The sequence below is a fragment of the Lytechinus variegatus genome, chromosome 17 (assembly GCF_018143015.1).
Source record: "Lytechinus variegatus isolate NC3 chromosome 17, Lvar_3.0, whole genome shotgun sequence".
Taxonomy (NCBI): domain Eukaryota; kingdom Metazoa; phylum Echinodermata; class Echinoidea; order Temnopleuroida; family Toxopneustidae; genus Lytechinus; species Lytechinus variegatus.
In genome coordinates, this window is record NC_054756.1 from 19,925,984 (window position 1) to 20,070,162 (window position 144,179).

Genomic DNA, 144,179 nt, shown 5'->3' on the forward strand with positions numbered 1-144,179 from the left:
AAAAGAGATTTGTGAAAAGCGCCAAAAGCGGCTTTCACAGGGATGAATTGTTTGAATGATTAGTATTCTTGTGAAAAAATGATATCATTCCCCTTCTTTCTCTCTCATTTGTTCATCATATGGGTCGCCCGCTCCAATAGGCCATGGCTACAGGCAGGATTTTCATTGATAAAGGGAAGCAAAAGGATTCTTTTGATCTTCTTTCCAACTTTTCTCAGGTGTTCAAATACTGCTCTTCAGCAAAACATACATCACTGATGTCGGTTCATGCACAAAGGAGCCGTGATTCCCTCGTACTTTTCTTCATTTCTTTTTTTCCAGTTTGTGGAAAATTATTTTCTTATCAAAGTCAAGGGAAGTGCTAGTTTGTAATATCTACCATGTTTATGCGGCAGTACTCTTTTGAAATATTAACAGAATTGTATCATTAATTAGGCCTATATAGGCAAATACTCTGATCATAACCAGCAGAGGCTTGCAGTAAAATGTGACAAATTACCCATTTTAAACTACAGAGGCATTAAGAGATGTGATTTCAACTGAAGGCTGTTTCTACTCTCTGTCTTATCTTCATCAATTTCTTTTTTTTAATTATGCCTTTATTTTTAAAGGAATCAATGTGTTAATGACCCTCATAAGTCAAGAGGCAAGTCAGAACTATGTGAAATTTCTCTCACCATGCACTGCCCAGGATTGGAAACATTTTCATGCTTTCCACTTTCTTGTAATTACGTCTCTTCTCCCTCTTCGATAACTGTCATCTTTCATTTTCATTGATTGGCATTTCAGTAAGACCCTGTTAGATCTCACCATGGACAGAACAACCTCCTTTTTAAGGTGTGAACCATGTGCTGATAATATAGTATCCTGCTGCTAATAGACTGGTCAAATCAGCATGGACCTCTACAAATTATCCTTCTAGGGGGAAGTGGTTAAAGTTTACATTGGTCACATCAGTTTTTTCCCCTTTATTCTTCTTATTTTGGAGGAAATCTGAAATGAATAAAAGTGCATGGGTACAAAGAACAGTGAAGTACTTCCAAGTTCCATGAATGAACATTAACTGGTTTTCTACACTACAGTTAAATACTTTCTGCCCCCCCCCCCCAAAAAAAAAGTTGGTCTAAGCTGAGAGATGAGGGTGTTGCTGAAAAACCTGCTAAATCAATTCTGTCAGTTAACTACGGATCAAAATCAAAATCAAATTTACTAATTTACTCATGAATTACAATCATTTATTGGTAGTCATGGCAGTAGCAGACTTCCCTTATTATTTATTAACAACTTTGGCAGTTACATGTACATGATTGGAAACATCAACTCAACTGGTCAAGCATTACATTTTCCTTGTGTTGTAACCAACACCCCCCCCCCCACCTCTTCCTCTGTTCTCTCTCAAAAGTGAAAAATGAAAAAAAATACATTAAAAAGGGATCCATCTAAATATTCCACAAATGTGCATGATACCACAAGTGAATGATCTAACTTATCTAAAGATCAAGCACTGGTCCGAGTATTTCACAAAATAATAACAAAAAACCCACTTTACAAAAGAGGAGAGACTGATAAAAAAGGGCAGAGAGATTTAAGACCATTTCCATTACAATATGCCTGGACTAAGTAAATTATGTTAATCATAAGCACTATTGTGGTGATAATTGTTCTGTGGTCAAGAAGGGGAAGGAATCTTTGTTCCGTTCCACTTCACGTTCTTCCTTGAGTAAAGTTAGAGACCCTGTCTGTTTACCAATGCCTAATTTACACACTATCTAAATTTGGAGTACTGGGGGTAAATACAGAGAGTGGGGTGGGGTGGGGTGGGATGGAAGGAGTTTGGTGAAAATTCTTTGGTAGGATGGGGGATTGAGCAGTGGAAGGAAATGGACTTGTAGAACAATGACATATTGGACAGAGAGAATTAGGAAGAGGGGGACATGAAAATGTATGAACAGGAAAGGTACACTAAAGATATGTGAGGGTTCAGGACACGAGCTATGCCAGTAAGAGTGTAGGATTGGTTGAAATTTTAACCAGCACAAGATTAATTATGTGTCCAACCAATTTTGGGCAGTACATGTATTTTACCCCATGCGAGAAAGCATATTGTCCAATAAAGTTAAACATAAGCAGCAATTACTTTAGAATGGGCAAAATTTTCATCACAATGGAAAAATAAAAATGCCCAATGTAGGTTGGACACATAATTGCCCTCATTGGACATTTTACCCAATATTTTTTTAGATTGTACATAGGCCTATAATCCAATGTATGGTATATGATGTCCTCTAATACTAACAAGATAAAAAGTCACAAAACTATGGCTCAGCATAAACACGGACCCAAACTGTAAAGGTATCGTAACTAGAAAAATCATGTCTTCATTATTTTCCATATAGGCCCTATTCTAATTAAAACAAGATAAAATCTGTATATTGTTTAGTAATTGTAATGGACCCATTGCATAAAAATTACTAAATTTGTCATCTAATGGATGCTCAACAGCCAATCAAAATCAAGGAATCAAATAAAGTAACCAATCAATGGGTGGTAAAGTTACCACAATAGTATGTGTAACAAGGCCCGGGAGAATACAGTCTGATAATAGAATCATATCAAAAGAAGAAGTTGCTCTTTCATCCTATTAAAGCAATCATGAGACAAAATGCCTATCATGGAACATACAGGAATTCTGTTGCAGGGCTCCTTTGAATTCAAAGCAAAGTTTGCACTTCTCTTTACTCCCTCCGTCCTGATGAATGGAGAAAATGGTACCTGCTTGTCATGTAGATCAATGAAACCCCTTTCTCTAAAGCTGATTCAACATTGATCAGGCTAGCCCACAGTCTTTTAATCTCTTCAAACATTTTCTCAAATTAAGTTGAGATAGTTCAACTTGCTTTTTGTCCAGTATTTTGGGGGTTTGCAAGTCATGCTTCTTGTTAAAATATGGTGCAGTCCTCAAATGATATTGGGAGGTTTATCAGGATAAAGAAATACAAAATTCTTTGAATATTCATTAAAAATGTTAAAATGTTAGTATAAACTGAGACTAGACCTCAATGAAAGACACAGTAACAGAAGAAAACTTAATATAGCATAAAAAAAGACGAGGGGTTCATTGCAGAAGAGTAACCATGGTGGTAACTTTGACATGCAATGGTCACTTGCAAGGAATCCTCGATTCTGATTGGCTGTTGTTCAGCGTTACCATGGTAGTTACAAATGGATGGCAAAGTTACCATAATAGTTACTTATATGCAACAGGCCCTATACGTCCATTACCTTGTATTTTGAACTCTCACATTATGTTTGGATTAAAACAAAAGCCTACATGTAACAGACAAAACTCGGTGAAAACAAAACAGGTATTAGATTAGTGCAACTGAAATAATATTCAAGAAAACAAACAGGTTACACTTACAACATTTCTCACGTTTTTGAACATCAAGTCCAAGAGGTCTATTGTGCATTTCTGAGCTTGTTTTCTTCTTCTTCAAACACTACATCATTTCGATAAATACATTTTTATTTTTATTTTCTTTTCAAACAATATGTAGGCCTACAGCTAAAACTTACACCCCCACCCCCGATATATCAATCACATAAAAAAATGACCATATATCTGAGAAAAACGATATAGATGTACTGTTAGGCTAATCAACTTCTTGTAAGTGTCATGGATAAACTTCAAGTCTTGTCCTCCTCATGAACCAAAAACAGCCAACAAAAAATGATTAAGAAACGTGATGGGACAGAGACATTAGTTGTTAGTTTGTGTGCATATCCAACCACCGTGAAGCAATTTAATTTCAACAACATAATACCAGAGGATTCCCTTATTTTGAGCAGAAAACGACAATTTCCGCTCTAACCATACAAAGTTCAAACCACAAAGAATTGTTCAAATGAGAATAGAATTTTAAAAGTATGAAATGGACCATGAACGATACGAAGCACGTTTTTCAGAAGACTGTGTTTTGCCTCGGGCTCTGAGCTTAGCTCACTACCGAGATTTCCTACTTCCATGACCTCAAAAAAAATATGTATATATTCTCGGTGCAGTTTTTGGCTCAGCACACGTGCATAATAAAAATAAGGGCCGGATGCCATTGCACTCCTAAAACTTTTCTACTCAAGCTGATTTCAAGACAAGATAATCGCAAACATTAATCATGTATTAATTGAAGTATACATCACAAAAATAAGGTTGATGAAGTAAGGATTACTTCTTATGTGCTTTGTAAACGGTTAGGCGAGATAAATTTGGTATAAAATTAAAAAAGGATAGCGAGATGGAATAATTTCAGCTTACCGCGAGGGTTGAATGCGTTCGCATCATCACCTTGCTGGGCCTCCACCGGGGGCGACAGACCGCTGCACAGGGTGACAGCCGCACAGAGGAGCAGAACAAACTCCAACTTCAATCCCATCTTCCCAAATCGAAGATGCATCTCCAACTCACGACCTCTTTTCTCCTCCTCGAAGAACTCAAATTTCCGTAGTAAGATCAATGCAATCCAAGTGGAGAAAACACACAAATTAAAGTAATTCCGTGTCTGGTTAAAACTCCAAGAAGTTATCCAAACGTTCGGGGTATCCTAATGGAATTCCCAGGGAAGGTTATCCATAACCGCAGTGAATCTTGCTCACCTGTACAATGTACGTCCCCACCAAAGCGCGGGCATGGAGCCAAGTTACACAATATACCAATCGACCCCCAATTTCTGGTGGATGATGGTGTTTTCTCGGGCGGACTTTGGGACAGGTATTTTGAAGTGTCCGCGAAGTTTGTGTGATCAATGTGGTGACTGTTCCATTATGATGGTGGGGGTGAAATAATGATGAGTGGGGCAGGGAAGTGCCTTGGACAGGTTCAGCGTTTGGAATATGATCTTCTTTTTTTCTTGCCTCGTGTGTTTCTCCCTATAAATTATGAAAGTTTGTATTCTATCTTTAGGTCAATATCACCAGTGATATTATTTTTATTTTGAGTAAGTACATTTAACTCAAAACATATTTTATGGTAGAAAAAGTAAAGAGAGAAAACGGATTGTTGTCTTGATATGAACTCCGGAGTAAACGCAGAATAAACAGCAAAAGGAGCACAAAACAGGCAAAAGATTGGGGGTAGGAAGGGGATGTGGGGGAGGGGGCCGGGAGATGGGTAGAATTTATGTGAGAAATAAAAAGAAGGAGAAGATGATGATGATGCTGATGATGATGGTGGTGGTGGAGGTGGTGGTAGTGGTGGTGGTGGTGGTAGTGGTGGTGCTGGTGTAGTGCTGCAGCCGAACCGCCGAACCGAACGGAAGTTCGCCGAACTTGGCACTTCCGAACCGGACCGAACCGAACCGAACTCAAAGGCCTGGTTCGGAAGTTCGGTAAAAAAAAAGTATGTTTGTATGCAATGCGTGAATGCGATGACTACATAGATTTAATTATAAAATAAACAAAATATATATTGGTTAGTGATTGTGCACAAAGAGAATTCCACTCAATATATTTTTAAAATCCACTGATAGCTTCCATCTCGTCTTTGATTGAACTGTTATCAACTTAAGAATATTTTATTAACATAAATATATTTTTTCTTGATAAAATGAGGGGGCATTTTGAAGCTAAACTCGGTATAAAAGTGTGGTGTATTTACGTATTGCCGTAATCGATCGTGATCGTAATCGGACCTAATCATTTTGTATTTAATAAAGAAAAAGAACCAGACATAAATTCATTCCTCGTAAATGACAAAGTATGATAGTTTCGGTCTCGTGTTTGATTAAATTTTTTATCATTTTCATTTTTTTTTATAAACATGAATAGGCCTGGGAGTAAACATCGATTGATCGAATGGTTCGATTGGCATGCCGCCAATCACCAATCTATTAGCAAAATATACACTAATCGAATGTTCGGCAGATCCCGATTATGACGTTGGCATAACTCTAATACCCAAATAATAATAATAAAATGACAAGAAAACAAAGATGACAACTGTTTTTTACAGGTTTAAAAATTATGTTACCGAGGTAATGTTTCAAAAATTATCAATGATTGTATCACATTCACAGTTACATACCAACATGATAGCGCTCCGAAAATGTTAATCCCACCCGACCTTGCCCTCATACACAAAATAAGTCATTGTGTGCGTGCACAATAATAAGTAAACACATAACCAGCTCATTGAGCTGATTGGACCTTCGGATAGCCAATGAAACTTTGGGAAACAATGAAGCGGAAGGCATGTGGTTCCCTTTATTATCAGGAAAGGTCATGACTTCAGAAATAAATTGACCCCTCCCCCATCTGTGTGTGTGTGTGTGCGTGTGAGGGAAAGAGAGAGGGAAGGATAGGGGGTGGGAGCCGGAGAATTTCTTTCATGTTTCAGAACAATGCAACCTTTTTTATATCCCCCTCACACAATGAAAACAACATTCCAACACGCGCCCGCCTTCACCAGTACTTTCTCGACTAGTCTCCAAAAATAGACCCAGTTATACATGTGGGTTCAAATGATAAAAAATCGTAATTTTGAAAGGTATTTCAAATGAAATATTTTTTTAAATACAAAGTCATGTGTAGCATCGTGGGCAGTGCCACAAGTGGAGGCGGGGACATGGTGTGGGCAAGGGATGAAATTTTTCAAGTGAAATGCTCCACCTGGGCTCAGTCTCAAAGAATATACTTCATGAATGAGTTGTTTACGTCTTTGGACTCGGCGGGGCTGATTCATTTATATGCAGGGGTGTGGCACTTGGAGGGATGCATGCATAATACCAGGGTAACAGTATTGATTTAGGAAAGATTTTCATTGGAACAATAAACTGAAAGATTTAATCTCATTTCATGAAGTTTCTTTTGATATAAAAAATCATGGAGAAGGGGGAAAAGGGCCTCATTTATGCTAAACATGTGACTTTGATGGAGATTTCTTCATGGGGAGGTCACCATAAAGTAGGTCAACTATTGTGACTTAAAAGACGTGATTCCCGACGAACAATCGAATCATTCAATTATTTTTCCAGGAAATAATCGAATGGTAATAATAACAATCGTCCCAGGCCTAAACATGAATATATTTTTTCCTTATAAAATGTGGGGACATTTTAAGCTTAACTCAGTTAAAAAGTGTAGTTGAATTACGTATTGCTGTAATCGGATGTACATTTAATTGAAAAGACATAAATTAATTCCTTGTGACTGACAAAGTAATGGTAAAGTATATATATTCCACCTTCTGAAATTTCCATATTAACATAAAAGATAAATAAATAAGAGATGAAGGAATGAGGGTGAAAAAAACAAAAAAGATAAAAATTTAAACAAAATCAACGCAATGAACGCATGTTCCCTGATCGATGTTCCAGAAATGGTTGGTAAGGAAAGTTGAAACAGGAAGTCCAAACAACCTGCTCTCGGTTGCTATTATACAGGTAAAATTTGTATTCCAAACTTGAAACGTTTTTCCATTGTCAGTATTTTCTTAAAAGTGGTTTAATCTGGCCAATTACTGAAAATGAAATGATAAATTATCAGTTCCGTCTTAGTTCTGACGATCAACACCGAGTGATTTCACAACACTAAAATACCCAGTACAGTCCCATGTACTCATTTTCGTGTTAGAAATATGTTTGAAGTCACGTAGCGTCGATCTTTCTGGACCAAGAATGGACTGATATTTTATCTTTTTAAAGTAATTCATTGACCAGATTTTACCACTTTTCAGGAAATAGGGACTTTCTAAAACACTCATATTCTTTGGAATGTGAATTTTACCGGTATAATAACAGTTGAGTGGAGGTTGTTTGTCTACTATTTCGACATTCCCGATCAACACTTTCCAATTTGAGAAGCTGCGTTGGCAATGACATCGTAATCGATCATGATTATAGCTACATGAAATAATCGTGAAAAAAATATTCTGATCTTTGTAATTCTATTTCTGTCCTGATTCTCTCGTTATCACTATTTTTTTCTTTTGATTTTTTTTATTTTCATTTGAAAAATGAAAGTAGAAATGACTTATTTTTTGTTTATTAAAACAAAAGAAAGTTCAACAATTATCTTAACTATTCTTTTTAGAAACAAAATTTATTATTAATACATGACAGTTCATCCCCGAGTATACTTGTTTGTAGGTCGGCGATCTTTACTATCTATGTTAAATTTAATTTGGCATTTATTGCCGAACCCCGAACCGAACCAAAGTTCGGAAAAAAATTGCCGAACCCTGCCGAACCGAACCGAACCCGAACATGCCGCCTGACTTGCAGCACTATGGTGGTGGTGGTAGTGGTGGTGGTGGTAGTGGTGGTGGTGGTGGTGGTGGTGGTGGTGGTGGTGGTGGTGGTGGTGGTGGTGGTGGTGGTGGTGGTAGTGGTGCATGGTGGGGGTCGTGGTGGTGATGATGATGATGTATGAGGAGGAGGGAAAAAAGAAGAATGAGAAGAAGGAGGAAAAGGAAGAGGGGAAGTGTTTGTGCTTGCCCCAGCATCAGCCCCCCCCCCCCCTATCAGCCCGACTTACCATCATGACTTGTAACTTACCCCCATCCCATGCATCCAACGTTGATTTGGGGATAGTAATCATTTCTGGCCAGGGGTGGTGTCTGGTCAAGATATACCCTTTTTACACAGGCTAAAATTTCCTTAACCCCGTACTATAGGTGGGGCTAAATTGCCATTTAGCCCCACCTATAGTACGGGGTTAAGCTTAGCCCACTTTCTTTTTACACAGCATTTTTGCAAAGTGGGCTAACCCCACCTTTAGTACGGGATTATTTGGCCCTGCAAAAAAGCAGGGCTATCCCAGCAATTGCAGTGCTAAGAGCGATAGTACGGGGTTAACATCGCATGTGTAAAACGAGGGGCTAAATACGGGGTTAAGGAAATTTTAGCGTGTGTAAAAAGTGTACGAGTGAAGTACTTGTACTACGAATGATCGACAAAAACCACTAGTCCGGGTTTAGCGAGTTTCGTGTGTGAAAAGCAAGCATTCCTTATCCGGGTTAGCAATAACAATTTGCATGTGTGAAAAGGAAAAAAAATAGTAAGGGGTTAGGATAGTACGGGGTTAGCGATAGTCTGGGGTTAAGAAAATCCTGTGTAAAAAGGGTAATAATGTATTGCTGATATAAAGGAGACACCCCCCCCCCCCCTTTACCGGCCACTTCCGTGGATATACGCGATACGGGGATAATAAAACTAGCTCTGTCATTTTTACACCGAGCCGCGAGTCTATAATATCATCCCTCTAAAGGCATTTAGCAAAACACCCCTTTGGCATAATATACTCGTCCCATTGAGTACCATTTCCGCTCAGTAAGTTATCATAAATTTATGATGCACCTGCGTCAAAAAGTCACTGACTTTCATTCACGTGGGAACCCAGCATTTGTGGTCCTTTCGTGGGGACAATACAGCTTCGTGGCACATGGCTAAAATCCTTTATTTCGCTCCAAATTCATTACCCCCGTTGTGGTGAAAGGAAAAAAATTCATGAATGAAATATCCGAACACTGTATTTTCCATGCATAATATTTTTATGATTTCATTTTTCTTTACGGACAATGAACATGATTAATCATTCAATGAATTAGCATCCATACTGTTGCGTTCGTTTAGTCTTTAAAAGGGAATATCACTAACATACCCTGTTTATACCATGGAGGTATGCATTTTTATTTCACTGTGCGTACCATTCATGTGCCATTCTTTTATGTTATATAATACTAATACCAAATCATTATATTTATCGAATCCCCACGGTCATGACAGTGGCTGAAATGAGCCAAACACTTTCAATGGGCCAGATATCACGTTACCAGACAAAATCAAATAAAAAATCTGCGAGCGAAAAAAAAATGTGCTTTTCAATAACAAAATCAAATTTTGTGATAGATTTAGGCATTAAAAAATTGTACATTTTATTTCACCCATTTTCCTTTCCTATCTTTCGTGTTCGCCCTTTTTTCTTTCTTTTTCGTAAAAACGTTTTTGGGGACCATGGCCCCGAAAGCCCCCAATCTGTATGCCAGTGATTCTTCACATTGGTATAAGATAGGGCCTCTATAGATTTTCCTATAGGGTCTCGATATGATATAGATATATATCGCAATTAACAAATATATTACTTCTCATGATATACATTTTACATTGTATGGCAATTTAACATGAATTTAAATGTAACCCCCCCCCCTCGCCACGATTAATAAAACAATTTTTTTTTATGTTTGTTTTTGTTATTTTTTGGGGGGGGGCTTGTTCAAATACAATCACGACTAATTGAAACAATGTAGGTCAAGTGATAACTTGAACTGAAAACTTAAACTGAACCGTTATACAGTGATGTCTAATAGCACACAAACACATGAAAAACACTTAACTTGCATGTAAGGCTTAGGCATGAACACTTGTAGGAATATTGATTTTTGTGGAATCTGATTATCTGAAAATAATCCTTTGTAAGCTGTGTCTTTTCTTTTGAGGGACATTGCTTCAATAAACGATACGTGAGAAAATGAATAAGCCTATTATGCAGTACATTGTACAAAGAATTTTTGCATACTTGCCAACACTGACGAAAGGTACAAAAAATGAAACGGCTAGATTCGACAAGAAAACGGATCTACCGAGTCGGTGGTTCTGGGTGGGGAATGTTTTTTCGACCTATATCAGAAGTTTATTTTTTATTTTATTTCTATTTTTTTGTTACCTTCGAAGACGTTTTCACTGTTACATTTATATGAGTATATAACCTGACGTTAAATTTAAACAATACAAGGAACAAAATAGACATGATCATTCTGCCATCTTGTTGACCTAAGCATGCATGGACCTACTACATCATCTGAGCAAAAAAAGACCTAAAATGAAAAAACGCAACCTATAAAAAAATGCATGTAAAATGAGGAAATTATTCAAACACGTATATAGGACCTACATCAGATGTGATTCATAAAAAAAAATGATGAAGAGTAGTATTCCCGTTTTCATTTTGTTTTTGTCCGAAACTTAGCCACGGCACTAATAGGGGCTCCCGTTGACCATCATCAGAAACTCCCTCTTTTAACTAAAAATCTGTTTGTATTGCGTGACGTGTCTAACTGATGAGTTGATGTGCATAATAATAATTATAGCCACATCGTGTCCTTTAGCAGTTTAGGGTTTTAGGTTGGTTATTTTGGCGACCATTTGGAATTCTCATGAGTCTTCGCTTTATCCTTTCCCCATTATCATGATTAGACACAGTTAACACTCGACTTGTGTCTTTCCGCTCTATTGTTATCTGAATAAAAAGAAAATCGACCTTTCAAAATGTGAAGAGGTAAAACATCGATAAAATTGCTTGTACCCCCTTTCAACTTGTCTTGTTCTTTCTTTCAGTGTTCGCACCTCACTGCTCCAGCGTTTTCACTTCAGCTAGCTACAACGAGCATGCCGAGCCATGCGCGCCTGTAATATGCTGACATCTTAAAGAAAGTTCACCCTCAAGAAAAGTTTGTGTAAAAATAACAGAAAAATAATAAATAATAATGATAATGAAACATTGCAGATGTTTTTTTGAAGTTTTGAGAAAAATCCACCGAAGATTAGGCAAGCTATTACAATGCTTTTATTATGTTGTCATACACGAGAATCTGCCCCATAGGACCTATTATAAAATGCATAAATTTCCTCTTTTTTAAGCTCAATAGTATTTTTTTTAATCTACAAGGAGAAGGTGTGAAATAATGATTTTTGTTGATATATTATGTAGGTGTAGAAAAAATCATCTTTTTGAGAAAATGACATTTCATTAATCTTATTACGGGAAAGCTGCTCCTAATGTCAAAAATAAAAATACAAATCTAATAATTAACTTTTTCCAATCTTTGATGGGTTTCCTTTAAACCTTCAACATTTATATGTAGATGATGATGATGCTGATGACGAGATGATGATGATGATGATGATGATGATGACAATAATGGTGATGATGATGGTGATGATGATGATGATGATGGTGATGATGATGATGGTGATGATGATGATTTAGCTTCTGACCCGAGACCGTTATTCCTCTCGGAAATTTGGTACTTTTGATTTTATTATTTTTTTTCTTAAAACGTTCTGTTCATTAATGCGATTTTATTTTGATGATATCATGTCGAAGTGTGTCCATGTATATGAACTTTCTTTTAGGAAAAAAGGAAGAATTGATAGATTAAGAGACTAAAAGATTAAGATTAAGACCTTGTAATCGCTATGAGATTATCCAATATCCATCTCATACCTGTACCTATTATTGTTAAACCATGTAGACTAATCAATGTGAGACACTGGAAATCGTTACCAAAAACGCACAAAAGAGTGACATAGCTGTATTGTCAAGTTTAACGCTCAATTCACTTATATACCGTGATCACATTTGCTCTTCGGCGAGTCGAAAACAGCTGTTTTAACATTTTTTGTCCAACTACATATAGGTGGTTTGAATTAAAATAACTAAAACGACTGTTTTCGACTCGCCGTACGGCCGCCGTAGTGCAAATGTGACCAAGATATTAACCTCTCATGATTTTTCCCCTAATAATCATAGAAACTCTAAAAAAAGGAGGAATGTCGTATGAGGAAGGAAGAAAGGAACACTGTAAAAACTGTGGTGTTAAAACTGACACCAATTGGTGTTAATAGAGGACCACACCCTGAGGTGTTAAAATTACAGCCTAGAGATTGAACATAACACCAAAGAGTATAAATGTAACAACCAAAGGTGTTTTGATAACACCTATAGGTGTAAGACTAACACCACCAATTTAACACCGGTGTAAAATAACTGGTTTGGTCCTCTGTGTACACCGGTTAACACCGCAGTTTTTGCTGTGAACTGATAATTGGAAAGAAAGGACTATTTCACTGAGCAAAGATATAGATAACACAATATAATCCTGTCCCTTTCAAAATAACCTGACATGGGCACCGCCCCTGTTTTTAAACTGATCCACGCCTTGACTCATCTATAACAATAATTTACTTTTGAAAGTTGTCACTTGCAGATTCTGTACCATAATTGATTCACAGCCCTGATTTACATCTCAAGTTGTTAAAGTTGACATTACAGTGTATGCATTTCCATTATTTTGGAAAATCATCATAATTCTTTTTCCTATAGTGGGTCGGAGCGGGGGGGGGGGGCTATTTTGTTCTTTTCGGGGGCTACAACTATATACTCACGACTTACTGCCTAATTCTGTAACATTATATAAGCTTTAAACCGTTGCAAACATAATTCTGTGGTTATCATTGATATCACCCTGCCTGTTTTATTTAGTATGCCTATGCAATAGGTTAACACTGCAGATATAAACATGATAAATAAGGATATTCGGGGATCATTATTATTATATTATTATTATTTCAAGTTTTCAGGGTCTGAACATTTTTAGGGCTAAATCGCTTCCAGCCCCTTGTAACTTTTTCCTGCATGGCCATGCTGGCGGGGGCTGTACCGAGAGGAAAGGGGGGTGTTTCAGAGAGAGTCGCATTTATTTTTTTTTTCTTTAAATCTATCAACAAACAATTAAGTGCAAGTCCCGAATACGCTTTTTTATTGGCTCATATAAAAAAAAGTTTTTGCATTACACGTCATGATCAATCTCTCCCCTGAAACTGCATTTTCACAGTTTTCAAGGCCCTATCCAGTTTTGGTCTAGCGCCATCTACGATCAAAACATTATAAGTGAAATGTTGATCGATTTTCACGATATTATGCAATCGATCATGCAATCAGCTGTTACTGTCTTGTTTCTATTTTACTGACTCAGTCTCAGAAGAGGAGGATTACTATAAATTACGCTGATACTAGTGCAGAAAATAAGAATGCAGAAAATAAGAATACGGTAAGGAGTTATACGTGTGATGTGATTGTAGGTTATTAAGCAGAATCAATGTTGAATTGAATGAGTGCTTGCCACTGCCACTGGCAGTGGCACTGCACCCCCAGCATCTCGGCTCGGCTTGCCCTGGACCTGTCGGCCTTGCCCAGGTCCAGGATGAGTGCAAGTCTGGGTATGCGGCTGGGCTGGGCAGCCTCGTATTCGGGTAGACCAAGCTTTAGAACATCAGACCTCTCGGTTGTATCGCTGAATGATCTAAATAAGAGATTGGTAGACCATGCCATGGGTAGAAAAATGTCAGAGTTGATAAAGTATGGTCAGTTCCCCCTGTCTGCGCGGTCTCCCAAGTCTGCGCACCCGCGTATCTGCGCGATTAGTAAAAGAAGATACGCAACGGGCACGAACTTTACACATGCAATACATAGGCAGGTATTCATTAAAAAATTCGACTCAAAATGGTGGAAAAATAATGAATTCATGGCATTTCATGTGACAGCCTCAAAATGCAGCTTTTGTCATCAAAATCCCCGAATCGTGTGCAAAGTGAATGAGTGCGCAGACATTGGGTACCATTTTTTTTTCAATCTGAAAATGACTGCCCGAGTTTTTTTCAAGAAAATCTTATATTTTCTTTCTTTTTTTAATGAGAAATTTGGTACACTTACTCTTAATAATGTAAGGAACACTTAACCAAAATATTTTGTGAAATAAGAAGAAATTCATGTTAAATCTTAACTCAAATTGTTAGGTGCGCAGACTTGGGGCCCACCATCATAAATAAAATCACCATAATAAAAAGACGATAGGGCCTAATTCCTTTGTTTGCCAGCCCAAACCATGTTTGACTGAAGAAAGTGAAACATCAGACCCGGTCACTCACACGTACTGCGAGGTTAAGTATACTAATTCGGTCAGAGATGGCATCTTCAGTTCCTCTCTGCAATTTTGGAACTGTTTGATGTCAACAGTTTTGTTCTAGCCATCAGGGGAGCGTTTCATCAACATTTTCGTCCGACAAGCTGTCAGATCTGACAACTTTCCTTGATAATGATTGGCTGAGAATCACTGTTACCATAGTAACTGTCTGATAAAACAGTACTTTTCGGATAAAACGTCCGACAAGTCCTTTCATTAAACACTCCCCAGGGCCAGGGGTATAGGCCCTAATTTGCAAAGTAGATCTACATACCCTGTCATTTGTATACTATCAATATTTAATTTATTTTATATAAAATGTTCTGCTGCAGGTTTTGTGGAAAATGTTTATTTTTTCTTAATACAAACGGATGGGAATTGGTGTGTGCTTTCTAATTCTAAGTCGACCCCATCTAGGTTAGATGTAGATCTAGTTCTATGAAATTTAGACTTTGAAGATCTACCTGTTAGGCCTAACTTTATAGATCTCTATATGTTTGATCTAAATGTAGGTATTGTTGGATCTATTGTACATAACAATTAAGTAAGATCTAGAGGTTGAAAAAGAAGGTTAAAAAGAAGTTATCTCGGCCTAACTGTTTTTTTTTTCACTTTCACAGAAATTGAAAACTTGGATGACTCACCCTAACCCGGTCCCGACTCTAACATTTTTTCATGGGCTTTGCAAATGATTCAAATTCAACTAGATTTTGTGGATTTGGCATCACAAGGCATTTAACTCAAGTTTGACTTTGATCTCCACTTGGCATCTATATCTACCTGCATTTTACTTTTTAGCTCAAAAAGTTTAAAAAGCGATTTGTTGATAGACACAGGACTGGTTGGTACTCCAAACAGGATTAGCATTAGCGGAGTATGATTGATGAAGTTGAATTCTGGACACAAATAGATAATTTGACTGAAGATTTGAAGAAAGAAGACAGAGCTCGCAAGCTGAGAGAACAGTTTTGCCAAACAAGAGACCTAGAAGCTGTGAAATGTGTGAGAACAAAATGCATTGGGAGGTAAATATAAATTACATTAATTAGAGGGTTTTTTTCTATTTTTTTATAACGGTGGAATTTTTCTGCATGTTTTCTATTTTTCCATTCAAACAGTTTGCAGATTAATTATGAAGTTACACTTCGGCTAACTGAAAGGATTTACAAGAATAATTATTTATTTAACATTTTTTACTTTCTGATGGAAAATATACAAATACACATTAATTTCAGAAAGTCTTTTGATTTGGTTGTCTCTCAGTCAGCAATTGAAAAACAAAAGATTGAGAATAGTGTCTGCAGTTGTATGTCTGTATTAAAGTAGTAACATTTTTTTTTTTTGGGGGGGGGGGGGGGAGGGGGACTGATGAAATCCAATGTTGATTAAAAATCATAAGAATCCTCTTGAACTTGATAATCATGTTTCTTTCTGTGACTTTTATTATGATTGTGACTGATTGACTTTTGGTTTTATTGACTATTATTGAACTTGAACTACACATTTTCCCTTTGACAGTCAAGATGTATTGCACAGGATAGAAGCTGTTGTAGAAAACATAGTGACTTGCATTGCCAGAGGAGAAGCACCACATCTTAGCTACTGCAGGAGAAACAGTTGGGATAGTGTTAGGTTGGTATTTACAAAATCATTAGGGATCTCTCTGGTTCAGTGACTCAACACGTAGTACTGCAATCAAGTCCATATTGCCTTAACGATTCACATAATTTTTCTCCACTTTCTGCAGTCTATTTGTTTAGGAAGCAATTTGAACTCATTTAAGGTCTCTTTTGGTGTCTGAGTAGTTTGATCATTTGTCATGTAGCTCTATTGACAAAAATTGTATTCTCTGTATAGAATGCAAATGTGACAATTTTTGTAGATATATGAATGAAACCACTTTTATATCAAATCCTTTAAGTATTAAAAAAGTCCTCGTACAGTGTATTCATATCTATATAAGAAAGCTATAAAGTAAAGGACCAATTCAAAACAGTTCCTACTTTTTTAAAAAATCCATTGCTATTGGGTTGCTAATCATGTGAAGGTATGTGCAAAATGATACGACCCTTGTCATGAATTATCTCTCTCTCTCTTTCAATCTACATTGATCTTATATGCATGTCTTTCACTTTCTTTCCTTTCCCTGTATTAATCCCTTCATTTCCTTGCTGCCCATGAAACCCCCATTTCCTACCATCTTGTTGCTTAATTTTGGTTTAATAACTCCTGCCTTTTTATCTCAATTTCTATCTCTTTTCCTCTCTTTCTTCCATGATTACACCCTCTTTCTTTCATTCTACCATTCGCATTTGACCTCTTCCGAATTCCACTACCCCCTCTCTTCCCCCATTGACCCTTCTTTCTTGCCTCTGCCCTGTCCTCCATTTTCTCTCATCCTCTCTCCTTTTCTCTCACACTCCCCCTTCTCTCTCTTGCTCTCTAACTCTCCTCTTCCTTCTTTCTCATCTCTTACAGTTTCAGAGAAGATGTCGGACTGGAGATGAAGGATGATGGAAAGATGACTGAAGTGAGATTTGATGTACCTACTTCCACAAATAAGTTTGGTAAGTTTCAATCAAAGCAATAATAATATTGATAATAACAGCATTTAAAGGAATAAACTGTCAAATTCACATTCATCTAACTATGATTGAGTGTGACAGACATTGATTGAATGCCCAAAAAATTCAGTGGTGCAGCAAGATTTGAAACACAAAGTCGTAAATTTGTCCTTAAACATGTGTACAGCAGTGAACAAAACCAATGCAATTTGTTTATATAAGCACTTGTTATTTATGTATTTTTTATTTTGAAATTGATGTTTTCAAACTGCTTTTCATTTGTTTTGAAGCAGATTAAAAAGAAATTGATTAATGCTGGGATATAGAAGTACCTGTGAAAACAGGAAATGAGAATTTGTCTCCCTCATGCTCATTTAACAAGATATGTCTGATATCTCTGAGCATTTAAAATCTTGCTCCTTTGTGATAGGATATAAATGTGGAAGAATGAGAAGTTTTGGAACAAAATTAATTGATTGATTAACATTCTTGTAACAGTGATTGCCAGTAAGAATTTATTTTCTAATATTTATTTTCTAATTTTAGCTCTTATGTTGAAAGTTCTTGCCTTATGCTACAGGCTTGTACAGACCGATACATATTCAACAAAGAGGTAAGTTTTTAGTTGGTGCATTTCATAAAACATCCCACACTATTTGTAATTAAAGAGGTAAATAAAGTAATTTCAAGGACAGTTGTTTAATATAACAGTATGACAAAATTTATTTTTGGTGTATTAGACATGTAGATAGTTTTTAATTGAAAATGAAATTTGTGCCTTCCTGTACCTTTTCGTCGCTCCCATCATCAAAATTTATTCGCAACAAGGCAGGCAAAAGTTGCAGCATACTCAATATTTGTTTCCTGTCCACCAGTATTCAAACAGCACCTATTATTAATAGGAAGAACAGAAATGTTGTATCAGCATTGCTTCATTGGGCTAGCTTCCTTTTTGATTTCTATTATGTATTACAACTCATTTTATGTACATGTATGTTCTTTATTGTATTCCTTTTTGTCTGTTCAAAAACACAAACAAGCATCCTAGCAAATATTTGATACGGAATTTTTTTTTTAAACATACACTATCTCTTATTCATTTAAACTGTGTTTTCTTTGTGTGTAGAGACCTGTACTACAGCGATGTTCAGTCATTTGGCAGTCAGTCAATTGTTGATGACATCGTTGATAACCTATGTTGTCTGTTGCAAGTTCCAAGACGATGCCTTCATATTGTAAGCTTATCTCTATTTACGTTTTCATCTAAACAAAGTTTGTATTATTAGTCTTTCCTACCAAACTTGATCTTGTTCATAGCTTTATCACCGTGTCAAGCAGTTTTAGAATATCTAATTAAAACATGCATTTTCAGTGAAAATTTTGTTAATGCTATAGGGTTAGGGTAAGGATTAGGGTTAGTCACACCATGATAGTAATAATCCGTTTTTATATAGCACTTAATACATTGGAAGAATGTGTCTAAGCACTGGTCATCAGATTCAATCAGTCATTCACGCACACAATGTGTGCACATCCTCCACTTCCTTCGGAGTATTCCATTCAGTCGCAGGTATTAAGGCACACACATTTTTTTTGCTATACTGATGATAAGATTTAAAAATCCTGTTTTTGTGTAGTTTGTGTTATTGTTTTGTATATTTTTCTTTTTTTTTAATTTATTTATTTTTCTTTTTTTTAATTTTTTATCTTTTTGGTGGGAGGGGGTTAAAATTAAAAGATAAAGAGTATATCCTCCCAGAACATTAATGCCTATTCTACTCTTATGTTTTGTGGACAGCTGGCTACGTCAAAAGGATTGGTCTATGGGGACCTACGCTTTACTGATGTTTCTGGATCCTACATTGATTGCAGCAGGAATAGAACAGTGAGTATGGCTAACAAGTAATAGTATTGGTCTCCTGATGAATTCTATCCTAAATGACGTAGGTGGAATAATCTTGGTATGGTAGTCCTGATTCGTGTCTGTCATTGAGAGGTAATAATCCAAAGAGGAGTAACCATGTTACTTGGGCAGAACAATACACAAAGTCCATTGGAAATGCTTAAGGTCAAGTCCACCCCAGAAAAATGTTGATTTGAATAAATAGAGAAAATCAACCTAGCATAACGCTGAAAATGCCATCAAAATCGGATGTAAAATAAGAAAGTTATGACATTTTAAAGATTCTCTTATTTTTCACTAAACAGTGATATGCACATCTCTGTGACATGCAAATTAAATGGTTGATGATGTCTCTCACTCACTATTTCTTTTGTTTTCTATTGGTTGAAGTATACAATATTTCATTCTTTACAGATTTGACAATAAGGACCAACTTGACTGAACCATATACATTAAGCACTGCTAATTCCACATGTTCATGGAGGAATTAATTCTTGTTTCACTTGACAAAGAGGAGAAAATAAGATTATTTCATATTTCATATTATAAAATACAAAAGAAGTAGTGAGTTGATGTTGTCATCAGTCTCCTCATTTGCATACCGACAAGGATGTGCATATAACTGTTTTTTTAAATTAAGTGAAACTTTGAAATGTCAAAACTTATTTTACATTCAATTTTGATGAAAATTTCAGTGTTATGCTTGTTGGATTTTCTCTTTTCATTCAAATGGATTTTTTGTTGGGGTGGACTTGTCCTTTAGAAGCATTAGCACAATATGTCTGCAATAGAGTGACACATCTTTACAAAGTAGGAGGGGGCACATGACCTGGCTACCATTTTCAGGAGGCACAAATTGATGAAATAATAATTAAAGAGAGAGATGAGGAAAAAAACATGAAAGGTAGGAAAATAAAAGGAAAGAGAAAGAAAGCAAGAAACTTGTACCAACAACATCCAAAACCAAATGGCATGTAAGTTGATAAAGGCCACAACTAAAATGATTTCCAGTCGCTGTTTTCATAGATATGCCTTTGATGCAATATGATTTATACTAGAAAAGATAAAAAATGTGTGTTGCAAATATTGTCATTTCGCAAATGCTCTGTGCAATTGTATTTCTTCTTTATTACAGGGAACACAAGTGCCAAATCATGTTGAAGGAGTGACAAGTATCCTTTGAGATGGAGTAATTGATATTTCTATGTACATGTACAGGTACATGTAAATAATGAAAGCACTGATTTGTTAAGAGAAATATAACAATATTGATTTGGGATTTTATTACAGCTTCAACAATCATGCAATGGATATAATATGAAATTATGTTGTGTTAAGAAGCTATTGACTGTAGCATTCCTTTGATGTTAGTTGAATTTATTTCAAGTATATCCATTTCTCACTCGGAGTGCGCACACTGGCTTTTGGAGAAGCTTTATTTATCTTTGAATGTCAAATTATCTACATCCTTCTTTGAATGGAAATGCATGTCCATGAAGAAAATGAAGAATATATTGATGGAAATAAAATGTTTCTACATCTAATGAAGATGACGATCAAAATTTATTATGGATGCTTTAACAAATAGCTTTGTGATTGATCTTGGAGTTGATTTCTAAGATTGATTGCATTCATTGTGTATGATCAATAGTAAAAATCAGCCCCACTATCTGTATCAATCACAAAGTTTATGTTACAGTTTGCCCTGAACTTATATTCCATGGAAAATTTGCCATATTGCTCAAGTATTGAATATATTACAGCATAACCATTGACCACATCAGTTATGCACCATACAAAAATTCAGAGTTGTATCCTTTCTGCAGGCATCCTACAAGTGTCTTTCACTGGCAATCTCCACATAACATCATAGACAAGGCAATGAAGCTGCAAGAAAGTCACAAAATGCCTCTGTGCAGGGATTCCTACAACATGTCTCTGCATCATATTTCCTGCAGCCCTATTGTTTTATCTGTGTTGAAATATGAAGATGAGAGATAGAAACTCACTTTTATTGTAGTAATCCCGTGAGGAAGATTGGTCTCCGACTTTTGGCAATGCCCAAAACTGATTGCAGGCTTTGTGTTAATGTATTCATATCTTATGAAGATAGTGGACAACTTCTGCTGGTAGTGTCTTTGAGATGATTCATTCATTCATTCACTTATTTATTTATTTATTTAGTCATTCATTCATTTATTTATTCAATCATGTATCTATTTATTTATTCATGCATGTTCACAATGTCACAATAAGAAAATAGTTTGAGACAACACAGATAATATTTGTAAGTATGAGGAAATTGTCATTTTCTTTTTGGATGACATAAGTTACCTTCTCGGTGACTCAGGTCAGATCATCAAATTCTTTCCAGCTTGTGTATGCTTTGGATTCTTATAGATATGTATCAGATATGATTATTTATTTACGAGATGACGTTTTAAGTCAACATCCGATAGCTAGGAAAGGGTAAAATGGAAGGTATCACTAAGGGGCATAAGTGACTTTGCTGGGGATTTATTACTTGGACTTCCATGTGCTTAGTCAGGGGACTTTGTAGAACACTTGTCCAAGGCATCTCTTAGAAACTACATTCTTCAAGGCATGATCAGTTGTGACCTTGTTTTTTATGTTTTGATCGTGTAAATAAGCAATATCTGATTTTTTTTACAGTAGAACTTTATTTATGTTTAATTGTTTGATCTCAAACTGAAAGCTTCCTTTAATGTTACAAGAGAAAATGATTTCATATCTCATGTAGATAACTCAACAAACTTAATTTAAAGAGATTATTTCTTTTTCATAATCTACAAAACACACACACAGGAAATCATTAAAGTGGTTGAGCAGTCATAGCAGCATAATAGGTATTTCAAGTATTGGTTTGATATTATTCCTTGACCAAGATCCTGTTACAGACATCCAAAGTCACGCTAGATTTGTGTTGATTATTGAGAAAGATGCTACCTTTCAGAAGATAATTGATGATGGTCTGTTGGACAGGATACCTAACTGCATCATCATTACTGTAAGTAGAATGAATGCTTGTCTCCTTAATGAGATAGTTTTGCATTTTCTTTTCTCCTCAATGCCCGCAATTAGATATGAGGTGTGATTAGCAAAAGAAAAATATCCTGAAAATTGTAGTTCTTCAGTAATGTACGTTGTTTTGTTGCTAAAAAAGTTTGAAAAAAGTTGAATGAATAGTAGTTAACATGTATATTGAATGAGACCAGTGTCTCCTAAATGAGATACCTTTGCAGTTTTGCTTTTTCCTGAATACTAAGAGTTGGAATACGGTGAGAAGAAGAATTTTTTTTGTGCAGTACATCAGTTCTGTTGCTGAACAAAAAATTTTAAGTACACCCCTGAAGTGCACTAATCATTCAGGGAATGTAATGAAAATAATGATATTGCTGTTAACTTTTTGAGTAAATCTTTCTGAAAATTATTTTTTACAAACAATGTTAGAGAATGGATGATAATAATTGCTACCACTGTGAGAATGAAATATGATTCATCATAACTAAGACCATTAAAAAAATAAAAAAAATCAGTGGCCATGACATTTTCCTAATATGTATTAAAGAAGATACTTAAGTATAACTTGCATTATTGACCTTATTAATGCTGACAATGTAGATGGGCATTGGCAGAAGTGTTCTGAGGTGTGTCAATGATTTGGGTGGCCAAAAAATTATTTTTTCATTGAGGCATAGAATTACATCTAGAAACATATCTGATCAATTGAATTACCGGTATCAAAATTTGCAACTGTCTCCAAGAGTTAATGTTGTCAATAGTACTTTATTTTGTTTGTTTTTGGAGAGAGGGTATATAAGATATCCTTACATTCCTATTGTTGTTCTTGTGCAGGGTAAAGGATTCCCTGATATCAACACGAGAATGCTGGTCCGTACGCTGTGGGACACCATGCATATACCTGTATTTGCTCTTGTAGATGCTGATCCCCATGGTAAGATATGCTTCAATGCTAGATGGGGATGACATAAGAATGATACAAATATATGACAGTTTATTTCGAGTAAGACAGGAAAAACAAAATTATTTTTGTGCATGTCCAATGAGGATTTTGACTAGGTTCTCATCCATTTCATGTATTTCTGGGTGGAATTCCAGGATATGAATTACCCCACATGATGGAATACAAAAACTAATACTGCAATTAAAAAGGAATTTTGTGGAAATCTCATAGAACACTATACATTGATATATGTGTTATGATAAATTTGACTGTTAGATAGATAACTATCTAGATATTTTATTGATTATATTGTTCGAATTCATATAAAAAGGATACTTTAATTTCTGTTCCTTTGTAAAATTATCTACATCCCCCTCCCTCCTCTCTCTCTTCAGGGCTAGCAATTCTCTTTGTATACAAGTTTGGATCAAGGGTAAGTCTTCATTCAGGACATAAATATCAATTCATTATTTGTACAAAATATTCCAAGTCCTGCCAATGACAAATTATGTTTATCTGTAATCCTCGAAGGTTTAGTCCTCATTTGGTACCAAATCCCCACAGTCTGTTGAGGCTTATGAAGCCACACTCAAATGTACTTGAAGGTTCTGATTTTTCTTGTAAGCTCCATGCATTATCATCAGATGTCATTCTGTATAGTCTCTAAACAATGAATACGATGGCTTGGTGTATGGCCATCAGATTAACAATGTCCAATTATTTCTTCTTGACAGTCTTTAAGCTACGAATCTCACAGCCTAACAGTTCCATCCATACGATGGCTCGGTGTATTATCATCAGATTCACGATGTCCAATTATTTCTTCTTGACAGTCTTTAAGCTACGAATCTCACAGCCTAACAGTCCCATCCATACAATGGCTCGGTGTATTATCATCGAATTCACAATGTCCAATTATTTCTTCTTGACAGTCTTTAAGCTACGAATCTCACAGCTTAACAGTCCCATCCATACGATGGCTTGGTGTATTGCCATCGGATGTGAAAGGATTGAGGATCCCAGAGGAAGCACTCATACCACTCTCTCCATCAGATCTGAAGAAAGCTTCTCATCTCATGAGAAGACCATTCTATAAAGAGCTCCCTCAGTGGATGTCAGAGGTTAGTGTTCAGGGCCCCGTCTTACAAAGAGTCACGATTGATCAAATCACCTCAAATGTATGGAAATCCATCAGTGTCATATTTTTTGCAATAGGAAATTCGTAAACAAAGAGAAGCACCCTCACTTTTCAAGAAAGCAATGACTGTATGAATAAACAGCATATCTAGAAAATATTTTAAACAAACATGCATTTCAGATTTTGACGTAGCTGGCTTTCCATACTAAGTAGTTGTGATTTTGGATCAATCACAACTCTTTGTAAGATTGGGGCCCAGATGAATCTTTGTACATTGCAAAGCTCAGGAAGGTGTTTCACAAAGATTTATAGTGTGACTTAGAGTGGCACTTAATTTCAGTTGTGTATGTTATAATGTATAATACTTCATCGCATTGGTTGGATCATGCACATGGGATACGCACAATCATGTATCCTTTTATAAGATTGTGTGTTAAATAAGGTGATACACAATAACCAATGCAATCAATTATAGAAATCAGCACTGGCGTTTATCTACATTTGCCACTCTCCACCCAGGTGTAGTAAATGGGTACCCGGTAGGAATGAATTCCTTGAATGCTCGAGCGTCTAATCAGGATAGCCTTGCTAAAGCTGGGTTAATAGTATGCAGTGCTTAGAGACATTTGTATGAGGCACTTTACAAATGTCGCATATTATTATCAGTAAATAGCGTGCGCACGTTGGCGTGTAAGCATGGCTCTAAGTCAACTTAACACCTCCCATTCCTTGTAATGGTTTAGATCTTGGGGTTGATTTTACGATTGTTCATACACAATTGCAATCAATCATAGAAACCAGCCACATTGTCAATCGCTAAGCTATATGTCAGGGGCCGCAGAACGGTTTTTTGAAAGTGGGGGGCTGACCATGCTAAAAATCACAATTATATGGTCATTTTTATGTTTTTTTTACACGGTTTTGGAAAAGAGTGGGGGGGGGCTGAAGCCCCTCCCCAGCCCCCCCCCCCCCCCCCGGTTCCGCGGACCCTGTATGTTACAGAGCCCTAAGCTCCGTTCTTTGTAAATGATAGCGATTCTTTTGCCTGATTGCTAAGAAAGCACGAATGCTTGTAAGCAAGCAACCAGAGGACTAACAGCTTAAGGTCCTCTCCGAGGGACCTAGTAATGAGGAATCATAAGGCACCATAAAACAAGTCTAAGCTGCATCATTCAGCCAGAATCATGCTCAGCATCTTATCTTTATATTAGAATGATACTGATCCTAATCAAATGATTGACTGAAATCTTTCACATGACCAGTCATTTATTGTACATTGTAGCTTACCAACAAATATGCTAATGAGTGGGTTTAATGACTAAATTCGGTGAATTCACAATAAAAGAACACTATCTATTGATTGGCAGCGGACGACCAATTTCAATCTGTTAAGTCGACATCACACGCTGGCATGGCGCAGCTAGCACATGCCAGTGCATAGTTCTGGGCCCCTACTTACAAAGAGTTACGATCGATCGATCCAATCAATCCATCAGTGTCATAATTTTTCATACAGGAAATTTGTAAAATGTCGTTTGTAAACTAAGGAGAACACACCAAATTGTCCAGAAATCAATGAATTTATGGATATACATTCATATCTAGAAATTCTTTTTAACAAACAAGCATTTCATATGTTGATGTTGCTGGCCGTCCATAGTTGTGATCGATCGGATCAATCGCAACTCTTTGTAAGACGGGGCCCTGGTGTAAAGATGCTTCAAAAATGAAAACCGTAGGATAAGCGGAGGAAGAATGTACTGAAAACGGTCTAAATTTCCCAAAGAAATCTGCAGCAAATTTCTCTCCCATCACCAAGGCCCTGGTAAACAGCACACTTAAATGCAAACCGGCTGAGCCGCGTTGGTGAGTGAATAATCGGATGCATACACACTAGCGCGCTCAGCAGATGTGTTGACTTTTTCCCATGAGACATTGCAAATTTCGTCTTGTCCGCTGCAACCGATAGCTGCATCATATTGTGAATCCAATTAATTGACAGGACATGGTTTTTAGATCAGGATGCTTTATCACAGGGAATAATTTTGCTTTACAAATTTGAATTTTTGGTCATAAGAGAAAAGCTCTCAACCAAGGAATGTACAGTCCTATGTGAAAGTATGCTATACAAAAGACTTTATGCCTAGCAGTCTTTCAAAAATGTGGAGCAAATTGCGATGCGATGCCAGGAAAATTATTCCTTGTATCAATTATACAAGGATCCACATCATAGTTTTATAAAACGTAATACTGATCATTGTGCTTTGGAATTGATAATCACATGCAATTGAAACAATTGAATTGAATCAAATCCATTCATATCTTTATAGCTTCAAGAAATGATGAGATCAGGATACAAGGCTGAGATCCAGAGCTTGACGTCGATCTCAGAAACTTTCCTCACTGATGTATACCTACCAACCAAATTAAGATGTGGAGGATGGATTTGAAAAGAACTGAGGAACTGAGAAAATATGGTTTATTATATCAAATTGAATTGAAAAGTAATGTTCTATAACCAATGTACATGTACCGATATTGTAGTCTTGATTGGTTTATAAACTATGAATTCATTATTTCTTGCTATGTCTGTGGGTGCTCTTTATGTTTGACTTTTAGTTGGCAGTGGTTGTATGACTACCAGTATGCAAAAAATGTGGAAAATTAAAGTAGAAGTGAAAATTTGAAGAATATTTTAAAGAGGAAAAAAAGTTTGAATATAAGAAGGATAATTGGCTATTTGATTATATGAATATGTAAGGAACATACATGTAGCCTCCTGGATCCTAAAAATGATTAGTTGTAATAGTGATTTGTGTAACCTTGTAAGTTGTTTTGGTCCAGAAGCTATTGAGTGCCGAAGTGATGATGTCACCAAAACTTTTCTCGCATTTCAGAATTTTATACCATATTTTGGTAGAGCATGATGATATGCCCCCACTACCAAATTTTGGTGCAAATCGATCCATGGGGGCCTGAAATATGACCTCATGAATATAAAGTCAATGTTTTATTGGCCGGGTTCCAACGTTTAGAACTAGGCCAATAATAAATTGACTTCAATGGGGCTAATTATGTATTCATGAGGTTATACATGTATCTCAGGCCCCTACGGACCGATTCCCACCAAATTTTGGTAGTGGGGGTGTTTTGTCATGCTCTACCAAAATATGGTATAAAAAATGCTGAAATGCAAAATTGGAAAATTGATGATGACACACTCCAGTAATCTATTGTATCCAAGTGTATGTTGATTGTTATTTCTGCGGGTGCTTCAAGTGCAGATTAAAAAAAATATACATGCTATCGAAAATATGTTTGTAAGCTGGACTATCAGCCATCATTACAGGGGCAATGTTTATGATAATACCTATATATATTTAATTTATATATGAACAAATTATTGATGTGTGATAAAAAAAGTAGGTTGTGTTTCCATAAAAAGTAAATTTACCATAAAGTAACTGTTCTTTCTGAAAATTTCGGCTTTAAAGCAATTATATCTACTTTCAGGCATAGAAATTTTCAAGCGATCATATCTACTTTCAGGCATAGAAATTATTATAAGTAACTCCTCTCTTTTCTGAAAACGATTGTGTAAAGCCAGATGCAGACTACACAATCTGTTTATGAGCCGATAATGGAAACGAATGTAATAGAATTTACATTACAAGCTGTACATTCAAGCAGTTAATATCGTTCATATTGCAATCAATAGTTGTATATTATCATTAAAATTTGCAGGCTATTGCCTCACATCAGTGAGTGCTTCTAAGAGTATGGAGAAAACAAAGTTTGAAATTTTTAGTTCACTTGAGAATGCACATGAATACTGTGCAAGCTGGGTTAGACTTCAAGCAGTCCAAAGAAAAATGGTGTCAAATAAACCCTGGCATCTTTTTTTTTAATTTTTTTATTTAGTTTCACCTATCAACTTTTATTTATATTTTTTAGAGCAAATTTTACTATTTTGGCTTATTACAAAAACCCTTGCCAGGCAACTAGTTGGTTTGAGTTGAAGGGTCACAATTAATACTACATAATATGTAAATCCAAGATTTGTGCATACCTCTTTATCATTATGTAAATATGGCAAAGATATGTTGTATATTGTAACTCCTTTGTAAATATATTTATTGGAGAAAAATAGTTATTTATATTGTGACCAATATATTTTGATACCAATATACTTATCTAAAGAAGCTAAAGAACTTATTTTTCTCATGAGATTTTATTCAATGATACAATGCTATCAATGCATTATAATTATTATGCCGAAGCTTAATTCAATTACTTCACTTTAATGCAAATGTGAAAACATTTCCTTTTATTGATAGAAATACTCATTTATTTCTTTAAAGATGAATCTATAATAATTTAAATTTCCAGGCTTAAAAGGTCTATGTTTTTCATAAGTTTGTTTTCATAATGGTATGATTGAATATCTTCATATTAATGAATTTAATAGACTTCAAAAATTTATTGAGTCATTCATTTACTTTATAGATTATAAAGAGATATATTGATATATATTGTCCGCCATTGTTTGATTGTTGAGTAGTAAATGACTTGAATATTCCAATAAAGATATGATTTGAAATTGATTTGCATCAATTCATTGTACTGATTTTCTAAAGTGTAAAAAGGTACATGTAGCATTCTTTATTCTAAATGATAAAGATAGTTTTGGCCCTTTTAGCATAAAGCAAAGAGAGATGAAAGGTAAAGTAAAAAATTGTAAAAATCACAAAGGGAAATGAGGGAAGTATTGGAAAGTTTGTCCACTGTAACATTATGATGGTGATGACAATGTTATGTCGATGTGTATTCTATTCTGAGGTTCACAGCTAACATGCAGTGAAGCCCTTTAATATACATTACGTACATTACCATAGTTAAAGATCCAGTCTACCCCAGGAAAATGTTGATTTAGATAAACAGAGAAAAATCAAACTAGCATAATGCTGACAATTTCATCAAAATCGAATGTAAAATACATGATGTAAGAAAGTTATGGCATTTTAAGTTATGCTTATTTTTCACAAAACAGTGATATGCACAACTCAGTGACGTCGGGAGTGACATGCAGATGAGTCATTCTATGATGTCCACACTCACTATTTCCTTTGTTTTTTATTGTTTGAATTATACAATATTTTAATTTTTACAGATTTGACAATAAGGACCAACTTGACTGAACCATATTATTAGGCAATGCTAATACCACATGTTCAGGGAGAAATTAATCGTTGTTTCACTTGACAATGAGAAAACTAGAATATTTCATATTTCATATAATAAAATATATAAGAAATAGTGAGTGGATGATGTCATCAGTCCCCTCATTTGCATACCAGCCAGGGTGTGCGTATAACTGTTTTGTGAAATTAAGCGAAACTAAAAATGTCATAACTTTCTTATTTTACATCCGATTTTGATGAAATTTTCAGTGTTATTCTTGTATTTTTCTCTACCGGTATTGATTCAAATCACCTTTTTGTTGGGATGGACTTGCCCTTTAACTAACATCACTTTACAAAAAGAGACAATGGATCCATACTTTGTACAATAACTAATTGTACATGATTGTATGCTGCGTGTATGGTATAATGCATTATGGTCTGATATTACATGTGTATTTGATAGTGTGTATAAATATGCACTAAAACAATGGATCCAACCATGTGACCTGATTGAGTGCGCAACAGGTGGTACAGACTGCAAGGTAGATTTCAGACAAGTGGTACACATGTCATTACAAAAGCTCTCTGTTGAAATACAACCTCTCGTGGCATTCTCAAACAGCAGAGGTGGTGGTGAATTGTCTGACATTTCGTCTGGTATTTTGATAACACTTGACTATCGGTGCAATGCAAATAGAGAATTGCGAGATTACCATTCAGCAGTTTAGGCAGGGTAATGACTGTCATTCTACCAGACAGGATTTGATTAGAAAGGATAATTAATTCCATAACTTCATCAATTAGGCTGCAAAATTTCTTCTGAAAAGCTGGCAAGGATCGGTTACTACACTGGTAAAATTCGTAAGTAAATGTTTACCATTAATTACTTTAAATTATTTTTTTTTTCATTGCAAATTTGACAGAAATATGCAGTCAAAAGTGGCTCTTTGCTGTAGTAAAGAATATTATGTTACCGGTAGTGAGAATCTAAATTATCATTTTTGTACAATTGGTGTATATTATTCCTCATCTAAAATATTCTGGATTATGAGCAGTTGAAAATAGAGGCACTGCTCATTAACAAAAAAAAATAAAATCACTTTTCAACTGATTTGTTTGTATGGTCTTTCATTATGAATAAAAATTAACAAAAACAAACAAAAAACCTTTTCTGCTGGTACATGAATGTGGTGGACGCACTGTATGGTTACTTATTGTAATTTATACGATAAAGGATAGGGAGGTTGGTATGAAATAAATGGGGTGCGAAATTTGTATCACATGAATAGACATGCATTTTGTATAATTCTAGTATACACCCTGTCAAAATACATTTCACACTTTAGGAAGTCATTCAATTTGAATTGCATGAAGCAATAGATACAAGATTTATATAATTATACAATTATCTGATTTCAGATTACTACAGGGGACCAGGAGTGTGAAATATAGGGATGCTTAATAATCTGCAATTATCTACAACTTTTTTCACATGGTTCACCATGTACATATATGTATATATATATATACGTGAATATAGCCAGTTCTATAGTCAAGATAATACCACTTCCACCTACATGTATAACATCATGTGAATGCCTGCATATGGTGCCTTTGTAAACTATTATTGACACAAACTGCTTAGATACATAATCCCCTTAGGCCCTGGTATAAAAACATGCTGCTCAGGTTGCCAAATGCTAATTGTTGAATGCGTACTTGCATTAGGCACATCTTAGAATATAAATGTCACCCCCTAAAAAAGTCATTTTTCTTATTTTGAATCAATAGAGAAATATATACCAAGTATAATGCTAGAAGTTCATAAAATCATGCTGCTCAGGTTGCAAAATGCTAATTGCTGAATTCGTACTTACGTGAGGCACATCTTACAATGTAAATGTCACCCCCTATAAAAGTTATTTTCATATTTTGAATCAATAGAGAAATATATACCAAGTATAATGCTAGAAGTTCATTAAAATTAAAAGATGTGTAATTAGAATTTCATATTTCAAAGTTTGCTTCATCTTTTGTCTCTTCCTATTCTCTTTTAGGTGATTCACTTCACCATCACCACATTGCAGAGCTAGTGAGACAACTGGAACCATTTGAGCGTTGAATGACAGAACAATCTCAAATCTGCAATAAAACTCCAGTCTGATCTGATTCTAAGTTAACCAATCTTGGATCTCTCTTTCTGTTCAGTACATCATCAGTTTTATGTTCTCAAAAATACAAAACTTACATATATGTGGCTCCACCGGAAGTGCTATGATCTCTTTGTGTATTCCAGATCAACTTAACCATTTCTGACAAGTCGATGGCATTCTTGATTTCCTAGGCTGATGCTTAACTGGATTTCCTTGGAATTGGACACCTAGCGGCTAGCTGGACAGGAGTAGTCTGATTGATTGACTAACAACGTAAAATCATATTGGTCAACAGAATGTGCCGTTAAGAGAAATACTGACAGTGTGAGCACCCTTACCATGTAATATTCAAGGAGATACATGTTAAAAGTTAGTATCAAAACAGCTATTCCATATACATGTATCGTACACAAAAGCTTGTCTTTTCAATCCTGCATTTTGAATCACTGCTCCAAGGAAAAAAATAGTCCCTTTCTGCCGTAATATTACATGACCATGGCAAGCATTAACCGTGATGTGCTACAGAGACGGCTCTCTACTGATTCATCGTGCTCCGACGACTACGAGCCGTGCCGTACACCCCAAGCAAACACGACCTTCATTCGCATCTCTGTTGTTATCCTACTGATTGCCATAACAGCCCTAGTCATCAGCTGTTTTGTGCCGCGCAATGTTGAATTGGACGAACACAAACTCACGGCACGGGAGTACGAAGCCGCGCAGTTGCACTTCGCCCGACGCGCGCACATGATGGATGTTCTAATGGTCGTCGGCTTGGGTGTGTTGTGTGTAGCCTGTTTTCTGTTATCGGCAGCGCACGTGTCCGCGTACTTCAGAGAAATGTACCGGGATCCTGGACGAACAGAGGCTCAGGGTCTTAGGTCAACGATGAACATCAATGGTCATCATGGTTATGGTGGATTGTGGGACAATTGATTAGGTGGAGAGCCATGAAATTTTCCATATGCCTTTTAGGAATGCAAACGCCTTGTAACTCCTTGCTTTAACACATCCTCGAATCAGCAAATTATCAGAATGAAATGCATTCATTGCAGTCTGTAAGGGTTTCTTTACAATATGATTTGAAAAAAACTGTATTTCGTCTGGATTGATTGTTGGGATTATCACTAAAATTAAATGTATGATATATAGTTTCTTCAGAAAATATCAATAAATTTAATGTATGATCAATAGTTTCTTCAGACTCCTTGTGATTTAAATGTTTTTTAATACATTACCATCTTGTGCACACTAAAAGCTAATAAACACGAAAAAGACAACATAATTAAAAGATTAAATGAACTATTTCATTTTTTTTATTGTGAAAACTCTACTTCTGATGTACTTCACTACATATCTCCTTTAATAATTAGAATAATTTCTACATGTACATTTTGTCTCCAACATGAGACCCCATCACGACAAAACTAAATAGAAAATCGTCTGCTTTTTCACTTGACCAAAATAAGGCAAGAAAGTCTTGATCACATGGAAAAGCTTAGGGGTCAAAGGTCATAATTACCTCATATCAGCAGAATACTTGAAAAATTGTACAATTCAATTAGTATTCTCACTCTAATGCAGTAACTTTCTTTTACGATCACATCAAAATTCAGGAATCCCACTTAGAGTGGAAATTGTTCATAATTATGAAAATGATAATGAAATCCATAATGCACATGATGTTACAAGTTTCTTGTATGATATATTTACACACTGATTTCTGATAAATTATTGTTCTTGCAAAACACATGAATAATACTTTACATGTTAAATGATAGATGTACATAAAGCAATATGGTTTACACTTTATATCGTAACAATCCATCATGGATATAATAATATTGTATAAATATGTATAAAAGTGAAAGCAAACTTTAACAAACATAAATGTCTATAGCTGGTACAATGTACAACACGATATCTCATATAATGATACAAGATTTAATAATACAATAAATAGTTTTGTACTGAAGGAAGTAGGGTTTTTGGTAAAGAAATTCACAGAGTACAACACCCATGTAATATACGCCCTGAAAACAGATTGAAATAATAAACCGGAAAGTATCATATAGACCAAAGCATGCACTGGATATCAGCTCTGTAAATGATAAAATCTCTCATGAAGTTGTTCCAACTAAAAAACCATCCTATCTCCTGGATCGTAAGTTTTCTTGAGATCACATTTCTTCATGCAGATCTTAACACAGATTTGAGACAGACAAAATGAAAAAAATGAAGCAAAAGAAAATAATAGAACTCAAGTCAATCTAACTTTGATTTGCATCATAAATCAATGAACTTAATTGAGAAAATAAACAGGAAGTTAAATAATGAATTGATATCCGGTCAAGTATAAATCAACATGAATTCCTAACACGAGTGTGGAAAAACATAAATGTACACATGAATCGACATCTGTGCACATCACACATGCACTAGGCACAGTAGAAAAAGAAAACATAATTTCCATACCATATATACATAATAAAACAGTAATTCCCTGTGTTTACATAGCATTATTAGAATTTGAAAATATGGAAGCACTTTTATTCTGGTGGAGTTGACATTTATTGTAATATTTTGGTATACTGGTCATCTCTCTTCCCTTTTCCATTTCAATTGCTTTTTGAGACATCCCATACACAAACAAGCCTTTGAGCTCTTCAAAGAGTAAATAAATGAATAAAAATGAAGAATATATTAGAATCAGATATAAACATCTATAATGGGCAGTGCAAAGCAAAGAGATTTGGGGTTCAATTCTTAATAACTTCATAATCAGAAAGGGTTTTTCATACTCAAAGATAAGCCTACATCTGTGTTTGTGTCTGTGATTGAGCTTTTACAGACGTGTATCAATTGTACAATGTATATGATTATTTATGTCTGGGGCCGACCTTTAACATTACCATTCGAAAGGTGTGAACAGGGCTCAAACCCAGAACATCCCAGGGCCCCGTTGCATAAAAAATACCATTATGGTAACTTTGCCATCCAATGGTAACTTGCATGTAATTTTTTATTCTGATCGGTTGTTGATCAGTGTTAAAATGGCAATTATTGTACAACACCTACTTAGCTTGTTGTACGCGATCAATTGGGAGGTTGAATGTCACACATTCGTACCGTTGCACGCAAAATGTACCATCCAAAATGTACCATTGCAGGGCTTTAGGAGGTGACGTCACAATGCCATTTCATTGAATAAGGTGACAATGCGCGTACAGCCCGCTGGCTAAATGTGCAATGCTGTCCAAGATCATGTGCGCTTGTGGGCCTGGCTTGTGGAATTTTGCTTTTCGCTTTCAATATTTTTGCTCCCTTTTCATAAATTACTGGAGGGAAAAACTCTTGTTTTTTTCATATTTTCGCTACATTCCGAGGCGTTGTACAACACAAATAGCGAATATTCTTGTTCGTGCAATGGTGCGAGATTTTGCATTCGGTGAAAGAAACGCTCTATTCAACGAGGCGTTAGCCGAGTTGAATAGAGCATCTCTCTTTCACCTCATGCGAAATCTCGCACCATCTCACTCATGCCTATTCGCTATTTGTATACCATTGGATGACAGTTACCATAATAGTAACTTTTATGTAACAGGGCCCTGGGCTCCATACACAGAGTTAAGCTATTGATCGTAAAACAGATTTTCACGTTTGATTGCACTGACCACAATGTACAGGTGCTTCATTCATGAGAAGCATCTTTCTGATTAATTGCAAATCTTTGTGATACGAGGCCCAGGATGCTACAGTAGCATGAAGTGTCAGCATTGTCAATGTTACCTTTCTCCAACGGTTAACATGTACCATAGCCTAAGACAGAGACCACTGCTTCTGATCAATCAAATCGAAGAGTTTCATTGAAATGGTCTGAGCGACAATTTAGTCAGTGCGGACAACTTCGATGAAACATCCCAAGTGCTTCTCGAACCAAACGAAAGGAAGGATTTCACTGGACTTTTAGAGCCGACGCTGTTAATAGGCAGTGCTGACAACTTTAAATCATATGGGAATAAGGTACATGTATCCAGCACTCGTCTTATTAGAGTTATACATGATACATCTTAGCACAAACTCTTTCAAATAACTGTAATTATCAATCCTTCATTAACATAAACCTTTAGAAACCTTGGTTTAGTGGATAATATAGTCTACAATTTGTTTCATTTCAGATGCCATGATTTTTTTCTAAAGCTGATTTTTAAAAGAGCAGATCTACAAAAACATGCAGGGAATATACTTCACAAAACCACCTTGCATGCAAAATAAACATTCAAATATGGTTAACTGAAAATGGGACAAAGAAATGGTTAACAAAAACCAAATGATTGAGAGTGGATTATGAGATGAATTAGGAATTGATTGTGTGATCAAAGCAATCCCTCCAAACAAATTAAATCCTGTAAAGATTGTACTAACTATATGGGCAGTTCTGTAAAATAAAAAAAACTTTTTTGTACATCCGACCCCCATTTTTCCTCGGGTTTTACTTCACTTTGTTAACTGACTAAATCATGGTCATTTGACAGCATTACAGACTGTCATAAGAACCAGAAATCAGAGACAGAAGATTTCATAAAGGTCTCGCATACATGGGGTCGGACGTACATATTTCATGGAATTGTCCATATGTTATGAATCCCCATAAAAAGTTTAGTAATTGGTTGTAACTTGTAAGTTGAATGTCAGAATTGATTGCAATACAATCATATCAATCAATCATACAAATCTGCTATACCATCAATCACCAAGCCTGTGTAAATGGGTCCAAATTTCTTTTCCATGGAAGTTCCTAATTTGGCATTTATTTAAGAAATAGAGTATGTATGTACACTCATGAAAGACATGATACACAAAAATGATTTCACCAACAGCATTTCTTTTTTACAAACACAGGAAGATACGGAAATTAAGCAATCAAAAGATAGCATGATTTTAAAGTGATTTCAAATGAAAAGAAAAAAAATATGAAGTCCCACCATCAAAAGACGTTTCCTGATGACTGTCTTTGCTTGGGATGAAATCAGCATAATCATCCACTCACAGAGTGGGTATATAATTCTGTCTTTGAGCTTGTTATATACATGTAGACATAGTAAATATTTCCTGAATTTACACATGATTATTCCTCTGCTTTCATAGCGAGAGAAATATCAAAGGAAGTTTCAGGTCTCCAACATTATTTGCTCCACAGATTTAATTCATTCTCAAGACTTCCAACTCCCAAGGTTTTGCATACAACATGAAGTCCATCTCATTCATACTGTATAACAATATTTTATCGGAGAATTCCTTTGTTTTAATCAGGAAAGACAGGAATAAGATTTTTAAAATCACGATCTATAAAGAACAAACATTCTTTCTTTACTTTCAACTAACCAATCAAACTACTACTCCACATGTATTTCAGGATAGAATGCCTACATGAATCCACCAAATCATATCTGTAAGATTTTATGGAGATGTTACACAATCAAAGGACGAATCATCTAACACAGCTTGATTGATAATAACTAACATGACAATACATACACAGGACTGGCCTACAATAAAAGTCTATAGTACATGTACATCAAAAAATCAATATTTAAGAGAGAAGTATCAGTACTGGTTTATATCAAGACACAAAATTTGATAAATTTTTCTCATGAATAAATGCTAGACTACAAAAAGTCCATTTCCAACGATGAAATTTATTTGGTTAATCAAAGAGATGGATAAACAAATAGGAGTAGAACCAATTTAAAGACAGAACTTGACCAAGGCAGTATAAAGGCAACCATGAATTGATTCAATTCTGTTTATAGATGGCTAGTGAAATAGGTACATGTACATGCACATCTGAGATGTAACTTACAGATATGACAACAATCATGCCAGACAGGTACTCTCGAAAAAGGAGGAATGTTTAGTTTTGTGCTTAAACTAATTTTCTCTCGTAAAAATTCATTTTGAGCATCTTCGGTGAATCGGAGTACTACTGCTCACATGCAGTTAGAATATACAGATTATTTTTCCTTCTGTAAACATGCAGAAATGGAATCGAACAATCTTTTGGCTACAGATCGAGGATCTAATCTTTATGATAAAAATGTTTCCTATACGTTTAACCTTTAAACCAACATGAATTATTAGGTTCAAAAGATTTAGGTACATTAACATGATAATCCAAGAATTAAACATTATCCTTTAATTCCCATTGATTTTATCCATCCCTTTCATTAACCAATAATCACTAGGCCTACACCTTTACATTAACCAGAGGCCAATTACACAAAGCGCTCAATTGATCATATGATTGATTTTCATGATTGATTAAGCATCTTGTTCAATGCATTCAATTTAATGATCAGTGGTATGACCAATCACTAGGCTTTGTGAAACTAGCTCCCTGATTTTTACAGAGTTGCATTGAATTCAAATCAATCAATCAGAACTTTGTATAAATTGATCTTAATTTAGAAGTGAGAGAAGGGGGTGACGCTTGTGATCAATCTTAAAGTTGCCACTGATTTGAACCAAGGCAGGAGGCCTGAGCCTTATAAACCTACTTCATAAAACGACTTTTTACTCAAATCAATGATATAATTATAAAATGAAATAAATCTCATTTCATTTGAGATGAATGAAAATCAACTAAATTTCTGTCCAATTCATGCAATAATGATAATTCATTTCCACACACTTTGTGCAATATCCCATGCAATTGAATTTACACTCGGTAATAACGGTGCAGGGCATTATGCTAGAATTTTAATAAGAGAAGACTGCTTAACATAAATATTCTAAAATGAATGTTATGATCACAATTTTTCTGTGTAATCACAAAATAGACCCAAATTAGTTTTTTTTTGGTGAACGGGATAAAATGTGTATGTCATTTGGACATAAATCAAAGAAATATCATATTTCTAGAATAGTTGATGATTATTCATGAATACAATTTGGCCAGGCCAGGAAGAGGAATATCCTTACATAAGGAATATCAATGAATATCATGGTACCATACATCAATCATTTCCTTATATCAAAGTAGAGAGTAAATCCCTTTCCAAATGATAAAATGTAAATAATCAATTGGTTGTGTAATGTTGTATTGTTTCTCGGGGAGCAAAATTTTGAACCCTGAAAAAAAATTATGATCTGGCAAGTGAATAAAGAACAAAGAAACATGGCGGCTACAAAACTGCATTCAATGAAGCAGTTTACCCTGTATCATCATGATGTCGGGGCTTTTTTTCCTTAAAAATAACGAGTTTATATATAACTTATAGAGGTACAATCCTTTCCTAAGATTTAAATTTATTTGTTCTCTCTCTTCAAATTGACAAAAACAATTAAGTTATAATTTCAGGAAATCAAATCAGAGACTGCCTCTACATTTATGATTAAAGAAATCCCTTGAAAATTGAGATAAAAGATCTTGTCACTGAGGCAAACAAAAAAAAGAGAAAAGAAAGAAAAAAGTGGTCTTTTAATTCAAACTCCAATTGAGATGAATGTCGGGATATCTCTCTGTTAAAGGGTTCTAGCATGAACACATCTGTGCAGGGAAGATGCACATGATACATCAGATGATCGGGGGATTTAAATAGGATATTAATAATGGACACAAAAGATCCATGTATCATTACAAAGATATAAAACTGGTTGGATCTACATTCAACATAGACCAAAGACATACAAAGAAACCTACCTAGTAACTCACAGTTACCACCTTGCCTACTGGAACAGAAATGTCCTAATTAAAGCCTGTAGGTATTACAGACTCTAGTAGTCAATGGGTTGACCAATTTGAACAGTAGTCACTCAACAAGTGCCATAGACCCTATTTAATTTAGACTTCTGCCATTAATGACCATTTTCTAATATCCCATAAATGACTTCATCAACAGTGTTGACTGTATAATTCAAGGCACTAATGTTCAGAAGATAGTTCATCTATTTTTTTTCCAGAAAATGCATGCAACATTGTCTATAGTGACAAGCAAATGTGAGTGAAAGAGGGAGCATTTTTAACCAACATGCTCTGTACTGATATACATTTGCAAGCTTTTACATGTAGATCTAACAGAGGACAGTTTAGTTTCTCAAAGATTGCAAGCTTAACACACACACAGAAACTAGTGCATCTTGTTACCGTTGTGTGCAGCAACAGAGAATGCTTTGGCAATGGTAACTTGACTTGACAGATGCCCTCGCTCAGCCAGTCGAAGGTGCGCTGAAAGAATAATGAAGAATCCATTATGTCAATAACATGACAAGTCCACGATGGGCATTCTCAAGACACTAAAGAACAATCATTGATAGAACTTAGACCTGGGATGCAGATCTCAGAGCAGAAATCTGCGAACAGGAAGATTCTTCCACAGTCTGGTCCAACGAATACTGTCCTTTGAGCGATATCTTCAGTGGCAGATGCTGTACGGTGATAACCTTGACCACTCTGATGTAACCAGAATCAACAACATGAAAGGAAAGGTATCCCTTGGTGATAAAGAACTGCTTCTCCCAACAAGTCATCACTTGAAACCCTGTCTCACTGGCATGCAAATCACCAGGTCATAGTTCATTTCCTGTTGCTCGCTCACAAAAAAATGCTCTGTCACATGGTGTAGTCATGTGACATGAGATGGGCGTGGCTACCTCCCTCTGTTCATGCTTGAAGAAGAAGTGACGCGAGCAGGTTGACTGACACGACGGTTCTGTACCACAACATTCCTAATCAAAGTAATGCAAGCAAAGAAAAAGAAGAACAAGTAAAATTGAAGTGACGATACTGGATAACGTGCATGCATAAACAAATTCTGGCAGGCAAAAAAAAATATATATGATAAAAACAGAGCATTTCAAAGTGAAAAAAAAGTTCAAGCTCATTCAAATATGATGCCACAAGGCTCAGAAACATTTACCAGTGTTCAAACATTGCCAGACACCATTAAAAAAAAGTACATTGTAAGCTTAATGTCCCCCCCTAAAAAAGGATAGAATTGCATGGACATGCATACAGTAGCTGTCAAAACTACAAGTCCAAAAAACGTGGAATAAAGGATAACAAAAACAAGAAAATTAAGGACACTAACTTTTCCATACAACCCAATGGTACAAACTTTCAAAGGCAAAATTCAGATAGTGTCTTGCCCACCCATGACTACATAACATGAAGGCTTACCCAGGTACATCCCCAACCAAGTTTGATTTCACAAGAATTTCTGGCAGGTAAACTTGAATGTCTGATTTCAAATGACCTTGACCCGACAACGTTACCTCTAATGACGGCATTACACACAGGTCCCCAAAGTTCATCTACAACCCAAGGTTAGTTGATGAGTGAGTAGTGATGGGTGCAAAGTTATCTGTCATGTAAGAGCCTTGCAGGTAAACTATGACATGTGACCTGGGGAGCATTTCATGAAAGGACTTGTCGGACGTTTTATCCGACAAGTCCCATTTTATCCGACAGTTACTATAGGAACAGTGCCTCTCAGCCAATCAGAATCAAGGAAAGATGTCAGATCTGACAACTTGTCAGACAAAAATGTTCATGAATCGCCCCCCCCCCCCCGGGAGCTTTTCATGAAAGGACATGTCCGACAATTATCATAGTAACAGTGCTTCTTAGCCAATCAAAATCGAGGAAAGTTGTCAGATCTCACAACTTGTACAAAAGTGATGATGAAACGCTCCCCTGAAAATGATCTTTGACTTCACCATCTGACTTCCAAGTCAAAGTACATAAACATAGATACGCAGATTTGCCAAATCATAGACACCATAGAGCTTACCTTGGAGAGGAGCCAATAGATGAAGTTCTTGGCAATGACACTCGTTTATCTTGAATCTGTTTCGCAAGTTTACTGATCCACCTTTGTTGTTCCTCTTTGGAGTTGGCCATGAGTAACATATGCTTGGCTGTCTCTGCATCGATGTTAACTGCAATGAAAGAAAAAGAAATCAGATTAGAAACTAAGCATGCCTTTCATAAATGCAAAGAGGGGCCCTTTATAGAGAGAAACAACTATTGTAACTTTGACATTATGTCAATTACCATGGCAACAGGGAACAGCAGTCAATCACAATGAAGGCAAATTTAAAAAAGGTCAATAGTACTTTCCAATAGTAATAAGACATTTTAGTCAATGGCAATTTTTTTTAATGAAATACCCCCAAGTGTTGTTCATTCACTGTTAATAGCGAATTGACGCTTTCATTAAATGGTATCATTAAATTATCTTTTTCCCGCCTCTCACTACATAAAAAAAAAATGTACATTCTGTATTTAAAAAAAAACACACACACAAAAAAAAATGCTCATATGATGTTTCAATGTTTTTTTTTGACAAAACAACCCATAACAATGTTAATTCCTGGGCACTGCTGCAGTATACAACCACAAAATCAAGTCTTAAACTAGCAGAATGGTTGTTGAAAAATTCCAATGCATGCTTGATAATCTAGGCTACGGACCAAACATCATCAACTGACAAATATCATTTATTATACATGTAAGTTATGAAGTTGGTAAAATTCTATAAGTTGTTATTCTTTGCACCTCTCCCCCTCTTGTATTATCTCCTTTCCCTAAGGCCTCCAGACGACATTAAAATGAGATGCCTCTTACCTTTACATGGAGGGCAAAATTCTTCTTGCTTGTCATAATGTTCCTTGTGTACTTTTAAGCGACATACTGCACCAAAATGAGAAAACAAATAAATGAAGATTACAGAGGAATAAATGACAGTATGCCAACATCGAAGGTAATGATGTTAGTTAACTCTTTCTGCCTCTGTTCACTCTTTGTTCTCTGAATTGGTATGTATTCCTTATATTGTTTTAATTTTCAAATAAATACTACTAATAATAGCCAATTTTTATAAAGCGCTTTTCCCAGAATGGCCCAAAGCACGTTACAGCATATTATTACCCCGGTCATTGGATTCATTTCAATCAAGCACGAAAAGTGCACAATTTCCACTCCCTGGGGAGCATTCCTTGCATTCATCGCAGCCACATTATGGCGCTGGCAAAATCAAACATACAATATCTTTCGCATCCTACCGGGTACCCATTTAGCACCTGGGTCGAGAGTGGCAAAGTGTGGATTAACGCCTTGCCAAAGGACTACTACATTCTTTGTATTATCATCTGAACTACTGCTGCTACTACGAGTGCTTCAACTACCATACTACTCGATTCATTTCAATTAAGTTGGTTAATATCTATTATGTACATGTACATGTATTGTTATTCTTTGTTCTCTGAGTTGCTATACATTTCTTGCATTCATCTTCATTCCCCAAATATATACTTCATCCTTTATATTATCTTCATTTGCAAAATATCTGTACAACTACTAAATTCATTAAGTATAATAGCATTGGTTTGTAAGTACTTACATTTACATTCCAAAGAAGGTGGAGGCCTGACGAGATGACTGAGGGTTTTACCACAGCACTCACACGTGGTAGGCATGTGGTAATGGACAATAGTAAACTTATGATTCTTGTGTACAATAGTGCCATCCTCGTCTCCCTGTTGACAAAGTAAAAGAATAAATAATTTCAGTTTAACCCCTTCACTGCTCACCACATTATACTACATCCTTGGCATGTGTACATTCTCTTCATATTCTCCTTATCGATAGCTGATCCTTGGCGACATTACGTCAATATCAAAAGGGTCATTTTACTGGGACATGCATTTCCGGCAAGTCAACAAAGCGACTCTACCAAGTGCAACCATATATACATGCAAGTTTTCGAGCTCAGCTGATTGTGCAAATTTGAGAGTACAAAGTGAAAGTGCAAATTTCATCATTTCTCCAGTTCTACCAAATTTTAAACTTGTTTGCTCAGTCATATGGATAAATTGCAGGTGCTATCGTAATGAAATGACCATTCTAGTCGAAGATGGAGGCTTACAAGAGAAAAGTTGGTGAAAAAAGGAAAGCAGTAAGGTTGTCTAATGAAGAGGATTTACACAAAACAGAAAGAAGTGGAAGCAGGGAGTGTCATCAGAGTAAAAGATTCAACAACCATCCAAATGAGAGAAAATGCTGACTGAAATGACTACAAATAAAATGCTCTCCTGGCACAGAGCCAAACCTGTCTTAGCGGAAACCAGTCTATAGTGAAAAGCAGTCATTAGCACCCGACAAAATTTTCTTCCATTTGAAATAAATATGTGTTACAGAACCTGTTTATAAAGGCTACCTGTCTACAGTGGCTGCTATTTCTGTTTCCCTCGGGTACCCTTTGGTCTAATGCCCACTCGCCCACTCTCCACATGGTCTGACTTCATACAGTCTTATGCCATTCCATCCATCAACATTTCGTCTTATAACCATTTGGTCCAATCATCACTTCGTCTAATCACCAGTTTGTCTTTGACCATTTTCATCTCACAACCAGTTGGTGTAATATCCATTTTATTTTCATTCATTTCGTCCAATTAACACCTAGTCCAATTAGATCAAATGGTATATGGACTACATGGCTACTGGACCAACTGGTTATTAGACAAAATGGTGAGTGGACAAAATGGCAATTAGACTATGTGGATAGTGGACGATCCGACAATAGACCAAACGATAGTAGACGAGTTGGTAATTAGACAAATTGACATTTAAAGACAAATTGGAAACAAACCTTATAGATAGGTGGTTTGACTGTACATGGACATTAACACATACCTCTGGATTTTCATTTGCTTCGTCAGGGACGACCCTCCTGTTCTCTCCCTCCCCTGCATAGAGTAGTTGGAAGATTCTTGGGATGTCTCTCGCTTCGGCTCTGATGACATCACCCTGAGTCACAGCTCGCACATGGAAGAGTTTACTTCATAGTAGAGATAACATTGAAAGGCAGAACGTTTTCAACACTTGTATAATAGAGTATAATAACACGTGTTATATGTAGGACCCATTGAAACAGCAGTTGTCTAACTGAAGTGGTTACCCTGAGACAATAAAATGTTATTATTTGTTACGCAACACTGTACATGTATATGAATGGTATTTTACTTGTGCACAAAAGTCAACAGGAATTTGATGATTAAAAAGATTTTACAAATCGCGTCAGAGTTTTAACTGCTCTCCTTTTCCGATTGAATATATTAATAACGTATAATCCAACATTCAAATTGGAATTTACTCTTTTGCTAGTATCAGATAAGGTTCCTGTTTGTTAATATATTGCTTAAAATTCATATGGAACTAACATTCTAGCTAGCACCAGACATTAATTCTTTTCCTATTATAATATCCTCTGAAGTTCAAATGGAAACTTGGTCTATTGCAAGCATCAGATAAGGTTTCTTTTACTATAACATCTTTTAAAGTTCAAATAGAAAGTTACTACATGTATATCGCTAGTATCAGATAAGGTTTCTCTTACTAAAATATCTTCTGAAATTCAAATGGAAACTTACTCTATTGCTAGCACCAGATACGGCTTCTTTTTCTCCTTCTGTTCCTCCGATTCGTAGAAAAGGATCTTCTTCGAGCTCACTTCAACAAAATGTTTCTTCCAACCATGGCGGCGAAGGTTCTTACCGGGCAAAGATAACCAACCCTCTAGTCTACCACCTTAAAATACAAAGATAATAAAAACATATCTCCAAAATCATTCATATAATAGAATATTTATATTGTACATTAAAGTCTGTATAAAGCCTAAGTCACAGTTCAATAATGTGAAATATATTGGAGTGTTAGCAAACATTTCAATCTGCTAAACTGAAGTGACCATTAATTTTTTTCATTTTATTATTATTATCATCTTTTTTTGCATGGGGGGGGGGTAAGGGGAGATATATTCTGTGAAAATTTACATTTATTTTGGAAAATATTTATTGATTGCTCGTAGTAATATTCAATTATCCTTTTAAAAAAGGCCAAAGTTAAAAAGTTTATACCCTGAAATTCCCAGCTCATTAAGAAACAAGGGGAATGCCTCTGGCCGTCTCACCTGCATCACGCGGTTCAATATAGCAGCAGTACTGACTTTGAACACTACTCTAACTCGCACAAGATGTTCAGTGATACATGGTTACTCTTATGTCCACTTTTTATGAACTAGACCAATAAACTTACAGAGATATGATGGTTATTCAACAAAAAAACCCAACATGGCCAAAGTTCATTGACCTTACATGACCTTTGACCTTGATAATGTGACCTGAAACTCGAACAGGATGTTCAGTGATACTTGATTACTCTTATGTACAAGTTTCATGAATCAGATCCATAAACTTTCAAAGTTATGATGGTAATTCAACAGATATACCCTATTCGGCCAAAGTTCATTGACCTTTGACCTTGGTCATGTGACCTGAAACGCGCACAGGATGTTCAGTGATACTTGATTACTCTAATGTCCAAGTTTAATGAACTAGACCAATAAACTTTCAAAGTTATGATGGTAATTCAACAGAAACCCCCGATTCGGCCAAAGTTCATTGACCCTAAATGACCTTTGACCTTAATCATGAGACCTGAAACTTGCACAAAATTTTCAGTGATGCATGATTACTATTATGTCCAAGTTTCATGAATCAGATCCATAAACTTTCAAAGTTATAATGGGAATTCAACAGATATCCCAATTCGGCCAAAGTTCATTGACCCTAAATGACCTTTGACCTTGGTCATGTGACGTGAAACTCATGCAGGATGTTTAGTGATACTTGATTAAGCTTATGTCCAAGTTTCATGAACTAGGTCCATATATTTTGTAAGTTATGATGACATTTCAAAAACTTAACCTCAGGTTAAGATTTCGATGTTGATTCCTCCAACATGGTCTAAGTTCATTGACCCTAAATGACCTTTGACCTTGGTCATGTGACATGAAACTCAAGCAGGATGTTCAGTAATACTTGATTAACCTTATGGCCAAGTTTTATTAACTAGGTCCATATACTTTCTAAGTTATGACGTCATTTCAAAAACTTAACCTCAGGTTAAGATTTGATGTTGACGCCGCCGCCGCCGCCGCCGCCGTCGGAAAAGCGGCGCCTATAGTCTCACTTTGCTTCGCAGGTGAGACAAAAAAATGATTTCACACCAGAAAAAAATAAATACAGTTTTCATTTTGGTTGGGCTACCAAACAAAATAATTTTTAATGTGAAATTGCAATTACATCCCTATACTTCACATCATCACACCATAATAATTTCAGAACCAAATAAGAAGTAAATTATAATCAAATCTATGCAAGAATGTTGTATTCATTAGAGCCGCATTGTTCAACATACCCTGGCCATTCTCGGCCTCGCCAGCACTGTTGATACTCCCAATATCAGAAGCCTGTAAAGCTGTAAGGTTCTTAATCTGCTGCTGGAGTTGTTCAAGCTCACTGTCTCGGCTGTCCAAATCAAGCTGGAGCTCATAATGCTTGACATACTCATCTTGATATTGCTGTAAGAAGAGGAAATATAAACTAATTAATTTGTATATACATATACATACAGTTGAGGCCAAAAGCTTACAAACATCCATGGAATTCAGTGAAATTTGTTCGCTTATCAAACGTCATAAAATTGACTATATCTTCAAAATTTTAATTACTATCATGACAAATTTTGTATCAAATGAAAGAGCGTACATATTTAAGCTCTCATACATGCACATGATTGGGATGCTGTTGGGATTATTTGTACTTAATAATTTTAAGCAAAACATAAAACAATACATCTGCTTGCCACCTTTCAGTATATTCTCTATATCTTGTTTTTTTTGTCATGTCTTGTAATTTGTTTTTACACTGCTCTCATGCCCCTGGGCAAGACATTTTATTGACATTGCTTTTCAAACATCTTTTGGAGGGTGACATTACATGTCGATCCCAGACATTTAATAATCATATCTGATTGATAAATGTACACTAAGGGATATACCCGAGGTCGGTACTTGTAAGTCGCCAGGCAGCTCGAGAAAACATTCTCCCATAGATTTTGTTCACAAGACTAGGCACAATGCCAAGGCTGGCAAAATGTGGCCTCAAGGCTGGCTTCAACTACATACCTATTGCACATGAAAACATTGTAGAAGAGATCAGAACCTGAATACCAAAACTTACCACAGTGAGTTCTTCCTTCTCCTTGGTAAACTTGGTGACCATCTGACTGTATTTATCCCTCTCCTGGTTGAGCTCCTGCTGGAGCTTCCGGCACTCTTTCTCTTTCTGGCTCAGTTGGGCTTGACTGACCTTCTTACCCTTCCTTGACTTGGTGAACTCGTGTCGGCTCATGATCTCGGCCAGCTTGCTGACGGCCTGCTCCTTCTTGAGCTTCTCTTCGGCAAAGAGCTTCTTGTTGTGCTCCATCTGTTTCTCCAGGTCAGCGTTCTTGGTCTCCAGTGCATCTTGTGCTGTAAGGATGGGTAAGAAGACAAACGGGTCGTATGAGGTGAAGATATCTTGACATACATGTATCACGAAGATTGCTTTGAGAGAATTCTACAAGAGGGATGGATTGTATGAGATTAGTGCCAAGCTTAAACCCCCCCCCCCCCGGGAAATCAAATTTCCTTATTTTGTACCATCATGTTTTTCCAGTGCCCCTTGTACTCTGATGACAACAAAATAAGGAATGATTTGATATTTTTTTTCTTTCTAAGAGGAGCGCGACATAACTTTTGAATAATGCTGCCTCTGAAACCCTACACTGAAATACTAATACTATGCAGCATTTATATATATGTAGCACTTTAAACAAAGGTTTTCAAGCTCTACATTTTCCAAGAAGAAGGTACTCCAGCTCAAAGAGATTTTTCATCACCTGGGCTCCATCTTACAAAGAGTAATGATTGATCCAATCAACCATAACTCTGGAAATCCATCAGTGTCATAATTTTTTTATACAGAAAATTTGTAAAATGTCCTCTGTAAACAAAGGAGAAAACACCAAATTGTCAAGAAATCAATGAATTTATGGATTCATATCTAGAACAAATTTCGAACAAACATGCATTTATATCTTGACTTTGCTGGCTTTCCATAGTTGCGATTGATCGGAACAGCCCAGGAGGTACGATAGCTCAGTCGGGAGAGCGGTGGCATAGCAATCCAATGACACACATTCCAATACCTTAATGGTGCACTACTGCCCTTCAATAACACATTTATTCTCATAACCATGTCCCTCAGAGAGGACATTAAGCCATTTGTCCGGTGTTGGCTTGTTTATAAGCACCCATGCATTCCTAGCAATCTGGTAAGAAGTCACAATCACACCCAGCATTGGCTACTTGACCTACCTTCAACCGCATCCTTTAGTTTCTTGTTCAGTTCATCCTTCTCGGTGTTGAGGGTCATTATCCTGTTATTCAGTTGATTCTTCTCTTCCTCAAGCTGTAAAAAAAATAAACAATAGTAATAGATTGTGACATACTGCTAGCGTGCCTTACCACCAGTGTTGCATCATTGCAATGAAAAACAATCTCTCTGAAGTCTGGTCTTATCTCTCACGACCGAAATACCCCGGTATTCCAAATTCAAATTTGGTACCATCTAAAAGTTGGAAGGCTGATCATTCATACCACGCATGGTCCAACACAGACTTTGTATCTCATACTTTTATGTTATATGCATTCGAATGGTGCACGACTTTGCTCACACTGCGTTTGTACCCAAATCCCATGAGTATCAAAAATGTTTTCTTTGACAGAAGTGATGCTTTGTTTTCTTTCCATGACAGAAATTTTGAAATATATGTAAAATCATGGAGTAGTAGAGTTGAATATACATGTACACAAGGAAGATATTTCATGTGATCAATCAATATGAGCCAAAATTGCTGTTCTGATGCTCTATTCACCATTGGCATTGAAATGTAACTCGCTGAACCTACCTTTAAGGCTGGGGACCAAGGCTAATATGGTCATGGTAAGGTTAAAAAAGCCACAGGAAAACTTTCATACACCCCTATTATGATTTTTTATTCTTGCATGGACAAATATATATAACTGGGTGGATACATAATTTTAGGAAGAATTTCAAGTCTACCATGTCTATTAAATACTGTCTGGGTACATGTATATTGTGAATGCAGTAATACCGGTGTTTTTGTAAGTGCAATAAAGAATGAAGCAATAAACTACTTTAAAGAATTTTTCAGTGTAAAATTATTCACAATAATGCTGGGGGGGGGGGTGTTTCACAGAGATTTAAGTATGACTTAAGTTGAACTTAAATTCTGATGCGTACTTGATATGCAACGCATGATCCTATTGATAGATACGCAGTAGTGCGTATCCCCATGACACGTTCTGACCAATGCAGTCAATCCTTTCATATCGTACGCAACTCGGTATTCAAGTGCGACTCTAAGTCATACTTAAATCTTTGTGAAACACCCCCCCTGGTGGGTGTTTTTTTAGAGTATGGGGTGTGTTTCAAAAAGAGCCACGAATGACAAAAGGGCCAATGCACACATACGGTAATCTATATATATCTATAATAAATCATACATGTACTACCAGTGATCCATACTCAGTAGATCTGTATCCCATATGTGACCAATACGCTATTCTGTTACATATCGCATGTAACTGAGTTGTGCAATCTTTAGTCAAACTTAAATCTTTGTGAGGCACCCGCTACAAGTGTGATGTCATAACCATATATCCCCTTGACAAATGGTCCTAAAAAGCTTGAAATTGTAGCCCAAGCAGATGTATGTAACATGGTGCTAACAGGTTTCCAGATAAGACGTCATGTATGCACGCCTTGGGCAAGGATCCATTGCTATAATGTAATGAAATATTGTGACAAAGAGTGCAATGTCTTGTGCATATGAATGTTTGAGATGTATGCAAATAATAAGTGCATCTTGCTATGTCAATTTTTCAAATATAATCTATATACATGTACCTTTAATATATACTCCCTTAAAATAAAAATGCATTGTCTTTACATAATTTGTTCATTTGTTTTCTTGAATGATAAGTAGTAAGCTTTTGTAAACCACCATCTTGACTGTTCTACCTGCATGTACAGTTGGCCTTAATCTGATACAAACATTTTCAAAACCCTCAACTACAGGTATAATTTTTGTTTTGCAAATAACAATAACATCGCAGCTCGATTTTACGTCAATAATGTATGATTTTAAGATTTCAAAGTTAAAGAGGAATGCCAGTAGTTGCAGTAAGCACTGATTTCATGAGAAAGTCTGTAAATCCAGGTTTAATTGTCAGTATATCATCGAGGATCTAGATCTGGTACAGTTACATAAACTGAACTTTGTGAAATCTTGAAATCTACATTGTATGCTGAAAAATGTTCACACTGAAAATCACCAAGACAGATAGGAACACGTGGGACAGTGTATTATTATTGCTGAAATAAAGACCCGACGGAAGTGACCGAATCTGCGCTTATTTTGCTGATTTCTCAGCAATTACACAATGGCACATATTTTTTATTCACACAAACAGACACTTGGGTGGTCATTATATTAGATTCTGTAAGAAGTCATTTTGAGATCGTTACCAAAACTGGAATTTATCTTTAATCTCATACAAACATTTTCAAAACCCAGAACTACATGCATAATTTTTGTTTTGCAAATAACATCGCAGCTCGATTTTAAGTCAATAATGTATGATTTTAAGATTTCAAATTTAAACTAAATATGTGTACATGTAGCTCAACATCAGACCGGATGTGATATTCAAAGTACCGTGCATAATTCATCATGATGTGCATGTCATCAATATCTCTGGCTAAAAAGATTTCCCTTCAAATGGATGGCTTGTATGATAAGATAAAATGTGCATGGAAGTGATTCAGAACTCCAATTATCTCATCAGCAAAATTTAAAATATGCAGATGTAAACTAAAGTCAATACTCCTAGCAAGCGTTTTTTTTTAATACATTGAAATTACATTCTCAAAGGTTTGTCGTTTCATATTAATGTTGTTTGTAAAAGCATGCATAAATTTACAACCAAATTTGGAATATACCCCAGCTTGGTAAAAGTTGAATTTTGTATCTGTCATTGAATATCTAATAACAATTCAGTGTTCTCACATGTAAACCCAGAGGCCCGTATTCTGAAGTCAGGTTTAACTTAGACTCAGGTTTAAAGTTGTGGTTTAAGTATGGGAAGCCAAAAGTATCAAATTTTAAAAATTAAGTTGTACGTTTCTTATGTTTACTGTGCTCTTTCCTGATTCATTGATGGTGAAGACAATAATCTATATATACTTCCTAGACAATTATGAATGATTTGAGAGCCAAATGAGCTGAAACATGATATCTCTACCATTAGTGATATATGTATTAATTGGCTCTCCATACTTAAACCACAACTTTAAACTTGAGTTTAAGTTAAACCCGACTTCAGAATACGGGCCAAAATTCTTATATTGTCCAGTGTCCACAGAGGGTAAAATTGGTTGACTCTCATGAATGTAAAAACAGTTATGAAAGAAAACTATGACATCCTAATCGAGTTTGACTTCATGAATCTATGTGCGTATTCTCTATTATCTCATTTTTACTTACATGATTACATTCACTCTCAAACTGTACCAAACAAAATAACAAAGTATGGTTTAGGAACAAGATGAAGACATGAAATGGCTGGCAGTTGAATTACCAAACATTTTACATAAAAGCATGATAACATGTTCAACACTTTCAAATTATCAAATAAAAATAAAAATATTTTTTTTGTCTAGCCTTCAGATTTTCTGCATCACTCTCAAATGTTTTGTGTATACAGTGTACACAACTTTAAATTGCTATCAAATCAATTTTTTTTAAATCCCTAAAAGGTGTTTTTAATTTATTTTTTTTTGTAAATCATACTTGCTTGCATTGTTTTTTTTTCCATGCACAAAATTTCAGCACTCAAGGTTAGAGAAATGAAAATAAAATCATTTTCTTTTCAGCACAACATCATCTCAGTCAGGTCGGGAAAATTACTTGAATCGCAAGGTGTTACCAAAAAAAAAATCTTCATGCAAGAACCCATGTACCTCATAATGATCACCAATTTCAAAAGAATGTTAAATTTAGAAGCTGCTATAACGAGGGGTACCATAATCTATTACTTTTCCTGAAAAGAATAACTTTGTTCTTTGCTGTTTAAAAAAAAAACTGAAATGAAATGAATGAATACTAGAAATCACTGCTTCAAATCAAATTTGAGAAAATCAAAACCCCAACCTTATCACAAAAATACTCCTTAGAAAAACAATTTTCGAAGGATATCCCAGTTTTTACTGAATGAGAATGAGCTCTAGATATAGATCCAATGTACATCTATGTATGACATACATGTAAGACTATGACTATGGAAAAAAATCATATATTTCCATTGAGGCAGGAGGGACTGGATATATTCATTAACACAGATCCATAGGTGGTGGAGATTTAGGATAGAAGATATGGAAAAAAAGGGCAAAAGAAATCATCTATGGTGTCCGGGAGGGGGCATTGTCTCCCAAGGAATATATTTTGGAAGAGGGGAGGGGGGAGACGAGTAGTAAAGAGTATTAAATGAAGAACTGAACAAAAGATCAAAATAAAAAAAATAATTACAAAGTAGGGGGAAAATTGGAAAGCATGAAAGAAATGTGATGAAAACAAACAAAATTTCTATCATTAAAATGTTTGCTTCTGGTAAAAAAAAATGAAACAAACCCAAATCCTCCTCAATCCATAAACTACCATGCTCATTTGTTCATTAATCATGCAGAAACGTCCGACACTCAACATCATACTCACTTCCTGGTCATTTGATTTTCAAAGACCCAAAAGAAATGGTGGGAAAAATAAGAAATTTACAGTAAATTATTACTATTTCAATTTCTAATGTCTCCTTTTAGAAAGGAGCATGCTTCATAGTTGTCATTCCATAAATTGCTTTCAACATACATGCATCTTTACAAAATAAATTCATACTGTACAGTGTATGAACGATGATTGGTCATTAGTGCCCAAGACTACTTCATGTTAATGAGTAGAGCAATTCCATACAATATGTACATCCAATCCCCTATACGTGGGAACTTTACGACATTTTCTGTCTTTGATGTCTTGTTCTTTTGAGAGTCTGTAATTTTCTCAAAGGACCATGACTTCAGTTTATGAAGTGAAGTAAGACTTGAAAAAATTGGGAATGGATGTACAAAAAGGTTGAATATTTCATGGAATTGCCCAGTAGAAATGAAGCATAGGAATGTTCAGACATCTACCCTTGGTAAGACGACTTTTTTCTATATTCAAATTATTTGAATACACTGTAGCTCAGCGAAAATAAAAAATGGAAAATCACTTTTTCTCCACACCCCACGAAAATTAATATTTTGATAGCTAAATATGATATAAGTTATCAAAAAAAGATGTTTAGAGTACCAAATATTAAGTAACAGACAATATTTTTGTAAAACACATACATTTTCACCTTTCGTTACAGGGTCCTTTTTTGCATATCAGGGCATTGCATTTTAGAGATATGACAGACACAACAAGTCCTCTTCCAATTAGGGGTCAAAAATTTGAATGCACTTTGAAGCCCATGTATCTGCCCCTAATTAAATTAATAGCAACATGATACTAAATACAGTACCATAAACCCATTGAGTAGAATAGAATGAGAAGAGGGATATAATCAGGACTATCGACTTCTTCAAGATGAACAGGACACAAAACAGAGGGATATAACTATGACGAGTGACTACTTCACAATGAGTAGAACACAAAGCATAGGGATATAATTACTACTAACCTTGTTAATATGACTATTCTTGTCATTAAGTGAAGACTTTTGTCTCTGGATCTGTTCTTTATATTCTAGTTCTACCATTGTCTTCTCTTTTTCAAGGTCAGTATACTGGTCTTCAGCGATGCTCCTAAGGTAAAGAAATAGGTTGAAGATATCGATATACACTCAAATGCATTGTTATTATGTGATAAGCTAAAAAAAAATATCACAGTATTCTGAACACTGGAAAATTTGAAAATCTGAATTTCATATGCATGTACATATGGTGAAACAAACCGTGCCATTTATGCTAATAAGTATGCATTATCAAGTTTGCAAAGTAGCCATATAAACTTGTGTGGACAAAAATAATGTTATGACATGTGATTTCATAATGACTTCATTATCACATCATGAGTAAAGTTGAATGATGCCAATGGTGTGGGATTACATGTATCTGTCTGGAATCTTAATTGTTATCTCAGCTCTATGCTTGTATTATTAGCAGTCATTACACTATTTACTTTTTATACTACAGAAAGCTGTTCAAGGATGTACAAGACTACATCTGCACAGTTTGAACTCCATTTCTATTTCAGGTAAACACATATACATGTAACACAAATAAAAAAGCGTTGATCGTAAAGCATTATACTCAATGTCTGGGAAATCTGTGTTAACATCCTGGCATTGTGATCTATTAATTTTCTATTTAAAGTGGATTATTTTTTACTTTGTTCTGAACAAGAGGATGTCAGAGAGTCTAGTTCCTGTTGTACTCTTGATATGTAGTCTATAACTTATCAAGTGTGATGCTAAAGCATAATTTTATCTATCATCATCAGTATTACATGTACCTGTGAATGTAAACAATGACGAATTGACTGTTTAAATAGGGTTATATTTGGATTTGAAATGGGTAAGATGGAGGAGGCAGTTGGTGAGAAAATAAGGAAAAGGGGGTCATCATGATCGGGAAAGGAGAATTACCCCCTCCCCCCAAAAAAATGAAAAAAAAGGAAACACAGGAGTTGATAAAATGAAGAGGAAGGGGGGGAGTTATAAAAACGGGCACATTGAGTTGATAAGATTAAGAGCAGGGGGGAAGCTACTAAAGTAAAAGGGGAGAGAGATCATAAGATAAAATATGAAGAGTTGGTAAAATAGAGAAGGGGAAGGGGCAGGAAGAAGAGAAAGGGAAGGCGGATGATGAGTTTAAGTACGATGAAAAGCGGAGTTTGGAAAATAAAAAAAGTGGAATGGGAATTGGCAGAAAATGGAAGAGGACTGGTACGAAGGGGGCGTGGCTAAGGAAACATGGTTTGAGTGGAACGGAACCATACCTAGCTAGCTGCTCGGAGTCGGCTTTGGTGAGTGTGAGCTCGAGTTGAGCTGCCAAAGATTCTCTACAAAGGTGAGCAAAGTTTACGAAAAAAGGGGGTTAAACGCGTTAATCACATAAAACAGAAAATAAAACTAGATGTACTGTACTAGTACACTTAAAGCTGGAAATTCTGTCAATGAGATTTAATATCTCAAGCCTCATTAATCTTACCAAACTACCCACAATCTGCACACTATCTACTGTATTCTACGCTTTCCTTTATACCTAGTTCCCTGTCACGATTTGTGCCACAACTGAAACCGTTGTCTGAATTGTTGAGTAATTACAGTGATTGTGTCAGAGCTTATCAGTAATGGCTATCGTTTTTTACTGTAGAAACAATTTTGGATGGCTCAAAAATGTTTGCGATTGAACGACAGTTGGAACATGGTGTAACATGAAAATTCTTTAAAGGGCAATGCTGCAAAGTGTAACAATAAGAAAACAGAAAGTTCTGAGGTTCAGCATCTGCTAACCCGTACAAAAATGGAGGATCTTTCTTGAGTTAGGATCTGAATTTTAAATATCAAACCAATCTCAAGAAAACTAGACATTTTGTACAGTGCAATAGCAACAATATGTGCCATTACTGAACCACTTTTGCATTGGACAGATGGGGTTTAACAAGGGGAACTAGTCCATCTATCTATATGGTCAAATAAACTGGGGAAACAATTCACAAAATGTTGTGAATTTCTATTATGCAAAGTTAATAGTGAACATGAATTCATCATTTACATGAAATGCCATTTGACAAGCAACTGATCCTGCGCTGTGCAAGTCTAAAATCATACTATCTTTATTACAGTATCATCTATACTAAACTAACTATTCAAAACAGTGTTTTTCATGGCTAAGGTAGCAATGAGGGACTAAAGCTATGATAAAATGTTTATCTTACTTTTCGTTGCTCAACTGATGAACATCCTGTTTCAGCTGCTGATATTCTTGCTTAGATTCCATTAATTCTTCATTCAACACCTGGTTTTGACTTTTGTACAAAGCCTATGGGAAAAACAAAAATATATAGAAAAGTATCGTTCAAATGAAAAAGGAATATGAAAATGACGAATAACTAGACGGAGGCAAACCAATTCCATTCATCCACAGAAATGTTGTTTGGGCTAACGATGCACTAACAGAGTCCCTCTTAAAACCGGTAATGTCCCAACGATGCCTAATGTCACAAAGCCTTACTTATATCTTGGATAAACATTTGACTGGGCCAACTGTTAGTGCTCCGTTTCTGTGCGGCCGTTACAGGCAGTTTCAAATATATTTCAAAGCAAAGTACATGTGCATGTAGTTACAGCAAGCGATTGCTTCATGAGAAAGTCTTTGAGACCAAGGTTAGTTGCCACCATATCATACTAGATCTGAATATTTTGCATAAAACCAACTTTGTAAAAGTCGAAGCTGCAAAAATGATCACAATGAAGATCACCAACACAGATAAGCTCATGTGGGACAGTGCAATTTTATTGCTTGGAAAAAGAACCAACATAGAGCTAAAATGCCATGTTCATTTTGTCTATTTCTCAGCAATTACACATTTTCTACCAAATATATAATTTGGCTCTTTAAAAAAACGTATGTATACATACATGTATGCTCCGGTAATTATTTCATTGCTTTCTGTTTGAAGTTATTTTTAGATTGTTACTACAACCGATATTTATCTTTACTTCCATTAGACAGACGGTAAAGTACATGTAGATGAGTATAGAATAATGTTGCATAACAAAAATTATCAGTTTGAACGATCAGATTCTCCCTCAATTCCTTTTCCTGTAAAACATAGAAAGTGAAGAGAAAGGCCAACTTACAGTGAACGTGTGTTCTGCTTCGAGTTGCTCCTGAAGGTCACTGATTTGTGAGGCGTTCAGAGAGGCAATGCTGAACAAGAAAAAAGGTTAAACATTGATTCAATTAAAGCCAAGACACCCTCCATCTCAAGACCTAAACTACGCACATCGTCCAAGAATCCTTACCCCAGATTCAGCATTTTGATCAGGTGGTCACTCTGCATGCATTTAATAATAATATTTGCTACTCTTTAAGAAATATTTTACAAGAAAGCTATGTTTGTATCACATTTTTACTTCCAATCATCCCCTTTTTCATTATAGATCAAATTTGATATCCATTTTTATTTTATTCAGATTATTTTCTGAATAAGACTTATGTAAAGTATGTTCCTACATTTCAGAGTCAATTTTCTATAAAAAAAACATGTCAAATTTCCATATAAACTTGCAATTAGAACCAAAATGCATGAATGGCTGGTTAACCTCCACCACTGAGAAGACTGCTCTTTGATTTGCAATCAGTCCGGTTTCACAAAACAACTCAATTGATCCTAACCTCTTTGATTTCTCCAGCGCATCCTCATAGTTCTTTATTTGTTCCTTGACAGTGTTGAGCTCATTGCGTAGTCTCTTGATATCGGTCTGATAGCCACTGCTCGTCTGTTTGGAAGCTTTCAGGTCGTTCTGAGTGAAGCGATGACGCTGCTCCTCCTGTTCAAGTTGAAGCATCTTCTCTTTTGTCTGTAAGATGAGGCAAAGGGGAGTTTGTTTATTTATTTTTTTTGGGGGGGTTCTCTTTGAGTTGTTCCATTTGAAAGGTGGTACGGGACACAGGTGTTTTCATCCTTGATATCACCATATCAACACTTTCATCATCGTCATGATCGTCTTCATTATCATCATCATCATCACCACCACCACCACCACCACTACTACCATCATCATCATGACACCACCATCATTATCATCATGGTTATTTTCATCAGCATCGTCATCATCACCACCACCATCATCATTGCCATCATTAAAATTATCATCATCATCATCATTAAAGTTAAAATTATCATCCTCCTCCTCCTGTTCATCATCCTCTCCATCATCATCATCACCATCATCATCATGACCATGACCATCATCATCATCATCATCATCACCATCATCATCATGACCATCACCATCATCATCATGACCATCACCATCACCATCATCACCATCATCATCATCATCATCACCATCATCATCATGACCATCATCATCATCATCATCATCATCATCATCATCACCAATCATCATCATCATCATCAATCATCATCATCATCATCATCATCATCATCATCATCATCATCATCATCATCATCATCATCATCATCATCATCATCATCATCATCATCATCATCATCATCATCATCATCATCATCATCATCATCATCATCATCATCATCATCATCATCATCAATCATCATCATCATCATCATCATCATCAATCATCATCATCATCATTATCATCATCATCACCATCATCATCATGACCATCACCATCACCATCATCATCACCATCATCATCATGACCATGACCATGACCATCATCATCATCATCATCATCATCATCAATCATCATCATCATCATCATCATCATCAATCATCATCATCAATCATCATCATCATCATCATCATCATCATCATCAATCATCATCATCATCATTATCATCATCATCACCATCATCATCATGACCATGACCATCACCATCATCATCATCATCACCATCATCATCATGACCATCACCATCATCATCATCATCATCATCATCATCAATCATCATCATCATCATCATCATCAATCATCATCATCATCAATCATCATCATCATCACATTCATCCCAAGCCTCAATCCCTCCTCCACTATACTCATCATCCTCACCACCCCATCTCCCCTTTCGAAGCCTACCTTTTGTTCTTCCATCTTGATCATATTTTCTAGCCTGTCAATCTTCTGCTGTGCTTGCTTGAGGTCCAGCTCAAGAATAGAATTTTGTTTGTCCACCTGGTTCCTCATCTCCCTCTCTTGGATCACCGTCTTCTGAAGTTCTGTAACAGACAAGACAAGAGAAAATACAATTCACTATAAATGAATATGATCCTAGCAAAATTAACATACCGCATGAAATTCCATTTCCAGATATATATTTCAATATTTTTACTTTATTCTACTTTGGGTTATGAATGATGAATGAATCTGAGCTTGATTTTTGTTATTACTATCTATAGCAATGGTGTTCCCAACTTTTACCATTTATGTGGGACTGAAGATCATCAAAACTAAATTTTAGACAAAGTATTCAGGAATATCTTTAAACCCAAATTTATACGAAGTATTTGGGACTGAAGATCTTAAAACCCAACTTTTACAAAGTATTTGGGACTGAAGATCTTCAAACCCAACCTTTACAAAGTACTTGGGACTGAAGATGTTCAAACCAAACTTCATACCAAGTATTTGGGACTGAAGATCTTCAAACCCAACTTCATACCAAGTATTTGGGACTAAAGATGTTCAAACCAACTTTATACCAAGTACATAGGACTGAAGATCTTCAAACCCAACTTTATACAAAGTATTTGGGACTGAAGATCTTCAAACTAAACTTTATACCACATATTTGGGACTGAAGATGTTCAAACCCAACTTCATACCAAGTATGTGGGACTGAAGATGAATTACCTTCTTCTTGTGATCTTGTAATTCTCTTCTTCTCAGCATTGACTGCTGCCATAGCATCCCTATGTTCCTTTACAACTTGCTCATGTTTATTCTGCAATGCCTTCAGATCGAATTCTAAACTGGCTTTAGTCTGAATAGAAAAGAAAACATATATTAAATTCAATTCAATTTGCATATTTCATTCTCAATAAAAAAAATGTACATTATATAAAGCAAGATATGACAAAATATTAACAAGCAAGAGTAAAAAAGAAAACGAAATGGGGAAATGCGTAAATAAAGCCAAGAGGCCTTGTATAACAGATGATAATGATAGCATAAATTATGTTATGAAATTCAAATATTTCTTAATCTTAGGTGAAATTACGTTAAATTCTAGGAAAAAATGTTAAATCAAATAAATCTATGAAACATGAGCATGGTTTCTGATGAACATTTAAGAAATCTAAAATTGCAAATATGCATGGAACACTTGTTGATACCTCTAGATTTCAGTGTATAAATAAAAGGCTTACAGATGAGTATCAAATGCATATATCAATAGGGACCCCCTATTTCATAAATTATCTACCCCTTCCCCCCCCCAAAAAAAAGTGTTGATAATCTGGTTTTGTACCTTTTCTAGGAGAATGATGCTTTCTTGATGGGTCTGCATAGTTGCTATGGAACGACTCTCTCCTTGTTTCAACCGATTCATCTCCGTCGTTAGCTGGACATTTTGCCCTGGAAGAGAGAGAGGGGGGGGGGGGGGGAGAAAGATAGGAAATGTGTTATCATCTTGTCACCTAGAGAAATGAACATTGGATATATTCAAACATGTAGGCCCAAATTTACGAAGGTGGTTTAGAATCAATGGTTGAAACCATGGTTTATCATGAGTTGTGCTGGATTTAGCACAAATATATCATGCCTAGACTAGCATTTTATGCATTGCCAGTCTTTAAACTTGGTATATATTATTGTATTATCAGTAATGATATTAGAAAAATAGAATACACTCGATTGCAATCAATACAGTGTATCTTCATTATTATCACCTGTCATAACAAGAGTTTTTTTTCTAGGCCCCTTGTAATTCATCAAATAAATCACAACTATGCAATTGCAAGGTAACTATATAAGGCATACTTACTTTCTAGCTCTGTTTTGAGATCCTCCATGCGTGATCTTCCGAGTTGTTCCTCCTCTAGTTGTGTCTGCATCCTAATGACCTCTTGGTCTAGGATCATCTTGTTATTGAGTTCCCTGGTGTACTTGTCTCGAAGGTCATGGATCTCCTGTTCCAGATGGGCGTAGTTCTACAAAAATCATAAAAATAGTGAGGTTACATGTACATAGTGGGTACAGTTTTTAACCTTGTGCAATTGACTAGAAGATCATAGATCTCCTATTCCAAATGGGCATAGTTCTACAAAAAAAAATAGAAATAGTGAGGTTTCATTTAAAATGGTTGGCATGGTTCAAACATGGTGCACTTGTCTCAAAGATCATGGATCTCCTGTTCCAGATGAGCATAGTTCTACCCCCCCCCAAAAAAAAAAAATAGTGGGTTATATTTACATGGGTGGTATAGGGTATGTCTTCTGCTCTTGCTCTACAACTCCACTTGGCAACTTGAGCCAACCTCCTCTCATCTACTCAAGCCTTTCTCACCTCTCCAACACAAACCAGCTTCTACTCAAGCCTCTCATCCTGCCTATGACCCAGCACTTTTCACTCTTTCCCGTTTCAAGTCCTTTTAATGACCACATGTAATTCTGATAGACACTGTAATCTCTAAACCTCCACTTGCTTGCCTCTTCATTTCACTGCTACCTCTATTCTTAGTCCTTTCCAGGACTTTACACATGGTGTACCAGTTGGAATGATTAAAAATAATACAGTAAATCCTGTTAAGATGACCCACCTAAGGGTAACAAGAAAAGTTGGTCTTCATTAGCAGATTGTCTTTATGGACAGGTTTCTTCAATGCCTATTTCAATGCATTACTTCCTGAAATGCTTTGTCCCTGCTTTATGATTCAGATACAAAGATGTACATTCGCTCAAATTATCATTAGCTAGAATAGTCAATGAAGTAAAGGCCTGGGGAGCGTTTCATGAAAGGACTTGTCAGACGTTTTATCCGACAAGTCCTGTTTTATCCGACAGTTACTATAGTAACAGTGCTTCTCAACCAATCAGAATCCAGGAAAGTTGTCAGATCTGACAACTTGTCGGACGAAAATATTGATGAAACGCCCCCCTGGTCCTACTGGCCGACGGACACAAAATGTATTCATAACGGATACAGCAGACAAGCAAAATTTTGGGGTGGCTCCATCTGTTTTCATTCGCTCCACACAATAGACAAACAGGGCGGACAATGAAATCACAGTGGATGGATGCTCGATAGATATAGAGCGTATGAAACCGATTTACATCCTCTCTGCAGTCTTAATGGTCTATGGTTAAGTATTTTACTTACATGTATTGAATTAAATACTGAGTAAAATATTGAAAATTTTGGCTCAAGTATCAAATTGAATACCAGCCGTGGTTCTTACCTTTTGATGATCACCAAACATTTTCTTGGCCCTCGCATGTTGGTCGGCCTCCGTCTGGAGCTGTTTGTTCAGGTTCTCCACCTGTCTCTCCAGCATAGTGGTCTTCTCAGACCGGAGCTTCAGCTCCTTCAGCTCCCTCTCCATATCTGTGATGTGGGAGACCTGACGCTCCACCCTCTTACGACCCTCCTGCTCCTGCTCTGCTCGCCTTTGGAGCTATGGGGAGGTCATAAAGAGAAACAAAGTACAATAACAATAATGAATGAGCTATGCAACCCATACTTCACAAAATATCACACATTTTGTCATCCCGTGTCGGCTCTTAACCCTAATTCTCCCCCATAATGGCCCTCAACAATTTTCGCGATATATCTGCTGCGCGAAATTTTTTCACCTCGCAGCTCACTGACTATTTACATTCAAGTCTCGCGCAAATTTTGAGACCAAATTTGTGACGCCCGGTCACGCGGTTACGACATTACGCAACATTATGCAAGTGCATGTCAGACCCAAAATTGCTCATAAACGTGATTTCATGTACAAATCCAATGCAAATTGCGTATTTAGCCAAAATTCATAAATGTATCATTATTTCTACTTTTACTGATTAAACTTAATTAATTTTGCCTTGTTTATGATCAGAATTATGTCTGGAACAATTTCCATTGAAAAAACAATAAAAAACAAAAAGTAAAAAAACAAAGAAATACATAAGAAATTCATAAAACAATAAAATACATAAGAAATTTATTTCCTAAACCAAAGTTTTTTTGAATTACGATTGTTAACAATGCTACAAAGAAAATTTTTACCAAAAATTAGCATTCTAGGAGCTTTATTTAGTGAATTAGAGCAAAAAGTATGATTTATGCATAAATTAGCATAATTAATTCATATAAAATAAAATCTCATTATTTTGGAAAATTTTACCATACAGCCTTGTAGATTACATCGCACACTACCAGCGTGCAAATTTTTGCGTCGCTCGCGCGATCGGCGGCCGAGATCTTAAGGGGGGGCCATAATGCCCCCCCCCCCCCCCCGGAATGACAAGAATCAAAATACCCCGGGAGATTTAGGGTTAACACAGGATTTTCCCAAAATTCATGCACAAATAAATGGAAATACTCATTTTTATAATTTGCTACATATTATTGCTCAGTTCACATTCTAGAGTGTTTTGACTCAATCGAATGCAAAGTAAGGAAATCATTCAGTCATGAAAATGATGAAATGTATATAAAGCAACTGATAAATTAAAAAAAGAATAAATTCAAGACTTTTTGTGTAGCTAACTATAGTGTAATGCTGACATCAAAATGTTGACGTCAATACAACTAATCTGAGGGAAATAGCAGAAATATGCATCAAATCTGCATGATTCAATGTACTATATCATAAAACCATTTTTCTTCGTAAAAAAAGTCACACCCTTTACACATGTGCACTGATCACACCTATCACATTCTAGGCCTATAAAAGAATAGGGAGAATCAACCAACCCCCTCCAACGCCCTCAGAACTTGTTGATAAATAAAACCCAAAGAAAAGAATGATTCTTACCTCTTGGAGTTTGTGTTTGAGTTGAGCCATATCCCTCTCTTTTTCCATCAGTCTATTCTCAAGATGAAGCTTGTCATTGTTCTGAAAGAAAAAGAATAAAACAATAACAAGGACAAAATGATAAAAGGAATTAAATATATATAAAACTACTTGCAGCAAACACTTATTTCATGAAAAGGTCTATAAAACTAAAGTTAATAGTCACTATATTGTAGATCTTGATATGGTATATTCAAATAAATTTAACTCTGTGAAATAATGAAATCTAAGCTGAGAAATTATCACATTGGAGGTCACAGACACAGCTAATCACATGTCGCATTTGACTTCTGCACAGACCGATGTTCAGGTACATTTGTACTTTTAATTATAATGAATTTGAACTTGACAGTTTTTAGTAAGAACAGGAAACTTGATTTCCTGCTGCCTCTATATCATAAAAAGCAGAATTAGATTGTTCAGAAATGTAAAAATAGCAAATTTTTGTGTTTCTATGGTTACAAGCTTAAAGGCAAATTAAAGTATTAGCAGCAAACAATCATTTCATGAGGAATCTTTAATATCAAGGTTAAGTCCCACAATATATTATGGCAGATCGAGATCTGGTACATTGAAATAAACATATCGTTGTGAAATTTTAGCTGAAAACCGAATATTCTGATGACCACTGACACAAAAAGGCATATGTGGGACAGTGTATTAATATTAATTGGAAAAATACCCAATGGAATTCCATGCTTATTTTGCTTGTTTCTCAGCAATTACTTTTTATCCATACATACAAACTCTTGGGTGGTCATTTTATTGGATTCTGTCTAAACTCATTTTGAGATCATTACCACAACTGACATATTTTATCTTTAACCTGCTGAATTCAACACATTCTTTCCTTGAGCCTCAGCATGTCTGAATTCAGGATGTGTCCAACTGATTGGTAAAGATAAACATCTCTGCCATTTCCCCCAACACTTCATTCTGTTTCCAATCCAATGGAGTGTAGTGGAACGGCGTTTATAAGTGGAATAATTTACCTGCTCATTCGCATAATGCCGAGTCCATCTGTCATTTTAAGACCCTAAAATCACCATTTCAACAGATGATTCTCTTGAATTTGGCTTTGACTTTCAGTATCAATCGATTTAGAAGTTTCATTTAGAATCAATAGATAAAGTTTATAACTTTTGCATTCTTAGGCCCATTTAGTTTTGACACTTGGTACTGATTATTAATACAAAACAGCACGATTAGAAAGGCTCGCATAAACGCTTAACAATTTTTTTTTATTATTATCATATTATGCAATACTCAGTCTCAAAACCCTGGTACCTGGTCCCTGTCTTACCAAGAGTTGCGATTGATCCAATTGACTACAACTATGGACGGCCAGCAACATCAACATCTAAAATGTATGTTTATTCAAAATATTTTTTTAGATATGATGTATATCCCTACCTTCATCATTCTCTTGAAAATTCAGTGTGATTCGTTTTGTTTACTAAGGAGATTGTGCAAATTTCCTTCAGAAAAAACTATGGTATGGATGGATTTCCATACAGTTGAGATTGATTGGATCAATTGTAATTCTTTGTAAGATGGGGACCTGGTCTGTAACCTACCTCTAGTTCCAGGTCCTGTTTAATTCTATCGAATTTGGAAGCGATGTGTTTATTCTTCTGGTCCAGGTCTTTATTTCTCCTCATCTCAGCTTCCAGCTGCTTCTCCAGGCTGTGACTTTTCCTCTTCATTTCTTCATATTCCTATACATCACAAGGAAGAAGAAAACATGATAACATAATATTCTGCTTCATGCAAGTCTTCTACATTGGTCACTGATCTCAATAATACACTATAATTTTGCCTTACTTCTACAATTAATCATTTTTTTTAAATTAATAGACATGTTATCATTTCTCCAGGTCAAAATTGACAGAACAAGTACACTCAATATTTTAGTACAAACTACATCGATAGGAAATTCCTTTAGTGAAATACCAAATTAATTACGACTCATCTATTTTGTATGTATTCATCAACTCTCAAATGCAAATTCTACATTCTGAGTCATATCTCCATGTACATTTTCTCAGAAATGATACTAGACAATTTCTTTCACAATGCAAAATCAAACCAAATTTGAATGAATTCTTGTGTTAAAGTTCTGTGCTACTCACCCTGCCTCCAACATTGGGGGTTGATACATGTCCATCTGCCTCCTTTATACCACCCTATAACACAACAACAACATCAACATAGATTGCTAACCTTTCTATAAAGGCTATATTATATAACATGATGCCTTAATAGACAGGTTCATTGAAAAGAGAATACAACAAAATTACATGAATATTGCAAGAACATACTTATACATCTACACGTATGTGCATGTGGTGTATGACTTTGGAAAGTAAAAGTATGTGAATCTTATTATGTAAAAAAGTTTAGAGAAAGAAAATTTTACTGATATGTTTCTTGTATTTTCTGGTCTGTGAGACAAGTATTTATGTTAGAATTAGAGTGTTTTAAACTAAACTAAAGTGAACTAAAATGCGGTTTTAATATAAATTGAAAATTAGTGAAAGAAGGATTTGTTATTTGTCAAACTTATGAATGTGTTGCATTCTCTTATGGTCTTGAAAGCATAGCTGCACAGCAAACGTCTCATGATGCACTCATATGAAAGATGGTCAAGTTTGAAAGAAAAAAAATAACAATGACAAGTATAGGACTTACAAATAAGACTTGCAATAAATCACAAATAAAAATTCTATCAAGCTTTCATTCTACAAACCAAGTTCATATTAAAAGTTTTTTTATGCGTCTTGAAATGAATATTCATTTTTTGAAGTGCAGAATAATAATCTATTCCCTCTTATTCAAATAATTCATTTTTTTCTCAGGTTTGACAATGAGCATGATTCATTAACATTGGGTAACTCTCAATATGATATCTTGCCCCCCCCCAAAAAAAAAAGACTATTAAAGGGAGTTTCTTTTCATCATAGAATAGAGAAATGAAAAGAATTTGGATTTGATAACATTTGCTCTGGTGACTTCTTGGCAAATCTCTTTTCAGGAAACAAGTACTCTTCATCACCCCAAACGAATATTTAAAGCAATTACCAAGCACAAACTGAGATAGAAATATTTGATTATAAAAAAAAACCCTACGAATTCAAAAACCAATGGTAACATGCATGTATGGTCTCTAGAAACTTCTATCAAAACTTGACTGTGACAAGCAAATTAACAATGTTACATTGGTTTACTTTTAGATTTGCCAGTGAAAATGGCTGAATGATATTGGTGATATAATTTCAGGGCACTGAATGCCTCACGTTTTTTTTTCCATCATGTCCACTATAAAAAGAACACAAAAAACATTGTCCTAAATCTAGGGATGATGTACACTCACAACATTTCCCAGACCATACATTAATGTTGTAACCCGCACCCGTTGCGGTATGGGTTAACCTGCCGGTATGCCTCCGATCGCGGGTTGCGGGCCGGGCCGAGTTCATTCTCAAACCCGCAGACCGTCATGCGAAAAAAAGGGAGAATAAACGACGCATAATAAAAACATTCACAGTGAAAATTGAGTTAAGATCATGTGCTTCTTACGTGGCAGATTCTTTTAGAGACGTAGATATTTCCTTTTAAAAATGCCGGCGTATTTTTGTCTTGTGAATAGTGAACAGGACTGAGTCTGAGACAGTTCAACATGATAAATACATCGAGTTGCTCTCTTTCAAAGGCCAGCGCCAGTGCGTGCATGCAGCGCAGTCAAAAGCAACCGCATGGGCCAATGAAACTCGATGTCGAGTTTCCCGTCCCATTTTTTCCAGCTCATGAGGAACCGATTTCATTATTCATTATTTTTCAGAAGATGAAAGTTTGACCTTTTGTAACCTTTTAACGCACTTTATTCTGTGGAACTTGAAGCCAGGGAAAAATTAATCATTTTTTTGGGGGGGGGGCTCCATTTTCATTTTTTTTTGCAATATTTCAGGGGCTCTTCAAATGCTACGTTTTTGTATTTTGAGGAATACCTGTTCACTTATTAAATTAATTATGACTTGTTGTTTAATATTGTATGATTTTTAAAGTTTTTTTTTTCATGCCTAGAATCTTGGATGTGGGTGTGTTTGTGTGGGTGAGACTGTGAGTTGAACTTGATATAAATGAATTTAATATCTAAATTTTACTCCATCTAATTCCAGTACTTGGCCATGTAATAAAGGCCCACATACCCTTACTTTTCCTGAAGTTCTTTGAAAACGCAGATCTCCACGAAAATTGTATTTCTCTATGGGGGAGTCTAAATTTGGTGAGAATGAACTCATTAATAACTTAAATATACATGACAATGAAGAAATCATCAAACTTCATTGGCAGTTTTGAAAAATATACCCGAAATATAAACTCTGTCTGAAGCAGAAAATCACCATCATTGAGGGCCTTTACAGAGCGAATTGTCCCCCAGAGCTCTGGCAGAGAGACAGAGCTCAGACTAGCTAGCACAAGCGCCAATGCGTACGTGGGTGAGTCTCCCGTCGGCCTTGTAACAGATTGAGCTTTGATGATTTTTTTGTCTGATTTTTAACTCATCCCCTGGAAAAATAAAACAAATGATTTTTAAGTTATAATTAGCAAATAAGATAAGTTATTTTGGATGAGTACTAGGCCGTATGATAACTCACCAACGCGAGTTTACTAGACTTTGGGATTTATTGAGGTAGCTCAACCATACCTCGAGCGATGTTCGTGCAGGCTCCACCACTTCTACGGTTGTTGAGTGGAGCCTGCACGAACATCCCTTGAGGTATGGTTGAGCATGCAGCGTCATTCCATTCACAAAAAAAGAAAGAAAAGATTTGCAGGTATTTACAAGATATACAAGTAATTGTCTTACTGAAAAGCTTATATTAATGTTTTAAATCAGTTTTGAATCTAGATATCCAAATAGTTTATTTTCAGAATTTGATTTTCAAACGCGGGCGACGGGAAACTGAACATCGAGTTTTAGCGGCCATATTATCGAATGAAATACAAAACAGAAGGAAATAATATAGAGATAAACGAGAAGAAAAAATTGACTGTATCATTATCCAGGTATTTATTGCAATTTTGATTACTTTATAGACGAGGTCCCATGGAATTGAATATTGTAATTATGATTGTTGTGAGTCGCATTGTCGACCGACCTGGACTGAAAAACAACATTGCCGTCTGCCGATCCTTGCTGGGCAGCCTGGGCTAGCTAGCGCGCTGAGCTGCGGCTCGCTAGCTCCGATCCGAGGCGTTAATTGCGTAATGCTTTCAATTTCGAGATCAGAGCGGACCCATTTCGTGGTACAAAGTCACCCAAAAAACATTTTCTCTCCGGAATAAAAGGCGAATTTGCAAATTGTAAGTAAATTCACTCTAGGCTAGGTAGTAGTAGACATATATTTTCCTGATTTGAGCCTGTATAGTGTGGGGATTGCAGAAATGTTTTTCATTTTTCAAAGATAAATTGACTTGCGGGTTAAAACCCGACGGGTCAGCGGGTCCCGCTTGCAAATTATTGGATTATACGGGACGGTACGGTTCGGGTTTTCACTTGCGGGTTACAACATTACCATACATGTCGAGTGCGATCTTATAGGGGCTTATCAAATGGGTCCACTTGACTACAATGACACATGTGATCAGTGGAATTGAATGCCATTATCCTCCAGACAGCCTAAAACTCCCCAATATTGATGATAATATTACCATGAATTAATTACATTGATTTATTGCAAAAGGGCTAGCATTCCAATGAAAATTTGAAAGAAATGATTGTCAAAGGTCGCCAGAGCATATGTCAAACCCTCAACGTACACGTAGCACTCACGTTTGTAATAGGGGTTTCAGGTCACCGCAAACAGACAGACGGACGGAGGACCGGACAGTTAGTGACCAACCACACACAAGATTGAGAAAAGAGAAACACGCAGATAGATGGGATGGAGAAACAGTTTGTTAAACATAGGAACAGGCAGAATTCACCTCAAAGGCCTGTATTCTGTAGTCAGGTTTAACTTAGACCATGGTCTAAATCTGTGCTAAAACTATGGGAAGCCAAACGTTTCAAAATTTGTATGTTTCTTATGTTTACTGTGCTCTTTCCAGATTCATCGATGGTGAAGACAATTATCTTTTAAACTTCCTAGACAGTTATGAATGATTTGGGAGCCAAATTAGCTGTGATATGATATCTCTACTGTTAGTGATTTATGTAACAATTGGCTATCCATACTTAAACCACAACTTTAAACCTGAGTTTAAGTTAAACCCGACTTCAGAATACGGGTCAAATAGTACAGATGGGATAAAGGATATTAAAGGAAAAGTGGCACACTAGGAGTGAACCTGGAAAGAACCAAATCTATATTCCCTTTTAAGGTAAAGATGGTACTGGTATCGAAGAATTATCAAAGGCCAGGTATTAGAATAACTTGAGCATCATGGTCAAATTTCCATGCAATCCATGGCTAAAACCTAAGCACTATACAACAAAAGGGTTCCAAACACGGCGAAAAGTAGCATATTCACTGTGGATTCTAAGTATTGTTATTCATTAATAACAATTCAATGAAATAACTATTTTTTTCCAGGGTGGCTGGTTGGGGGGGGGGGGGCTACAAATTTCAATGCGTTATACTCAAAGCAATCTCTTGAATTTTTAACATGCGTATAGACAAATTGTTAAAACAGTTATTTCTTGTAAGATATTATAATAACAATATAGTGCTTTATCCATGACAGCATGAATGCAAGTACAAGTATTTCCAAACAGTTGTATTCAAAATATTTTTTCCTGTCCTATCAGAAATATATAACAATATTTGCATATCTAAATTTAGTGCATGGTAAGGCTCTGTGATGTATGGCATGCAGGTGAAAAGAATTCCAGTCTTGGAGAAGTAGCAAAATTGGCAAATTATCTAGCAGCAGAATTACAAATGTATGCTACGATGCATGCAAATTAGAATGTTAGAAAAAAATAATTTTTTTTTTTTAATACAAAAATCTATGACACATTTTCATTAGTGTAAGAGGTAATCATACATGTAGATATAAAGTTAACATTTTGTAAGTTCTACATGCTATACTGTTCTACAAAAATAGACAACCAAAGATTTTACTGTGCAAGAACAAATGCTTCTTTCTCAGAAACGTATCAGAGGGCTTTGCATAGTTATAGCGGCATGCTCGGTCCTTTTAGGGCTTTTCATTTGAAACTGAGTAGGGCTACCTTTCAAAGGAAAATGTTTTATGTGCATGAATTTTTTGCCTTTATGAAATGACAATGGGAAGGTGATATTTTATTGTGTAACTAAACATGTGGTATGAGAGTCCTCATGACAAATTTACCTGTATAGAACTGTCATAATGTTAATAACAAATTTCTTGGACACTACACCAAAAATTTGAATTTTTTCTTCAAGTCCTGAATTTTTTAAAATCCTGATAATGAAATGTCCAGAAATAAGATAAAAAAAATTTTCGATCGAAATCAACTCCATATTAATTATTATGATCGAGTTTCCCCTAATCTTTTTTGCCTTATAGGAAAGAAATACCAATCCAACTAAAGATTATATCCTATTCATCCACCAAAATGGTAATATCAATCTAATTATGAACCCCAAAATAACACTGATTTTTTCCAGACAGTATTATTGTACACCGTAGACCTTTAGAATCTACCAATATGCTATATATTAACTTACACAAGACAATCTTTTGGAAAATATCATTGTAATTGTAAACATATGAATGCATTCATGTTAAAAATAAGAATCATATAGCACTAAGAGTCAAATATCAAAACATCTTGCTCGCAATTTCCTATTATTCAATGACGTGCAGCAAATCATCTCATACATACTTGCATTAAGCTTCTGATGATTTGCTGCACGCTGTTATTTTAAGATCAAGTTTGGTCTAAAGGAAGCTCAAAATGCCAGTATCAAAGCAAACATGTCGTGCAGCCGATGATAAAGGGATATCCTAATAATACTTCCAGATCTGGTTAGCAATGAGTATCCATTTCATCCAGAAACCAACACTTTTTGCTGGAATACTTAATGTGCATCGATGTCAGGAAGTCTATGATACTCTAATTGAGGTTATAGAAGATTATTAAAGAGCTGATTAAAAAACACTGCATTTTGTAATGGAAGCATAGGGCAAAGTCATTTTGTTGCTTAGTTTTTCAGATTTTCTGGTTTAATCCCCAAAGGTGCATCCATAAAGATAATCATGAGAATGCATTTCCTCGCCTGCAAAACATGTTTGCTTGAATAGCATCCTCTTCTGCCATTTTCTATCAAGAATAATATTATTACATGCTTCTTCATACACATCATTATACAAATAAGATCTCGTGTATATCCATAGTCTTGATATGCCATTTCAGTATGGGTTTACAGAATGTTTTGAAATAGTGTTACTCGCTAATTTCTATGTGTAATCTACATTTTATTCTACGTTTCATTTCTACTAGTTACGGGTAGTAACAAAATATGCAGAATTGCTCTTACCTCTATCGATGTAAACAATCTGAAAGAAAATAGTGATTAAACAGGAAGGATAAAATCAAACAGTTATTTTAACCATTAAGGATTGCCAGACTTGTGAAATTAGCAAAAGGGCAATTCTATAAAATAAACAACACTTAGTAGATTTATTCTGAATTTTTGTTTCATTGGAGTAAACTATTTGAACCATGAAAAACAAAGGGCAATGCATATTTTTATAAGTACTATAAAAAAAGAAGATAAATCATTTCAGAAAGGTCACAAATACATGTATGTGGGTTGGATATATACTATTATGGAAATGCTAAAAAGTAAAAAAATAAATTGACAATTCCAGCTTCTACAGAACAGGATTTCTGTAGCTGTAACAATGCCAGAGAGAACAAAAATAAATAAATGAATAAATTCATGGAATTTGGGTTTGTCTATGAATTTCAAGTAATTTCTAGTAAGTGGATATCTTACAAGGATAACCCATCCAGGCAAAGAAATGCACAAAAATATACATGGACAAAAGGTTATTCATCCCTAATGTAAGTTCGAAAAAGTCCTTGTTAATATATTTCATGTTCAGTGATTAATTGGAATTATAGCCTCCTGTTCCGGAAATAACTATTTTTTCCCTGCAGGGGATAATTTTGCTTTGCCAAATTAGACTAACATTTTTGGTCAGAAGGGAAAAGGTCTTAACTCAGTTCAGTACAGACCAATTAAGAAGCTGCTTCACAAGAGAATGTAACAGTCTCTGAATAAAAATGTGGAGCAAATGTTGATGTGACACCAGGAAAATTACATGTATACCGTGCTGAATGAACCAGTAGAGGGATCGGGGCAATTTCACCCCAAATGCTCATAAGAGACCAGGTGGGTGTTTCATAAAGCTGTTCGTAAGTTAAGAACGACTGGTGATCCTTTCTTCTGGTAAATGGTATATTCATTGGCGATGGTAAAGCGCGTAAGAAAGGATCACCAGTCGTTCTTAGAGTCGTTCTTAAGTTACGAACAGCTTTATGAAACGGCCCCCTGGAAAATTAAAAAACAAGGTGTCCCAGAAAAATCCCATTCATTGCAATGTTAAAGTTCATCCCATTTTGCAGATGTAGTCAGTAGGTTGTGAAAAGTAAATTATTATTATTTTTTTTTTTGCATGGAACCTACCTATTTGATTTGTTGTAAGTGAAGCCGATGAATGGAAGATTGTTGCCAGCGAATGTCTTGGGCGATTGAAAGCTCTCCTCGGGGTGGTTTTCTGCCTCAATGTCATCAAAGTTACTGGTGTCCACGTCACTGACTAGTTCAGGTACGACCGGAGGTACAGCTGGAAGGAAAATCATAGAGTATGATTACCACATTACAAGGATTGTGTGGTCTAGTGGTTAGAGCACTGGACTCATGATCATAAGGTTGCGAGTTCGAATCTCCACTGTCATTGTCTAAAAGCTAATTATTATTGTAATATATGGTCAGCGACTATGTCTGATCAACTTAGATATAAAATGTTTCCTATTTAATTGGTTAGACACCATCTTGCGTTATACCAGCAAAAGTTGTCCTGCCAAGTTCTTACAAGAGTTACAATAAAAGAAAGACAAAAACATGGAGTGTAATTATCACTATAAAGCAGATCATTCAAAGTACTTACTATTCCTAATATTTTCATATGTCCACATATCATTCCTGAAAAATCTATGTTGCTTGATTTCCTCAATACCATTCTTTCCTAACCTTGTGTCTCTGTGGAAATGAAAGATAACAGAAAGATACATTGTAAGAATATGGATATCGCACATGTATTGATGGCATCACACTCTGCAGTTTCTCATTATCATCTTCATCACCAACACCATCATCATCATCTTCATCATCATCACCATCATCACCATCATCATCATCACCACCACCATCATCATCATGCAACCTCTCTCCACTAGCACCAACACCAACATAGACAGATAAGACACCATCACAAAAGCCAAAACCGGAACCACAATCAACAACAAAACCAACACCAACTTCAACAACTAATGATGAAGCTTCTGAAGGTTTCCATGGTGAAGAAGAATAGTGTAGTACAGGTTTCACAGTACAACATGTATCTTTCTTGGGCAAGTGTTGGTCCTGAGAAGAACCACCCAGTCTCGACCCACACTTGTCGAAATGTCGAGTTTGCGTGATCAACAACGAAGCAACAACATCAAACACAAAATCACCAACTATACACATAGCTTACCTGTCGGTTAGAAATTTGCATATAAGGTCTTTGGCAGGGCCAGTTATTGAAATATCATCGGGAAACTCTAGTGAGTTTCTATGATCCATGATCTTGCTGTATGTACCCACAAGGGAATCAGCATAGAACGGTGTATCACCTACAGAAAATGAATATGTGGTTTAAAACATGGGGTTAAACAAAGGGATTAATTCCATCAAAGTCCTAGAGACCTGTGCCTCATCTCTTTGCAGAAATTCAACTCAGCGTCTTTCCCTTTGTATGTCAGATATTTTACATTAGCCTCAAAATAATATTTTAAAAACACAATTCCATTTTTATTTCTCAATGTGAACCTTCCACTTTGCGATTTAATTTAATTCCATATCCCAATCTCAACCTTCTCCACAACTTATTAATTTGTTTATTGAATTTAGTGCATGTATTTCAGTTATCATTACCATATTATAGTTTTTTATAAATATCTTTGGAAATAATTTTGTAACGTGCTCTCATCTAGAATTACCTTGTAAGTGCAGTATAACAACATCAATTAATTAATTGTTACTTTATATTATTTGACTATTTCACTTATGTAACTATTAAATTTATGCTTACATTGTAATCTTTGTTTGTATCAGTCTCCCAACTGTTTTAACAAGTATTGTGTACAATAAACCGAAATGAATGAAAAAAAAAATTCCTGCATTTCTATATGTATGCAGAAAAGGGAGGATGGTATGAAACAGAAGCTGAGTGGGATTCCTATTTCCACAATTTGCATAGTGCATATTGCAGAGTCTGAAGTAGGGAGACTAGATGCACCACATGTATGTACTGTGGCTGTCTCTATCACAGAGTTAGAGTTTAATCTTCACTCCAGACATGATATAATTGGTTAAGTGTCGAATTTGAGTCTGTGCTAGCAGACTAATGGGGCGTTGCAAGAAACTTGCGATCAATTGCAAGTCTTTTTTGGGGGTCCCTAAAACAATCATAAGTTTTCAAATTAATTGCAAATTTGCAAATTGATTTCTAATCTGCTTCTTGAAACAAGTAGTGTAATATGATCTGCTACAGTTAAAATGGATCTTTCAATTGTAAAATTGTGACAGAATATTTGGAATTGATTGCAAATATTTTCTTGCAACACCCCCTAAGACAGGGATTGGACTAATTTAGGCCACGTTCTTGGAAAGATCATATGGTCACAACTGGGCATAAAATAAGCTCAATAGATAATCTACAAAATAACGTTTTTTAAATTGAATTGTGTTAACTTATTGATAAGAGTAATTTATGTATAAATAATAATTCTACTCCAAATCAAGAAATAAAGGTCAAAATATGATAATTTGTGGTCCAAACTCTCTTTATTGCTTTCTTGAAAATATATAGTATGAAAAAATAATGTTATCAAAATCATCCTAATCCTTGGGTTTATTGCAACCAACCATTTGTACAATTCACCCCCATCCATTCAGAATATGGAATATTCTCTAAGAAAATAGCATAAGGAGCACTGAAAAAAGGAAAAGATAATTTGTGGGCTTGCTTCATTAAACTTGTTACAATAATAAATTTGCAATAACAGTTTAGAGCTACTGAAATCACTTAATCTGACTGGCTGACAAAAAATGTGTATTTGTTATTATAAGTCTTTATGAAATGGATCCCTGAAGAGCGAGTTCTTACCAACAAGCATTTCATAGATGAATACCCCTACCGACCACCAATCACATTCTCTTCCATACTGCCCATTACCAGCTTGTGACTTGAGAACTTCAGGAGAGATGTAATCTGGTGTACCTACTGCTGTGTCTGAACGCACCATACCATCCTAGGGGACAAACAGAGATGGAAAAATTAATGAGCAATTATACTTGCTAAAATAAGTTTTCATTTACTCGATCAGGGGTCTATTGCAGAAAGAGTTTCATTCAAACAAAACTTAAAATTCAAGCGCGGAAACCAAATACGCGCAATTCATTTGTTGAAAATCAAGTTGCGCATGATTTTTCAGAGTTGCATTGGATCACCGTAATTTCTGCAGTGGGCCACAGAATTCCTTTAAGGTCAAGTCCAGCCCAGAAAATGTTGATTTGAATGAATAGAGAAAAATCAAACTAGCACAACACTGAAAATTTCATCGAAATCGGCTGTAAAATAAGAAAGTTATGACATTCTAAAGCTGATTATTTTACCCATAATCACTTGTACCATACTTTAGGAACCATTACCATCTGGGCCCCGGTTTCACAGACATAATCATAATGACTTCACTAGTGTGGTACACTAGATAAGAAACCTCAATTTTGATTATTTACCAATGTATTTTAGGGTGGCCATGGGCCACGTTGCATAGAAGTTACCACTTTGGTAACTTTGCCATGCAATGGTAACTTGCATGGAATCCTCGATTCTGATTGGCTGTTGATCAACGTTACCATGTTACATGTAGCTACCATTGCATTGTAAAGTTACTGAATTGTTAAGTTCACATGATTGAGGGTTCTTTATGAAACTAACCCGTTAACTAATTTTGTAATTTGGTACAGCAATCATAGTATCTGCTAAGTATTGTAAGTCATCCATATAATGCACAACATTCAAGAATCAAAGTTGTGATAGAAAAAATCTCATACAGGGGTTGATGAAACAGAAGAGAAAGATTGCATATTGTTTGCTTCAGTCATCTGTGTGTGGGTCTTTTTTTTCTTATCATACAATTTATTAACGAAACCAAATTGTCAACTAATATTTCCTATTCATGACATGAAAGTGAAGATGAACAATGTGTCCCTGATTTTTATTTCCTTCTCATATTTCTCTTCGAAGGCCACCTTACCCTTTCCATCCTCATACATGTTCCAAAGTCTGCTAACTTGAGATGTCCTGATGAATCTAATAACATGTTATCTGGTTTCACGTCTCTGTAGAAAATATACGACAAAATACAATATCAATGTCATTGAGTTTTTTTCATGCAATGTAAGTTCTACCTGAACTGCACAAATACATGTAATGTCACAGGGGGTTCAATGAGAAATTACATGTATTCTCAAATCTGTGTTTCAAAAAACTTTGTTTTGATGGACCTTTATCCATGTACTTTAAAAAGAATATTCAGTGTTAAACTGTTGACTATCAAATCGTCTTTGGGGACGAAAAAAGGCCAATATGGCTGATCGATATAAAAGAAAAATACTGGTTTTTCGTTGTTTATAAAAAAACTTTTTCTATAGAGTGGTTGGTATGGCTTTGTAATGGATGTCAATTTGCCCCTTTACTTGCAGAATAACAAAATGGTGCAATTCTAACAGGATCTGAACTGGAATAACTTGGTTCTAGAAGGGAACAGGTGGGTGTCTCATAAAGCTGTAAGTTAAGAGCAACTTAAAGAACGACTGGTGATCCTTTCTTGTGGTACATGTAAATGGTGTATACATTGGCGATGGTTTAGCACATAAGAAAGGTTAAACAGTCGCTCTTATCATACAAACAGCTTTATGAAACGGCCCCCTGGTATTAGACTCATCGCTCCTACTCATATAACTGAGTTTCTCTGTGAAAGTCAAAATGTGAAACTAAAATGAATCGACATAAATATTGCAGGAAAAAAGGGGGGAAAAGAGATAAACAGAGAGAAAAGCAGAAAGACTGAAAAGAATATTAAAGAGGGACAGAGAAAGTGAGTGAATGAGAAACTAGAGAGTAACGATGACGTCATATTCCTGTATATCACATGATTCCTTACCTATGTATAAAGCCCATAGAATGGATAGCGTCTAGCGCCAGGACCACCTCGGCCGTGTAGAACCTGGCCCACTTCTCTGGGATCTCATAGTTGCTCATGAGATTAACCAAGTCACCTCCTGGCATGTAATCCATAACCATGTAAAGATACTTCTCATCTTGGAAGGCGTAGTGGAGCTGGTTGGGAAGACAATCATTAAATGTGACCATGAATACATGTTCAAATTAAGAAGTACTTTCATAACACATGCACTACAAATATAACAATACTTGCATTAAACAAATGAAATACAAATTTAATTTGGAAAATGAGACTTCACTGACGTTGGAAAAATAAATTGAAATAAGTAAATTTAAAGGGATGGTCCGTCCTAAAAGTATTTAGAGCTCAATAAATAGAGAAGAATTCACCGAGCAAAATGCCGAAAATTTCTTCAAATCTGATATCAAATAACACAGTTATTGAATTTCAAAGTTTAGCAATATTTTATAAAAAATCATCATGAATATTCATTAGGTGGGCTGATGTCACATCCCCACTTGTTCTTTTGTATTTTATTATATGAAATCAGGTTTATTCAATTTTTTTCCTCCAAGACCTAGAAAAAGTGGATTGACAACTGATTTAGTGCATTACACATTTATTGCTGCAACTTATTTCATTATACTTGTAAGGGAGACAAATTATTCACACAAGTATGAAATAATGAAAAAAGTATGATTTTATGTAATAACATAAGAAACGGAAAGTGGGGATGTGACATCATCGGCCCATCCAATAAATATTCATGATGACTGTTTTCACAAAATATTGCTAAATTTTAAATATATCTGAATTCCCAATTTAGTTGAAAGAATATCATGCCTGAATTGGTTATGAATCTCTCTTACCTGTACAATCCATTCACTGTTAGCATGAGCCATGATGTCCCTTTCCTCCCAGTAAAACGCTGAATCAGATCTCTTGATCTGAAAGAGAAAACAAATCAGACAAAATACTAATACTATTTGATGAATACATCACTCTGACTCCCATCACATATCATCCTTCTTTTTCTTTCAATTCGATTGGCAAAAATAAATAGCAAAAATTTGTTTTGTAATACATAAAGTGAAACAAGCACTGACTTTTAATAGCAAAAGAAAAAAAAAGCAAAGGTTCATTTTGAAAGAAAAAAAAGAACATATATATATATATATATATTGTAAAGAAATGGATGAAGAGAACAATGGTAGACGTAGCTTAAATCAAGGTTCCCCAGAGCTATCTACCCTTTGGAAAAATTGGTTATGCCGAAAAAATGTCTCTGCCGGGAATCGAACCCGGGCCCCCAGCTTTGAACGCCGGTGCCTTAACCACTAGCCCGTCTCTGTGGTCTAGTGGTTAAGGCACCGGCGTTCAAAGCTGGGGGCCCGGGTTCGATTCCCGGCAGAGACATTTTTTCGGCATAACCAATTTTTCCAAAGGGTAGATAGCTCTGGGGAACCTTGATTTAAGCTACGTCTACCATTGTTCTCTTCATCCATTTCTTTACAATATTTAAATAAAAGAGTTGCCAAAGCTGTTGTACATGTATAGCTTCACACATTTATATATATATATATATATATATATATATATATGCAAAATCATTTTTTACAATGATTACACCTATCTGGCATGGGATTTGGATATCGGAAATATTGATTTATGATGATTTGTGAATTTTATCTATGCATATCTACAGATATTTTTGAGTAATATAAAATGCACTTTTCTACACAGATATAATTTATCCTTAGCTCTGTTCAATATGGTCAATAAAGATTGAATATTGACCATAGTATTGCATTGATCAGCATTACAATCAAATCAATTATGCAACTAAACTCTACAATCAATTGCCTAGTTATAATCAGAATGGCTGACGACCATCTGTTGACCTGGAATAAACCAACAATCACTCACTTGAAATATGACAAACATGATATAACCAACCTTCATTCACGACATTAATGAGATACAACACACCTCTTTATGAATAATAGTAAAACAACACTTGTTTCAAATACATAGGGGCATGTACATGTATGTGTGTGTGCCTATGTAACGAAACATTAATGACTGAAATATGGCAGCATTTAACATTGAACAAGATTCTTAAAGACATGTGGTTCTTATTCAAATATGAGACAAAAAATGATTGATTATAGATGAAATGGACAGTATTATTTCTGAGATGAAAAAAAGAAGTATCAAAGATCTCCAGAACTGTCCATAAAGAGATAATATTAGTACTTTATACAACTGATTGTAGCTTTTTGTAAATGGCTGAATTTACAGATTTGCAATTAAGCTAAATTGTTTATTGATCGTATCTTTCAAGCTACATGTACAGAGTCCCTGTTTGGTGAGGATTGTAACCAATAATTCCTTGATTCAAATCAACATTCTACTTTACATCCAACAAGATTTTCATTTGTGTCTGAAGAGTTGTGAATGAATTCCCTCCACCCTGGTGGGGGGGGTATGTCACTTTTATTATTTCTAATAGTCTACATCAAGGTCAGATCAAATGTTATTTGTGTTTATATCTTACCATCTCAAATTTACTCAAACATTTCATTGCAAAAACCTTCTGACTCGTCTTCTCACGAACCTAGAGAAAAAGAACAAAGAGAAAACCCATCAAATCATTATCAACGTTCTTCAAACATGCCTAAAAATGAAAGTTTTTCACACGTTTCATATTGTAAATTATCAGGGATGTAGTCTACGCTGGCCTGGAGACCAAATGTTGCCAGCCTTGGCCTCAGCCCTAGTCACATGTACAATGTCTATGGGAGAAGGTTTTCTCCAACGGCCTTGTAACTCGGACGTACCAGGCTCAACTACATCCTTGCTAATTCGCAGGTAACGGTATTTTTTTTTCAGGGATATTACCCTTTCACACAGGAAAAACACCCGGGGGCCGTTTCATAAAGCTGTGCGTAAGTTAAGAGCATCTTTAAGAACGACTGGTGAACCTTCTGTATGTGCTAAACCATTGCCAATGAATATACCATTTACCACAAGACAGGATCCCCAGTTGTTCTTAAAGTCACTCTTAACTTTATACGAACAGCTTTACGAAACACTCACTTGTATTCTAAATTTTTAGCTAGTCTGAAAGAAAACTTTCATCTTGGCACGTAGTGGCCCAGTGGATTAGTTTTCTGGCTTCGAAACAGAGGGCCGCAGGTTCAAATCCCAACCACGGCATAATTCCCTTCAGCAAGAAATTGACCCCTTCGTGCTACACTTAACCCAGGTGACATATATTACCTAGCAGGAATTTAATCCTTGAAATGCTTCCAAGCTGCAAAAGACTGCGGGTCTAAAGCCAGGGTAATAATATCCCAGTCCTTTGGAAGCTCATAGGGCATTATATTATAATGTGAAATGCGCTTTACAAGAAATGCATTATACTTTGTTGGTATCCTCACCACTTTGACTTCACCAAAGGCACCTCTTCCTATGACCTTGATGATTTTAAAGTCTTGATATGACAGCCGATGTGATGTGATGTCCCCTGCCTTCTGCTCATCTGTATGAGACAACCACAACAAAAATATGAAACAAAGCAAATGAGTAATCTAATTTAATAGGGGAACTACCACACTGGCATATTCATCACTGAGATATTCCCTAAAAATGAAATAGTCATGGAAAAACGACTACAAAAACAAGCGAAGAAAGATCTTGAATGTAGTATGTTGTACAGACTATTAAAAAAGGAGGCTTCATATTAATTAATACTCATTTCATAATTTCACTCCAAACTACAAAATTTCAGGTTTATATACATCTATAGGTCTACTGCCAGTCTTCTAGAAGGCAGGAGGATGCATAGATGTACAGGTAAGAACTGCATGTAAGGTCTAAGTGGAGAAAACGCATTTGGCTTTTTACAAATTCTAATTGTTTTCTCCATAAAATGATTACAGGGCTTGGGGGTACTTTATATACCTGTACATGTAGAGGATCAAGGCTTTTCAATTTGGTATCACAACCAGCTGCAGTGTATACCACTGCTTAACATGAAGCAATCAAATATTTCATATTGAAACTCAACTCTTAATACATTCTACATGCACATCAACTGCAGAAGGAACAATACAAGTGCATGTACATATGTAACTTTGTTTATTAAGGATGAATAAATGGGTTGTTTACACATCGTTCATATTCTAATCTTTTCATGGTGGCACGAATGAATCACTTAAAAAGACTGTAATGCTAAAAACAAGAGTAATAATAAAAACAGGTCATTAAACTCAAAAGTGCACAAGAATGCAATAGATGATAACACGATGACAGAATATCATATTGTGAATAATATGTGTATAACACATTAAAAATCATATTGGGCACATTTCAATAAAACATAACGCTAGTAACATCAATGAATTTCTCTGAAAATGTCAACTGAAATTTAAAAAAAAAATCACATTAACTCCATTCTAGTAATGGTTTGTGTTTCAATGAGATTCAAGCAAGATATTCTTTTTTTTAAACAGATTTATTCCTGATTTTCCATGAATGGGTGAGTCATTTTACTGTAAACACAATCAAAGATGAATGGGCTTATTCCCCTGAAAATCAATATTTTATGCCAATTTTCCCAAGAGGGAAGACCTAATTGACTGACTCATGAAGCGAGCAAACATAATATGAGCTTGTCATTCTGCAAGATTAAGCAACAGTTGAAAGAGCCCAAGGATTTTCCTCTTTTATCTTCTCTTTACATGTATGTCACCCTCTTCCCAGATGCCTGGGAGGTGCATAAATCTGGGAATAATCTTCGAAGATGAGAAAGAAATAAAAAAAGTTCTGAGAGATGAGATGATATCCTATCATTTGGTATAGTATTTCAATTGGTATTTATCTCCTTTCGCAAAGGTTTTTTTTTTAATGAACTTAATGTCTGACTACTGTTGCCTCATTTTTTATGGGAGTTACAATCAGATTCATTTTCATTTTCTGTCAAAATATAAAACCAACAGAGTATCAGAATTCTATATCAAATGAATATCAAATAAAAGGATATCACCTCATCTTTTTTGAATAAAAAGAAATTAGAATAAGTCATTCTTTACAATACAGTCCTTTATATCAAACGCTCAAAGTTATCCCTATCAATCTTGATTATTTGTTGCATTATACATGTACATGATTTTGAGTTAGCTAAGTTTTATTTTATTGATTTTATCTTGTACAATACTAAGTTAATTATTGTTTTGTGCTTCATGATTTGTTTTAATTTTCAATTTTACATATTTTTGAGTTATTTTTGTTTAATTAGGACCCCATGGAAGAATGGTGATACTTTGTAAATATCACTGAAATGGGATATCCTCCATTGTAAATATTTTGATGATTTTCATGTTTTTACTTTATATTTATTTTTTTAATTTATTCATTCTCCATTCGTGGGCTGGATTGGCCTCTTCAGTCACAGGCTGTTCTTCTGAGGGGTCCATGACTTTTTATATGGAAATAAAAACAAACAAAAAACAATAATTGAAGCATTGCAATTGCAGAGAGATCTAAATCATATATTATAAATAATAATTCATAATAATTCATGCATGAACAGCATGACTGATTACATTTTGTGACAAAGGCAACAGTTTTCTCATTCACATGCTTTTAATGATTCATTATATTTTATGACAGCTATATGTATGTTTATTTCCGGCATTTTAAAAGGCATTGCCCTTTTTACAGTACAATGTACATGTACATGGTAGGTATACAAATAATTTTTTGGACACATCTCTCATTTGTTAGAAACAAATTTGTTATTAATGTATTATTTTATCACTTTATCGATACTGTATGTCAGCATTTGTGAAAATAGACATTTTCCTTTATAAAGACTCCCATTTCTCTTTACAATACTTATGCCAATCAAGAGGATGCAAGATGCAAGTAAGGAAAGCAATGAACAAAAAAAACATTTGTCCCGTTATAAGTACTGGTACAAATTACGTGTGTGTCATAATTTAATACTGTAAACAAGGCAGCATATATTTCCTTGTCCTGTTCCTTTCAGAAGCTGCTAATTCCAAGAAATAATCATTTTGTGACAACAAGTACAAGTGTGTACACTACAGGGAAAAAGAAACTTGGCATGATTTTGCGGGATGCGCATTTTCCCGTTAGGCACTTTTTGATCAAAACACGATGCAATCTCGAAGCAATCACGATGCAATCCCGTTATTTTTAGGCCACTTCAAAATGGATAACGGGATTTTCAACCCGCAAGATCGATATTTCAACACGCTATCAACCCGATAGAAAATCCTTAATTCCCGATAGACAGCGGGCCACTGCTAGCGCGCGCATCAAACGCGTCCCCGATAGAAATCCATGTGCGCAGCTCTTGACCGAGTGACCCAGTTATAGTTATAGTTACGTCTTTGGCTTAAAGGACGAGTAGATTCTCTTTCCAATGTTTATTTACGGTGCTAGCTCCATGATTTATTTTCCAGTGTTTGTTATCAATGACTTCTTCCGTTTAAAGGACGATTAGATAATCCTTTTTTATCTTTCATTTTTATCTTTTCTGTAATTTTATAAAACTTTAATCAGGTACGTATTTCATTCAAACAACGAGTATTTTCATCATTTTCTGTTCATTACGTGTTTTTTTTATTTCATCATGTCTTTTATAAAAGATTCGCTTTCCATCATTTACTGTTCATTGTTGTTGTTTTTAATCAGTAATAATTCGTTCATTTAAAGGACGAGTAGATTTGCTAACCATCATTTTGTGTTCATCAATTCTGTGTTTTTTTTTATTTCATCATCACTTACGTCTTTTATTAAAAGATTCGCTTTCGGCCATTTCCTGTTCATAAATTCTGTATTTCTTATTTTATCAGTTAGTCGTTCATTTAAAGAACGAGTAGATTTGCTTACCATCATTTTTCTGTTCATTCTTTTTTCCCATTTAATCAGTTACGACTTTCATTCAAGGACGAGTATAATTCAGTTTTGAGTTTTATTATGGAGTTATGAAATAGAGATTGTAACAGAATTAATCGTAGTTATAGAAATTTGAATAAAAACACAACCTTTGAGATACGAAATCCATATTAAGAATGGAACAGAGATGGCTATATTTGCTAACCATCATTTTTTGTTCATCAATTCTTTGTTGTTATTTTCATCACTTACGACTTTTAATCAAAGAAGATTTACTTTCCATAATTCCATTATTTTCTGTTCATTAATTTTGTATTTTTTTTATTTTATCAGTTACGTCTACATACGTCGTTCATCTAAAGGACAAGTGAGATTCGTCTCCCATAATTTTCTGTTCGTCAGTTATGTGTATTTTTTTTATTTCATCACTTACGTCTTTTATTCGAGGAAGATTTGCTTTCCATCATTTTCTGTTCAATGTTTTTTTTAATCCGTAATACGTCGTTCATTTAAAGGACGAGAAGATTTGCTAACCATCATTTTCTGTTCATCAATTCTGTTTTTTTTTTATTTCATCACTTACGTCTTTTGTTAAAAGATTCGCTTTCCGCCATTTTCTGTTCATAAATTCTGTATTTCTTATTTTATCAGTTACGTCGTTCATTTAAAGAGCGAGTAGATTTGCTTGCCGTCATTTTTCTGTTCATTCTCTTTTTTTTTCATTTAATCGGTTACAACGTTCATTTAAAGGACGAGTATTATTCAGTTTTGAGTTTTATTTATGGAGTTATGAAATAGAGATTTAGAATCAAGTTATTGTAACGGAATTAAACATATAGTTATACTTAAATAAAAAAACAACCTTTGAGATACGAAATCCATATTAAGAATGGAACAGAGATGACTATATTTGCTAACCATCATGTTTTTGTTAATCAATTCTGTGTTATTTTCATCACTTACGACTTTTAATCAAAGAAGATTCACTTTCCATAATCCCATTATTTTCTGTTCATTAATTCTGTATTTTTTTTATTTTATCAGTTACGTCTGTACATCGTTCATCTAAAGGACAAGTGAGATTCGTCTCCCATAATTTCTGTTCGTCAATTATGTGTTTTTTTTATTTCATCACTTTTACGTCTTTTATTCGAGGAAGATTTGCTTTCCATCATTGTTCGTTGTTTTTTTAATCCGTAATACGTCGTTCATTTACAGGACGAGAAGATTTGCTCACAATCATTTTCTGTTCATCAATTCTGTTTTTTTTTATTTCATCACTTACGTCTTTTGTTAAAAGATCCGCTTTCCGCCATTTTCTGTTCATAAATTCTGTATTTCTTATTTTATCCGTTACGTCGTTCATTTACAGAGCGAGTAGATTTGCTTGCCATCATTTTTCTGTTCATGCTTTTTTTCATTTAATCGGTTACAACGTTCATTCAAAGGACGAGTATTATTCAGTTTTGAGTTTTATGGAGTTATGAATTAGAGATTTAGAATCAAGTTATTGTAACGGAATTAATCATATAGTTATAGAATAACTTAAATAAAAAACACAACCTTTGAGATACGAAATCTATTAAGAATTGAACAGAGATGACTATATTGGCTAACCATCATTTTTTGTTTATCAATTCTGCATGTGTTTATTTTCATCACTAACGACTTTTAATCAAAGAAGATTCACTCTCAATCATTTTTCTGTTCAATTCTGTATTTTTATTTTATCAGTTACATCGTCATTGCAAGAACAAATTTATTCCCTTTCCATCATTTTTTTAGTCCCAAAAATTATGTGTTTTAATTGTTTCATCTGTTACGTCTAAGCTTTTATTCATAGAAACGCTTTCCATCATTTTTCTGTTCAACAATTCTGTATTTTTATTTTATCAGTTACATCGTTTAATTCCAAGAACCAATAGATCCCCTTTCCATCATTTTTCTCTTCATCAATTATGTTTTTTCATCAGTTACGTCAAAGAACGAATAGATTCGCTTTCCATCATTTTTCTGTTCATCAGCAACTCTTTTTTTATATTTAATCAGTTACTTTGTTTATCCGAAGGAGGGATGGATTCGCATTTTCTGTTCATCAATTCTATGTTTGTTTGTTTTTTCAGCTACGCCTTTCATTCAAAGAACATGTAGATTTGCCTGACATCATTTTCTGTTCAATTCTGTTTTTTTAATCACTTGTATCCATGGTTCATTCAAAGAATGAGTAGTTTTATTTTCCATCATTTTTCTATTCATCAAGACAGACATTGTACCTTAATTCTTAAGAGGATTTGAATAGTAAATGGAAATGTTCAAAACAAATTGTCAAAGCCTTCATTTTCTGAAAATAATAAATTGTTTAAAATAACGTGATAAGTAATTTTCCTATATTTCCAAATTTTCACAACATAATGAAGCACATGCACTATCAGTAGATTTTATTTTCAAGAGACCAAACATTTTTATGGAAAGAGGGGTGCGATATTCCAAAGCTGGTGTCATATCGTAAAAAAAAATTGTAATAGGCCTATTTGTATTTTGGTGTATTTTTTCGGGGGTGGAAGTCTGATTGATTTTTAAAATATTTATGTATTTGATATGATGAGTGTTCAGTCATATCCATTGGCATTGCGGCATAGACCCCAACCGCCCTTCAAAGCATTATCTTTTGTGCGAATAAATCTTTCATCCACCCAACTAATGTATAGTGAGTGGAATATAATGTGTACAACTTGTTATAAAGTTTTGTATATTTTTCTAACAACTGCGGATCGAATGCTGAGAGAGAAGAATATTGGGGATAATGGGAAATAAAATGCAGAATCGTGTGCAGGACACGGAGAAGATGACAAAAAGGACAACTCCATATTCCGTATCCGTCCGACCGGGACATTCATGAAATTTTCTGTCCCTGATTTCTTTTACTTTTGACAGTCTGAGCACTGCAAAAACTGCGGTGTTAATTCAACACCAGTCTGGAATCTATATGACCACACTAGAGAGGTGTTAAAAAAAACATCGGTTTGGTTTTGGACAAATTCCAAATATGCGTTTATACAACACCAATTACTATTAATAAATCATCGATTTAAATTAAAGCCGGTGTTTCAACACTTCTTTTGTGTGGTCATATATTCCAGACTGTTGTTCAATAAACACCGCAGTTTTTGCAGTGTGGTCAGTTTATGAAAATGAAGTAAAACTTGAGAAAAAAAAAAAGGGAATCGGACGTACAAAAAGGTTGATAATTTTTTGGAATTGTCCAAAAGGAAGGGAAATAAGAAAGGACCAGGTTCAGGACATGGCTAAGAAGTCGAAGAAAATTATAAGGAAAATAAAAAAAGGAATAAACTACAAAAGAGGAGGAAGAAAATATTTCGCTCTGTGCAATGGCCTCAATCAAAATGAACGTCTCTTTTATTGCCGTAAACATGGTAAATGCGTTTGTTTCCAAACAATTTTGTTTTGGTGCCTTCTTCAAGATCTCAAGTCGTAACGAAACTCATTTGAAAAAAAAATATTTTAGAAAAGGCAAGTACAACTCGTATCTTTCAAATGTTAGGGATGATTTCACGTCGTATAACATATTTTTGTGATATTTTTACCTCACAACTCTTTACGAATACGAACCTTCAACAATTCTTAGATTATCATTTCTTATACCTCTTTACCATGCCGTGTGCTCCAAGATCCAATCGAATTTCGTATTATTTCGAAAGTGAAGTATCCGATTTTACGTTATAAATCATATCGATATGATATGATTTATACTTCAATACATTTTACGAATCCATATGTTGAAAACCTTCAACAATATTTCTAGATTATTCATACTTTTTATCAAGCCAGGGCGCTCCAATATCCAAGCGAAACTCGTATCTTTCAAAAGCTAATAATGATTTTTTAACTCCAAATTCTTTACGAATATGTTAAGAACCTTCAACAATTTTACATTATCATTTTCATATAATTTGATCTGGCTAAGGTGCTCCAATATCCAAGCGAAACTCGTAGCTTTCGAAAGCTAAGAAAAATTATTTTACGTCATAGATCACATGGATATGATTACTTTCTTCCTTAAAACTTTTTACGAATAATTATGTCAAGAACCTTCAACAAAATTAATAGATTATCAATCATTTTCATACGCTTTAATCAGACCAAGGAGCTCCAATATCCAAGCGCAACTCGTATCTTTCAAATGCTGAGTATGATAATTTCATGTCATAAATCATAGCTGACATGATTACGTCATAACTCTTAGGAATAAAGAACCCTCAACAATTACTAGATTATACCTTTTTATCAGGGTCTGTGCTCCAAGATCGAAGCGAAACTCATATATTTCGGAAGTAAATTTGAGTGATTTTACGTCATGAATCATATCGATATGATTATATTTTAACCTCAAAACTCTTTACGAATTTGTTAAGAACCTACAATTATTTTTAGATCATTAATTTCAAGTCGTAAATGGGTGATTTCAAGTTCGGTGTTGACCTTTTGGTGTTGGTGTATGGTCAATTTTTACACGATTATAACACCAAACATAAAATGAAGATGGTCCCGAAAAGTCAATCACTAGTTGTTGAGATGACAATAATGTGATCTGAATCAGTTATGCAAACTTGAATAAGTTTTAGAGTTAGGGGAAGCAATCAAAATTTCAACACCAACACCATCAGGGCCGACACCGGACTTGAAATATCTCAATCAGATGATTTCCATTTCATAACTCTTTACAAATATATTAAGGAACTTCAACCATTTTATAGATTATCATTTTATACCGGTTTGTGTCACGCCGGGATATCTCTATTAATCCGAAAATGCGTCTTTAATATTTCTTATCGGAGAACATAAATTCTGTTCAAAATGTAAATGGACATTATCTGAAATTGTGAAAGCCTCAAGACAATCTTAAAACATGTCCCGCCTTAAAATCATGAATAAGAAGGGTTTCCTCTTTACTAAAATAAAATAAACACATTCGGATATTCAATGAATGATCTGTGAACGAAACACGCAATATTCATGTCAGAGTAAAAATGAATTAGCAATGAAAGTCGTCAATACAGTTACATTTCCACTTCAATCGTTTTTGTTCAGTTTCGCGCAAGGATGATCATTCCCTTTAAAATCATTTCCTGTTGTTGTCTCGCCTTTTAAAAGGTGAGCGCGCATGTCTTGAAACTAGCTTGCGCATACATCTATCGAGCAAAAACGCGCGTCAAACCAACGGGATCTCGGTGGAAGCATGGAAATCACGTTAGAAGCGGGGATGAAAATCACGACCGCGCACGATAAAATCACGACCGAGCACGCTAGAATTTGCGTCTCAGTTTTGAGTTTCCCGCTACAAATCCGTTCAAATCCCGTTAGACCATCCCGCACATTTGCTAGCGTGTTTCACGATCCCGAATGCCAAGTTTCTTTTTCCCTGTAGTGTACATGTTTAATACTTGGTTTTGCTCTAAATAGCCTGCAGTGAACATTAATTCTTTTGGGGTATTCTTTTTAAATGTGCTTTGCATGGAAGGTGTTCTACTAACTTCTCATAATATAATTTTTCATTAAAATATAAGTGGCCCATTTCATAAAGAATTGCAGCCATAAACTTAATCATTATTTGAAACTACCATGCTTATCTTGATTGTGATTGGCTGCTGAGCCCTGTTACCATGGTACTTGCCATAATGGCAAATTTACTAAAGTCTTAATTTAATTAAACGGGAAGTTCAACCCGATTATTAACCTGACAATTATTATTGTCATGCTTGTGCATCAAAAATATTGCACAATAGACAAGATTCATATTTTATAAATTTGATTCTTGGCAAACATTGAAACAGGTTATCATCAAAACAGTTCTTAATTCACAGAGGATGGGCGAAAAGAGAAAGAGCCATGTTGCAGAATTGCCCAATGCATTCTGAAAAGTAGCCTCCAATTATTTTTTGCATGCTTGAATGGGTTTTACATATTGATTTGTAATATGATTATGAATGAAAAATATTTATAGTGCTCCTCTAAATTCTGTGGGAAATTAACATGGAAACATTGATTTTTCTCACATACGGCCAAGGCCCATAAGGTTTTGCGCAAAGGGACTTGTCACCCCAACAGTCTTGTTCATACGCAGGAAGTGATTGGGAAGTACGGGTTATTGGAAAGGATAGTAAATTGAAAGTTCATGAGCTGAAAAGTTGGGTAATCCAGACACTTACATCTTGAGAGGAAGTTCTCCACATTCTTGCTTTTCCGTAATGCTGGAATGCCGCAGTCTCGTGTTAAGGCACATAGAGAATCCTGCATATGAGAGAAAGAGAAGAGAGAAACAAAGATTAGTTTTATATGGGTAAATAATAATTAATAATGCATTTGTTTGTAAACTTTTTTGCATCACATACAACATCGTCAATGTTTTCAAACATGACCAAAGTCTTCCCTGCTGGCACATCAGGATCCGTTGATGACTTCTACTCCAAGGTATACTGTCTCTGACTTTGTCAGAAGATACATTTCTTCCAGGAAAATGAAAGATCATTCCGGAAGGTACATGTATTCCATATTGCTAGTGTCTCAAAAACTGGTTAAAGGCCTGTTCACACCGCCCGAGCGTTGTTGGAGCAGTTGTGGAGCGGAGAGAAAAAAATCATCACCCCTCGCTACCATTCACCATTTTCAATTTCGATTGGTTTTCGATTTTTTCCCTGATTTTTCCCCCAATTTTGTGAGCGAAATTCGGCCCTCTTTCCCTAACGCTCCACGACCGCTCCAACAACGCTCTGGCAGTGTGACCATGCCTTAAGTATGTTCTGAATGATTGTGACATGATTGTGTCAGGTTGATGAGTTCTACGCCACTATATTTCCCTTTCCAACTTTGTCTGGAAGATACATGGATTACATTTCTTCAAGGAAAGTAAGAGTTCACATTCTGGAAGGTAAGTGTCAGAAATTAATTCTGATATCACTAACACCTACAAAAAAAAATCCTAATGATCATGCATTGATATGTGATGTTGAAGACTTCTGCAATCATAGCAATGCAGCTCTTCTCAGCTATCAAATATAAATTTGTAAGTTTTTCTTTAGCTCAAGTGGCATGATTGAAGATTGGCAGGTGATCGCCGATTACTGTAGAATCGAATCAAATCAGGAACCGCTTTTGAAATCTATTAGATGTCGTAACTTTAAACGTATCCTAAATACATTGTATAATACATATTAAGTATTTTGCAATAACGCAATAGGCTCCCTTTGACATGACAGAAATCACAACAAAGATACAAATAGATCTTGCTGCATTTGATCCTGTCATCACAGTTAATTAATATGTCAATATTACATCAAGGACTAATAGTCACTCTCCTACTTTGAAATCTGTGGTCTGGGGCCCCTCGCCGATCTGTCATATGAATAATGAAAAATGGGACAGTGTTTATTTATCAATCCATTTGAGAGAGAGAAGGGAACAGTTGTATCAGAAGCCACTGCGGTTTGGAGGAATAACCTTGTGAACTTGCATGTGTCGGCACAATGTTTTCAGTTGAAACACCACAAAGCACAAGTGCATGCGCAGCGTACAAGTATGTACAAATAAACTTTACGAGTAATGCCTAGTACGTTAAAGCTTTGTGATACAAGCCCTGTGATCTTCTGTTACAACTGATTAGAAACCAGAAGCAAAAGTTGGTTATGCTATTCCACGAAGAAAAGCTTTGACGATTAGTCAGTGATTTCCCGTTGAATAATTCAGCTTCGTGGCATGAGGAAGTTTTCACTACACATTCCCAAAACAGAACTCTATATTCTAGAAACCAGCTGGAGACTTACCCCAGCTGAGACGCCGAGACGCTGCTCAAGATGTCAGGAATTTTTTTTGGTGATGCTCTATCACTAAAAAATACCATATTTCAATACAGACTGCGATTTGCCCATTGTGTACTACAACTCAATTTTCAATTAATTAAAAGGTACAAACAAACTTTAGGACTGGAGCTGGGGGCACCATTTTTTACATACAAGTAGCAAATACAAGGATTGATTATCATACCAACAAGACAAGAGACTAATAAAAAAATTGTTGCTACATGTATGTTCATGTACACATGACTTTTTGTATAGCACTACATGTACACGTACATGTAGCAGTCTTTAATCATTCATTGAAATGCGATACCAGGAAAAATTTCCCCCAGTAGTGGTATTCTTCTGTGAAAATTGATTTAGAAAGTCTTGAGATGAAGCTAAAGGAACACCGACAGACAATTGATAGGTGTGTCACTGTAAATACACGCTCCATATCATCATTGTGCTGGAATGCAGTTTGTACCACAAGAACTATACCCAATAGTTACATCAAGGCTCCACACTAACTTTTTTTCTTGGTGGCCCAAACAATCTACCAAAATCATCAATTTCATATTTTTGGTGGCCCTAAAACAATAGAAAACATTACAATTTATCAAAACTTTGGTAGCCCAACCAGGCCACCAAGTGTTGGCTTTTACAAAATTTTGGTGGCCAGACTCTCATTTTTGGTTGCCCCAGGCCACTGCTAATGTCGAGCCCTGTTTACATGTACATCAGGGCAGGGAATTATAAGACTGTTCACACGTCACAAAAAACATCAATGTCTGTGGGTCAAAAGTATGATTGTTCATATATCATAGTAAATAAAATCTGGCTATTAGTATTAATAGTCTAATAATACATTTAAAACAACTGCATAAGTCCTCAATAATGATATTGACATTCCAGTGCCTTGTAGCATAAAGAGATGCAATCAATTGAAAATGTCTCAAATTGGCTTGTCAAAGCAAATTGGTATTGATATTATAGAAGTGCTATTGCTCAGTTAGAAATCTAAAATTGCATTTTGATAGAATTCCTGGTTGCATGTGTGTCTGTGCGGTACCTACATGTACTACTTTCAAGAAAAAAGCTTACTGTAGTTGGATCAAGTTCAGGAATACAATAAATGCATGAGCTTTTGTGCACTAATACCTTATCCCCACCGTCAAGATTTGCACAATTGATTGAAACCATTGTCTAATAAATGTAGCGATCGTTTCAGATCTTGAAGTTGGGGTCAATTGTGGCAATCATGATTGTAAAAAAAAGAAATAAAAGATGGCTTACAAAATGTTCACGATCAATTACAAAAGGCCGATAAGATTCCATATCAATGGGAACAAGCCTATAAGGTACAAAGAAAGGTTTTGAAGTAAAAATTAAAGTTTGTGAAACAGCCCCAAATAAAGTGAGTTTCTACGGTTCAGCAAAGCAAAGGACATAAAAACAAATCGTAACTTTATTAAAATAGTCTTTCATTTATCAGTATTGAAAGGAGTTCACAATCCCTTTTTGAACGAGAAACATAACAATGTTGGTAGCATGACAGAACACAAGGTAAAACACAAGGTGACAATGAAATGCCTTTGAAAGCCAGAGTACACTCTAGGTTAAGGTCAGGCTACAAAACAAACTCTCTATTTAACCGCTGCAATAAGTTTAGGCACAACAGTTTGTAAACTGAGAAAAAAAAAATCTGTGCAAATTGCAATGTGGTTGAATATTGTCGGCCCTACATGTACACTGTACCTGTACATACTGTACATTCATGGATTATTGTATTAGTACAAGCTACATGTACATGTGCATAACTGTATGTATTGGTGTAAAAAGAATTATTTTATAGAACCTATGAATATTGCTATATTGCTACATGTATGTGTTCAAGAATGTGATACTGTTCGCACTGTATCATGTATATAGCCATCCTGCATTATTAACTGCACATGCAGAAGGAAATTGCCACTCTCCCAAGAAAGATTGGATCAATAATCTTTCATCAATGTAGTATCATTCCTTCTTGACAAAAACTCTGTTGATTCATTGTAATTTGTTCTGGTCAATTTGTCCTGCATCTGGTGATACAGGTAATGGGACGATTGAGTGATGCCCATTCCTTCAGAGCCAGCTCCCAGAGAGGACAACAAATAGAGGAATTTTGTGACAGCTTTATTGCCATTGCAGATGTCACAGAAAGCATCTGCAGTATCGATCAAGCGTTGCCAGTGATACTCCAAAAGACATTTGTTTTATATTTCACTTCAAAGGCAATACTGTTTGGAAACATTTAAGAATAATGAGATACATGTACATGTACGTGCTGCTGTAAGATGTGCATACTGTACATACATGTATATATGAGTTTTAACACAAAAAACACCTTGTATAGTGTAAAAAGTGCTTCATTTACATTCATTATGAGCATTTATTTTTTACTGAGGACCAATAAATTTCTAAACATCCTTTCAATGTGGCATGTCAAAAGCATGTAGGCCTATGTACACATGGGGCTTTAACATGTGAATGCTGATTAATGTTAATGTGTGCAACTGATTTTTTCAACATTAAAGGTGGTATAAAAGAAACCATAGTCATGAAGAGTTCCTGAGAAAGCTCCCATTTCCAAGAATGTGATTAATTATGGCCTATCCTGGATTTTGCTGCACTAATGTTCTGCATTAAAACGTACATGATGTGGTTTTTCTTTCATACAGACATAAACTACTTTCACTTTTATTACACAAAATACCCACTCAGGTGACAATGTAATATAACTTATAAACCAGAAATGATCTCCGTAGCCCAATTGTAGCTCTGCTAGATACATGTACCGTATCTCTATTAAAAGTTTTGTACATCTACTTGTTGTACACAAGAACATGTAAATGGGAGGGTGAATGTCAAACATTCGTAATGTTGCACACCTACCGTCCAAAATGTACTGTTTCACGTCTTGACATCATTATACGATTCAATTAATACTGCACTTTATTAGTAAATATTATGCAAGTGCACCTAATGAAGACTTGGTCTACGAAAATGATGTAGTGGTGGTCACTCACTTCCCTTTTGTAATATACATGTAAAGAACAAAAAAAAAACAAATGATCCACGCAGAGAAGTGGACTGGGAATTCTAACCCCCATTTCCCTGGTCAATGCATAAATTCACTTTCAAACTTTAATGTTTGAAGCATTTATAGACAGACTCTCATGTATTGTAATTTATGTAACCTTGCAGGGGCCGTGGAACAATTTTCAAAAGTGGGGAGGGGGCTGACCATGCAAAAAATCACAATCATATGGTCATTTTTACGTTTTTGTACATGGTTTTGGAAAAAGTTGGGGCTGAAGCCCCCCCCCCCCCCCGCTTCTGCGGCCCCTGACTTGTGTGCAGAATTGTCCAAGTGCAGCAATTGGGACCTTTATATCATACACAGTAGACGTACATGACAAGAACATGAGGAATCTACAGTGCATGCCAAGTTCAGCCTGGCTGGTTGGACCAGGAGGGAGCCTGCATTTAATTACCAACACTTGTCACCGATACCTCAAGCTCTACTCATCAATCTTATCCCCCATGATCATCATCCTCCTCTCAAAACATTCAAGACCCTGTTTGCATTGAACCTCAACGATAACATTCTCTAGAAACATCATTCATTCTCAATACATTATAAAGGGTGGCAATACTGTACTACATGTATGTATCTACATGTACGTAGCTGGGCTACTACACTCTCTTTCTCCACTTTTCCTACTCTTTTTTTTTTGGGGGGGGGGGGTTGGGATGGGTGTTAGTTTTTTTAATTCTTTTAATATCACTCCATAGTGGAATACCTACATGTACACTGTACATGTAAACATTAAATCTTTAAATACATTGGGGTGATTTCAGTATGGTGTTGGCCTTGGTGTTGAAATTTGGATTGTTTCCCCTAGCTCCAAAACTTATTCAGAGAACATTAAAAACTGATCCAGATCACATTATTGACAATGTATCTCTTACATGTATAGCTAGTGAGTGACTTTTCAGGACCATCTTCATTTTATGTTTAGAGAATTTAATCGCTTAACAAGTGGAATGCCTCTGGCCGTCTCACCTGCATCACGCGGTTCAATATAGCAGCAGTGCTGACTTTGAATACTACTCTAACTCGCACAAGATGTTCAGTGATACATGGTTACTCTTATGTCCACTTTTTATGAACTAGACCAATAAACTTACAGAGATTCACCAAAAAACCCCAACGTGGCCAAAGTTCATTGACCTTACATGACCTTTGACCTTGATCATGTGACCTGAAACTCAAACAGGATATTCAGTGATACTTGATTACTCTTATGTACAAGTTTCATGAATCAGATCCATAAACTTTCAAAGTTATGATGGTTATTCAACAGATACACCCAATTCGGCCAAAGTTCATTGACCTTTGACCTTGGTCATGTGACCTGAAACGTGCACAGGATGTTCAGTGATACTTGATTACTCTAATGTCCAAGTTTAATGAACTAGACCAATAAACTATCAAAGTTATGATGGTAATTCAACAGATACCCCTGATTCGGCCAAAGTTCATTGACCCTAAATGACCTTTGACCTTAATCATGAGACCTAAAACTTGCACAAAATTTTCAGTGATGCTTGATTACTATTATGTCCAAGTTTCATGAATCAGATCCATAAACTTTCAAAGTTATGATGGGAATTCAACAGATATCCCCAATTCGGCCAAAGTTCATTGACCCTAAATGACCTTTGACCTTGGTCATGTGACGTGAAACTCATGCAGGATGTTCAGTGATACTTGATTAACCTTATGTCCAAGTTTCATGAACTAGGTCCATATATTTTCTAAGTTATGATGACATTTCAAAAACTTAACCACAGGTTAAGATTTCGATGTTGATTCCTCCAACATGGTCTAAGTTCATTGACCCTAAATGACCTTTGACCTTGGTCATGTGACATGAAACTCTAATAGGATGTTCAGTAATACTTGATTAACCTTATGGCCAAGTTTCATGAACTAGGTCCATATACTTTCTAAGTTATGATGTCATTTCAAAAACTTAACCTCAGGTTAAGATTTGATGTTGACGCCGCCGCCGCCGCCGTCGCCGTCGGAAAAGCGGCGCCTATAGTCTCACTTTGCTTCGCAGGTGAGACAAAAAATTGACCTAACACCACCAGCAACATTAAAAGGTCAACACTGAACTTGAAATCACCAATTGACTCTGATTTATGTGGTAAGTCGGAAAATGTCATGATTAATGCAAATTTTTGTGAAAACTAATAACAATTTGCGAATGTGTCGGGGTTTTTTTTATCAAAGGGCTGATGGACAGAAAAAAAATACATGTAGATTGATAATGGATTCATTGCAGTTGTATCTACATGTATTCAATGTATCTTTGTGTCTTCTCTTATCTCTTTGATCTGTTTGTAATTTAGCATTGTCACTGATACATCATCTCTATCATCAATCTAAATCCAAACTGATCATTCTCATCTCCTTTACAGACATTCAGCTAGGACTGTTTGCACTGAACTGAATCTACAATGTAACGATGTCATAGAGACCGTTCTCATCACGCTTTCTAAAACTAGTTTACTGGAAACCGATTCAGGAAACCACTTTGGAAGATCGCTTTGCTAGCGTTCCCACTTGATCACACGAAAATGGTTTCCAAAATCACTTCACGTAAAGCGCTCTTGTTGCTATGGAAACACTCTCAGTGGGGTGACACGTTTCGCGCAAAATTCGAAACCGCAGCATAGGCATTCTACACCTATCGTGTGGAGTAGCGCGATCAAAATGTGCGAAGATCGCTTCCCGAAGAACGGTTGTGTCCTCACGCTAAAACTAGTTTAACGAGGCAAAGCGATCTTGAAAACTACATCGCGAGGTGGTTTTCCAAAGTGGTTTGGAAGATCGCTTCCAAGACCGCTTTGACCGTTCTCACTACGTGTTTAAACTAGTTTCCACTATTAAAAACTAGTTTTAGGAACGTAGTGAGAACAGCCTCATAATTCCAGTCACATCTTTCCAATTGCAGCCATGGGTGATGTTCCAGAGAGTGGTGTGTGCAATCTATGTTACACATGACTTTACCACTTGAAAACATCCTTATTACTACATGTAATGATGCATTCATAATTTTTTTTACATGTACTGTAAGAGAGTGATATCAAATAGAGTATAACTACATGTACAATACCAAAGTATCTACTTGAAAAAAAAAAGATAGAAAAAAACTAGATCACATACATGTACGTGTACAATGTACAGTAATGTACAATTTGAACAATTTAACTGTAATTACAGTATCTCTGTAAAGTGCATTCACAATTGCACATGAAGTATGATAGAACAAGGATATAGCAAAGGACAACATTTTTCATGAAATTTGTCATCATAATAAATGAAGGCCAAAGTACATGTACATGTGCATGTACAGTGCATTGTCCTCTGATAATGACACATATTTTTATCACTTTTTAAATAAAAAATCTATAGTTCAGGCTTCAGGGAAATCAAATGTATGCAGAAAAATCAGAAGAAATTAGCTGTAGGGGAAGGCGGGGTAAGTTGTGACAGTTTTTGCTTTTTGCATGTTAGAATTGATATGATTAAAGATGTTGTCGTAATAAGTACCTTGCCTTGAAATTTAATTCTTCTGAAATATTTTCCACCTATATATAACTTTCTATCCCCACACTGAAAGTCATCGTGACCTTTGAAAAAAACGATGTCAAATGGCTCAACTTGCCCCATATACGGGGTAAGTTTGAGCCACCTTCTGGGGTAAGTTGAGCCACAAAAACTATGTACAAAATGTATGAGGGGAGAACTAGCATGTCAATTTTTTGTTTAAAGTCATTTCACTTGCTAATTCTCTATAAATACTAACATCCTTTAAAAGGAAAAGAGCAGTCATGTAAATTTGCTCCTTTCAGCCAGCACTTCAATCGACTTTTATGGTTTGTTTGTTTTTTAAGATACATTACCATAGGAATTACCATGGCTCAACTTGCCCCATGCTGTTTGGCTCAACTTACCCCAGTCCGAACTTAGTGCGATAATTTTGTATCCACACATTTATTATGCATCCATCATATAAAATACTATGACAAGAATGAAGATCCATACCTGGACTAATAATGTTGCTATCATGTATTTATTATATTTAAAGAAGTGTGTGTTTATAAAGCACTCATCTATTTCACACTCTTTTTTACTTTTTTGGCTGAAATTCATATTTTTCCCTCTAAAAAACTACTTTTTGTTTCAAAGTTGAAAACAATGTGGTGGGTTTAGGGGTTATGCTATGGGTCATCAATACATGACACCACCACAATGTCTGACTCATTCATTATTGGCCTGGGGCTGGTGGCTCAACTTGCCCCTATGCTCAACTTACCCCGCCTTCCCCTACTCTTATTAGCCAGTAACAATTGTTTCATTGGTTATAATTACTGAAGACATTTCAATGCACAACTTTATGCTTCCACATGCATGTATCATACTGTATGGTAAATTGCCAATACGTCTACTGCCAACTCGTCCATTCATCACATGGTATAATGTCATTCCTTCCATCAACATTTTGGCTAACAACCTTTTGGTCCAATCATCACATTGTCAATGACCATTTTGTCTAATAACCAGTTGGTCTAATATCCATTTAAATTTCATTCATTTTGCACAATATAACATTTAGTCCAAATAGACCAAATGGTATATGGACTAAAATACTAAATGGCTATTGGACCAACTGGTTTTTTAGACGGAATGGCATTAGACTAAATGAAAGACCGCCATGTGATGAGTGGACGAACTGATGGTAGGCCAAATGATAGTAGACGAGTTGGCAATTGGAAGAATTGGCATGAGACGAATTAGAAATAAATCATACTGTACAGCATTTTCATGATAAAATAGCTCAATTATATTTTAGTATTTTGCAGACTCCATTCTAACTATCAGACACATGAATACCAGACTTCCCCACATGAACATTCACAGACATCCTGGTTTATACATTCTAGGTCCAGATGTCATCAAAATACAGAACAGATGGTTTTTGGACAACATATGTACTACACACATTACCAAATCTTTGTACCACATGTCATGTACAATTAATGGCGAATTGATAAAAACATCACTTTCTCAATTACTTCTAAAAAAAATATTGAATGCTCCATTTTTTTTACAGATTTGACAATAAGGAACAACTTGACTGAACCATGTAAACAATGCTAATATTTCTAATTCCACATGTTCAGGGAGGAATTACTCATTGTTTCACTTGACAATGAGAAAATTAGAATGTTATAATGAAATATAATAAAATGAAAAGGAATATTGAGTGGAGGATGTCATCAGTCTCCCCATTTGCATACCTACCAGGATGTGCATTTTGGTTTTGTGAAATCAAAAGGGTAACTTTATAAAATAAAATGTCATAACTTTCTTACATCTGATTTTGATGAAATTTTCAGTGTTATGCTTGTTTAATTTTTCTCTTTATTCAAATCAACTTTTTGCATGGGTGAACTTGTCCTTTAACATACAGTGTATAGTCAATAGGAACAGATACAAAGAGCAGACAGAGATAGGAGAGGGTATTATTTTGAGGATGAAGATAACTTCGGTTGGGGACAGATGAAAGAGGACAATCATAACTTGATAATGCCTAGATAAATAATTAGGATGGGTGATATAAGGGCAGAGACAGTTATAGGGTAGACTGGAGGATAAACAGAGAAACAGACAGGGGTATATACAGCTGAAATGATAAACAGAGACTGAAGGATAATACTTCAGTTCAGTCAGAATAGTAGTGGCAGCAAACAATTATTTCATGAGAAAGTCTTCAAAGTCTAAATGCTACATGTACCATATTATCATAGATCTGATTCTGGTACACACAACATTGAAATAAACTTTATAGATTTTTAAATATGGAATCCTGATATCTAAAATCCGATAATTCTGATGATCATTAACACAAAAGGGCATATGTGGGACAGTGAATTAACATTGGAAAAATACCCTACATTTCATGGACTTCTACACTTATTTTGCTCATTTCTCAGCAATTACACATTACTATTATTATTATTACTTGTTATTTGTACTGCGCTTTTCCCATTAGGCCCAAAGCGCTTACAATGAATAAGATGTAATATTCTAAAAACTACAAAGTATTAAAGAGATGAGTTTTTAATAACTTTTTGAAGATTGCTAATGATGGAGACTGTCTAATTATTAGTGGCAGGTTGTTCCAGGATTTTGAGGCCGACACCGTAAAGGTTCTATCACCAGCTAATGTACGAGTTAATGAATATTGGTCAGTTTGGAGTAGGATTTGCTGGTAAGACAGTACATAAGTAGCAATAGGTGGTACATGTACGTACATGTAGGCCCAACTTCATCAGCCTGATTTCCAAATTATTCTGCTATTTCTGACCCAGCATACATGTACATGTAAGTATTATAACAATCAAAGTCTGTTACAAAAAAAGATACAATTCAACAGTAACTAACACTGATGGTAACAATGCTAATCAGCCAATTGAAAGGAATGGATTACATGGAAGTTATTACTACATGTAGATGGCAAAGTGACTATAATAATTAAAAACAATGTTATGCAATGGGGCCCAAAAACAATCTGACTTTATAAAAAGCAAAAGACAAAGCAATTTCAATCAGCGCGCAGTATCATTTGTATTCAAATTACAAAACAATTCGAAAAAAATGAAAATATGACACTAGTTGGTGAATTATCCAGATGTCTTTTATTTGATTTTAATCATAAAATGATGTCAAATCAATGTAATAATGCAAACTTTAAATACAAACAGTACATGTAGGACTATACACTTACTGAACACTATAGGCTTGGGATACAGTAAATTGTATAAAATGAGGGCCAGGGAGAAACAAAAATAAATCTTACTTGAGTTGAAATCAAAAGCAACAAACACAAAAATCAGAAAGTAGGCCACAGAGGTAGAACAGATCAAGAAATATAGGAGTAGTGTGAGGATAGAGACTTTAACGAGGTCATGCATTCTTGACATGGTTTAAAAGTTCAAATGCATCAATATACATGTACATGTACATGTACCAACTTCACAAGCTGCATGATGTGTACACAGATCAAATAGGACTCTTCTTTACAACTCTATAGGGCCGTCTGCACCATCCCAAATTTTCAAATTAGCACGCTATATCTGATCCGGCAAATTATCCCGAACTGAACAATCTCGAGATTATTTGCAATGAAGACGCAATTATCGCGCTAGTTCATAGGATTAATCTCGAGATTGCAATCCCAAGTCAACTTGGGATTATTTGCAAAATGGCGTGCTATTTCACGAATTATCGCGCTAATTCGTAAGTGCAGATGCACTAGGGATTATTTATTCACGGCGTTAGACCGTAATGCATCGATTTCTCTCTCGAGCAGGAATTGCTCTTCTTGAGATGGTGGAAACGGGTTTTTTTCAATCTCGAGATCAATCACAAAGAGGGCCGATCGGTCTAAAATCTCGAGATTGAGCAAACTCAGGATGGTGCAGCACCGCCTTATTTGCCACCTTCATAATCCATATTTACATGTACAATCAGCAGAAATACCAACATATACATGTAGTTTTGAATACGAGCTCATTTGATCAGAGATTGCTTTTTTTTCTTAATTTATGGGTTTCCTTCATAAAAATGCTTCAGAACTGCGAGCACATCCTGTAATAATTGATTTATCTCTTTTATTCCTGTTTTTATTGATTCAAATAAAACAGTTTTAAATCAATCGTAAAAAAACACAAAGTACAGCAAGCAATGGCAAAATAAAATATGTTACATCAATCTTCAGTATCAAATCACTTTTTAATATTCCCCCTTTTTAAACCGGTGTGAAAAATCTTTATGGGGATTGGGGAAATCTCCATGGAAAAATCAATAATTTGATGATACTCGTTACCAACATACTTTAAAACAATGTACACACCATCTGGATGCTTAATACTTTAATCATGACTATCATTTTTTTATCAACTTCCTAATATTAAAACTACTGTGACATACTGAACTATCACTTTAAGCGAAAGGACCAGTTTTCAACATCATCAGTTCAGGTTCAGCTCCAATTTGTGTAGCATCCATCAGTAATGGACACTTAACCTTCCCACAATCCTATTAAGAGTTCACTTCCATGCATAAAGGTACATCTTGCATGGGAGGAAAACATCTCACAAAACCAAGTCGGTCATCTCTTAATTGGTTAAAGTTGTTTGCCCATTACCCGAGTACCACATCGCTGTCCAACTCAAAATTACCCTCGACATTTTAATAAATGAGAATGAGTATGTGAAATTATGTACTTTGGTTTGGATGAGAATAGTGGCCATTTACTAAAAAAAATATTTATTGCAAGCCTTAGGCAGTTCATGAAGGTGTGTACCGAATATTGTAGCTTGAATATATGGACATGTATACATGTATGTAGTATACAGTTTGGAAAACTGGTCAATTCGAGTTCAAAAAATTATCATGACGATATTGATCATTCCTGTGCAAATTGAAGTTACGACTGTATAAGAAACTGAAATTCTCATTTTGTCTTCATGAGTCACATAAACTTCTAAATGTACACTTGTAATTATTTGTTTCACTTTCATCTGTGAAAAGATTTTTGTCTGGACAGTACAGAAAATTTCGATTTCATTTATGTTTAACTAGATGAACATCAAGAACTTCAAATTACCAGGTGTGTACGGTATTTATTTGTATCAAGTTCTGCCTCTCTTAAGAAAACAAAGAATCAGTTTTGTTTTACTTGAGCTTGTATTAAACTTAACATGAAAATACTTTATGAAATCAAGATCATTTAAAGCACACTTCAGTTGATATCAAGTATTTGTTTTAAAAGTACATGTACATGTATTCAAGGACATGTCAATATATTTGTAATTTCTCAACTTTGAATGTACATGTATATTGTCAAGAGGAATTCCAGTATTAAAAAGAAACTATCATTAGAGGTGTTTTTTTTTTAACAAGTGGAGCATCACTGGCAGTCTCATCCGCATTACGCCATTCAATATACATGTAGCAGCAGTGCTGACTTAAAAAACTACTGTAAAATAATTATTAAAAAAAAAATGCCATTCATAATAGTGATACAATACTACATTTTCATGGACAATAAATGACATTTGACCGTGATCATGCGACCTACTGTAAGACTTGAGTCAGTGATACTTGATTACCCCTATATCCACATTTTATAAACTACACTGTATATCTACATGTATAAACTTTGAAAGTTATGACAGCAATCTGATAATTACCTCCAAAATGGCAAAAGTTCATTGACCTTAACTGATCTTTGACTTTGGTCATGTGACCTGAAACTCACATGAGATGTTCAGTGATACCTGATTACTTGAATGTCCAAGTTGTACATGTATGAACTAGATCTTTGGCTCCCCATAAGTTTAGCAGAGTTAGACCATGGTCTAAGTTACATGAAACCTGACTTCAGAATACGGGCCATTGACCCTAGATGACCTTTGACCATGGTCACGTGATCTCAAACTCAGGCAAGATGTTCATTAATAAATAACCTAATGTCCAAGTTTCATGAACTAGGTCCATATATTTTCTAGTTTCTAGGTTATGCTGCCATTTCAATAACTTAACTTTCGGTTTAGTATGATTTGGTGTTGATGCCGCCGCCGTCAGAAAAGCAGCGCCTACATGTATACCGGTAGTCTCACTCTGCTTCACAGGTGAAACAAAATGTTACACCGCATGCACAGCACCAAAAAAAATTGCATTGCTGAATATTTAAAATCACTTGAAAAAAATAAAGGATTCAAGTCACTTAAAAATGATTCAAGAGATCCAGTCCAACTCAGTGAAATTCAGGACACACAGAGAATATTTTCTCCACACTCCATGAAACTTTAAATTACATTGTATATGACCTCTGTGATGCTCTATGATCAAGGTGAACTTATTTTGAGTTAAAAATATGTACATGTATGTCTTTTGGCAATGTACATGTATACTTTCATTACTTTGACAGAGAAGGAAACTTCAAAATAATCTGAAACATAATTTCTTTCTTGACCATTACTTAATCTCAAGTGTTTTGACTGTGCTTGCCAAGAAAAGGCTGTTTTCACAATTTCATACAGGTCTCTCCCACAGTCATGTGCAGCATTACTGAATGAGTTCTACTTATATCCACTTCAAAACTTGGGAGCAAGCCGAGCTTCTCCACACTTACAGTAGTCAGGTCTATTTATACTCAACTTGCACACTGTGCTGAAAATTTCAATCCCATAAAACGGAAGTAATATTGATTCCCCAGAGGTACTGCTCCTCCCATTGAGACACTTCGAACGAAAATTAGACTTCCGCCAGTTTACACGATGTGTATCCTCCAATATCCTTGTGGTAAAAATAGCATTTTCTGATCATCTCTATCCATCAAGAAGATAAGGTTGTTCCCAATTACATACAAGAAACATGGATTGGTATTAAATAATACCCTTTACACGATAACTATTAAATTTGAAGCCTTCATAATTTCACAACAAATGATTAAAATGTTTGCTCTCTCCCTCAGAGGCACTTGAGTTATCTCAAAATTTTGGCTTACTTTTAGTTTTCATATGAACCTGAGTGCAGGTGAAGCGAGCAACCAGAAATTTTGACATTTTGATAAAAAAATACAATTTTGTAATGGATTTCAACATACTTAATAATATAATAATATGTTTCACCCCTTTTCCTTTCCTTTTTTTTCTTAGTCCATAAAATTTGAGGGGATCCATGGCCAAAGTCCCCCCCCCCACACACACTAATGGTCTACGTATTTAATAGCTAATGATTTGTACCATGGAATCTTCATAAACATTCATGTGCTAAATAGGTAAATTTCCCCCGTGTGAAACCTGACACTACACCCTCTATAATATCGTCACACGCACCACGAACCGTCCTCTCTGCGCACTTCGATGCTAAAGTTACTTTTGCAGAAAACGCATTTAAAGAAAAGTTTTTTTTTTAAACCAGCAATAATGCACTTACAAGGAGAGCAAATTATTTACCAGTGTCTTCGTTAAAAAGTTCAAGTTTCATCCCGTATCTTTATATTTTCTTGAAGTTAATTATTTACGCCACAGTGATCAACGTAACAGAGAGGACGGTTCGTGGAAAAAATAGTGCGCTTAACTTTCGCATCGAAGTGCGCAGAGAGGACCATTCGTGGTGCGTGCGACAATATATTTGGATGGGTGAATTTGCACTTGCATTACATGTACATTGTAAATCGGGTGATGACTTGAGGGGCATTGTTCTTTCAAAATAGGCTTTATAACAAAGCATGCCATAAGGGCCGTCTGCACCAGCCCCAGGTTTCAAATTAGCGTGCTATTTCTGACTCGGCAAATTATCCCGATCTGAACAATCTCGAGATTATGTGTAGTGGAGACCCAATTATGCTAATTCCCTGGATTAATCTCGAGATTGCAATCCCAAGTTAACTTGGGATTATTTGCAAAATAATTTTTATGAATTATTTTGATTTCATGAATTATCCCGCTAATTCGCAGGTGCAGACACACTCAGGATTATTCATTTATGGCGTCAGAACATAATGCATCGATGCCTCGCTCGAGAAGGAATCGCTCTTCTTGTGACAGTGGAGACAGGATTTCTTGAATCTCAAAATCAATCGCAAATAGGGCCGATCAGGCTAAAATCTCAAGATTGAGCAAACTCGGGCTGGTGCAGCACCGCCTATAGAGTCCATATCACATCAAAGGAAGAAAGAAGACCTGGAACAATGCATTCCTAAATTGTTCCCCAATTATGTCATGGTTGACGCAAAGTTCCCGGAACGCCGAAGGCGCCCGCACTCGTCGAAAACTCTATCGGAACACTCCAAAAGCTTTCATAAGGAAATATCAGGTTGCGATTTGGCTTGATCTCAGAGTAGGAATGAATGTAATCAAGACTTGGTTTGGTTTATTCAGGATATTGGACATCATTGCATCAAATACAAGTAGTCTTAGCTCCAAAACCAAACTGTACGTGAACAAGAAAACTACAAACGTCTGGTCCATTTGTTTTTACTTTGATCCATGCTTTTATGCACAGGCACAAATCCTGGCTAATACCCCTTTCATAAACCCAATTACTATGAATTAGGCGGCTAATAGCAGCATAATTTGGTCGTAAAATTGGAGGAGGACAAGAGTTATCCGCATTACTCTGATGCTGCTATTATCCGCATAATAGCGGCATCGGGATAAGATTTTGAGTTTATGAACGCATTTCCAAATAATGCGGATAATTGCCATGGTGCGGTCACAAGGTCACCCTTTTCCAACACAACCGCATCGGAGGGGGCGTGTCCAGTTGTCATGGCGATTATCCGCCTTTTTCAGGACGAGCGCTCGTAAAAATAATGCGGCTTATTTTCGGAGTTTATGAACGCAATTTTTATTGAATTATCCGCATTACTCTTAGGCGGCTAATTGGAGGATAGGTTTATGAAAAGGGTATAAGAGCATAGGATCCAGGCTCAGAGAGAGAGGGTGGGTCTAGTATTGGGTCTTGTCCCATCCCGTTTTTGCTTGTCAAAAGCTCATTTTATTTCTTCGCTTGAATTTTTTTTTTTCTGGTGGGAGGGATAACTTCTGGAGGTGCCCCTGTATTGTATCCCTTTTCTTGTTTCCATGAGTGTGACTGACATTTACGACAGACCATGTAAATCGGGGCTGCACTGTGAGACTAGCCTAATAGCTATCGATACAAATCAATAAAGGATGGTGCACTGACACATAGCACTCTGAATCAATTAGACTCATTAAAAAGTCAACAAGAATGTCCTTGTCAAAAGCTAGTGAAGGGAACAAGTCAATTCACTGACTTATAGCAAATTCAGTGTACTGTATAGCAATACAGGAAAGCTCAAGTTAAAGGGATGCTCCTGGCTGAGAATATCTACATCTAAATAAATAGAGTAAACTTCAGAGTAAAATGCTGAAAATTTCATCAAAATTGGATGACCATTAACGTTTGTTGAATTTTAAACTTTAGCAATATTTTGTGAAAACATTTATATGCATGTCATGAATATTCATTAGGTGGGCTGATGATGTCACATCTCCACTTTTCTTTTTCATATGTTACTTTGATACATGAAATCATAAATGTTTCATTTTTTCATACATAAATGTGCAAATGATGTGTCTCCACTCTCCAACATGATGAAATAAGTTCCAGCAAAAAATAACTAATTGAAATTAATCAGTTATCAATCCAACTGTTATAGTCCTTGGTAGAAATTTTTCAATAAACCTAATTTCATATAATAAAATACAAAAGGACAAAGGGGATATGACATCATCAACCTACCTATTCATGAAGACATGCCTAGAACTGTTTCACTGGATTAATGCAAACCTCTCAAGTTCAATAACTTTATTTGTTATCCGGTTTTGATCAAATTTTCACCCTTTTTTCTCTAAGCTCTGTGAATTTTAATCTACAGGCGGTGCTGCACCATCCCCTGTTTGCTCTATCTCAAGATTTTAGCCCAATCGGCCCTCTTCACGATTAATCTTGAGATTCAAGAAACCCCGTCTCCACCATCGCAAGAAGAGCAATTAATGCTCGAGCGAAGCATTGATGCATTATCGTCTGACACCATGAATAAAATAATCCCGAGTGCGTCTGCACCTACGAATTAGCGCGACAATTCGTAAAATAGTGCGCTATTTTGCAAACAATCCCAAGGTGACTTGAGATTGATCCTACGAACTAGCGCGATAATTGCGTCTCCATTGCAAATAATCTCAAGATTGTTCAGATCGGGATAATTTGCTGGATCAGAAATAGCGCGCTAATTTGAAAACTCAGGATGGTGCAGACGGCCCTTACATGTATTCATTGAAGTATATTCTTATAAAGCCTGGAGCATCCCTTTAAAGGGATCAACTCTCATTGGAATTCAGGGGCCATCTAAGGACTTTGAGCAGTTTGCACACATGGTACTTTATGTCTCAATACTGAGGATTATATGATGACATCTCCATTGTATGTTGAGCTTTACAAACCAACAACATGGAGGCCCACATATTCATATTGGTGTAGGGTTGGATGAGCGAGCAGGTTGCTTTAATATTGCAACACAAATGTCTAGGACTTCGGGTAGAAAAGATTATTCAATTTAAAGATTTATCCTCTTTTGCAAAATACCTTAAATGGTATTTCATACATGCCTTGCTGTCCTCAACATTTTCCCTGCTACACATTGGCTCTACAGGTATGGCAATTGAAAAAAATGCCTTGCCCTTCGGGGCTTTCTTAGATTGCAGGCCAACATTATATGATATTGCTTTTAACATGATTATGACTTTGGCAAACAAAACTTAATCATTGTAGATCATACAAATGTATTTCAATTTCTCTTCAGGCTATTGCTTAAGTGTATAAACATGAAACTAAACCAAGTTCTGTGCATTTTCACTATTTGACCTCAAAATATCTGCACAAAAAATACATGAAAATGTATTTTGGGAATTTTACATTTGTTGTTTTGTTGGTTTCAAGAATCAGAAGAGGGAATGGGGTTGATAGAGAGAGGCTCTCTCTTTTTGCAAATCTCTCTCCATCACCCTCAACCCTCCCTCTTCCAAATCTCAAAAGCCATCTTCCAACAATGATCTGCCTGTATTAAATAGAATCATCAAACAACTGAGATATCAGCATTTTCATGAGGCATTCTCTCTGTGGAAGGGTTCAGGACTTTTGGATCACAATACTCCAACCACCACCCTGACTCTCTATCTCTCCATCATCCTCATGTGCCCTAACCCAATCCACCCCCCCCCCCGTCCTCCTGAATGGACCACACCCATTTATTTTCCGACCATGATCTAATCATGATCTAATAGAATGAACTCATCATCAAGCAATTGAGACATCACTACACATGCCCATGGCCTTGCCATTGCCATGCCGGCCTCTCTGTGCTGAAGGTTGGGTTTCCTTGGGAAGCAAGACTGTTGAAACAAGAACCACACTGTGAGGCATCTACCAAACACAGCTGGATGTCACCATACACTTGACCAGTAGGCCTACATGCCTGCTGCATGAAATGTAAGAATGAGTTGCCCATGCACCGGAAGGCGCGTTCAAACAATTTTCGAATGCTGGATCCACAGACATGGGCTAAAATACGAACCGGTCTACTCATAGAATCACAATGTGAATCAAGAAATCAAAACAGAAAACATACTTGCAGGAGAGCAATCAATCAACCAGGCTGATTCTCCCTCATTTTGAAGCGTGTCGCTGCTTAACCATACTTTGACCAAGGAAGTAGGCCTGTACACCAACTTGGTGTGAGCACATAAGTCAAAACCAAAAGTGGTACTGTGATGTACAGAATCAGGTTGGGATCTTGGTTGCGTTCAAGGGTTTTTTGTAACTGTGGTCTGCAGAGTCAAGTAATATACCAAATCATGTAGGCCTACTTTTTCAACATTTCATATTTTGCAATTTTATATTTTTTAAATCGAAACTGATGACAAATTGTATTATACATGTATATTATGTTCACTTGGAAATAAGATTGACTTTGTATTTGAACTCGATTAAATTAAAACCATGTCTCAAAAAACATGATTTGCCAATGAAAGATGGTCACTTGAACATGACTTTCTTCATTGAAGCAGAAGGATGAGAGTTCAATTGGCTGGCCTATGCCCACCAGTATTGAGGGTAGTGGATGACAGACAGTACTAAATCATCTAGATGAAAGCTGAAACAGAAAGATGGAATATGGAATGAATCAAGTTCTATTCATAGCCCAGTACTGTACAGTTTTGTGCATGCACACGCAGTTTCTGTTTCTCCAACGAAATATCTGATGACCCAAACTTTATGGCCCGAATTCACAAAGGTGGTTTTGAAAACCCACGGTTGAGTCCATGGTTTATGCAGATTTCTTGTATAAATTACGCTTAGTTTAGCGCTTATCGGGCGCGTATGTAAGAAATGTCCAATGCTGATGCGCGCTTATGTCACAGTGCGCCAAATTGACGCCTGTAACCATGGTTAGATGCGCTATTTTATTCATGAATCCACTGTTTGAAGAGTGGACTCATGAATAAAAACAGTGGACTCATGAATAAGATAGTGTATTTTACCATGGTAACAGGCGTCAATTTGGCGCACTTTGACAAAAGCGCGCATCAGCATTGGACATTTCTTACATACGCGCCTGATACGCGCTAAATTAAGCGTAATTTATACAGGAAATCTACATAAACCATGGACTCAACCGTGGGTTTTCAAAACCACCTTTGTGAATTCGGGCCTATAAGTTTGAGCTCCATCACAGAGGAATGGGTTGAAAAGCGAAATGCTCTACTACAACTGCATCACAACGGCTCACAAAATGTTGTTCTGGGGCCCGTTGCAGAAAGAGTTGCAATCAAACGCAACTCTAAAAATCATGCGAAACATGATTTTCAACCAATCAAAAGCGCGCATTTTGGAGTTACGATTGATTTTTTGACTTGCGTTTAAACGCAACTCTTTGTGCAATGGACCCCTGATGATTCCTTGAACAATAAATGTTTCATGTGCATCCATTCAAGGATATCTTTGGCAAAGTCATGAAGGCGTCCCCCTGAGGCTATTCATGACAAAAAGTTTGAAATGAACACCCTCCCATTAACCTAAAAAAAAATATTGTGGTAACTTTTATACTTGATGTTACAATCTAGCCTAACAGGACTCTAAAGCCAATCAAGTTTGTAAAAAAGTTTTGCAAAGTCATCAAACTTTTAATCAGTGGGGGGCCAGGATCATGAATTGAGTTGAAATCAAACATTTCCCTTTCCAATGTGAATAGGCCTCTGAGATGTTTATAGAGACATTGGGATGATCTTTGCAAAGCAGATTACGTGTACTTCAGCTAATGATCAAAGATATTGAAGGGGACATCACAGGCTCCAGTATGAGTTTTGTATGTAACATAAACCTGCAATGTTACAGTACTTGGTACACATATCTGTTTTCTAGATTATTGCACAGTGAACTTTGATGTATCATATCGGCATTTGGAATTCACAAATCCCCATTTTAACTGATAAAAGTTGATTTATATTCATGACATCCCCTCTCCCTTTGGCCTTCATCTCATGATTCTCTCCTGCATTATTATGATTTTGAAAGATCTACTTTTTTATTTCTCACCCTATACAGTTGTATCTGCCATTTTCTTTTTTTTTATCAGGAGACGAGTGTCTGTATGTGTATCTTTGTATCAAACATAAATACCAGTTGTGGTAACGATCTCAAAATGAGTTCGAACAGAATCCAATGAAAATACAGCCAAAGTGTTTGTATGTACTATAAATAAAAAATACGTGCAAAATAGTACTGGAAGAAAATGCGGGATTGCTGAGAAATTATCAACCTAAGCACGGATTTCCATCAAATTTCGGGCATTTTTCGAAGCAATATTAATACACTGTCCCACATATGCTATTCTGTGTTTGTGATCATCAGAACTATCGATTTTGAGCTAAGATTTTGAATGATTTTGTAAAGATAAGTTTACATGAATGTACCTGATCTAGGTGTTTGGTAAATATTTTGACAATAAGTTGGATTTAAAAGACTTTCTAAAGAAATAATTGTTTGCTGCAACTACTATCTTTTACCTTTAAAGACCCCTGATTCTCTCACTGCTAACGCCCCCCCCCCCTTCCACCAACCCAGCTATTAACATTCAATCCCCTGTATGACTATAATAGCTCTTTAGCACGGAAGCAAGGCATGAAAGATTCTGTTCAGGGGAGTGGAAAATTGACAAAATTGGATTCGGCAGATCGATATGGGGGTCCCAACCCGCCAAGCGCAATTAATATATGAACCTAGAAAAGCAGAACATTCATAAACACCTTTATCCTTGGAGAATTTACTCAAGAACCCAATAGCACAATCTTGCATGGTATTTTGGTATGCAAAAAAATATAATGGAAAAAAAATAAAAAAAAAAGATCAACATTTTCAAAAACACTCCTCCATCCATAAACATGATACTTGTGTACCAACTAAATGGTGCAATGTATACAAGTGCACCTTGATCACTTTTGCTCAAATTTTACTATCTAGCAGTTGGCATTCATTGAAAAAATTAGTTTCATATTTCGTGTATAAAGTCAGCTGAAACCAATCGTCGTGTTGGGTTGGCTACCTTTCAAAAGATTAATACAAAACAAATCATTATCAGCCATAGGCCTACATGTGCTAGGACACGTACATGTACACATGAAGGTCATAATACATGTACATGAAGGCTGTTATGTATTTCCTTTTATACATACACCTGAAGCACACATATTACACATCTTTAGCGACATGTTAAATAGCTGCACAACCTGATGAGTTATTTGGGATGTTTGTTGATCTAAATCATTAATTCCCAGGTATTGAGATCCCAAAGGAAAAAAACAGATATTAGTCAGAATGTTTACAAAGGTTACTTTGAACAATGTATGGACCGACCTCTATGCACAATGTTGGCATATTTGGGTGTGCAGTAGGCCTTTAGTTGAGCAGTCAAATGCTGCTACTAGAATAATATACACGTAGTATTAAACTCAGAGAAATATACTTCGACCTGTAAAACTGAGGTAGGGAAACTAAGGCTGCATTTATGTGACCTCACACTGATTTGAATCATGATTAAAAATACAAACAGATCATGGTAACTGCAGAATTGTCATGCGCAAATTGACCTAGGAATTATAGGTCAACTACAGTACAATGTGGGATTGATCGCAAAGATATTGATTTTCAAATATATTTAAGAAAAACACATATTTTTCATTTTTAATTAAAAAAAAAATATTTTTCGATATTCTTAAATTTTCTTCACATATTCTAAGATATTTTTCAAATGTACATGTATATGCATGGCCACTGTGTAAAGTGAAAGCAAAGAATACCACTGGAAGTGAGCAGTATAGCATGAACACGGAAGGCCGACACAATGACATCATAAATGTGTAGAATCATGATTCAAATCACCGGAAGTAATCTACCTTTTTTAACTTGATTGTGCAGAAACATCTTTCCAAATGTCCCTTTTTCTGTGTTTCATGTTTGTGACTTGAAACACGAATACTTTTACTTTGCTGTTCACTACACGCAACCGTGATTCTGCAGAATCGTCTTTCGAATCATGATTCAAGGGTTAAGTGGTGGTGCATTAATTAATACTTAACACGGAAAAGCAGTGCCTATAGTCTTGTTCTGCTAAATATTGGCAAGACGAAAATGGCTGCGCCCATGCAACGATACCATATTATTAAGGGCCAGCAAATTCTGGGCAAGAAACCTGAAAGATTGACCCACTTGTTAATTTTTTCCAATAGTCACTGATTGATAATATTTAATGAAATGTTTCAGAAATTCAGTTCACAGTAGTAGATCTATCAAAGTCTTTGATTTCATGAATATCTAATAAAGGCCACCATTGTATTTGTTTTAAAATTTCAGCGACCCACCAATCTGGAAGAAATTACATCAGTGGACTGATCTTTTCGACATGAAACCCTTTATATTAAAAAAGCAAATTAAATGTTTGTATATATGTAGGCTTGTAAAATAGCGCACTATTTTGCAAATAATCCCAAGTTGACTTGGGAAGTTGGGATTGCAATCTCCAGATTAATCTTACGAACTAGCGCGATAATTGCATCTCCATTGCAAATAATCTCGAGATTGTTCAGATCGGGATAATTTGCCAGATCAGAAATAGCGCGCTAATTTGAAAACTCTGGATGGTGCAGACGGCCCTCATGAGAGACCTTTATAATAGGGAAGAGGAATCTAATGTGATATCTCGCTTGAGAAGGTTTCATGCTTTTTAGACCCCACCTGCTCTGGGTTACACCCCAAGGGATACATGTAGACCATGATGGTAAGGACCAGGATGGAAGGAATGTAAAAAAGGGATGTGGAAGAATGATGGTGGTGGAAGAGGGAAAGGTTGAGGTGTATAAAATGGAAGAGCAAAAGGAGGGATGGATGTGCATGATGATAAATAATACAGATGATGATGAGGAGAGTGATGATGATGATGTTGACGAGAGTGATGATGATCATCATCATCATGGCGATAATGATGATGAATTGATAATGATGAACCGATGATGATGATGAATTGGTTATGATGATGAATTGATAATGATGATGATGAATTGACGATGATGATGGATTGGTAATGATGACGAATTGATAATGATGATGATGAATTGATAACGATGATGAATTGATGATGATGATGATCATCATCATAATGAATTGATATTGTTTGGCATTGGGTGAGGTTCGAGGGGCTGTACTGTATGTTTGGAAATTCCCTTGTTTACAATTCTTAAGGGCAATATTGTAAATGAAACAATAGCATGGAACAGTAGTAGTAGTACTCTAGATCTAGTGTGTATCAACTTCTGCTGTGTCCATCATCACAAAACCTCTCACTTGCATACTCCTCGTCATTACCAAATGACAGCAATTAGCGTGTATATCAATGCCCTTTATTACATCAACCTCGTGAAGAGTAATTGTAATACAGTCTGTATCCGAGCTTAAGTCATCAGCAGTGATTAATGTGGTTGGAGCTCGTGTGGGTGCATGCATAACATTCTCTGGGTGGTTGGTTGGTCATAGCGGTTTTGATGCGAGACAGAATGGGCCTCTTTATTCATAATCCTTGCTGATGAGTTAATAGATGATCAGAGATTGTATTGGTCCACTGATGAGGTGATAAGCATGACCATGGCAAAGAAAAAATATATTCATGAGCTTCCATACAGTCTGGCATACCCTACATTATTTAGCAAAATATGCATTTGACCAAATTGTGCCGGTGGTTCCTCAAGAGCTGCCAATTGTTCGAAAGAAAATGAAGGACATTTTGAAATCGCTGCATCTTTCAGTTTGTAGGACACCGGCACATCATACAGTTTATGAATTTGTTATGATATTTCCATCATTATTCACTTCTAAACAATTTATTTCATTTGTTGATTCATTTATTTATTCACTCACTTTAATCACTCACTCATTTATTTATAATTTATTTATTTATTCATTTGTCTATTTCTACGTGTATTTATTTTTATTCATTCATTATTTATTATTTATTTTATATCTTAATTATGTCTTTATATTATCAATTTATATATTAATCTGTACATGTAGCAAGGCTTGACATTAGCAGTGGCCCAGGCAACCACAATTGAGAGTCGGACCACCATCAAAATTTCTGTAAAAGCCAACCCTTGGTGGCCTGCTTGGGCTACCTAATTTGTTTTGTGGGTCACCTACATGAACATGTAGAATATTATTTGATGATCCTTGTGGACTAATTGGGCCACCAAGAAAAAAGTTTAATAGTGTGGAGCCTTGCATGTTGTATTCAAATAGGTAAATGTATATATGTACTTGTCTGAGAAAAATTGGATTCATGAGAAAATTTTGCGAACACATTACAAAAACCCAACTTCAGTCCTGCTTCTTTATTAAAAGAATCTGTTCGATGAAAAAAGTGTTTTATGGATTGAAATTGGTCATTATCTGTACAGGATATAAATACAAGTCGATTCCAGAGCCATATATGACATCAGCAGTCAGAGAATTTCAAGTTCATACATGGGATAGGATTGGCGTACATGTAGGACTGTGGGATATGTTTTTGGGTGTCGTCTATTAAAAGATTTACCTCACTCCCGGTCTCTACATGTACAGTAATGATTTCATTTTCTGAACCCGGAAGAGTTTGGTGGCAAGTCAAATGTCATTTTTAGGGGATTGGAGTTGGTAACATGGTGTATTGAAAGACATTTAGGAAATATTCAAGATTCATAAAATGTCAAATTCACATGAATTCGCAATTTCAATGAATTTTCATTTCACAGATTCAATGGTTTGATGAAAATTTTTCTTGTGTTATGATGTGACAATTATCTGTAGTGCGTTCATGTTTACACAACACCTCACTGCATTCAACCTTGACAAAAGGACTAAAAACATCTTTTGGAACCGGTAGACCGCCAATGCAATGGGTGCAATAGTGCATAGGGTATGCATGACAGCCTACAATATACGCACACTAGGGGCCTATATACAGTAGATACATACACATGTAGAGTTGGCCTACTAGTCCTATTAAGTGTTGTGAAAATTGAACTTTTTATATGCAGGGGAGACCAGGGTTAGTTGGAACATGGGGTAAGTTGAAACATTGTAATTTTCTTTAACGCCTGTAAAATAAATTTATGCAATACTGCCCTCTATTTATTGCTATTAATAATACAACAGTTGTAGTATCAATAATAATAAATTGAGGGCAGTATTGCATAAATTTATTTTACAGGCGTTAACGAAAATTACAATGTTTCAACTAACCCCATGTTCCAACTAACCCCGGTCTCCCCTACATGTACATGTACAATACATGTACATGTATGTACATGCATCTAGGAGTACTAGGTTTTGTCTGAAGGCCTACATTTATGGAGTCCTATGCCCAATGAGTACTATGAACATAGCCCACTTGATTCTAGTATTTCCTGTTTCTGACACATATACATGTATCTTCATTCCATACACATGCAAACAAAGAATGCCATTTACTATTAACATGGACCTGGGAAGGCCCATCCATGCTAGTAGAATACCAAATTCCGATGGACTTCAAAAGTTTCAAAGCATACTGTACATGTAATGTAGAAGGGGCCTACATTAAATGAATTTACAGGTAATCGTTAGTACAATTTTGGCCTACAAATGTACAGCGTTCATGAATGCTGTATTAAAAAAAGCACAACTGAACCTTCTACATCTATACAAGTGCAATGCTATTGCAAAGTACATGTATGTAATTCATTAGGCCAGATTAATGCAAAGTATTTTAAAATAAATGCACATTATGCTTTTTTGTAAGTCGAATTTCTCCTAATTCGAACAGATTTCTGAGGTCCAAAAATGTTTGACTTCATACTAGACAACATTACTGTACTGTAGGCTACATGTACATGTCGGGCATACATGTTTATGTAGGCTACTTCATACATTTAGGCCTACAAAACTGCAAACTGACAAATTTAAAAAAAAATACTGTACAATGTATACATGTACCATACATCATACATCTTTACATGTACACTACATGTACATGTATGTACATATAAAATGCAAAGCATAAATAAACCGTACTATACTTGTAGACCTGTCTAAACACTTTACAGATCATTTTGCTGACACAAATCTTATATCAGGTTTGACCTACATGTACATGTACATTTTGGAATGTACAGTAAGAGTAGGCCTACATACATGATTCTATTATTTCCCCCTAGTACAGCACAAGTGGAACAAATTATATTGGAACACAACAGTACTGTATGTACATTCTTTACATTGTAATGCATGTTTGTTTAATTCTAGCCGATTGAAAAGCAGAGAGCCATAGAAAGAATACGTCCTTCTCAATTTAATGCATTTGGGGTTTCAAAAGAATCCAATAGGTTATGACAATTATTCCTCAGCCAGTCTGCGCATTTATAAACATACTGCACACAAACAATAAAAAGTCTGTAAGTCGTGTTATGGCTGCATATTTGTTGCATGACAAAGTGTCCACCCCCCCACCCCCTCTCTGAGTCTCTCTCTCTCTCTCTTTATAAAGGAACTTCCACACCCAGCCGGTCACAAGACATTTAATAGGAATTCTACTCTCTGGTTCTACCCCCATTAAACAATATGTTCGTACCACGAATTTTGCCAATTTGCTTAAAAGAAAACACAGGTCTGCAAATAAATACATACACTGTACATCTACCTGTGAATACATGTATGAACAGAGAACTTTTCCAAAATAAGGGTGTGACTATGTACATGTATGTACATGTATTCCTATGTACATGTATACCTGTAGTGTAAAACAAATTTTGAAGGCAAATGGAATTTGCATCCTTAAAACTGGTTTTATTACACAGTATGCCTCATTCACCTTAAAAAAGGTAATGCAGAAAACACAAGTACATGTAGGCCTATGCATACTACTAGCCTGAACAATTTCTCATAATTGACAGGTATTTTTGTGCTTCAAACGGTGTAAAAGCGCCGTCTCATAATTTCTGCAGGTAGTCAGGGATATTCCAAGTCCTTCTACCGGTTTGTGTAGAACGACACTGTATCTATTACACGAGCTGCATTTCGTTCTCAAAGCATCTTGGAAGGAATTTTTCAGTGACATTACCCTGGCTGTTCATACGCCAGTATGAAAAACATAGATAGAGCTGTTGCATACGAAGACCAAATTGTACACATGAACACAGTGAAGGCGTACGTAGGCCTACATGTAAAGTACAATATGCAATACTAAACATGCCTTTTGGAGGAAACCTGTCGGCCTACAATATATAGGGCCTACAAATACATAGGCATACATGTATACCATGGCATGTTTACAAAACAGGATATCAACTACTGGTAGCATTTGTACCAGTAGTTTTGGTAATGTACATGTATGTAGGAAGATGTAGGCTTTGTATGCTGTCTATGTAGAACTGAAATGAACTACACAATGAGTAGGCCTATACAGTGTATGAAGACGAGTAAAAAAAAATGATTAAAGATTATAAAGCATCCTGTAGACAGTAGTCACAGCACAAATGTTCATATCGCAGACAAGCAAATTTGAATTATAATGAACTTCATGAAAATACTGTAGGCCTACACAATTTTGTTGATAAATGCAACTGCCTACATGTACACGTACATTGTAAAATGTGAGCATTATAGCATACCGGTATACCACAATACAATACTGTATTAGTTTTACTTGTATTCTTTCCATCTAGGCCTATATCTAAACTACGTACATGTTTGCAATATACGGTAAAGTCTTAGATTATGAAGTTCATGATTAGGCACAGTAGTTCACAGCTCTGCAAGACCTTCTACTGCACGACCTTTACCTCCGAGGTCAACAACGGATGACTTGTCATCTTGTACTGAACCCCACTTGACTGGATGCATGTAGTCTTCATCCTAACACCTTACATGTAAATTTTTCATCATTGATGTGTGTAAGAAAAAGTTCAGTGAGACTACATACATGTATAATGATCACTGAATTAAACAAAAATAAATCAGAACTCAAAAGTCAAAATTCTTGTTTTTATTGACTGCATGTAGGCCCTTACAATCAATATGGTAGAATGGGCATAGGGGGAGAATACATGTACTGAAATTTCTGCAAATTTTTGTAATTTCTGGATTGCTTTAAAACAGAAACAAATCCCGAATCAGCTTCAATTCACTGCCTTGCCTTGTCAATTTGCTTCACTTTATAAACTTCTGTGTATTTTATGACTTAACGCCTATATGCCATAAAAGTTACACGTCTCAGTCTCACATAGATAGAAAAATTGTAAATTAGGGTCTGTGTTTGTAGACTATAGTCATATTTCCAACACACCTATAAGAAGACATATTTGTATGATTTGATGTCAGACTCTGGCCTGTCACACACATCATACTTCACTCTGTGGGGCTAAGCCTCTCGCAGTGTCAGAGAAACACCTAGTGCTAGGCTAAAACGGTCTGGCACATGCAAAGTTCCGTGTTTTTAGTGCTCAGAGATTGCTACATGTATGTATAGTATCGCATACAGTAAGTTCAGGTATCTGAGTCTGTGCAAGTACCCACGTCTGCACAAAATTACTGACTCCAAACTTGTCATCCAAAATACACAGACAAATATATTCATTTAAAAATACTCAGTTACACTATTTGAAGTTGTGAAAAAAGTGTGAACATGAACATAGACCTACGATTTTGTGAGAAAAGGACAGTTGTTGATTTTCCCCACCACCCACCCCAAGCCCTCCTCCCAAAAATGTAGACCCTAGACAAAAGAAATGGGGGCACAAGCATACTGTCACAATATAAACATTGCCAAGTATTTTTTGTTTATGTCATGTTGGTTTAATTTTGATGAGACCTTTCGCACACTTGGTCTGAAGTAAAAAATAAGAAAAAAATATGAATTGATATTTTTTTGGCGAAATACTGATGATATTCATGATTGTGGAATGTGCGTACACTATGCCTACACAAAAGGGAAATCTTTATACATGTACAGTACCTCAGAGGTTGGTAATCATTGCCACTTTTCATGCTTGCATTAGGCAAATAAAGCGAATTTTGTGAGCGTGCTGAAAATGAATATTTGCTGATTTGTTTATTGCGTTGTGGATACATATGTATAATACCAGTAGACACATCTTTCACTCTTGTTCCATGAATTTGATCCATTCACAGAGAATTAACAAACCCAATTTACTCTTTGAGCAGGAAATGTGTTCCACTTGCAGTTCTAAATACATGTGAAGGCCTTCCAGGGTCTGTGGATAGGATCACATGTGCTGAACGTAAGCCACTTTATAAAAACCACAGTCTTTAAATCCTAACACTGCAATGTACTAAACACAGTCTACATTGTACAGAGAGAGCGCTCTGGAGCACTGGCTCTGAATAGATCCCATTCATTTCTGGGTGCCTTTTATTGTTGAAAATAGATGCAGTATCACTGTTTATATCGAATTCAAAGAAATCTTTTCTTTGGCAGCCCCAGGGTATCAACTATCAGCCATATTACAGATTATCCATGGCAAATACTTTATAGTCATGTAGCCAACCTGTGTAAACTGCATGTATGAACCTAGTCGGATGGCCCTTTTGGCCTGGTGTTCATCGTGTACTATAAGGCAATGACTCCAAATTACCTTTCGGATAGAACGGTGTGAAATAGTTTCTTTAGTTTCAAAAGCCACGGTAGTGAACTTTCGACACTGTACATATGTAAAAGTAAAAAAGTTCTCTTCAACCAATCATACAATGTTTAATATGAAATGACAGCTACATGTAGCATGTCAATGTTCATTGCAGATGTTTGTGAGAATTCCCTGGTTAAACAGTATCAGTTTCCTAAGCAGCAATATTCCTTTGTTTATTTTGTGTGAACATTAACAATGAAAAAATAAAGCAATACACAATGCAGAAAAGAACACAAATCAAAAAAAAAAAAAAAAAAAACTAAACCCAAACATGGACAAAGAAAAAAACAAAACAAAATAGTGAGCACCAAAAAAGGAATCAGTTAACTGTCAACAACTGAACAGTAAAAGTGACATAATATGGAATTCTGCCAACAACTGATGAAAAGATAATTTTCAGGGACTGATTTCAGGCTTCAATGAAAACTGGCAGAATTCGCACTAACAAAATATAATTTCCAAGTGCATGCACAAATGCTTCAATACTGTATATTGGTCAGATCATAATTTTTGGACATGCACTACATGTATTCATCAATGAGATACATGTACATACATGTACATACATGCACATATTCGCACTTTAATTTTAGGGTGACTCCAAGTCACACTCGTCTCTCTGTCTGTCAGAGAATTTCATTTTATAAGAACTGTTGTCAGCTACTATAACATTGAACTTACATATAATAGCTGACAGAGAGTTTGCCAGTTGAAACCATCAATAATTTATCAATAAATTTGAAATACTTTTCATAAAGGAATCATATTTTGAACTACCTGCATGCATATCTTGGATTAAATCTTCTATTAAAAGGAACAGACTACTGTTTCAGAATCAAGCTGAATTTGTTACCATCTCAGCTAATATTGGTTGAAAACTAAAACTTACCAGAAGTGCTTCATAGTTGATGAGCGACTTTGGATCTTTGATTCTGTTCTCCAGTGTATGATAGCGCTGGGTTAAAGACATCTTTGGAGCCGACATCTTCCTTTATTTCCTCAGGGTAATCACTTTATACAGAGTCTGTGTGAAATAGAATCCGACCATGTACAGCATGTGTGATGCTGCGAGTATTAGTAATCCTCTGATCGATGTGTCTTGAGTCAGGTGCTTCCGCAGCTGGTCAGAGGACGACACCAGCTCAAAAAGATCTTCTGTCCTGCACCTCAAAACCCGTTGATACTGTAGCTCCTGCATTATTCATCAAAATAAGACATTCAAAATAGCAATCAAAATAATTTCATTGAGAGTAATTTGCACCCACCCCCCTCTGCCAGTTATCTGCTTGACTAACCTACACTGTAAAAAAATATTGGGTAAAATTTCAACCAGCACGAGGGCAATGTTTCTGAATCAGGTACAGGTTCTAAATCATTGATTTTGGGACTGATAAAAAAGTGATAGAACGATAGAAAAGGGTTGACTGTTTATCACTCACGCTCAAACTTACATGTCCATTCTGACATTAAACATCTGGTATTGTTAAAGTATTTGGTTAACATTGGTTTGACTTTAAAAAAAATCTGAGCTAGAAGGTCACACTTGTCACCTGTGTCTGCGATATGTTAAAGTGACCAGAAACACTGTCTTGATTTCATCCCTTACACTTATGTGTACTATTTAGGTGTCTATAAGACGCCTATTTACAAAGTCGGGGTTCGCCTTGATGTTTTAGCTTTTCATTCTCAATAATGGTTGTTTTCAGGGTTTATTAGTTCTAATACATGCACTTGTACACATGTTTCATCTTGGTTTGAGAATTTTTTTTTAATCGGCTGCTCACAAAGTTAAACAATACCTTTAAAAGTCAAGTCCACCCAAGAAATCTGTTGATTTGAATAAATAGCAAAAAACGAGACTAACGTTGAAAATTTCATCACAATTGGAAAAAGTTATGACATTTTAAAGTTTCGCTTATTTTTCACAAACAGTGGTATATGCAAAATTCAGTGACATGCAAATGAGACAGTCCATGATGTCCTTCACTATTTATTTTGTTTTTCATTGATTAATTATACAATATTTCATTTTTTACTTATTTGACAATAAGACCCAACTTGACTGAACAATATACAATTACACAATGCTAATTACATATGTTCAGGGAGGAATTAATCGTTTCACTTGACAATGAGAAATTTAGAATAAATATTTCATATAATGAAATACAAAAGAAATAGTGAGTGGAGGACGTCATCAGTCTCCTCATTTGCATACCGACTGGAATGTGCATATAAACTGTTTTGTGAAATTAAGCAAAATTTTAAAATGTCATAGCTTTCTACATGTAATATTTTAAATCCGATTTTGAAGAAACTTTCAGTGTTATGCTTGTTGGATTTTTCTCATTTTATTCAAATCAATTTTTCATTGGGGGTAGACTTGTCCTTAAGTTTACTTTTGCATCAATCATACTTAAGGTAGGACAAAAAAAACGAAACAGCATTTCTACTAAAAAGCATTACCTTAATATATATTCTTTATTACCATTATCATCATAGACATTGCTCAAAACTGACCTAAAAATTTCCTTGATAGTGAAAAATAAGGCTTCATATTCCATAAAATGTGCATGGAAATGCTATAGCATGTTGGTCCATCCCTATATAGACTATAACGTGCGGGCTAGTGGCAAAAAGTAGGCATTTTAAAGTCTTTATACTGACTGACGGAGACTGTTTGGGCCTCTGTGAGCAGCCATGGAAACATGTCACATTGATAGTTATACAGTTTATAATCAACTTGGCTGCCAGAATATGAGAAGATGTCTCTACATTTAACTACATTGTTCACTCAAAATACAGAAAGAAAATTTGAGGCCAAATAATGCACCCAGAGCTGCCAAGTTGCATTTTGCATTTTCAGTATTCTTATCCCCCAAAATCAGTATTTTGACAAAAAAATCTGTATTTTTACCGTGAGATGAATATGCATGCAAAGTTCGATCACTTCTTACATTATTTTGCGCCCCACACCGTCGCACACGAGACCAAAAGCTTCAGTCTAGATTTTGGTTGTTCCACCGAACTGCGTTGGCTGACTCACCAATACACAGACTGAAGAATTTGGAGGCCCGTACGTACAGACAACGTATTAGCAGTAACGTTAGATCTAGCATTCGACGGAAACCTGATTTTTTTCCGATCGTTTTCTGCACATAAAATCATAAAATGTCACATTACGAAAAAGAAATTGCATCCATATTTACGGAAAAATTCATGAAATTCAGAAATATCGTACCTTAGACCGCAGTTACCGCTAATTCCTTTCAAATGATGATCGAAACATCGTCATATTCGATCCTTCCGTCGGTCAACGTAAGTTGCCATCTTGGATGACGTCATCATCCTTACAGACGTACCAGTCGCAAAGTATCGCGATTTGAGCCGCTGCTTTGCGCTTGTAAACTATGTGCGTGCGCTCGGAACTTGTCACCCGCATTGATTCGTCAGGATATCGAAAATTCTAATCGGAAAGCCTTGATGAAAGCACAACACATTGAACGTAGAGGGCAGCAACACACGGCTGCCATTTTTCATCTCCGCCCGAAAGCTCCCAGACGCTATATAGTGGGGCGAACAATACATTTTCTTCTCTAATTTGTTTTTCCCATATTTTATCATGAAAAAGCGTACTGCCGTATTTTAAATTGATTTCCGTATGAAATATGGAAAAATCGTACTACTTGGCAGCTCTGTGCACATATTGACTTTTTGGACACATGTACAGCACAAATCTACATGTAGTGCCATTGGCATTGCCTACTCTATAGATTTAAACAGTACTAAAAGTTAACTAAAGCATGCATCATGAGCATCACACACACACACACCAATAGCCTCATTACTACATAGTTTAAAGTTGAAGTTGAAAGTAATATCATGGTTTAAAGTAAAAACAAACTTAATTAAAACTGGGAGTTTAAAATAATTTTCAATGACAATGGTCATGATTTTGCAACATGTCCTCACTCAAATTTTTAATAAAATTCAAGTACAGACACAACATTCAAAACGTGAAAATTGCTCATTGGTCCAACTAATCAAAGATAACTAAAATAGTTATACACTTATATTTCATATTTATAGTTTATACAGTCTCACTCGCACTCCCCGTCCGTAACCGCTTCTCGACAGTTACGACAACTCCCACCGCAGAACTTCCGGGCGACTATCTACCACTTTACCCCCCTTCTCACCGGCAAGTCACACTCACACAGTTTATTCCGGTGACAGATCACCAGATTCTCTCCACGAGTTATAGATACTCTGAAATAGATGAAGGTGTCAAAATAGATAATGTGGTAGATAAACAAAGAAAATATACTCACAAACTGATGCTTATAAATGACGATTACTAAAAAGTACAGTTTAATTGAATGAATTCCAGCGGTTTTCACCCCATCATCAGCGTGCCAAATACACGAAAATGGCTGATGTATATGTACAAGTACAAAAGTGCGTAGCGTGCGCGCGACGCTGGTGCAATTTGGCATTGTGTACATTTTGTGAATTGACATGACGGCACGCGCGGACATACCAAGGGGTGCAGAAAAGAGGGTGGGGCGTTTTTGTTGGTGTCGTTACTTGTCGTTCGACAGGTGCATCATGAACTGTCTGGATGGTGGGGAAGGTGGGGGGGGGGGGTGCGTTCCCGGCCCATGCCTCCCCCTTTTGAGAGCTATAGTCCATACAAGTGAGGACCTTTCTTTTAGTTTATTTTCCTTTGGGGGTTGTCAAATTGTACTTGGGACAATTAAAATGACCATAAAACCATTGAATGATTGAAACCATAAAAAGAAGACATCGAAATTGATTAGTGATTACCCAAGCCAATCAAATCCATAGGGGTCCCCCCTATTTTTTTTTTTTTTGCTTGTCAATTTTTTTACCGGTGTCCATCACAAAATTTCAGGTGGACCCCCCCCTATTTTTTTTGGCTTCCGCCGCCAATGATCAAATCACATGTAAGTGCAAATTAAAGGATTGCCTTCTTTCTCTGAACTACATGTATTATCAAATTTCCACATCGTGTTTTTGTCTCACCTGCGAAGCAGAGTGAGACTATAGGCGCCGCTTTTCCGACGGCGGCGGCGGCGGCGGCGGCGGCGGCGGCGGCGGCGGCGTCAACATCAAATCTTAACCTGAGGTTAAGTTTTTGAAATGACATCATAACTTAGAAAGTATATGGACCTAGTTCATGAAACTTGGCCATAAGGTTAATCAAGTATTACTGAACATCCTAGTAGAGTTTCATGTCACATGACCAAGGTCAAAGGTCATTTAGGGTCAATGAACTTAGACCATGTTGGAGGAATCAACATTGAAATCTTAACCTGAGGTTAAGTTTTTGAAATGTCATCATAACTTAGAAAATATATGGACCTAGTTCATGAAACTTGGACATAAGGTTAATCAAGTATCACTGAACATCCTGCATGAGTTTCACGTCACATGACCAAGGTCTAAGGTCATTTAGGGTCAATGAACTTTGGCCGAATTGGGGATATCTGTTGAATTCCCATCATAACTTTGAAAGTTTATGGATCTGATTCATGAAACTTGGACATAATAGTAATTAAGCATCACTGAATATTTTGTGCAAGTTTCAGGTCTCATGATTAAGGTCAAAGGTCATTTAGGGTCAATGAACTTTGGCCAAATCGGGGGTATCTGTTGAATTACCATCATAACTTTGAAAGTTTATTAGTCTAGTTCATTAAACTTGGACATATGAGTAATCAAATATCACTGAACATCCTGTGCGCGTTTCAGGTCACATGACCAAGGTCAAAGGTCAATGAACTTTGGCCGAAGTGGGTGTATCAGTTGAATTACCATCAAAACTTTGAAAGTTTATGGATCTGATTCATGAAACTTGTACATAAGAGTAATCAAGTATCACTGAACATCCTGTGCGAGTTTCAGGTCACATGATCAAGGTCAAAGGTCATGTAAGGTCAATGAACTTTGGCCATGTTGGGGTTTTTTGTTGAATAACCATCATATCTCTGTAAGTTTATTGGTCTAGTTCATAAAAAGTGGACATAAGAGTAACCATGTATCACTGAACATCTTGTGCGAGTTAGAGTAGTATTCAAAGTCAGCACTGCTGCTATAGTGAACCGCGTGATGCAGGTGAGACGGCCAGAGGCATTCCACTTGTTTAAAGATCAAATTCGATGGAAGCAAATTAAAAAATATATTTGATTTCGGAGTTATATAATACGATTTGGATCCCATGTCATGAAAAAAATTACCTTGAAATTTCATGAAAATCAGATGCCTTACTATATTTACCACACAGGGAATATGCAAATGAGAGAACCAATGGTGTCGCTCACTTACATTTACTTTTGATTATGAAATGTTAAATGTTCAAAATGATATATATAATTTGATAATAAAAATGCATTTGATTGAATATGGATTCCACTTGGAGGAGTCAAAATAATCTGAAATATTTTAAATTGAAATTTAGAAGACTTACAAAGATGTTTTGAAAGGTGACATTGTTATTTTGATGCATTTGGTCTATTAAAAAAATATATGTTCTTCTATGGAGAAATTAAAGCCTATGTTAAGATTCAGTTAATCCCTTTCAAATGTGTTTATCACTATTCCTATAGTAGTCTATACACGACCAGATTATACAAATTATTTAGCCCCTCTCCCCTCTGCCATAAGACAGATGATATAATGGTGTAAACTATTGGATAATTTAGCAGTTAATTTACAAAATATATGAGGATATATATTAACTTTATTATTCTACCTATATAAACCAATCCTCAAGCATGAAATTACAGGAAAATTTCAGGATGTCATTTTTGTCTCACAATGAGCCCTTTTCTCGGAAGAAAATCTCTCAAGAGAGGGCGCTAGACGTTGAAATGTCAATATCTAACTATTTTCACAAAGAAGTAAACGAAAATAAATAAAAAATAAAAAGATTTTAAATGTCAATCCCAAAAAATGCAGTTGTGTACGATTTGATTTTTTAGATGATGTTCGTTTATATTGTTTTGAGGAGAAATAAACGGCTCTCGTTTGAAAAAAAAAGGAAAAGGAGATGACATAATCTTCAAAAGTCGCTAGTTGTCGAGCTGATCGGGGAAATTCCATGAGGGGGGGGGGGGGGTGTTCACAGGCAGCGGCGGATCCAGGATTTTCCAAGGGGAGGGGCACATTTTTCCGAGGAAAAATTTGACAAGCAAAAAGAAAAGAAGGTCTTCACTTTCAAAAGGGGGAGGGCACATTTTTGTTTCAACGGCATTTTTACATTACAAATTTTAATTTTGTTTCTCAAGGGGGGGGGGCACGGGCCGGCTGTGCCCCCTCCTGGATCCGCCAGTGGTGGCGGGGATAGGGGAAGGTGAAATTTGTTAATTTGTGCTTTGACAAATAGGCCCACGGATCTAAGCAAACTGTATAGGGGTGTCCAGGGTGCGATAAAAAGGGGAGGGGAAGAAACTTAGAAGGAAAGGGAACGTAAAGTGACAAAATAATAAAAATAAAAGAGAATCAGTGTTGAAAGGGACCTTTTCAAGTTAGTATGTTAAAGATTCTGCTCGCATCGATTGATTAGTTACATAACTATCCAGTTCGTGATTACAAAGGGGCTTAGAATGGTAAATTTCCAAGTCGGAAAAGATAAGAGAGTATTAGCTTGCGCTTATTGTTAAGTCAGATACCCATCTTGTTCATGATTACAAAAGGGGCTTATAATGTTCATTTTCAAGTCGGAAAATAATTTTTTAAAAAGATTCACCTGGCGCTTCGCGCTCGCACCATTATTGTTTAGTAAGATACCTGTTTATTGTTATGTTACTTAAAATATCCAGTTTTCAGATCGTAATAACAATGATTTTCTGCTCTTTTCTCATTTCGCCTATAAAGAGTATGGAAGTTCTAGTCCCGTCTAAGACCAAGGGCAGCCATTTTGAAAACGAAGGAAAGACAACCCGTTTTTCTGAATTCAAATGAAAGGGGTGACACATAGCTGTTTGACCTACATCTCATTTTTATGCTGTCGTTTCTTCTCTCTCCTTTAAGTTCTTTTTACTTCATCTCCTCCCTTCTCCCTTTTTTCTTATTTTTTTTCAGTTGAAAATTAATTTATAGGGGCGGTTGGTCCCTAACCCTGTAGTGCCACACCTGTAAAACTTTATTAATATACAGTACAGCCAATATAAATTCGATCAATCTCAACTATATTTGCTCAAAGAACAATTGTATTCGAAGGACCAAGGCTTTGGAACAATCTTCCAAACGAAATAACTGCTGTTTATCCATTAGTATGTTTAAATGTAAACTGAAATCATTTATTTTGTCCAGTTATGGACACCGTTAAGACGCACTGGCTGAATATATATAATGTATTCGATTTGTACCTTTTAAAGGTATAAGTGATATAGTTTTTTTTATTTGTTTTTCATTCTTCGCTCATCCCCCTCCTATATTTCACATTGTCCACTTTTCCTCTAACTCTTTACCCCGTGATTTTGCGCTAATCTTTGGCTTTTCCTTTTATAGTCTAATTTTTCTTTAGTGTCCGATCTCCTTACGAACTTCATAATTACTTTAAGGAACCTGCAGACACTACAAGCTCTGCTTTTCATGCAGGTTCCTTCATATTTCACTTTATTTACTGCCATTATCTTTGTATTTTCTATGTAATCAAATGTATTTCTTGTATTATGTTATTATTTTGTTATCTTGTAAAGTATGAAAATAAATTCAATTCAATTCAAACTATAAAAAAATCATCTGATGAGTTTGACTCAATGACATAATTATTAGCAACCAAAACGGGTTCAGTGATTAGTTAACACACCGTCATAAAATCAGTGACTCGATTTATAATTAATGCAAGTATAGGAGGCCAATATAATAAGCGAGAAACAATTCCTTATCTTAAAAAAATAATACTAGTATAAAACAAATGCTAGTGTGAAATGAAGATATATTTATTTTTTCTATTTTGGTTTAAAGTGGTCTGAATCGTTGTTGCTCTTTCGAAGTCCCTCTATAATTTGGAAACGGGAATTCTCCTGTATAGTTTGGACGTTAGGGCTCCCTGGCCTATTCGAAAGTAATTAAAATGTATATCTGGAGGTGATCTTGATCTCAACATCAGACAACAATTCACAGTTGCTTAGTCGGCATGGTCAGGCAAAGTTTCCTTGCATGTTAATAAACAATGGCACACATTTTACAAGCCCCCAGAAGCCTCCCCCCACTGCGAAGCGAAGCCTCATGTATAAGCCTAACTGTATTTTTTAGGTTGTATTTTTTGTCTGTGCGGATTTTGAACAATGCCCCTATAGAAAGCAACTATAATTACATCCGTCTCCAAATTTATCTTTTGTTTTCTTAGTGATGATAATCTCTCTGTCCTAAATTAGCTGGCGGTGTATTGAATACAGTAGTTTGCGTCCTGTTGTCATTTTTAAAATGCCTTTTAATCTCGGCAAAGAGGCCCCAGTAATTTAATTTTTTTTATGACATGCATCGACTAGATGAGACGAGAAATTGACAATGATAGATTGTAACTTAAGGATGGTTCATTTTTGTTCGTTTTATTTTTCTTATTGAGAACATACCACTTTTGCTCTCGATTTTGCGGCTACAAAGTTAGAACAATAATAATATTTTCCTGACTTCTTGCGTTTTTACATCCTGCGTCACGAACCTATATCGCTTCGACCAGCAACACTGTACATTAAGTGTTTGTGTGCGTTAGTGCGTGTAGAATATAGTAAAATGCCCCGCCCCCTGTATGTCCTTTTGAGTTCCACGTGGATTCACTCCTGTTTCAACTGAATCATTTATCCTCTATCTCTTTCTTTCCCTCCGATTCTATACCTCCCAGAAAAAACATATATTTTGAGACATGGCGAGGGGTACTGGCGTATATACTATTCGGGCAAAATTTGATCACTGGCGAGCGATTTTCTTATTACCCCTTTTCACCCGAAAATCAATTTTCGTGATTTTGCTCTTATTTCATTTTCTTTCTTTCCTTTTTTTTCTTCTTGGATCGTTGGACTCGATTCGGGAGATGTGCCCAAAGTCCCCACCTATAAAATTCACCGGTGGGTGACAACAGTTCCCAGACTCTGGTTGCTTCAGTGGCACAGACTAATCTCTCTTGCCCCCCCCCCCCCAACCGCGTAGCTATAGGATCTCATTTTGGAGGGGGCGGTAAATGCACGCGAAGCGTGCCAACACTTACAGAGCTCGCGAAGCGCGCTCCCTAGGGGGTGGGTGCAGGGAGGGGGAGTTTCCCCCTCCCGCGCGAAGCGCGAAGCTTTTAATGTATCATAAATTAAATTGAAAAGGAGCCGTTTCTCTTGTCTCTAGCACCTCCAATTCGGTTGACTATATTGCGATTTTGAACCTTGTTTTCAAATGATTGTGAATGCACAAAAGAGGTATACAATGGAGGAAATTAAAATGATAACAAATCCGCGCGAAGCGCGGAAGCTAAAGCGTTTTATCAATTTTTCTTGCCATAAAAGGGTCCCGAGAAAAGGGTTTTCTCAAAGATATATTGAATACTTTCTTTGGAAAGAGCAGATCATTGATTACAAACAATTTAGCAACAGTGCATATTTTTAACTCGCAAAACAGATGAGAAGATTGGTAGAGGAAGATATTCCTCCCCGCGCAGAGCAATGAAACTCTGAAATTTCAAAGGGCGGACGTTTCATTAAATGTAGATGAATACCCAATCGGCTCTAATTCAATTGATTTTCTAAGATTATTGAACTTCATTACAAGGAATATAGTGCGCAAAAAGTTGAAACTTCTGCGATTTATTGAAACTATCTATCTATATAAAAAAAAGGATGCCTAATTTTTTAGACTTATCCTGAAGCGCTTCATTTTGAATATAAAGAAACTTAAGTGTCATTCAAAATTTCAAACTGAGGGCGCAAAACAGGACAGGAGATGAATGTATACAGGGAAATGACATGAAGTTTAATATAATTTAATAAAAAATATTGTACTTTATTTAATACGACACGAACGAAATTAGGAACCTGTTTGCCCCAAAATTATAGTTGTTTAGTAATGAGCTGAAAAGCGGGAGAAGTTGACTTTATGTAGGTGACGGCAGAAACTGATATAAAGATTTTACCCGCCCGGAGCCGACCAGACCAGAAGTTGCGCGATCAATTGAAAAAAAAGATAACTTCATATATTTACTTCGGTCTAACCTTACTCAAATTCATACCCTAATGTATACAATTTTGACTTTAACTGGCAAGAAGCACATAGCTGAGGTGGAAAAACAGGGTTAGAGAAAAGGTGGGGAAACAATGGAGAACTTCAATATTGTCATCTAACCGCGCGCAGCGCGGAAGCAAAATTCATATATATATTTAGAGCAAGAAAAGTGAAGGGGTTTCTCTTTTGAGAAAAAATTAAAGAATAAAAAAAAACACAAAGCTACATTCCTTTCTTCCCTTCCCTTTTCCTTTTCTCCTTTCTTTTTTTTCTTTTTGGGGACGTTTTTTTTTTTTTTGGGGGGGGGCGACCGCCCCCACCGCCCCCCTGGCTACGCGCCTGCCCCCTCCCCCCCCCGCCTTTCGCAACCAACCAACCACCATGACCACGGAATTTCCGTGCAACCAACTTCCACTTAAATGTTATATCAACCCACCAACAGATGGCGGTAGATAGGCAAGGCCCTATATAGGGCCTTGGGTATAAGATCAGAGTTTGGTAAGATCTCTGGCCATGGCATTCTCTGCTGCTGCTACCTTCTCGTATACTCTACCAAATTGTTTTACAAAAAAATATATAACATAATCAAACGAAAGTTCCCAATAGATATATCGATAAGTTGATCGAACCACTGATCTTCTGATTAGTGGACCTAACACTTCCGTGTCCACTAACCTCATAATCATGCCTCGACCTCCCAATTCCTTGGTCTATAATCAACATGACCAAATTAGACAGTCAAAATCTAAAGACGGTAAAAATTGGCAATTCGTCTTTTGCCAACTTGTCCACTCATCACATTGTCTGCATTTATTCAATGCCATTCCGTTCATCAACTTTTCGTACAACAACCATTTTTTTGTCCAATAATCACCTCGTCTAATCACCAGTTTGTCTATGACCATTTCGTCTCATAAGCAGTTGGTCCAAACATTGTAAAAATATTAATATATTGCGTAAAATTTTTACCACACGAAGGTAATTATGTGTCCAATCGATTTGCCAAATCGATTGGACACATAATTACCTTCGTGTGGTAAAAATTTTACTGCCCAATGGGTAGTATTTTAGCCAACGCGGGAAGCATAATGTTCAGTAAGGTTAAAAATATCAGCAATTATAGAATGAGCAAAATCTTCATTTACACTCGTCTGGATAAATAGAAATGCCCCCGGCCACAGAAATGCCCAATGTTACCCTCATGGAGCACTTTTACCCAATATTTTTAGAGTGTAATACTAACTTTGTTTTCATTGATTTCGCCCAATTAACACTTAGTCCAATTAGAACTTGACTCGCACCAACTGGTCATTATAGACGAAATGGTGAGTGGACGCAATGGCAATTAGACCATGTGGATAGTGGACGAACTGATGGTAGACCAAATATTCGGTAATTTGGACGGATTGGCATTATACCATGAAATAAACCGGGTAGCCGGTGCGTGGGTGCTGAAGCACCGCCCCAAGACTGGGTGCTCTTTATCCTATACACCATAGACAGCACCAACTGGAAATCCGTTTGGTAGGCCTATGCTGAAAGGTAAAAATTTTTTATCAAAATTACCTTCATTTCTGTAAAGCGCGAACTTTATTTGAACCTAATAACATAGCGTCATGCAGGGGCGGAAATCTTTCCCAAAAGGTAGGGGGGGGGGACAAGGGTCTGGAAAATTTGACAAGCAAAAAAAAAGGGCTATTACCTAAAATTTAAGGTCATTTCGACGAAAATATATTTGACAAGCAAAAAAAAAAGGGTCATCTCTCCCAGAATTAACGCACGTTTTATTCACATTTTGAGTTATATATTTCTTAGCATCACCAAAGACCCAAAATAGTAGGGGGGGACATTTGATATTGTGACCCCCTACTATTTTGAGTAGGGGGGACACGTCCCCCCTGTCCCCCCTGGGATTTCCGCCCATGGCGTCATGTGAAGGCATGACCCTCATCATTCCCGTCATAATTAGGGCGATCTCAGGCAAAGGCAAACTGAGCCAGGAGCCAGTGAGCAGCGATAGAATTTTATTTGTCATTTAAAGGGATACTCCGGGTTGAAGATATTTATATCTCAATAAATAAAATAAGAAATCACGGAGCAAAATACTGAAAATTTGATCAAAATCGGATAACCAAATAACAAAGTTTTCGAATTTGTAGAGATTTGCATTATTCTGATGAAACAGTTCGAGGCAAGTCAGTCTTCATGTGAATATTCATTAGGTGGGCTGATGATGTCATATTTCCACTTTCTACCAGGAACCGAAGTAATTGGATTGAAAATTGGTTTAGTGCATTATTTCTCATAATGGAGACACACCATTTACACACTTATGAAAAAATGAAACAATAATAATTTCATGTAACAACATAAGAAAACATAAAAAAAAGGAAAGTGGCGATGTGACATCATCAGCCCACCTAATATCATAAAGACATGCCGAGAACTGTGTCACCGCGGAATAATTCAAATCTTTAAAATTCGATAAATTTTTTATTTTGTAATCCAATTTTGATGAAATATTCAGCATTTTGCTCTGTAAATTTTACTCTAATTCAGCCCGAAGCATCTATTTAATTTCCTCCCATTTACCTACATTTTTTTCTTTCTCCCATTTTTTTTGCTTTTCATTCTCCTCTCCTTACTTCTCATTTTCTTTTCATTATCATTTTTTCAATACTTCCTCCCTTTCCCTTTTTTTTATTGCAACGTAGGACCTATGACCCTTTGCCCCCCCCCCGTCCCATTGAATCCACTTCCGTCTCCCCTCCCCCAACCAACATAATTTCCTCTGATTGTCGATCGTGTCAAGCTCATTAAGAAAGTAGACAGACTTTGGGGAGATCGTAGACTATATCGAACGAGTATTCACAGTTCACCGTCTATTATCTAAATTCACCTATTCGACGATGTGCATATTGCTATGGCATTTACGTGTAAATAAATTTGTGTGTGTAGTAGTTGTGTTCGTGTGTGTAATGTTATGCAGCAGCAGCAGTATGTTTTCGCGACACTGAGACTTTACGCGAAGTGTTTTCGTTAGTTTTTTGGAAAAATATTGAACATTTGAAGCCAATTGTGTAGGTAAGACGATGGTAAGTTTTCATTCGAAACTGCTAAGGTTCTGTTTGATGTATGTAATGTCGGTAAAGACGTTTGAAAGGTTAGTGAAGCTTCTAATGTTCTGTCGTTGACTAATTCGAGTCCACCATTTCTTCCTCCATCATCCCCGAGGCTTTACGGAGACGAAATCGAAAGTGAGGTTAAGAATGTATGCGAAGCTAAATTGAGAAATGCACGATTTAACTTTAAAGAGTTATGGTTAACATGTTTTTGTTTCAATATTCCACAAATGTTGTAGACTATTTGATAAGGTTCCTAATATTCTAAAGAGCAACTGTGACAGATGTCTCATCAAAATTTACAGCAACGAATAACAGAACTGAAGTGAATTAGCCTACCTTGGCTGCCAAAATTCAGTCCAGATCGATGGTCATCCAATTCCAGGATTCCAGACAAGACAGCTGCAGGTGCTTGTTCAAGTCATGCAAGTTGTTAAGAGAGAATTTTGAGTGGATGAGTGAAAGTGATTGTGAGTCTGTCTTGTCTTTCTCAGTAACTAATGCCTAATGGCCACAATCATGTGGCAATATTATCCTGTTTCCTATGGAAGCTTAAAAGTGCCACCGAGATGTTGAAATAATTATCTCGGGAAGTCGACATCTTGATAACAAAAGATAAGATGACGAGATCCTGGATCTCATCATGTCGACATCTTTTAGAAGAGATGATGAGATGACAAGATCCTGGATCTCATCATGTCAACATCTTTTAGAAGAGATGATGAGATGACAAGATCCCGGATCTCATCATGTTGACATCTCTTAGAAGAGATGTTGAGATGACAAGATCCCGGATCTCATCATGTTGACATCTCTTAGAAGAGATGATGAGATGACAAGATCCTGGATCTCATCATGTTGACATCTTTTGGAAGAGATGATGAGATGACAAGATCCCGGATCTCATCATGTTGACATCTTGTAGAAGAGATGATGAGATGACAAGATCCTGGATCTCATCATGTTGACATCTTGTAGAAGAGATGATGAGATGACAAGATCCTGGATCTCATCATGTCAACATCTTAAGAAGAGATGTTGAGATGACAAGATCATCTCATCATCTCTTCTACAAGATGTCAACATGATGAGATCCGGGATCTTGTCATCTCATCATCTCTTCTACAAGATGTCAACATGATGAGATCCAGGATCTTGTCATCTCATCATCTCTTCTAAACGATGTCAACATGATGAGATCCGGGATCTTGTCATCTCAACATCTCTTCTAAAAGATGTTGACATGATGAGATCCGGGATCTTGTCATCTCATCATCTCTTCTAAAAGATGTTGACATGATGAGATCCAGGATCTTGTCATCTCATCATCTCTTCTAAAAGATGTCGACATGATGAGATCCAGGATCTCGTCATCTCAACATCTCTTCTAAAAGATGTTGACATGATGAGATCCAGGATCTTGTCATCTCATCATCTCTTCTAAAAGATGTCAACATGATGAGATCCAGGATCTCGTCATCTTATCTTTTGCTATCAAGACGCGACTTCCCGAGATAATTATCTCAACATCTCGGTGGCACTTTTAAGCTTCCATAGTTTCCTTCCTCCGTTAAAGTCGGAGATTGATACTAAAACTTTTACAAAGTGATAACTCGACAGTAAAAATGAGTGAAGACGTTTCCTATGTACGGGTGCTGACGTTAGAGTTAAACAGGTTGCTTAGAAGATTTTGGCGGGTGATGTGAAGATTGCAAATGAAGTATGAAATAAGAGCATGGAGCTGGATTTTACTGGCACTGCTGATGTGGTCAGGGGGAAGAAACAAGAAAGAGGAGAAATGTCTTGAAGAAACCTGCACATCGTCCGGCATTGTTGTTCTCCTTTATGCGATTGATGAGGTCATAGCGCACAGGTGGCCATACGCACTCTTTCAATAAACAAGGTGTGGCAAAATAAGGTTTGCAATGTTTGTCTTTGTTTTGGGGGACAAATGCTTAATTTTTTGCCAGTGCCAGTTTCCATTGCAACTATTCATCATATTGGTTCTTAAGTAAATTGATTTTTTTTAATTATTATTTTGATTTTAAATATTTTTCGGAATTAAAAATAGAGATTGAAAAATGAAAATTTTCTTGAAATTTTACTTTTCACCAATAGTGATCATTTGCATATTTGAAAAATGAAAATCTGAAATTGAAGGATTTTGTGTACATTTTTTAGTGATTTGTTTCTAGTAAAAGTTCAAAATTTCTCCGTGGAGGGGAGGCAAATGCCGCCTTGAATTGTGTTTTCCCCTTCCGCTGCACACAGCCAGGATTTGCAATTTGAACTTGAAAATTGACCAGCAGACCTGTGCAATACATCAGGGGATCAGATGAACCCTACCCTAAATTTTTAAAAATAAATGATAGGTTGTGATAAGGGGTGTCGATCCATGTTTCGGATCCATGACGTGGGAGTGGGTGTGGGGCAAAAGTGAACCAAAAAAACCTAAAATATTCGGCATGCTCAGTTACTCATACCAAGGGCGGAAATCTCTCCCCAAAGGTAGTGGACCAGGGACTGAAAAATTTGACAAGTAAAAAAAAAGGGAGAAAAAGGGTTTTCACATCAAAAGTAAGGTCATCTCGTCCAAAATAATGTTTTATTTCAATTTTGAATGATGTATTTCTTTCCATCATATGTAAAATACCCAAAGTAGTAGGGGATATTTGATATTGTGTCCCCCTACTATTTTTGGTAGGGGGACGTTTTCCATCAGGGATTTCTGCCCATTACTCATATAGACTTTGGTGCATAATTTAAATTCTGTTTTTATAATGGTATTTCTATGCCAATTTTAATGCTCTCTAGGGTAGGAATTAATTTTCATTTTTAGGGGATAATTTTCTTTTTCACATTGGGGCAATTGCAGAATTTCAGGGGCTATTTCTCTCATTTGAAGGGCTACTTCTTTAAGGGGTAAGAAATTGTATAAAGTGTGCAGTAAAAGCAAATTATTCTTCTGCCATTTATAGTTAGAATATTGATTTTCTAAAAACTCTTGAATATTGTTTGGAACAGACCTTGGGGAATGTAGAAAGAATGGTCGCCACAAAAAAAAGCAAATTGGGTGAATTTTAGGGGTGATTTGGACTGTCATGGTTATTCCCAATGCGTGAACGTAATGCCACGCAGAACTCGCCTCGCTTTGTCTTGAAGCCATTGATTGTTGATGAGGTGACTTCTACAGCAGGCAAAGAGTTCTAGTCGTTAACGATTCTAACACTGAAGATGTTTTGTCTCTCACTCAGTCTACTGATGATTATGTAAATCCTAAACTTCAGAAGTAAATTTGGATACATCATTCTGGTCAGCAAAAATTGCTTAAAATCAAATGTGTAGACCCATCAAATCTAATTCATATGTTGTAGGAAAAAACATCAGTGTTACGCTTATTTTTTTTTATTTTTAAAATTTTTTTATTCATTAACGTCAACTTGTACGTATGTATGATGTAATTGGGATGGATTTGGTCAAAAGTTCAGTCCAGGCTAGACTCTGTAACTGACTGAATCTTTCAATTATTAATTTTTATAACTGTTTGCATGTATTTAAGTTTTTTTTTCTTTCATTTTGTTTTGTTTTGTTAATCCAGATAACTTGGGCATCTACGTGCAAGCTATGAAGATAAATGCAGAGTACATGTAGGAACAAAGACCAATCACAGCTGTTGCACATTACACTCATCGACACATACATTCCTCCCTCGTGCAGCACCTCAGTCAGCATTGAGTATGGTGCCAGCTGTATGCATGTACATCACACTACCAACAGAGTATAAATAGGACCCAGCCAAGTTAGCATTCCATTTGCCACGTACACGTCTGGCAACCATCCATTAGGCTTGAGAGTATCGTGATTAATTATTGAACACATAATTGCGAATCAACACTGGATCATACATTGTAACATTGTACTGTAGGCATTGTTCAGTTCATCACAGGAAACTGATCCGAATTTTGTTTGAGGAGTGGTGATATAACAAGCAAACTCTTCCAACTATGGCTATCTTTCATGCATCCATCGTCAAAGATCAAAAGAGGACTTCATCATAAATACTCATCGCTCTCTTAGGAATGCATGTCATGGCAATACGAAGGACATCTTAACAGCAGACATTAAAACTCTTGTTTGAAAGTGCTTTTTTCAAGTTAGAATTTCACGATGAACCAGTATCAGCTTCAAAAGCAACTGGGAGATGGGACGTATGGGAGTGTTATTCTCGGCTGCAGGTTCGATAATGGAGAGAAAGTCGCCATCAAAAAGTAAGTTTAACTTTAAAAGTATTGATACACACATCAGCAATTGCATTGGTGAGAAGATACATTTTGAGCAGTTATTCTTGCAGAATACAGAGAGTTTTTGGATTGTCTGATGGTACAGGGTGGGGATTATTGTAATTATTGAAATGTTATTATTTTCTTTAATAACCTGTTGGAGACAGCACGCATCTAGCCTAGATGCGGGCTAGAGTCTATGTAAAGCATGTGTTAAAATGTAGCAAAATAATCCAGCCTCCAACAAGTTTAATGGTGTATCCTTGTATTACATCTTCATCTCAAAACCATTAGGGGTCATACTTTAATAAGGTCAAGTCCTCCTCAGAAAAATGTTGATTTGAATAAAAAGAGAAAAATTCAACAAGCACAATGATGAAAATTTCATCAAAATCGGATGTAAAATAAGAAAGTTATGACATTTCAAAGTTTCGCTTATTTTTAACAAAATAGTTATATGAACGAGCCAGTTACATCCAAATGAGTCGATGATGTCACTCACTCACTATTTCTTTTGTTTTTTATTGTTTGAATTATTTCAATTTTTACGAATTTGATGATTAGGACCTCCTTGCCTGAAGCACAAAATGTTAAAATAATGGAATTCCATGTGTTCAGGGAGGAATGAAACTTCATTTCACATGACAATGACGAGAAAATCAAAATATTTCATATCTCATATAATAAAATACAAAAGAAATAGTGAGTGAGTGATGTCATCAGTTCCCTCATTTTCATACTGACCGAGATGTGCATATAACTGTTTTGTGAAATGAAGCAAAACTTTAAAATGTCATAACTTTCTTATTTTACATCCGATTTTGATGAAGTTTTCAGTGTTTTGCTTGTTGAATTTTTCTCTTTTTATTCAAATCAAGTTTTTGTTGGGGTGAACTTGTCCTTTAAAGATATTACAACATGTACATGGATGTGTATTATGACCACATATCGGTAAGATTATAACCTATTAAGGCAAAAAGGGGGGGAGGAAATGTACAAACTATTTTGCCTACATGTGTGTTTCATGTAGATCAAGTTGATAGTCTCCTTTATGAGCAATTGGATTTATTAAGAAAACGTGATAAAAGACAATAATAAACATGTACAAAATTAAAACAACCCAATACTCGTCAGTTTTTGTACAAATGAAACATGGCCGATGACTAGCTGTGCATTACATACGATGACAAAGTAAATATGCATGTGATGCTTTGAAACAAGTTTAAGTAAAGTATGTACATTGCCTATAGTATAGTATAGTATAGTACAATGTACATGTATGTACATTGATAAATTTTCATGCCCAGTATTGAACCCAGGAAACCCAATATCATTCAATTACATTAAAGTGCTATTACCTGTCTGAACCACAAAAACCCCCTTGATGCACTTCACCCTCATCATCTATGCCTGATTTGAGCAAGTCAATGGAAATTACTGGTGTAGTGCTTGAAATCTGGTTGCCATGGGAACAGGACGCCGTCTGCACAATAGTCAGATAATATCCGTTCTGTTGTCGGTTCGTAATTGCTTTTCTGTGTGGATGGAATGAACACTGGAAAGTTCAAAAGGGTACATATTGCTATGGACACCTTATGAAGATAATGTGTATCAACAAAGGCTATAATACATTTACATTATAAAGATTCATTAATGTCCTCATTAGTAATTGAAATTGGGTATTTTATGGTTTGCATTCAATTTTTATTTTCAATATAATATATACATGTAGGATTATTCTTTATTCAACTTTTTTTTAATAC

General features: G+C 35.9%; 3 protein-coding genes across 6 annotated transcripts in view; 2 read left to right on the plus strand and 1 right to left on the minus strand.

Annotated features, from left to right (window-relative positions):
* The first annotated feature begins 15,357 nt into the window (after positions 1–15,357).
* On the plus strand, positions 15,358–27,478 carry LOC121431136 (meiotic recombination protein SPO11-like). Its single transcript, XM_041628641.1, has 12 exons — positions 15,358–15,816; positions 16,310–16,423; positions 17,270–17,358; positions 17,902–17,968; positions 18,482–18,590; positions 19,154–19,240; positions 20,394–20,430; positions 22,177–22,286; positions 23,135–23,234; positions 23,639–23,676; positions 24,176–24,364; positions 26,712–27,478. Exons 1-12 carry the CDS (start codon positions 15,668–15,670, stop codon positions 26,829–26,831), a joined length of 1,209 nt encoding a protein of 402 aa, XP_041484575.1. The 5' UTR covers positions 15,358–15,667; the 3' UTR covers positions 26,832–27,478.
* An 8,459-nt stretch (positions 27,479–35,937) lies between these two features.
* LOC121431378 (rho-associated protein kinase 2-like) lies at positions 35,938–92,269 on the minus strand. Of its 3 annotated transcripts, none has more exons than XM_041628924.1 (34): positions 92,172–92,269; positions 82,458–82,558; positions 81,572–81,631; positions 79,884–79,961; positions 78,994–79,169; positions 78,085–78,169; positions 76,932–77,076; positions 75,258–75,396; positions 74,670–74,761; positions 74,186–74,345; positions 73,031–73,049; positions 66,632–66,673; positions 66,077–66,217; positions 64,461–64,541; positions 62,898–63,113; positions 61,485–61,650; positions 60,969–61,075; positions 60,353–60,482; positions 59,579–59,718; positions 58,190–58,374; positions 57,652–57,721; positions 56,727–56,830; positions 55,785–55,847; positions 54,466–54,589; positions 53,463–53,465; positions 48,982–49,075; positions 47,804–48,093; positions 46,980–47,142; positions 45,152–45,308; positions 44,415–44,559; positions 43,120–43,255; positions 42,345–42,410; positions 41,509–41,656; positions 35,938–40,444 (listed from the first exon to the last, which is right to left on the minus strand). In XM_041628924.1, the coding sequence occupies exons 1-34, from the start codon at positions 92,257–92,259 to the stop codon at positions 40,366–40,368; spliced, it is 3,993 nt and encodes a 1,330-aa protein (XP_041484858.1). In that variant the 5' UTR covers positions 92,260–92,269; the 3' UTR covers positions 35,938–40,365. The 3 variants fall into 3 exon arrangements, with proteins under 3 accessions (XP_041484858.1, XP_041484856.1, XP_041484857.1); XM_041628922.1 differs by having other exon boundaries at positions 66,632–66,685; XM_041628923.1 differs by lacking the exon at positions 53,463–53,465 and having other exon boundaries at positions 66,632–66,685.
* Positions 92,270–138,008: 45,739 nt separating this feature from the next.
* Positions 138,009–144,179, plus strand: part of LOC121430533 (serine/threonine-protein kinase dyf-5-like) — a 20,445-nt gene continuing 14,274 nt past the window's right edge. The window contains exons 1-2 of one of the 2 annotated variants that reach the window (XM_041627827.1): positions 138,009–138,109; positions 141,735–142,404. In XM_041627827.1, coding sequence (XP_041483761.1) covers positions 142,304–142,404 — 101 coding nt within the window. In that variant the 5' untranslated portion in view covers positions 138,009–138,109; positions 141,735–142,303. The remainder of the gene's footprint in view (positions 138,110–141,734; positions 142,405–144,179) is intronic. The other variant, XM_041627828.1, reaches the window with a different exon arrangement.

What these genes read in the sequence shown, in the direction of transcription:
- LOC121431136 (XM_041628641.1), top strand. Translation starts at nt 15,668, where the DNA reads ATGATTGATGAAGTTGAATTCTGGACACAAATAGATAATTTGACTGAA. An exon ending in TACTTCCACAAATAAGTTTG is followed by an intron (nt 17,359 to 17,901) that starts GTAAGTTTCAAT and finishes TTCTAATTTTAG; the next exon opens with CTCTTATGTTGAAAGTTCTT. An exon ending in TATACAAGTTTGGATCAAGG is followed by an intron (nt 23,677 to 24,175) that starts GTAAGTCTTCAT and finishes TCTTCTTGACAG; the next exon opens with TCTTTAAGCTACGAATCTCA.
- LOC121431378 (XM_041628922.1), bottom strand. Translation starts at nt 92,259, where the DNA reads ATGCAGGATTCTCTATGTGCCTTAACACGAGACTGCGGCATTCCAGCA. An exon ending in TATCTGGTGCTAGCAATAGA is followed by an intron (nt 44,560 to 45,151) that starts GTAAGTTTCCAT and finishes TCTACTATGAAG; the next exon opens with TAAACTCTTCCATGTGCGAG. An exon ending in TCTATTGGCTCCTCTCCAAG is followed by an intron (nt 40,445 to 41,508) that starts GTAAGCTCTATG and finishes TACTTTGATTAG; the next exon opens with GAATGTTGTGGTACAGAACC.